This window comes from Macaca thibetana, chromosome 1, assembly GCF_024542745.1.
Source record: "Macaca thibetana thibetana isolate TM-01 chromosome 1, ASM2454274v1, whole genome shotgun sequence".
In the NCBI taxonomy this organism is placed as follows: Eukaryota; Metazoa; Chordata; class Mammalia; order Primates; family Cercopithecidae; genus Macaca; species Macaca thibetana.
The window spans coordinates 206,047,302-206,191,480 of NC_065578.1; the positions used below are offsets into that span (position 1 = coordinate 206,047,302).

A 144,179-nucleotide genomic window follows, 5' to 3' on the forward strand; every position below is an offset into this window, starting at 1 on the left:
TTTTGTATTTTTTTTGTAGAGACGGGGTTTCACCGTGTTAGCCAGGATGGTCTCAATCTCTTGACCTCATGATCCACCGGCCTCGGCCTCCCAAAGTGCTGGGATTACAGGCAGGAGCCACCATGCCTGGCCACCATGGTGTTTTCTAACTTTTTTTTTTTTTTTTTTTTTTCCTGAGACGGAGTCTCGCTCAGCCGCCCGGGCTAGAGTGCAGTGGTACGATCTCGGCTCACTGCAACCACCATCTCCCAGGTTCAAACGATTCTCCCATCTCAGCCTCCCAAGTAGCTGTGATTACAGGCACCTGCCATCATGCTGGGCTAATTTTTGTATTTTAGTGGAGATGGGGTTTCGCCCTGCTGGCCAGGCTGGTCTTGAACTCCTGACCTCAGGCGATCTGCCCGTCTTGGCCTCCAAAAGTGCTGGGATTATAGGCATGAGCCACCGCACCCGGCCGTGTTTTCTAACTTTTATTGAGAGCTCACACTGGGACAGGCATTGTCCCAAGTGCTTTTGTATATTTCATTCACCCTTGCTACACCCTTCGATGTAGGTACTGCTACCCAGTTTCCATGAGAAGGCTGGCACACAGGGAGAAGTCATGGGTCAACTGGTTGCCAAGTGTGGTGAGTGGTCACTCCCCTGGCCTCTCGGACCTCACATCCCTCTGCAGCGTGGGCCCTGGTCGTTTCATCCTCTCTTCTTAGCAGAGGCTGAGGAGCCTCAACTTTGTCTATTCCTCGTTTGTTTCATAGAGACCATTTGTTGAATGCTTTTATAATGTTGTCTGTTACACATTTGTTTTAAAAATCTGGATCAATATATCTGTTTTGGATTTCAGGTTGGTTAGGATAATCTAAATCTCTATATGCATGTACAAACAGGCACCTCCAAAATTACATTTTTAGCACAATTGTATTTGTAAAACCTTCAAAACAACTGAAAGACCTAATACGCAAATGCATTAGTGCCTCAGTTAATAAACTTTGAGACAGCCATTGAATGGACAATCACGAAGGAAGTGAAAATGATGGTTATGAAGGTATCATAAATACTTATGACAGATGAGAAATACTTCCGACAGATACAATGTTACATTTTAAAAGTACCATATAAAATTATACATATCACATGTCACGATTGTGTAAAAATTAGTATACACATGAAAAACCACAGAAGAAAAGATGAAGAAAATATAACTAAATGTTCTCAGAAGTTCTGTTTAATGTAGTAGGTATTAATGTATTGGAATGACTTTTTTCCCTTTTCGGTTTTTTCTGTTTTTAAAATGGTTTTGGATTAGATTAATTTCTTCTTTTTTTTCTTTTTTTAGAAACAGGGACAGGGTCTCGCTCTGTTGTCCAGGCTGGAGTGCAATGGTGCAATCACGGCTCACTGTAACCCTGAACAGGCTCAAGCAAACCTCCTGCCTCAGCCTCCTGAATAGCTAGGACTACACATGCACCACTATGCCTGGCCAGGTTAATTTTACAATAAAAATATGATTTATTTAGAATGCATTTTTTCCTGAAAACAATAATGAATTTTAGCACAAGTTCCCATAATTTACAAACAGGCATACCACCTAATTGTTTATATAACACGCCTATTCCCCCACCACCTTCCTGGCTCTGTACAGTCTTTAAGAGGAAAGCAGCCGGGTGCGGTGGTTCATGCCTGTAATCCCGGCACTTTGGGAGGCCAAGGTGGGCAGATCACGAGGTCAGGAGTTTGAGACCAGCCTGACCAACACAGTGAAACCCCGTCTTTACTAAAAATACAAAAATTAGCCAGGCGTGGTGGCACATGCCTGTAATCCCAGCCACTTAGGAGGCTGAGGCAGGAGAATCGCTTGAACCCAGAAGGTTGCAGTGAGCAAAGATCATGCCACTGCACTCCAGCCTGGGTGACAGAGCGAGACTCCAACTCAAAAAAAAAAAAAAAAAAAAAAAAAAAAAGAGGAAAGCTACCAGGGCAGAGGAGAGTCTCCATTGCTGGCTGTTGGCAAGATGCAGTTTTTAGACCAAGCATTTCAACCTTGTCTTATACATTAGGAGGAGCAGAGATGAAAAATATCTGAGAGTCTTTAGGCTTTCATACAAATTCCAGAAACAGAAAAGTCCTACCACTTCCTAAAGAAAGTGCTGTTCCTCAAACGTTCCTGGACCTGGAGCCACTTGGTCAATGAGCTCGAGATAAAAGCAACCTGCGATTTGAATGTCTCCTTTCTTCAGTGACCAGGGCCTGTGGGTACGCCAGAGCTCCCCCATCTTTGAGAGAATGCTGGCATCCTCACAGGGACATGCCAAATCGGAAGCAAGCCTTGAGGGCCACAGGCACATCTATGAATATGCTGGGAAGGCATTATCTTTTAAGAAGCTTCCACTAGCCTTAACTGCACCTCTGCCTCACTTGTGCCTGTCTTGGTTTTTAATAGGTGGTAAATATCAAGAACAGAAAAGATTTACTCAATGGAAAACTTATACCTTCTCTCTCTCTTTTCACCTCTCTTTCTTTTCGTCCTTTCTCCCTTCCTTCCAAACACCCCCCACCCCAACACAAACACACAGCTGGTACAGTGCCAGGTACAGTGCCAAGCACTGAGGATACAGGGTTAAATCAGATCTGACACAGGCCCCCCAGGAGCTTGAGATCTACACCTTCCCACTGAAATGGTAGGGCTCAGACCAGCAGCACCAGCGTGGCCCAGAAGCTTGTTGAAAACACAGACTCTCAGGCCCCACTCTGGGCCTGCTGACTTGGAATCTGGATTTTCACAGGCTCCTAAATGTTTGAGGTGCACTGGCCTATAGGACTCCACAAGGGCAAGCCTAATTTCTTCTGAGTGCAGTTATGATAAGGTCTGGGGTTGGCATTGTTACTTGGCTTGCATGAACAATTTTAGCTTATGTTTTACAAATATCACCTGGAATTTTAGGTGACTCTTGCAGGAATCACAGGCTGGGTCACAAGGACAGTGATTGCCTGTGGGTATGGAAAGTCCTCCATCTGGACCTCTCATGCGTGAGTATTTGTGGAGCGGGACAGAAGGGACAGGGACAGGGAGCAAGGGAAAAAAGAAGTGGATATAAGCTTCTGCGGAGGAACAGACAGAAAAGAGCAGGAGTGTGGGATGAGCGCATCCATACGATAGTGATGTACCCGGGCCTGAGAAAACAACTGTGGCAGGAACGCTCTCCTGGTGGCTGCATCTGAGGAACACACCTTCCTCTCAGGCTCAGAAACCCAATGGTTGCCTGTGCTGTGCCTCCTGAACCCATATAATGTGCCACTCAGCACAAGGAGTCCTTCCAGGGCACAGGAGCACGTGGGCAGTAGGACTGTGAGGGGGCAGGGATACCAGTGACTTCCACCTCTCCCTCCCAGTGCTGCAGAATGAAGGGTTCTTGGGAGTTGCAGAGAACTTTTTTCTTTTTAGAAGAGATAAGTCTTATTTTTGTTAGGGTCAGCCTTTCTTCTACCTAGATCAACTAAATTGGAAATAATGCACGTTTCAGAAAGGATGCTTCAGGAATAAAAAAGGATTTTGGAGTTAGGCTAGACACCTCCTGGGAGCTATCCCAGACCTTACTGGCATCAAGCAGGGGCAGGTGTTTCCAAATCAGGAGTTAGAGGCTAAGACCTACAGCCTCTCTCGAGTCTCCAGAATCTCCAAGCACAGCCTGAAGCAGATCTCATCACACAGGTGCTGAAGAGAGTACCTGTGATCTTTCCTTCCTTTCAGCCATCTGACTTACTGCTGCATTGGGCAGAAACCAACTCTTGACGCTAGAGGTTATCAGGAAGGAGAGGCGTACATGAAGATTTATATGTCTTCCTTCCATAGTAATTCACATGTACCAACAACACAGAGGCTTTTTTTTTTTTTTTTTTTTTGGCATGTGCAGAAATGGTTCCAGTATATTTATTCTAGATGGGAATAAAAAACAGTAAGTTTCTTTTCTCCTGTGGTCTATGAAGAAACAATTTATAAGGTACCAATATCTCGTATCTCTTTTTGTTAGACAGGGTCTCTAAACTCAAACACTACCGAGGTTGGAATGCAGTGGTATGGTCATAGCTCATTGCAGCCTCCAACCCCTGGACCCAAGCGATCCTCCCACCTCAGCCTCCCAAGTAGCTGGGACTACAGGTGTGTGCCACCATTCCCTCCTATCTTTTTTATTTTTTGTAGATACAGGGATTCCCCACTATGTTTCCCAGATTGGTCTTGAACGTCTGCCTCAAGCAATCCTCCTACCTTGCCCTCTCAAAGTATTGGGATTACAGGTGTCAGCCACTGCATCTAGTCAATATCTCGTGTTTAAGAGTTGTACTATTCAAACTATACACAGACCATCGAGAATCGGTCAAAAGAGCCAAATGCAAGACAAAATTCCTAGGAAAATGGAACAAACTGGTATTGGAGAAGAAGTATCTGGGGCAAGGAGATAAAATCTCCTGAAAATTGTGTTGACATGAAATTGCAATACACCTAGTACCACTGTGAGGACAAACTGCATGCTCCATAAGGAATATGGTTGTTAGTCAGCCTTCACTATACATGTGACCTGAGACCCACACTTCCCATTATGAAGGCAGAAAACCATATTACTTGCTAAAAATGGCTGTAGATTAAATTCATAATATCTTTTCTGGTATGTGTTGAAAAATGTTTGATCATTCTGTACCAGAGATTATAGATTCATGACTCTACTAAAAGTTCTAGAAGGCTCATGAAAAGGGCCAAGTTTATCTATCAAAGGGAAATGAGAAAGATACTGTTTAAGAGAGTGAACAACTCATGGTTGTTCAGATACAAGTGAATATGCTTATTCATTCATACTATGCCTATTTTGATGAAGAATTAAGCTCTTGACAGAAAGATAACTTTTGTTTACACTGATACATTTTGGAAGATTCTCAAATGGAAAAACATAACATAAACTAACATATTGGAACAGGAGTTACCAGGGTCCTCTGCTACGGTTATCTGATAATAAATATTAATTTATCCATTTAGAAACACTATGGACCACCATGTTAATTACATTACTTTAGACACAAGCAACCTAGACTCTCCCTTCTACTTAAAACAATAGTTTTCCATCGTCCTTAAATTAGAGTAAAACTCCTTAATTTGGCTGATAAGAACATCCAAAATTTAGGATTGCTCCTTTCCCAATCCATCTCTTACCAATTTCCTTTATTTTCTCTTACCCAGTCTAACACATTTGTTTTCCTTTCTAGAGTGTGTCTCTGGCTTGAAGCAGATCCTCTCTCTGCCTGCATACCTCTGCCAATCATTTGGTTGACCAGTTAACTCCCTATATTAGTCTGTTCTCACACTGGTAGTAAAGACATACCTGAGACTGGGTAATGTATAAACAAAGGAGGTTTAATGGACTCACAGTTCCACATGGCTGGGGCGGCCTCACAATTATGGTGGAAGGTGAATGAGGAGCACAGTCACGTTTTACATGGTGATAGGCAAGAGAGCATGTGCGTGGGAATTCCCTTTTATAAAATCATCACTTCTCATGAGACTTATTCACTATCATGAGAACAACATGGGAAGAAACTGCCCCCATGATTCAATTACCTCCCACTGGGTCCCTCCCATGGCACAAGGGGATTATGGGAGCTACAATTCAAGATGAGATTTGGGTGGGGACATAGCCAAACCATATCACCCCTCCTCACCCTCCAGTCCCAACTCAAATATTAATTTACTCAGCAAGGCCTCTTTTTCTCTCAATTAGGTGAGATGCTGTATTTTGTGCTCCCGTGCTATGCTGTGATCCTCCATCCTGGTTTCATCCCATTCGTGGTCTTTGTTTATTGCCTATTGGAGCAGGCTGGGCTCCTCTCAGCTGAACCCATGAGTGGGGCAGCTTCTTTCAATGGGACTGTGGTCCTGGCCGACACTGGGACTGGCCCACATAATGCAAATGCCAATCAAGACAAGGGACTGTGGGAACAACCTGAGAGACATCAGTGATGGACAGAATAGTTTTTGTCTTTTGGGATTTCATCATCTCTTATAAGGATGGGAAACACCCCCCTTAAAAGGTGAAAAGCATGAATGTGCTAAGTAGCAAAAGGCACAGTGAGTGTCTAGAGGTGGAGACTGTCCGTCTGCACTTGGGGGCCTGCAGAAAGCTGTATGAAGAATTTAGTATTCGTGCTCATTACAGGGCAGGTGGAATTTCTATGGGAAGGCTCGGTGGACACACAGAGGCCCGTGTGGCCGGGTCAGTTAGAAGCAAAGTCTGCAAGGCACGAAAACCTGAAACTTGTGCCAAGAATAGACAATCTCATATTTTGCAGAGTTCATAGGCAGTTAGACATTGATTTTTTCTTCTACAAAGAGAAATTGAGTCTAAATATTTTAAAGACTTTTTCATCTAAGGTAATTCTGAGGGCATGTGAATAATGCAAGAATCGAGTTTAGGCTTCCTGTCTCTGTATTCTCCGGAAAGTTTATTTGATATCTTAGTTTTCCCTCATGCTCCTCCAGAATAATTCTCAAATATGTATTGAAAGTCCATGACACAGCAGATAGCCATCTGGCCTCTGAGCCCAGTGTGTGTGTGTGTGCGTGTTTGCGTGCATGCCTGGGTGTATATGTATGAGTGCACACATGCGTGTGTTTGAACACACTGAGATGGAAGGAAGAACAGGAGGAACAGAGTGAGTGAGTTGTATTTCCAAAGATGGGCAGTGTCTCAGTTCTGACGTGGTCACAACCTTGTGGGGCTGGAGGAGTGCATTACCCTACCGGTGATATCTTAAGCCAGGATTCCCTTTCACCCACTGCAGACAGAGCATAAAAATACCACAGGCAGGCAACTTTCCCAAACATTGTCCACTGTCATGGACAATGTTGTCTATTGAAATAAAAGCAAACTGGGGGCGGGAAGGTTGAACTTAACTGAATGTCTTTACCCAGGATACTTGGAAGGACAACAGTGCCAAGGTACTTCTGGGAAACCTAGAGGGCAAAGGTGACATCTCACATCCACCCACAGGTGAAGTTCTCCCATTCCTCCCCAGGAGGCTCTGGGGCCAGCCCAGGAGCTGACATCCCCAGGCCCAGGCGGGACCCTCTCCAACAGACTCCCTCCTTGTCGTCCCTCACCCATCCCACCCCCCTTCCTGCCACAGCCACTGGGGCTCCTTATCCACTCCTCAACCAGCCTTATTTTCAAGCTACCCAAAAATAACAACATTTGATACGATGGCTCAGAAGGCTTTGGCTGGGGTCAAGTTTCCAAATTCTTGACTCAAGTATTGTAAATGAGAACTACTTTTTTTTTTTTTTTTTTTTTTCCAGTCAGGCTATTTTTTCCCTTTTTTTTTTTTTTCTCTTGAGATGTTGGGTGAACCCCAACCAAGGAATCAGTGCTTAATGGGTCACAGGGTATAAATAGTAGTGTTGAGACCATAACAGAAAGCTCTTTGTACTATCATGCAACTGAACCTAAAAAAAAAAAAAGCTTCCAAACAGACCAGCATGGGGCTCTGTGGGGGCGTCTAGCATTGCTGAGCGCAAGCTACATTCTATATTTGTCCACTCCAACATTCCACTACTGATATCTATTTATGGCTTTGCCATGTACACAGGATACCCTATTCATTAAATCTGTGCTCGAAAATGTCAGTCCGTGTATGTTTTTGTGCTGCTCATAGTTCACAGACACACACTAAGCAAATCCAGTGTGATCTGGAGCTCCGGGCTCATACTCTCAGCCCCTAGCTCTGTAGTCCTTGTTCTTGTTCACATGCAGCAAGGTTTTCTCATCCATAAAATGGGGATAAATGTGCCTATTCCCTAGAAGTTGGCTCTAAGTGGTATGTGGCACTACTTTGAAAATTAAGAGACAAAAATCTGCGGGCTTCTTTTGCTTTGAGGCACTCTTTAAATATGAGCTATTATCCTAATTAAACTAAATTTTCATCATGGGGTCAGTTTCCTGATGAAGTTAAATGGGATGATCCGAAGTCTCTATTAATTTGCTACCAGTCATTGTATTTGGAGACCCTGGGGGATCCTGAAAATTGATTAATTATGACAGGCCTGATGGTATATTTCTGGGTGATTATGGCAAGCCTTGGATGGTATTATTAGGGGCGCCCATTTTTATGTGACAGTGAAATGCATAGGCTTTAACAGAAGTACTATTATCCCACTAGCAGGGACCAGGCTGAAGGGCATGTGACTTAGCAGCTGACAAGTGCAATAATTCTCAGAATTTTGTGGCCCAGAATTTGTGTCGGCTGCTAAGAACCGGGAGTTTAGAAACAGAAAGTTCAGGTTACAAGCCTACTGGGCAGGAACTCAAACTCCTGGTTCTGGCAACAGGTCCCGGGCATTCGGGGGTGGGCCAAGGTTCTGACCATTCAGTGTCCTATGTTTAAATTGTGAGACTGTAAGCAAAAAGAAAAACAAATTATTGGAAGGGTTCTCTTACCTTTTGGAGACAGCAAAATAAAAATCTCCTTTGGCAAAGAGCCTCTTTTTTCTGTGGGCTCTCCTACAGGGCAGCATTGACCTCTGGTCTGCCATGACCCCACCTCTCCAGCTGCCCACACATCCATCTTCGTGTGTGTGTGTGTGTGTGTGTGTGTGTGTGTGTGTGTGTGTGAGCGCGCGTGCGCGCTGTGGGGTTGGGGAGTGAGGGAAGGAGGGAGTATATTCTTTTTTTTTTTTTTTTTTTTTTGAGACGGAGTCTGGCTCTGTCGCCAAGGCTGGAGTGCAGTGGCCGGATCTCGGCTCACTGCAAGCTCCGCCTCCCGGGTTCCCGCCATTCTCCTGCCTCAGCCTCCCGAGTAGCTGGGACTACAGGCGCCGCCACCACCCCCGGCTAGTTTTTTGTATTTTTTTAGTAGAGACGGGGTTTCACTGTGTTAGCCAGGATGGTCTCGATCTCCTGACCTCGTGATCCGCCCGTCTCGGCCTCCCAAAGTGCTGGGATTACAGGCGTGAGCCACCGCGCCCGGCCGGGAGTATATTCTTGTTCAAATTGCCAGACTAACCAGAAAATTAACAGGAAAATAAGGCAGCAAAGTGAAAACTATTCTGTACAGTAGAGGTTCTTCATAGATCATTTGACCTTTTAATGAAGTTACCATTTCAGCAGCGGGTATTTGAGTTGAGTTGCCAGGGGAGAGAAGGAAAGAAGGGTATAGGCTACGCTGCTTAGTCCTTGAACTCACACAGAACATGGAGAGCTACATTCTTAATAATACCAGGGATAGTGCAGTGAGCATTTCCTAGGCAGCAGACACAGTACTACACACTTTACATAGCTCATCTCATTCAATATGTACAAAGTGTCTATGAGACTGGTGCTAGCCTATGCCCAGTCTACAAAGGGAACGGAGACTTAGAAACGAACTTGTCCAGGATTAAATAGTGAATCACATTGTGGACACAGAATTCAAATCCTTTTTTTTTTTTAACTGCCCAAACCTGGACTGTTAGCAACCTTGCTAAGGTTCATGCCTTTTCCTGTACCTCTCCGTAAGCCTAGAACAATGCATCTAGGACTCAAGGATATCTCTGGGTGGGATTGGAGGTGAAGTCAGGCAGAAGTGTCAGGGATGAAATGTCACAGTGTTATTATAGACCTAAGGACTGGCCCTAGAGGAGGGGGGCTCCCATCTCCTGGCTCCTTTCCAAGCAGGTGAGAGCCTGACAGTCATGCTGGAGAGACAAGGACAACATCTAAGCTGCTGAATGGAGCTCAAGTCTCCACCATCAGGGGAAGTTTTTCTCTCAGGGCCTTTCTTGCTTTCTCCTTGGACCCAATCTGACTGCAGGAAGCAGAATTGCTGGAGAGCTTGCCTTTACTTGACGCTTGGTGCTTAAAAGAATGGTGTCTGGCCTGCAGCCAGGACCCTCTGCGGGGAGATGTGAGCTTACCCTCTGGAGTCCTCTCTGTCTATGGCATCAACTGACGAAAATAAAATCTGCATTTCATGACATTACTATATGCCCATGAAATAGGATTTAGAAGGATCCTGATTGGTGAAAATAAAAACGAGCCAGTTCTCGTTTGCTCAATTTTACCCTTCAATTCAAAAAGCCTGTGCTCTGTATCTTAGCCTCTCAGAGGCCACACCAGATTCCTGTAGGGTCTGCTCAACTTCCTCAAACTGCTGTGGCAACAGCTCTGGATTCTTGGATACACTGAAACATGTTTCTAACCCTGAATCCTGCCACCCTCTGCTTTTGCTCCACCTGCAGAGAATTCCCAAGGGAAGAGCTCTGAGATCTTGACCCTCTTCAATCCCAGTTCAACACAACATCCCTTTGGTTAATTTCTGAGAAAATATCCCAAGTGGTTATTTCAGATAGTTTTCTCGGACTTACTGCTTCTGTCTTGAGTTCTGAAAGTCTGTGTATCTGTGCCCTCCTGTGTAGGCTGGGAGCTTCTTGACGGCCTGGCTTCTTCCTTTTTGCCCTGGCACCCAGCACAGTGCCTGGTGCATGTGAATGATAAGTCACGCATGTCGAATGCGTGAGTCAGTGGAGGAATGAATGGAAAAGCGCTGCTTGGACAGCACAAATACAGAAATGGATCTACGGACTACATAACCAAAAGACTCCTCCTCTATACACACATCTTGGGCACCAAGGACACTTCTGTTTGGGCTGCTGATCATGAAATCTACTCTGCTTAGTTCCTGTGTTCATCTTCGTCCTCCAGTCTGGACTCTCGGTCTCCTTGACCCAGGACTCCTCGCCCCAGCTCTGCTCAACCCGACCTGGACCCTCGGCAACCTGGCCCATTTCCTGTCTGATGTTCTTTGACATCACCCACTACCACTCTTGCCCAACCCTGGAGGTCGTGGGAGGAGAGGAAGATCTTGTTCTGCCTTGCGGCATGTCCCAGCATAACAGCAAGTCATTCTTTTACGCTCATCTAGGCATTTAGACTTCTTCCAAGATTGGGTGGTGCTTCCATTCTCATAAATGACCCACGTTTGCAACCTTGGCGTTGAAAGGTTTCAACCATTGTTGAAGCCTCCTTCTTGTCCATGTCCTTAAACAGGTCAGATTCTGAGTCGTATCAGCCCCTTTGATATGTCTCATCGGCTCCTTCTCTGCTGCCATAGTGGGCCAGAATTGGGTTATCATACTGGCCTGTTGGCAGCCTTAACCCTATCCCTGCCTTGTTCCAGGGTTGGCTGCCTGACTTGCCACTGTCATCATGGGCCACACTGAATTCTTGGCCCCTCCCTGTGCACGAGTTTCTGGGCCCCTGGAAGTTTCATCTTACCCTATTTGCTTCCCATCAGGTAGACAGTTATTCGTGGTTCCCAAAATATAGGATGCTAATTTCTGTCTCTTTGTCCCGCCGCTCATGTCCCTCCTCTCAGACCTCACTTGAGTCTGTCTTCTCCATGAAAACTTCCTTCTCCCTTTCACTCCTCTCTGAAACTACCATGCACCCCTAATCCAAATCCTACCACTCCACACCTGCGTGCGTACTATCTTACACTGGATTCATAATTGAGTGTGCATTAGCTTGAAATTGCCAAATAGGCTCTAAGTTCTTTGAGAACAGAATGTGAATCTTAACTTGTGTTTCTCACGGTAGCTGCTAGAGAGAAGAACTTACAGAAATAGCATAATATGCTTCTGTTCATGATTGACTGATCTTTGCTGAAGAAAACTGGGTGAAGTGTTAGTTCAGAAACATTATACATATTTTGCTTGGGAAAAATGAGGGCTTGCAATGGGGATTTTGTTGACATTGGCTGCTGCTGCTACTTTCATTTCTGCTTTTTCTTTCTCCTTCTCTTTCTCCTTTTCCTTCATGTTCATCAAATCTCTCTCTCTCTCTCTGTCCAGTCCTTTTGCTGTAGGCTATAAGACTGTTGGATCATAATAGCAATCTAAAATCTCCAGTACCACACACATAGGAGGCACATAATAAATGTTTGTCAAATGACTTAATCCATGAAATATTTGGTATCTAGAATCCTTAAAATCCCATAGTGGTGGCTGGGCATGGTGGTTCACACCTGTAATCCCAGCACTTTGGGAGGCCAAGGGCAGGCAGATCATGAGGTCAGGGGTTCGAGACCAGCCTGGTCAACATGGTGAAACTCCGTCTCTACTAAAGATACAAAAAATTAGCTGGGCATGGTGGCATGCGCCTGTAATCCCAGCTACTCAGGAGGCTGAGGCAAGAGAATCGCTTGAATCTAGGAGGCAGAGGTTGCAGTGAGTCGAGATCGTGCCATTGCACTCCAGCCTAGGTGAAATGGTGAGATTCCATCCCCCAAAAAACAAACAAACAAAAAAAAAACCGGTAGTGGTTAAGCCAAATACCTCCTTTGTTTTTAAATCCTAAACCCAGACCTTTCAATGTTTGAGTATCCTAAGCACTACATCAATTTCTATGTGTTTCTCTATTCGCTCCTCTTTCTTCCACTTCTATTCTGCCCTATCCAATTTTCTGCCATCCTCTTAACAGTGATTATTTGGTTTTCAAAACACCCTCTCACGAAATAAAGTTCCATGATTATTAATTGTAATTATTGGACATTATCATATTTGCTATAGCAAGAGATAATCCATGAAGATTAATCAGTGTGAAATGTGCAATTTATGAAATGACCTTTATACACCCTAAGGAAAAAAAAATTAACACATTAATAAGAGATGAGGTTGCTGGTACATTTGTTACTAGACTCTCCAAAGGTGATCATACATATATCTAGGAATCACCTTGCCTTTGGAATTGGAGCTGCAGATTCAAGGTATATACGTGTGGTCTCTGATGTTTCCCATAAACCACACTGTATTGAATTTGAACAATCAACCTGCATCTACAATGGGGCTGTCAATGAGAGTTAACTAACAATGTCACATGGCAGGACACTGAATGTTGTTGAATCACCCTGCTATCTGCCACAGTAGAACCGAGGGACTTATGTGAGTGCCCCTTGAGAAAACCTAAATAAAAATTAGGAAGAGGAAATAGGAATATTCCATTGACGATTTATGTCCATGTATAGATAGTATGTATTTTAAAACTAAATAATTTATGTTTTCTTTGTGATAGCAATTCCACATTTTATTCAGCATAGCAATCATGACAATTGATTCATAAAAGCAAAATTGCCTAATCAATGGACTAGAAATACAGTCACTGTGAATATAAATTCTTTCCTCTTCTAATGATCCCAAGCTAATCATTTCAGCTCTTCTGGCTCGTTTTCCTGATTAAACCAGGAGAATAAAGACAACAGTAACATGTGACTCCTACATTAGCAAGCTAAGCATGAAGAATGAGTATAAACCAGTCTGTAAGCAAAGGGGTTTGGGGGATTTGTATAATCCATTCCATGGCACGTCTTAACTAATATTCCCTGTACTGATAGGGCCAAAAAAAAAAAAAAAAAAAGTAACTCTCAAATAGCGAAAAGAAGAAAATGGGATTAGAGTTAGATCAGCTTCATTTTATAACTATATATAATTCAAAGCTAGTCGCTCGGCTTTGCCTCAGTTTTTTGTTCTGTAAAAGTGTTTCTTAGAGGCAGTTACGAGGATTAAATGACCCGACAGAGGCAAAACAGCTTTGTAAACCATAAGGCATTTTATTCAGAGTCAACAGGATGACTTTTTCCCCTCGCACAATTTAGAATTATGTACCTGTTGAGATAGCAACGCCCTTGTTTAATCCCAGCAATGCTTGGTTCCCAAATGCCTCTCTCACTCGCCCCGAGTGATACTGGAGCCACAAAAACCTCAGCTGTTTTTTTTTGTTTTTGTTTTTGTTTTTTTTCTCGTAGTCTTCCTCAGTTCCAACGTGGTACGCAGGTACCTGGCGTGTGTCTGCTTAGACAGTGGATGGCCCTTGTTCAAAGACTGATGGGAACACCTAGTGTAGGAAGCGGCGCCCGGGCCGCCCACACCAACAGGCCGCGCGCTCCCGTCTCACTGTGCGCGAGGAACCGGTGTGCTTTTCCGTGAGGCTGCATCGCCCTCCCTCCCTTGGCTTTCTGGGTGACGTGCCTGTGCCAGAGACTGCAGTGGCAGAACAGTAAAGAGGGAAGAGGCCTAGACAGAGGACGGGGTGGAGGAGGCATTTTACAACTTGTTAAGATGTGAGTCTTCCCACCTCAGCTGTTGGTTTTTTAAACAAAAACAAACTACAGATCAAAATCTCAAAGACAACCCCCTCTTCTGGGCTGCCCCAGCTTGTCTCTAAGCCACCTTCCTCCTTCGTTCTTTGTCCCTGCCAAGCCACTAATCAGAACAGCGTGAATCATGCACCTCAGCTCTGGGTGGCTCCCAGCAACACCCCAAATCCCGCAGTTGTAAAGCCAGCTGCTAGGAGTTTAATCCTGTTGAGGTGAGCGCTCCCTCAGGATCAGAGGGAGGAGCAAACAGATCAGGGACAAGCGCATCTGAAGTGAGCACATGTCCACCAGCCACAACCCCACTCCGCCATGATGTACTGATACTGCTCTGGTATCCACGCAGGGAGCACCCTTCTTTCCAGGCAGCCCTGCTTTGGAGGCTGATGTGGAGTGCTAAGTTCATCTCCCAGCATCTAGTCCATTCCTCAGCCACTCTGCAGCAACCATTTATTGTGGTGGGACTGATCCTATTCCCAATCGCAGGGAAAGACTCCTAACTAGATGCCAGTCAGGGAAATCCCATCTCCTTGCCCTGGGATTGGTTAGGGAATGGGCAGACCTGAGCCAATCAGAGCAGAGTTTTTCCTTGCCCACTATGATGATGTTGAGACTGAGCCAATCAGAGGGAAGCTTGGGACTTGTTCTGGAAGGAATGCTCTGCCCTCTTTCCTCTTGGATGTGAGAGAAAGTGCATCATCTTGTAAGCAGGAGGGAAGGCTGCCTAAAGATAGTATCAACACAGCGAAGGCACAGATACAGAATCAGAGAGAGAAGAAGCTTAAACCTTAAGCAAGTCAGAGCCAGGGCCTACCTGACTGTAGATTTTATTAGTTTCCAGAGCCATTAAGTTCCTAAAGTTTAAGCCTATTTGAGTAGGATTTTCTGTGATTTTGCCCTTGAAAGCATCACAACGGGTAGAGGCATCATCATCTGGCGAGGCCAAGGGAGAAGGAAAAGGAAACTTGGAAAATGGCCATGATGGTTAATGCTATGTGTCAACTTGGCTAGGCTATGTGCCCGGTTGGCCAAACACCAGTCTAGATGTTTCCTTGAAAGTATTTTAAAATGTGAGTAATATTTAGATCAGTAGACTTCAAGTAAAGCAAATTACCTTCCATAATGTAGATGGGCCTCATCCAATCAACTGAAGACCTTAAAAACAAAGACTGAGGTTTCCCAAAGAGAAGGAACAGGACCTCAAGTTTACAGCATAAATGTCCTGCTTGAGTTTCTAGCCTGCAGATTTCAGACTGAGGACTACAGCATGAACTCCACAACAAAATTCCAGCATGCTGGTCTGCTCTACAGATGTTAGGCTTTCCAGCCTCCACAATCACATCAGCCAATTCCTTCAACTCGGTCTCTCTCTTTCTCTATCCTATTGGTTCTGTTTATTAGTCAGGTTCTGGAGAGCCCTGACTTATAAGTCAGTGACACCAAACTTGTTTACTAAGAAGGGACAGGCACTGGTTCAACTGATTTGGTGGCAAAATCTGATTTGGGAGATGATGGGCCGGGATGAGGTGCAGCATCCTAAGCTCCAAGAGTCTCAGACACAGTCCAGAAAATGGTCGGCATCATGGAGCCCAATATGAGGTAGGAGAGACCCAACAGGAAGGCACGGTATGGTGACAGAGAACCTGGACAGAACGCCATCCCCTAGGAGATGCTGGGAAGAAAACCAGGCAAGCAGCAGAATCCTCTTCACTGCACTGGGGCTTATGGTAGATCTCCAGTCCTAGAAGAGACCTAAGGTTGTGGGGACAGGGCAACCAAACAGAGCTTAGTCATGGGCCAAGGCACAGTCCTGTCCCATGGACTTGCCCAATATGGGCCCAGAGAGGGAAGAAGTAGCTGAGAGGTGTGATCTAGGGGCCTGGAGCCACCTAGAAGCCTTTCCTAAGGACAATAGCCCTGGGGCAGGGAAGGAAACCCAGGGAGCCCCATGGGAACTCAGAGTTACAAGATGATCTTGAGACTGGGAGAGGCCCCTCAAAAGTCCACTTCATGCTTGGGTCAGCCTGGGGACTGGGGCGGATGTGAGCCTTCATGGTGGGACCTGGGAGCCCAAAGCAAAGGAGTTTCAGTGTCTCTTTCTGTGCGAACCCCTCCCCCTTGCTGCCTCTCTCCTGGCAGAGTGACTGTATCTGCCCCTATGGTGTCTTATAAATGCTTTTATTATGGCTCAAGGAAGACAAAGCAGGTAGGCCATAGCTCCCACCTTAGCAATCTTACATTGAATCCTGGCCACACATTGAAATGAGACACTCATTTGTATAGGCCCCCAATTAGTAGCGGAGGTATTTCCAATCTCTGTCAGATATACCCAAAGGAACCAGCCTCCTTCTGTTTTTATATTCAGACTTGAATATAGTGGCCTTCCTATGGGGACTAAAGTAAAGGGCAGCTAGCCTAGCAGGTCTTCCCAGCTTTGCTAGGAGGAAGGTTATGGTATCCTCTGGTGCCTTTGACCTCCTGGCTCCTACTGTGGACCTCATGGCAAATTTGAGCAGAGCATTTCTGCAAGGCAGTGCAGAAACGTGACCCACTGACTTATAACTGCACCAAAAGCCATGAGAACCACCTCACAAAAAAGGCGGCATCCTCAGGACGAGCTTAGGATTTGGAAGAATTGTGTTCGATACATATTTCAGGTGGTCAGAGAAGAGTTCATCAGTAGTCTTGATATTTGTAAAAATGTTGTGTAAGAAAAGCAGATTCCCAACTTCATCACTAAAGCAAAGTTCGGGTAGAAAATCCCAAGTTAGGCAATAAAAGTCAGCATTTTCATGTTACTTAAGAGTTTGCAGAGCATTTTCATGCTCATAATTCTATAATATAAGCATTAGTGTTCCCTCCATAGCTAGGGTGTGAGGAGTGATAAATACATTTAGTTAATTTAGCATAAAACTGACCTTTGTCCTTGCTGCTAGGGAGAGACAGCACCAAAACTAAAGCAGCCTTAAAATTCTCCAAACCAACCTCTCTCTGGCTCCTAAAACATGGTGTCCTTTCTTGCTTCTCTTCCCCACAGCCAAAAAGGGACCAGAGCTCCCCACAGTGGGGCTCGTAGGAGCCTGAACAGAGCACAGGCATGCAGACTTGCAACTGAAGACTTAGAGCAGAGTCTGCAGAGCATGAGCAGGACAAAGGACCAGCAATCTATTACCTCTGAAAGTGGTGGGGATGGGTTTCACTGAGTAGGGATCTGGAGAGGGGTCTCAGAAGCTTGAGGGTGTTAAATAAGCATTTAAAGAAGATTGGCCAGGCGCTGTGGTTCACACCTGTAATCCCAGCACTTCGGGAGGCTGAGGCAGGTGGACTGCTTGAGTTCAGGAGTTCGAGACCAGCCTGGGCAACATGGCGAAACTCTGTCTCTACTAAAAATACAAAACTTAGCTGGGTGTGGTGGCATGTGCCTATGGGCCCAGCTACTCAGGAGGCTGAGGCTGGAGAATCGCTTAAACCCAGGAGGTGGAGGTTGCTGAGCCATGATCATGCCACTGCACTCCAGCCTGGGCAACAGAGCGAGTCTCCATCTGGTTAAAAAAAAAAAAAGAATACTGTCAGAGGAACTCTATCCACAGAAGACCTGAGTGGGAAGACTGTGTGAGAGGAAGAGCAGGTGAGGTTAAGTCACCCTCCCAGAACTCTGATGCTTCCTGCTTTGGGATAAATAATAAGACCTCACATTTATTAAATCACAGACTCAAGGAGACTTTGCACATTGCGTCATTTAACCCTCACAATGAATTTAAGAAACAGGTACTATTATTATTCCCATCCTACAGATGAGGAGACAGGTTTAGAGACATCAAAGAACTTATCCATTGTCAGGTGGGATAATCCTTACCTCTGTTTGGAGGACAGTATTAGGACATGATGATTGGAGTCACATGATATGATTAATATCTGCTGCATAATCAGGACTCACAACACCCTGATTGCTCCTATCTGATTCTTCCTGACAATCTCTTAAAGAACAAAACGTATTTCCAAGGACACACAGCTAGCTATGGTGGAGCTGGGATTTGAAGGCAGTCCTGCCTTTAACCATGACACTGTCCTATGTCCACTTAGAATCTTTCAAAAAAAAAAAGAACTGCTGCTAACATGCTCCTAAGAGCACCCAAGGAGCTGCTAAGTGAGTCTTGCCCTCCCCCTACCGCCCTCTGTCTCCTCCCATGCCAGAAGATGGAAGACCACAGTGACTGATCAGATGGCAGCAGCACCCGCCTGTGACCCAGCAATCAGAACCAAGTCCCACCACTGCTGCAGGCTCAGCCTGAGCAAAGCGGTCACCATCCTATGCCACAAGGAGAACTGCTTCCTGCCTACTTCCTCCTGCTTTATCTTAAATCCCCCGAAACTCTGCACCTGTAAAAGCATCTCAAGACACATCACCCTTCTGATTGGGACTCTGATGTGGTTAGTTACCATACGCCCTCTGACTGCTTCTTTCTGGTTTTTTTGATCCAGGTCTGTCTGTGTGGACCCTGTGTCCTGGCTGAACAGCATTTGTGGGGTCCCTGTGCTTGCTCAGCATCCCAAAGCCCCTCATATTCCTCTGAGCTCTGCTCTTCCTCTATCCTGTCTGGTCAACCCACCTCATGGCTGCTACCCTCAGCATTCTCTCCCAAGGTAGGCTGATGGGGTTTCTATTGTATCTTATAAATACATTGTTATGGCTCTTTTCTTATTTTCTATTACTTTTCACCATATTTCCCTTGTTGAGGTTAGAAACTAAATTTATTCCTTTAACAAATATTTATAGCACACATGATCATGACAGGTGGCTGTACTAGTCTGTTCTCTCCTTGCTACAAAGAACCACCTGAGACAGGATAATTTATAAAGAAAAGAGGTTTAATTGGCTCACAGTTCTGCAGGCTGTACAGGCAGCATGGCTGGGGAGGCCTCAGGAAACTTAGAATCACAGCAGAAGGCAAAGAGGAAGCAGGCATGTCTTACGTGGTAGGAGCATGAGGAAGAGAGATACAAGGGGGAGGTGCTACACACTTTCAAACAACCAGATCTCGTGAGAACTTTATCACGAGAACAGCAAGGGGGATGGTGCTAAACCATCAGAAACCATCCCCCATGATCCAATCACCTCCCACCAGGCCGCACATCCAACACTGGGAATTACAATTCAACATGAGATTTAGGTGGGGACACAGAGCCATACCATATCAGTAGGGGTCACTTTGCCTTTCCTCACAGAGTTTACACTCTATGGCAGCAGTCCCCAACCTTTTTGGCACCAGGGACTGGTTTCATGGAAGACAGTGTCTCCATGGACCTGATAGGGAAGGGGTTAATGGTTTGGGGATGAAACTGTTCCACCTCAGATCATCAGGCATTAGATTCTCATAAGGAGTGTGCAACCCAGATCCTTTGCATGTGCAGTTCACAATAGGGTTCATGCTTCCATGAGAATCTAATGCCGTGGCTGATCTGACAGGAGGTGGCGCTCAGGAGGTAATGCTCGCTCACTGGCCGCTGACCTCCTGCTGTATGGCCTGGTTCCTAACAGGCCATGGACCCATATGGGGCTGCACCCTGGGGATTGGGGATCCCTGCTCTACCGCATGCAGGGCCTAGGATCTGGGGAGAAAAAAACTTATAAATTAGTAAATAATACATAACATCTGATGAGGCAAAGTACTAGGAAGAAAAATAAAAGAGGAACAGAGACTATAGAATGTGAAGTAGCTTAGCATGGATAATTTTATATAGTGCATAAAATATATTACGGTAGCTGAATAATGGCCTCCCAAGATGTGTCTGTTCTAATCTTCTGAACCTGTGAATATATGAAGTCACATGGTAAAAGGGACTTTGCAGATGTAATTAAATTCACCATTTTGAGATGAGATTATCCTAGAACTGCTTAGCTGGGCCCCATATAATTACAAGGATCCTCGTAAGGAGGCAGGAAGAGCAGTGATGATGGAAGCAGGAAGCTGAGTGATGCAAGGAAGGGACCACAAGCCCAGGAATGCAGGTGGCCTCTACAAGCTGAAAAGGCAAGGAAGTGGCATCTCCCCTGAAGCCTCCCGAGGAAACCAGCCCTGCCGACATCTTAATTTTAGATCATGGCATCCAGAACTGTAAGATAATCATTTGGTGTACTTTTAATCCATAAGTTTGTGGGATGTTGTTATAGGAGCAAGAGGATGCTAATAGAGGGTGGTCAGGGAAGATCAGGGGACTGATCAGGGAAGATCACTGAACAGGGGACATTGGCATAGAGACCTGAAGGAAATGAGGGAATGCATACATCTATGCATACATCTGAGGGAAGAGCATTCCAAGCAGAGAAGAGCAAATGCAAAGGCCATGAGGTGGGAGCATGCTCAGCAAGGTCAAGGAATACCAGGAAGCTGGCGTGGCTGGCATGAACAAGGACAGGAGCCATGTCTGGGAGGTAGCATGGCCTTGATGCACATTGTAAAGACTTTGGATTTGACTCTGAAGGAGACAGAAAGGCACCAAAAGGTTTTGAGCAAAGGAGAAACAAGATCAGATGAATATTTTTAAGGTTTATTCTGGCTATTGAACTGAGAATAAGTTGCAGAGGACAAGGAGAAACTGGAAGGACAGTCTGGAAGACTCTGCAACACCCTAGACAAGAGATGATGGCGGCGTCTAGTAAGGAGTGAGATGTGGTCAGATTCTGAATACATTTTGAAGGTAGAGCCAAGAGGATTTGCTGATAGACTGGGTGGAGAGTGGCTGAGAAAAAAATCCAAGTCAAAGACCACTCTAAGGTCGGTCTATGGCTCAAATAACTAGAAGATGGAACTGCCATTTTATAAAACGGGAAAGACTGGAAGGAGACTGTGGTGCGGTGGTGTGGGGAGGGTGGGAGGGAGATCAGAAGTTCAACTTCTGACGTATAAATGAGAGATGTCAATTAGATATTCAAGCGAACAACTGAGTAGGTAGCTGGATATATAAGGCTGGCACTCAAGGACGAAGGTTTAGGCTAGAGAAATAAAACTGAAAGTCAGCATATAATGTTATTTCAAAACCATAAGTCTGGATGAGATTGCAGGGAGTAAGTGTAGACAGAGAGAGGGAAAAAAAAAACCATCTGAGGACGAAGCTTAGGGGCACTCCAAGTGAGATAATGAGGAAGCAGTGAAAGAACAGCCAGTGAGGTGGCAGAATGAAGAAAGTGGTTTCTGGAAGCAAACTGAACATACTGTTTCTTAATACCTTTATATTTAAGGTCAGAGAGAGGTGGAGCTGGAAGTTAAGAGTAAGCAGTCTGACCCCAGAGGTCATGTTATTTACCATGAGATGTATGTGTAGAGTGAAAGAGCAAGTGAACCAATGAACGAATAAGTGAATGAATGAATGGCTATGACCAGATGTTGGTTCCTTCATGTAATTTTTCCTCTCCAGTCTCTCAACTCTTGCACATGCCATCTCTTTTCCTTTTCAATTTATTTGTTTATTTAACAATAAATATTGTTATTTATTTTAAAGTGTTTGTAGACATGGTGTCTCACTATGTTGCCCAGGCTGGTCTCAAGTGATCCTCCCACCTTGGCCTTCCAAATTGCTAGGATTACAGGTGGGAACCACCATGTCCAGCGTCTTTTCCTTCTTAACTGCTTACAATTCATCTTGTTCATGAAGAGTTTCAACCTAATTCCATCCATGTCCTCAACCCCTCAGCAAACATGGCCTAGATGAAAGATCTCTGGCTTGGTCTGGTCATTGCTTGAGACTCAGCTCAGCCAGTATTTGTTACTGAGACCTTGAATCAGTTCATTCCAGTGCTACACATTTGTGGTGACAAACCCAACTCTTCATGACCTCTGAAGACTTACTCATGAATCCAGTGGCTCCTGTGTAAAGAAATATGATTTACAAGAAAATTAAAGGATTTTTTTTTCACAAACACGTTTTTATCAAGGTCAAAATCCAATGAAGATGCTCTTATTTCCCATTATACATCACTTTTATTGATTCCTTATTTAAATAAATCTTAACAAAAATGAAATATGTTCAAACATATTTTCAACCCACTCACCCCCAGCTGCTACCAGTCACACAAATACCATCCTCACTTTTAAAGTCATAAATGGAGTGAGGTAGGACCATTTTGGTGGTTCATAGGCAGGCTGAGCTTTGAGTAAATGAATCTGAGCATAGGGTGTTTCATATTCTTTCTTTGTGATATTTTAATTTTAGTTCCAATAAAACTATACATCCTCCAAGGTGATGATAACTTCGGGAATCTTTTGGTACTGCGATTGAAACCCAGTGAGTACTCTAGGTACAAGATTCTGGCCTGAGACAATGCATTTTCTGTGATGACAGCAGGGGGAGCCCCTTCTCTCCAGTGTTTCAAAGCGATTTGCTATTATTCTGTTTAATATAATAACTGAAAGTCTCTATTTTGGGTGGTAGGCACTCATTGTGCCAATCACCTAATGATGCCCTGTATGACAGCACCTTCTCATGTCTCATTGATAAATGAAAAACCAGAAACCTGTCATAGAGGTTACCTCATTTGATATTTTAGCCCCCTTTGAGTCAAGTACAACATATATATACATATATACACACACACATATATACACACACATATGTATACGTGTGTATATATACATGTCTATGTATATACATACGTGTGGATATATATGTGTGTGTGTATATATATATTTTTTAGATGGAGTCTCGCTTTGTCGCCCAGGATGGAGTGCAGTGTGGCGATCTCAGCTCATTGCAACCTTCGCTTCCCAGATTCAGGAGACTCTCTTGCCTCAGCCTCCCAAGTAGCTGGGATTACAGGCATGCACCACGGCGCCCAGCTAATTTTTGTATATTTAGTAGAGACAGGGTTTCAGTATGTTGGCCAGGCTGGCCTCAAACTCCCGACCTCAGGTGATCTGCCCGCCTCGGCCTCCCAAAGTCCTGCAATTACAGGCGTGAGCCACTGTGCCTGGGCTCTATTGTTTTTAATAATTGCAAAACAGACACAAAACTTAACTGAATTACCTGAGATGACTGCACAAGGCCCAAGAACATCTGGAGATTTCCTGACCTTTATTCTAGTGGTTTTATCTGGGGGCAGAACTGGACAATTCTGAGGTGTTTTCAGAGAACCCTGAATTTGCATCTCTCAGCATAGTTTCCTCTCAAAGGTCTTTGTGAAGGAGCAGAGCCACTGAAATTGCATTGCTGCTGTGTCAAGACAGTCACAGGAAAAGAGCAAGAATAATTTCCTAGGAATTGCATTTCAACCCGAAAAAGCTTCCAGATTCCTCAGTAACATATATAAAGAGTAGACTGTATTGCACGATTTCCATCTCAAGCTTCTAAATGGTTTTTGTGCCTATTATCTAGAAAGAAAAATATGTTGGTGAAGGAAGTCTTTGGGGTAGGGTTGTGTCTAGGAATTCACAAGCCTGAAGCAAGGCTTTATTTTTTTTAGCCTCCTATCCATTCACCCGTTCATTCACTTTTAAACAAAACTATTATACAATACTTAATCCACAATCTAGTTGCTACTTCTGGTAGCCAGCACCCTGCCCCCCCCAACTCCAAAGGTGGTGATGGAGAAACAGTTTAATGTCAGTTTTTAAAGTGACAGGGGTCATGTTGTTCATTTTTTGAGAAAATACTGCAGAGTATTAAAGGGAATAATTAATAAAAATCAGCAGTAAACTAATTCGGTAGAACCTCAGTGCACAACAATGCTATGATCAAAGAAAAATTTTTTTCTTAAAATTTAAATAAAAGTTTCTTGATGGAAAGTAAACTGATTCCAGGCAGTCAGTTGTTACAGTACTCTGGGCAGTTCCCATAGGGGCATGTCCTGAGGTTTGCTTAATAAATACATTTTTATTAGCATGCACCATCCATTAGTGCTAACACAGATGCTTCTTAAACATGCGTGTTTACTTCACCAGCACGGAACATTTGGCTTATTATAGCTACAGCCAAAAAAAAAAAAAAAAAAAAAAGGCAGCATCATGATTTCCAAAAAGGGAGTGACATTTGATTTGGGGCAGCTCTTGTCATGCGCCATCTCCAACTTGGAAAATCCACCCAGTACAGCCCGGCCAGTCGGGGACCCTTGCAGGCGGCAGCCAGGGCTGCTGCTGACGCGCGTTTGATCTTTTCTGGGCTACCGAGGGTTCGCCACACCCCTGCTCTGGCGCGCACGTTCCTCGCTCGGCCTCGCCCAGCAGGAGCCAGACCTTTTACTTTATTTGGTTCACCACGCGGTCTCCGCTCCAAAGAGCGCGCCGGCGGCGGCGGCGCACGCGGGCCCTCGCGCGCACTCGCACATTCTTCCCCGGGAACGCGGGTGGGGGGCGCGGGGAGGTGGCCGGGCCCGGGCCGCGGTAGCTCTAATTATAGCCTGGCAGCTGGCGCGCGGGCTCGGCCTGGCGCTCGGAGCCAGGACAGGGCGGCGGGGCGGGGCGAAGCGCACGGGGCCGTTTCCCGTTTCCGGGCCCGCGCCCCGCCCCGTCCCGTCCCGTCCCATCGGGTCCAGTCCGGCCCCGCCCGGGGTCGCGGGGTTCCACGTGCGCAGAGCCGGGCGCGCGGAAACTGCGCTGCTCCGGCCCGGGAAAAGTTCTAGAATAGAGGCGCGGCGCAAGTCAGGGGGCCGCCTTGGAAACCGCAGCAAGGGCTCCTCGTGGGCTCCAGGCTGTTGGAGAGTGAGGGAGCCTCCTCCCCTTTCCTTCCCGTGGAGTAAACAGGGCTTGCCAGGGCTGGATTCTTTCTTCCATTTAAAAAGTGCCATTCTGAACAGCGATACAAAGTGAAAAAATAAATTTTTTAAAAAAGAAAGGAAAAGCTACAATTTGACCACTCTGACCAGCCTCCTTGTTCCAACTGGCCTCTTGATTTGTATAAAGATGATGGGGTCTGGCGGCCCCTTTGATGCATGAGTTGCACGCTGGGCATAATGAACTTATTGTGCGAAAGCACTTTGGACTTCGGACTGTGTTCCTATGTCAGAATTTTACTGTGGTTTGTAAGATAAACTGGAAGGAAACAAACTCATAGTTAACTCTTGTCAATACGTGTCTTGAACCAAGCAAAGTGACATTTCCTACCTGTGGCTTTGACTTTAAGCTGCACAAAAGGTAGGAGCTAGCCTCTCAGCTGTTCAGAGCCTAGAATGAGATGCCTGCTTAGTAGGTGTTAAATAATAACAGCAACAACCCATATGGTGCTTATTAGGAGAATAGTATTACAAAACTTCTCTAATGACTGTGACCCTCCTGTGAAATTCTGATTTCAATTGTATATGGGGTACAATAAATCTTTATCTTTTATCACCAGAAAAGCTAATTGAACTGCTGTTTGCAGGCAGAAATAACAAAATGGGGGTAATGGGCTCTCAGCCTGGGCTAAGGCTCTCAACAGCTTTTTTCTGTTTTGCAGCTCACACATATAGTCGGCTCAGGCAGATGGCCCAAGCCAAGCCTGTGCCAAAGAAATGCTGATTTAGTCTGACCCAGACAATCTCTACTCCCACATGTCACTTCTCTGCAGAACTCTTACTAGTATGGCAAATACTTTAAAAATCATACAATAAGGCAAAAGCTCAGTAATTTGAGGTTCACTTTTAATAAACTCTTTCCATGCATTAAAATAAATTGAGGTCCTTAGCTCTGGCGAAATGTTGTTTCTAGGTTTTTAATTCCACCCCCCTACCCCACCCGCCCCAGACATAAATAGCCACATACGCAATTCAAAGTACTCTATTTGAACTAGTATAGGAAAGATGTTTTCTATAATATTGCAGATAAATTTGCAATGACTTAAATATTTATCTGCTTAAGTTGCTGAGTGCCTCCACAACAAAACCGAACTCAATTTTTGGTGCCTGATGGGCATCTGAATGTTACCTGATGGTGATGATATACTTAGAAATACTAATTGCTAAGTAAAAGTGGTAAGTGATGTGATCTACAGATTATGTAATGTAGTTCATTTCCCCCAAAATGTAAACTATATTTAGAAATATTCAAATGTGACATTATTACCCTATACAGGATGTCTTATCTCAGCATCAAGGGCGTCTGCAGAGCTGCTGGAGGAGGCTCTTTGGATTACGCAATCTAACTTCTGAAAGCCCATTCAAAGGATGAGAGCAACCGGTGCGTTGAAGCTCTCAATTTAAACTAGGAATCCTGTAGTCTAGTCTCTAGACTTATCTGACCTAGGCAGAAATCATCTCCCAGAGGCTTTTCATGGCTGATTCTGTGATATTTTACTTGCATTAAAGATTTATTATTCCATGTTTTGAGTTAGTGTGAGTCATACAGTGCTATTCTATTTTCCAAATAAATGTTTGTCTTACAGAAGAAACTTTATACCATTTTAATAGGGTTGTTTTACAAGGAAATTTTACTCAGTTGGTTTTTGGATTAAAAATAAAAGAACAGCTTTTAAGATACTATGTCTAAATGATTCTCAATAATGATCTGTGGTATAGTTACTTTTTGCCCTAAAATACCTTTTCTGTGGGTTGTATGGATTGTTTTATGTTGTGCCAGGCAGATGTGCACAATTTTCTGATAAAAACCAGTACAAACACAGACTTTGTATTCTATAATCTTTTAAAGAGGCAAGTTACACTCCAAATCAACAAATCAGAGAGCTGTTTCCAATCAAGCATTTTAGGTTAAGTTGTATTGACACGGGGAGGGAGCAGATGACACAGTAATGAGTTAAAACAATGTTCACTGTTAAATTAGGTATCAATTAATAACTAGGGGTAGTGTGGGTATCCCTGACAAATTATGGATTTATCTGAGGATTAATGGAGGAATCCACAGATAATCCATAAATCTACTCATTTTCTAGCTAACCTCTTAACGAGTAATTTATAAATTGTCTATTTGTGTGCCTTTTAAGTTACAGTGAGGGGTTCACACATATTAAGGAAAATGCAGGCTGTCAACAGAAACAGCCAACAAGAGATCTAGATAGTTTGTAATCTGGAAAGTCACACCTGTAATTTTTATTTGATTGTAGTACTATTGCTGTCAGAGGCCTAACCAGTGGCACTGAAAGAGTTAAAACACCCCCGATTTCTAGAACCCCAGATGATAAATTGGGTAAATATGTATTCCATTCATTGGTGCATCTGACCTTGGTCTGTGACAGAGGAAAGGCGTGTCTTCTCATACTGTTCCCTACGAACAAAAGGCAAGCAAATGAGGGTGACTCAGGACTTCTCATGGCCTACACACAACTGAACATTTTTCTGAATGATTCCACGTATACACTTAGGAATCAGGAAGAGAAACATTTTACTCTTCACTAACCAAATAAAACCATCTATAAATCATATGCAAAACAACTTTGAGTAAAGAGGGACTTAAAAGTCTAGGAATTAAAAAAGGATTTCCATAGTTTCCTTTTAACTCTCCCTCAACTCCCCTTTGGGGAATAAACAAAGACATCTGCCACATCAAGAGTCCGGTTTGTTTTCTTAACTGAAAACGAAATGCAGTCATTAAAGTGTATCTTTGGGAAGAGGTTTTGAAATGTTGAAAATTACTTCTACAAGCTGCACTATTTTCAATTTCATTAAAAATAAAATTTAGCACTTTTGTTTAAAAAAACTGAAGTTCATCCTATTTCTTTTAACTAGTTATTACATGAAAAATTGTTTTTTATTATCTGTAACTTGCTAAGAATATGGTTTCTTGAAAATGACCTTAATAGCCTACTAATAATGAAAAACTATTAAAATATATATAGTGATGGGCCCCCCTCCTAGTCACTGGACCACCCCTAGTGTAAATATATTCAAGTACACATTCACTGTTGCTGTTTAATTTAAAACATATAGTAGTAACTCTATGTATATCCTAGCCTCAAACTCTTTATAAGTTTCACAACTTCCTTTCATAGAGAAGTCTGCCAAGCCGTTAATCAATAAAAAGAGTAAAAGCTGCAACATCTAGGAAATGTCTTACTATATGAGAGTAGCCAGTAAAATGTGTCTCCGTGCTTTCTACCTTTTATCTCTATTTATAAATTTAGGTTTCAGGATATCAATAAAGCTCATACATGGATTTGGCTTTTTTCATTCCTAAGCTTTCCAAAGTATAAGGCTTTGCTTTTTTTTTTTTTTTTTTTTTTAAATCCGTTTTGTCTTTAGTGCATTTCCTATGGCCCAAGGTAGCTGTTTTATTCCAAAGCTTTCCAAAGAGCAGCTCCAGGCCTTGACAGTCTTTTCAGTGTCGTCACTATCTTCTCCTTCCAATCTACTATTGCAGAATGGCTGGTTCTGCTGCTAGTTGAAAAATAAACAAATGCTTTCTAGCTGTACTTTGTTCAGCTCTTTCATCTGTGTCCCCTATCCAGTTGCCCTTTCCCCAGTCCCTGGCACTTCTTTTTTATACCATCAGTTGCCTTTTTGTTCCATGTCTTTTATCTCCTGAAGTTCAGGCAAACCCCAACCCCAAACCCACACATCCTTTAGTCACATTGCCATTAGTGATTAAAACAATAGCCATTCTAAGCTTGCTTTAGAAAATTAAAAAAGGCCTCAGAAAATGTTCAGTGCTCCCAATTTTATTTTTATTTAATGCTAAAAGTTAAAGAAAAAAAGGTACTGTAAATCTGACAAATGACAGAATTCAGGTGATATTTCCATAGCGTGATTTTAAAATATAATAATGTTGATATCTGAAATTACACTCACTTCAGTTGACATGAGTTTCATCATATATAGAAAAAGTATCACCTTCAACTTAAAAAAAGTAAAGGTTAAAAGGTGGCACACTTTTAAAATACTTGGTGGCCAAGGGAAGGTATATAGTAAAAGTTGTAAACCATGTGTATGTTCTCATAACTTTAAATGTGAGGCCACATAAAAGACAGTACATCTGTTAAATTCTATAAATTGTTAAAGCAAAAAAGGGAAAGCTTCAACACCCCATCCCCTTATATTTTGAGTATTAAAAGCATAGCTGAAATATTAGGATTTGAAATCTGATACTGCCCATGTACAGTAAGTAGCTTTCTGACATTTTTATCCAGCTGTGGAGAATCTCTGCACTGTCATCAGGTACAACAAAAGATCAAACCCACGTCCCAATGTTAACTTTTTAACTTAAAAGAATGCCAGAAAACCCAGATCAACACTTTCCAGCTATGAGCCTTCCACAAAGGCCACCCAAGGGCCAGTCAGACTCGTGCAGCTCTTATTTCTTAATAGTAGTAACCACAATACACAGCTCTTTAAAGCTGTTCATATTCTTCCCCCATTAAACACCAGTACAGAGAAACCACAGGTTGCCCTTCCCACAGCTGGACAGACTTATCCAAAACAGCAGGATGGTTCTCTATTAATCTTTTTGGAACGCGTATCTGTATTAAGATTGCAAAACATACAGATAGCTACCACAAATTAGGTCAAATGACTGATGAAGTTGTAACATCTATGAGGTCAAATTCCAGTTATAATAAAGTGCCTAGATACACATTTATACAACAGATCATAATAGCTGATTTCTTTACAAATGTCTTTATGGGCATGTAAAATTGACTCTGCATTTCTGCATGTGTGCATTCACATAAGAGAGACCAGTCTGAACTGAGTCATATATACTCCAATTTGAAAAAAAAAAGTGTAACTGGTTAATCATGCAAGTCTGTTTGTAATATAACAATGACTGGTAACATGAATTCTCGCACAGTAGTAATAATAGATGCACTCATTAAAAACACTATGAAAAAATACTGTATTTGGTGCAGTATCTGATTTTCAAGTGTTAGTAACTTGACCATTAAAAAATATTTTGAACAATTTAAAAAGGAAAGACAAACATATAGCTAAAAAAGAATCCAAAGTTGGTAAAAATCTGTATTTTCAAATGAAAATAGAAGCTAGGCTGTGAATCATACACATAAATTCTAGACCTTGAAGCCATAATTCAGCCTAATTATAAGGCCAAGTTACAAACACCTGAACATAAGGATTTAAGTGTTCCTGTCAATGTTAAATCATAACAGCACAAAAGAAAAACCAGTATCACTGTGAGACAACTATTTCTAATAATTGATGATTTATTGGTTTTAAAAAAATCATTTTACTGATGCAAAATAGTGATCAAAAGAAATTAGTTTACAAAAAGACTTCTAAAAATATTTTGAGAGGTGGGGCCTATTATATAAAACCCTTAATTTCTTTAATTTCCACTAGTTTATCATTTTTTTCCAGAACAGTATTATTCACTTGGTATTTCAAACACATGTAAGAAGGAAATTACAGGTTTCCTCCACCCACATTTGGGCTGTCACTGATATGCCCAAGGGCAGTCCTGGCAGCACCACGCGGCTGTTACTGTCATTGTACCATACTGTATTCAGCACTCACTAGAAACAGGGTATAGGTGATAGTATCAACAGCAATAGCACTACAGGTAAATGATAAACAAAACAGAAACAAAACCAATCCCACAATCTCCAAGTTCACCTGGACTGTAACTTCTCTTGCAACTCTTTCAAAATAAAGGACAACAGCAACAACAAACAGACCTCTAGGGTGTTTAAAAAGATGAAGTGGCGCTGCAGAGCTGGGCGCTGCTCAAAGATGGCAGTGCCATCTTGTACACACCACCATCCATTATAACCGCCTTCCATCACTGGAATTGTGTCTTATGTAACCAACTAGCATGCAGCATTGTAATCTTACAACTGATCACGTGGACAGTGAACAGCGGTCAACTTTGTCTTTAAAAAAAAAAAAAAAAAAAAAAAAAACCCCAAAAGACCACACAATCCTGAAAATTTCCCAGCAGCACTCTCAGTCATCAGTTATCTCAGGAACTGAACTTTTGAACAAAACAGAGATTCAAAATCTACTTTCCTACTCCTCTGAGGACAATGCTTCAGGGTAAACTGGTATTTCCCAGTGGCATGCCCACTTGACAACATGCCCGTTCACTCATTTCCTTTCCTTCTCCACCACTTGGCCTCCGGCCTGAGAAAGGGGCCAGCAATAAGGAATGACAGACAGTAAGGCAATCTTACAATGTCAGAAAATGTATTTGGCTTTTTTTTTCTTTTTAAAATAAGTGCATACAAATACAGCTAGAAGCATTTCTGATTTGCCAAGTGCTCTAAAAAAGCAGCGCAAGTCACAGCCTACATAGAACGGTAACTGTCACCAGGATAATAAAGCACAAAGATATGCTAATAACGTTAACAAAAGAAAAAAATGCCTTTATAAGTACATACCTTTTGTCGTCAAAAAAAAATATAGAAACACAATGTATTCAAAAAAAATCAAAATTATACAGCCATGTTTATGAAGTCTACATTTCCCTTGTCTTGGATATATATATATATGGAGATATATATATACAATTCAAGCAGTTTTAATTAAGGGTAATCATTGGGTTTTTCTGAAACCGGAAAGTCACGAGTCTCTCTCTTTTTTCACTTTCACATCTCCAGCAAGGATGGTTGCAATTTCCCCTTGCATAAAGGCCCAGGGGACATTGGAGCCCACAAGAGGGCATTTTTCCCCACTGGGACAATAGACCTCTCCACTAGCTCCCTGCTGTTTGATGCTTTGTCTGGAGCAAGGGAAGCAGAACTTGTGCGAAGGGACGGACGGGCACTGCACAAAATGGGTGTCCTCCAGCCGCTCGTGGCAGAGGGTGCAGCACAGCGGGGCACTGGCTGCCAGAGAGGAGTCCGGGAGGCTGGCAGGGTGCACTGGCTCCAGTCCTCCTGTGTTGCCTGCTCCCTGGCCCCCCACCTCTCTGGGGCCCAGCCTTCTTTGGTTCATAGAGGACGGAGAGGGCGGACTGTTGCTATTCCTCCTGGTAGTGGAGTGAACCTGGTTGGCATCTTTTGAGGCATGACTGCCCCCTGCATTGTCTGCTACTAAGATCAGGGCTGCCATGGGGGACTGGCCATTCTGGGCCGCTTCAGGCGGTGTGGTCCGGTTGGAATGAGGTGAGGCAGTGGGTGGTGGCGGAGACACAAAAGAGGATGTAGGAGTCATGGGGATCTTGAGCCCTTCTGTGGATGTGGACAGCCACGGCTGGGCCTCTCCATTGATCTTAGGGGGCCCGACTTCACCTTCTGGTTCTGGAGAGGGCTTCCTTTTCCTTGCTGTTCTTGCAACTGGAAACACAAAGAAATAAAAGGAAAAAGGAAACATAAATGGCGGTGCACTGAAAGGGATCCTTCCCTTCCTAACCCGAAACAAAACTCGTTACAGAATTCCTCCTCTCTAAAAGCACAGACGGAAAACCCTCCTACAAGTTTCAGGTGCACATACACGCAACTTGAAACATTTAGGCGTGTGGGGTTCCGAGGCAGTAGACTGAAAATAAAACGGAGCCACTGAAAATGGCAGGCTTGTAACTGCCTGTTTTTACACATGCACAAAAGTACCCTAGTTTGCACTGGGCATGTGACTGCTAATGTCCCCCAATAGGTTAAAAGGTGACTAGTGCCCTCATGCTCCCATCCAAGAATGTGCTGGGAAAGGAAAACCCCGTGTCAGAGCGTATCAGCCCAGTCTGACTCATCTCTGTTATGCTGCTTCAGCACATGAACACGTTGCCACTAAGCACTGGTTCCGCCTCAGGCAGATCAGGAAGTGGGGTGTTTGTTGTTTCTGAGCTGGGGTAAAATGGTGAATCGAAAGAACCACCCCTCCTCTGCTCTCCGTCCCCTTTTCTCCCCTAGAACCCCTCACTTCACAGCCGCCCCTACCTGCTTTAGACCCGTTGGCCCCGTTGGCCTCGAAACCCAACAACCTGCCTGCAGTCAGGGCCGGCTCCTTCTTAAACTTGCTCTCGAAGGGCCCCGAGTGGCCGTGCTGGTGCAGCGCCAGCAGCGTGTCGCGCACGGTCTTGGGCCTGTTGACCCAGTCCTGCTCTCCAGACCCGCGGCTCTTGCCCGCACCTTCCGCGCTCAGCTCGGCGGCCCCGGCCGCGGTGGACAGGCTGTCCGCCGGGCCCCGGTGCGCAGGCGGCGGCGGTTGCTTCTCCTTGGCTGCCGCCTCGCGCTGCTCGTGCTCCACGGCCGCGCTGCTCGACACGGATGCCGGCCGCTTGTGGGCGCCCAGGTCGGTGGGCTGCGCGGAGCCCAGGCTGGCGGCCGCGGTTCCGGACACCGCGGCTAAGGAGGCGGCAGCGCGGCCGCCGAGGCCGAGCGCGGTGGGCAGCGGCGTGGCCGAGCCGTTCATGAGCGGCACCAGGGTGGGCGGCACCGCGTGGCCGCGCCGCGGGTTCGGGCTCTGGCGATTCAACTCGGGAGGCTCCTCTAGCTTGGAGAAGCCGTTGGGCACCAAGATGCCGTTCACGGGCGGCGGCTGCGGCGTCGGCGGCTGGGCCAGGCTCGCGGCCGGACGACTGCCGCCGAAGTCAGAGCCGAGGCGCGGGGGCCGCTCGGCCGCGGCCGCCAGGGGGTAGCGCTCCAGGGCCTGCGGCGCGCGCGGGGCCGCCTCGGGGCCGCCGTGGCCGAGCTGCTGCTGCTGCTGCAAGAGGATGTCCTTGGCCGAGAGCGGCGGCGGCTTGGCGGCGGCCGGGGCCGCGGCGCCGGGCGGAGAGCGACCCTCCGGGAAGCAGCCGTGCGCCCGCTTGAGCTGCCGCGCTGTCTCGATGACGAACTCGACGCGGTCGGCGCCCTCGTAGTTGACGCAGCCGCGGCACACAGGTTCGGTGAAGTCCCAGATCATGGCCCAGGGCATGCGGGGCAGATCACACAGGTAGCACGACTGCCGCCGGGACGCGGCCGCCACCGCCACCGCCGCGGCCATGTCCGAGGAGCCCGCGGCGCCGGAGGAGGAGGAGGAGGAGGGGGCGCCGCCGCCGCCCCCCACCGGCACCACGCGCGCCCTCCTCCCCCCCCAACCCCGCGTCTCCCCCACCAGCGGCGGCGGCGGCCGCAAAGGCGGCGGCGGCGGCGGCAAAGCCCGCGAAGGCTCGGCGCCCGCGCAGCGCCCCCGGTGCACGAGGGGCGGCGGGCGCGAGGCGAGGGGCTGCAGCCGCGGCAGCAGTTCCCCCCGGCCGGCGCGGGCGCGGGCGGGCGGGCGCGGTGCGGCGGTGCGGCGGTGCGGCGGGCGCGGCGGCGGGGGCTCGGCTGGAGCCGCGGCGGGCCTCCAGACCGGGGCGAAGACGGGCCGCGCGGGCGCGGGGGAGCGCAGCAGGTCGCGGCGGCGGCCGGCACAGAGTACGGGGCGGGGGGCGGGGAGGCCGGGGGGGCAGGGGGCGGGGGGCGGCCGCCGGGGCAGGCTCAGCCCGAGCGGCGGGGCATGCCGCGCCGGGGCGGCGGCGGCTGGGCGGCGTGGAGCTCGGGTGCGGCGCAGGCCCCGGGTCGCTCCGCCGCTCTCTCACAGCTCCTGGCGTCGCCGCTCTCCAGCGCCAGCGTCAGCGGCCAGCCCGCCTCAGCTCTGCCGCCGCCACCGTCGCTGCTGCTGCTGCCGCCGCGGCCGCTCCACTTCTACAGACTTGATTCTTCGACAGTCTCGCACAGCGCCTGCGCGGGCCCCCTCCCCTCGGGCGCGTGCCCGCCCTCCCGCGCGCGCGCTCCCCTCCCCCCTGCGCGCCGAAGGAGCGCTGTCGGGAGAGCCGGCTCTGTGGCGCCCGCCCGCTCGCGGGGCAGCGCGGCAGCGCAGCGCTGGTGTCCCCTCGGAACACGGCGCAAAGTGGTCGTGTGCTTTTCCTCCACTTTCCCTCACTTCACGCCCCACCCGGCTGTCTCGACCACCCTCAGGATGTTTTCCCCTGGTGTGCCTCTGGACCAAATCGTGCTAAAAGCCATTTCTTTTTCTTTTATGCAAGGCCACTTTGTCACTTGGTTTCCGTCAGTCTCCTGAGAATGGGGATTTTAGGTCTAGCGTGGTTCACAGTTCTGGTTTTTTAGGAGTTATACTTGAAAGCTCAATGTCGGACACAAGAGCATGAAATCCGTCACTGGTGCTTTGCATTTGCATTTGTCTTGGGAAGGACATACCCGCCGCCTGCCCCTTTTACTAACTAGGGAGAATCTGGATGTTCCCAAGCCCAGCACCACGTGCACACGCCGCCAGCTGGCTCGCGCGTTTTCCACGGAGCCCTCTGGAGGGGAGGGAGCGCGGTTCGGATTAGCAGCTCGCGAACACCAAGTGCTGCTCTTAGCCCCGTCCAGCCCGCCCTGTTCAGCTAGGGCCTCGCCGCGCCAGTTGCCCCGGCCGCCTTATGTAGGTCTGCGCGGCGGGCGCGTGACGTGGACTCGGGACCGTGGGCGGCCGCCGCCGCGTGTGCGCACGCTCCGCGCAGACGTGCCTCGGCGCCGCTGGCACTAGGGCCTCGTGGAACGAATGCACATTCCAGGGATCCGGGGTGTACGGCCAGCGCGACCGCGTCACAGCGCAGGCCCCACCCCCTTCGGCGAGTCTGGGCGTCCAGGCGCCGCCCCGGGCCCGAACTTGGACTCGAGGTGGCGGAAGGCGCGGGCGCGAGTCGTGGGGGGAAGTCCTGCTCGCCTCCGCGGGGTCCCCGCTGGCCGTGGGGGCGACCGGTTGGCTGGCTCGCCGTCGCGCAGGGCGAGCCGCCGATGGGGGCAGACTTGCGCCCTATATGCCACCCAGGCTGGGGTAAGCCCAGCCCAGCCGCGCGGCCTTCAGCTCTGCCACCGTTGGCAGCCTCAGACTCAGCCCAGACTGAATTGAATGCTTGAGTTTCGCACTTTTATCGGGAGGAGGAGCTGGTGTGTGTTATGGTAAATCACTTTGGGCTGGTCGTTAGTCTCCCTAATACACGTAGGCTTAGTCGCTCTTCAATTGGGACTTTTACACTTCAGCTCTTTAAGGGCGGCCTCTGGGGCTGCTTTTGTTGGGAACACAGGCCCACAACTCTCCCTTGAGACTGGAATGAGCTGGTTAAGTGTGGGAAGAACAGGGTACTAATTATATTATCTTTCCTACAACTGGATTGGTAGGTGGAGAGAAAAAAAAATCCTGCTGACGTTTCTCTCTAGTCGTTGCTATTGAAAATACCAGGTTGCTTCAAAGGATTAACCACAAGGAAGAGGAAAAACACCCTTAGAGAAACAGTGGAGGGAGCTGCTTAAAACACATGAAAAAACCTGTTCGAAAATGGCACAGAAAACGTAATGTCAGACCTAAATGTTTTTACAGGCTAACCTTGAATGCCTTTTGGGGATTTCCATAGAAGGTGCGCTTGCTTTAAAGGTCTCTCCATCTGTTCCTGGATCTTGCCCTGCAATTGCAATCCTGCCTCACCCTCTCCAAGCTGGGAGAACGGGGCCTGCCCAGATCCTTCCCGGGAGTAGCTGGTGCCAGCGGGTTTGGTCACTCCCAGGCCCTGCTGTTGCACACCACTTTGAAGACCTGTCCCTTTGGTCATCCTCCTCAGAGACCCTGTGACACTCATTCCAGCACATGGCTTCACCCACTGCGTCACTGCCCAAAGGGGATGAAGTCCAGTCCTTGTGCTGCAGAGAAATGAACCAACTCAACGCCCCGAAGAGACGGCCCCACTAAGCACTGACTGAAACATATTAAAAGAAAACACAACCCACCATTAGAGCTGTGGCCTAATTATACTCATTTCTCTGCAAGCTGGTACTGTAATGGCCTCAAGGGAGAGCCTGCCACTCCATCCCAAAATAGAATTAGAGATACAAATTCTGCCTTGAGAGATACTAAGATCTTTGTAGAACAGAGCTTTTCTTCTCCAAAGGAAGAACATTTCCTTCTTACTTTACACTGCCAGTTTCATGTCGAAACTGAGTTGTTGTAACTTCCCTAATGAAATGCCCGATGGAAAATGGAAAGGCTATTTTAGTTCTGGGCTCGATCTGGAATCAAGGGGGTTAAGGCTGGATTCAGGGCAGCAATTCCTTATATTGTATCAGAAGTCTTTCATGCTGCCTGGCCTTTCATGTAGCTCTGAAGCAGCTTTATCGATGTATGCTAAGTAAACATAGCTTTGTTTTCGTCTTCCACCCACCGTTCCCTCCCGGCACAGACTGGAGTTGGATCCCGTCCAAAGCGGCTGCTGCAGCAGTTACAGCCGCCTCCTCCACACACAGGAGCAGGGTTTCTAGGGTGAGGCAATGCGTCTGCAATTCGCAGAGACAAGGCAGGAATTGTAATTGTAGTTCATCATGTGATGACTTATGAAAGAGGAAGTTGGTATGTTTTAGTCACGTAGACTCTGCCCTCTTGCTTAAGGCACCAGGTCCTCTCAGAAGAGAATTATGCTCATCTTTGCCACCCAGAGTCAAGGTTACCGGGTTGGCTGCAGTGTGCTCCTGCACATTCATATACCGACAGGCAGGCAGATGCTGGGCCAAGTGTCGGCGAAGCAGCGGGATGAGGCTGGCTTTTCACCAGAACACTGAAATGTTGCAATTTGTCTTAAGGACTAAAGGAAATATTCTATGGAGAACACTCCTGCTGAGACTAGACAAACCAACCTCCAGCTCTAATTTCTGAGTGGTTTTTTTTTTTTTTTTTTAAATAAAAATACAGTTTAGGAGTAAAAGGAAAGCCATTCAGTATGACACCATCAGAAAAGCAGGAATAAGGAAGTAGCTTGGAAAGCAAACCTAAGAGAGCAGTTGTAAGCGATAGCTCAATGGGTAGAACAAATATGACCTTCCCACACCGAGATTGAAATGGGCTTCTACTGCGTGAGCGTTAAACATCTAAAATCTGAATCTGGTTTCCAGAGCTTACTCCAGTCAAGCAGCTCCTAACACATGGAAGCCCTGAGCTGACAGTCTATAGAGCAGTGTAAAGAAACGGTTCCTACAAGAATACCTTATTGAACTTTGTCCCCAGGATACGCAGCTGCAGGAAGGGTGCAGCCCCATGCCCCCAGCAGCTTGTGGGTGCTGTCCAGGAGATAGATGGTATTCCTAGGAACTGCTGAGTCCGTGGCTTTCACCCTCTATCCAGAGGTGGAATCATAGCCTTCATTCTTTAGAGTGCAGTTTCCTTAAATAGCATGATGTTGCAACCATGCTAAAGCTTCTTAAACTCTGACCTTGGCATATTTGAAGAAGAGAAAAAATGCAGTCACATTTCATCAGGATTTCTGTGGACATCATTGCAGGTTTTTTCAGCTTTGGCAAAAGTGTCATAAGGCTTGAAGAGCACACGTGATATTCAGGGCTTTTCCAATTCTTTTTAAAAATTATATATATTTGAACACATTTGTTTATATGAATATATCTACACATACTATGGAGCACCATGACATAAATGAACCTTCTGTAATTGATATGAGAGTCTTCCTTCTCAGCAACAGCATTTTATGAGGCAGTCTTACTGTTTTTCAAATTGCAAATACTCTTTTGTAGAAATGCTTTCCCTCTGTTTGACCTCTCTCTGTAGCCCACCTCCCCTGTGCACAGAGAGCATACAGATAGTAAAGCCACTTTTGCATGTGGAGGAGATAAACTCTCTGTGGAGGGTCTAAGAATCAAGCCAAATAAAATCACAGCAGCTCTTAATCATCCACATATTGTACACAGAAGCTGTTAGTCACCAGCCTATATGTCAACATATGTATAGGTCCCTATTTAGAGCAAAATTTGGGGTCTTGATGAAGGTTAAATACTTACTGTGTCAGAATTTAAAGAGCTAAGTGAGAAACAGACAAAACAGACAAAGGAGAGATTGAGGTCACACACTTGCTCAGTCTGCAAGGAAATTTGTAGAACTGGAAGGGATTCAACAGCCATTTGATGCCAGTAAACCTCCTATTGACTTTTTGGAAAAAGCAGGATGAAATGCACTTTTCTGGAATAATATCTGGATGTGGGTTTAACTTAGAATATTTAAGACACTCACTGTAACCCTTTGAAAGATATCAGTAGGAAGGTGCTGACAAAATAATGAATTAACTTCACAGATAATGTTTGAAAATATAAAAATGGTAAATTTTCTCTTCTTAGCTTTCCTATTAAAAAATGTATGTTTCCTACATACACATTCCATAGCACAAGAACTGAAAAACTCAAATAATGTAATAATTCAAAAAGGTTAAAGAACAGTATGATGGCATGGTATTTGGTATATCTTTCATATGAACATTTAAAAAAGATATTTTGAGGATAAATTCTGTTATCTTGTCATCCTTTTCAGAAACTAAAAACCTGACTTACCTAAAGTAACATGAAAAGTGAGTGTCAGAGGCCAGACATGGTGGCTCACGCCTGTAATCCCAGCACTTTGGGAGGCCACGGTGGGTGGATTAGGAGGTCAGGAGTTTGAGACCAGCCTGGCCAGCATGGTGAACCCCCGTCTCTACTAAAAATACAAAAAATTAGCCAGATGTGGTGGCAGGTGCCTGTAATCCCAGCTACTTAGGAGACTGAGGCAGGAGAATTGCTTGAACCCAAGAGGCGGAGGTTGCAGTGAGCCAAGATTGTGTCACTGCACTCCAGCCTGGGCGACAGAGCAACACTCTATCTCAAAAAAAAAAGAAAAAGAAAAAAAAGAAAAAAAGTGTCAGAACTGATATCTGACTAAGTATGAGTCCTATTGCCTAAGGATGTAGTCGAGAATATTCTATTTGCATTTCACATTGTTAAAAATCATGTAAGCACAGTGTAGAGTGCAGCAAAAGAGTGTTAACATCTGAGTGTTAACAGGAAAGGTGTTAAGATTTGCTTATCTATACCTATATTTATAGGAAAAAGGAAAATTTTACTATAGTCCGTAGAACAATCAATCCAAAAGAAGTAAACATTCACCACAGACAAAAGGAGCTGATAGAGTTAAGGCACAGTTGCTACAATACCATGTCTAGTGTGGGACTGTTTAAATGGCAAACCATTTTTATGCTGGTCTTTATGAACCTTGGATAAAAACTGATGTTGGTGTTAGGATAAAAGATTCAATTGTGGGAGTCAGTTGGGTGATGAAATGGTTTTGGCACTTACCAAATTGAATACTGCACCTCCAACTCTTTGTGATCTGTTTTCTTAAAAAGAGGAAAAACTCATTAAATAATTTAATTCCAATTGTAGGAGTCCAATCCTGACTACTTTGCACTCAGACAAATAAATACAATGGGCTACAGGGTACTGAAAAGAAAAAAGTATGAAACAACATTGTATAGAATATCACAGTTATAAGGGTACAAGTTGTTCATAAATTATTCAAATGGACTTTTATTATTATTATTATTTGAGACAGAGTCTTCCTCTGTCGCCCAGGCTGGAGTACAGTGGCGTGAGCTCAGCTCACTGCAACCTCCGCCTCCCAGGTTCAAGCAACTCTCCTGCCTCAGCCTCCTGAGTAGCTGGGATTACAGGCTCGCACCACCACACCCAGCTAATTTTTGTATTTTTAGTAGAGACTGGGTTTCGCCATGTTGACCAGGCTGATCTCAAACTCCTGACCTTAGATGATCCTCCCACCTCGGCCTCCCAAAGTGCTGGGATTATAGGCGTGAGCCACCGCACCCGGCCATGTTTTGTATTTCTTATGAAATAGAAATTCGCCAATAGAACTAGGCTTTCTCTTGACAAGATGAAAATATATTTTGCAAAAGAATGCCATTCAGCAGGAGAATTTGGCCTTACCAATGGAGTTTCACTAATCTGTTCTGGTGACTTACTTACTTTAGTCTAATAGGCTCAGCAAAAAATAAAGTAAGGTGGTTATTTGAAACAATTATTGTATGTATATAGTGCAGATTCCAATGCTATCTCTCGGAGATCTACACATTTAACAATAAAATTCTTTCTCCAACACCTGTTTTTCGGCATGGGAGGAGTAGTGGTCATTTTTGTAGGTAAAGGAGACACACAGAGCTCCCTACAGAAGGAAGGAAAGTTAAACAGACTGACCGAGGACTGTACTTTATTAGTTGGAGTGAATTCCTGTATGCATTGGCACATCCATTTCTGTGCCCACATAGTAATGCCTCTTTGTGAGACAGAGTGCAAAACCACTGGGAGAATTAAGATTCACACCCAGAACTGAAGTTCATACAGGGGAGAAGGAAACAGACGTGGTAGGCAGCCTAGATGTGAGCCCTAGCAAGAGACCACTGATGGATTCCCCAAAGTGACTGCCTAAATATAGTGTGTTTACTACAAAGCTTGTCACAGACAGCTAAAATGCAAATACAAATGAACTTTGATGGACTTCCTGGCAAGACTCCCAGCCCTTCAAGCAAATTCCTGAGTGAGGAAGCTGGTTCTGAAACTTGCCTGGGAACTGGACACACGTGAACTTCCTGAGGACTCTTCTCTTTAGCATTTAACAGGTAGCTGGATTTTAAACATTTGTCAGGCTGCTTTTATTCTGTCTACCTGCCTCTCAATTATCTACCTATCTTCCTATCCATCTATTTATCTTTGCATTATCAGACCAATTCATTATTCTTAATAATGGCTAAGAACATCAGCGTCTGTTCACTTTATGAACCGAGACACCAAGGCAATAAGGAATCTGTCTTAAAACAAAGAAAATGTGCAGTTAAACGACAGTTAGAATTCAGTTTTCCCAAACTGCAGTTCTTTCTTTAGCCCACTGGTGGGCTGCCTCCTATTTATATTTTCTTCATAGGTTCTTTTTTGCATACATGTAAATATCCATGCAGGAGATCACCGGGGGACCCCAGGTTCTCTTCGTACACCTGGCATGTGATCTGAGGCAGGTCAGTTGGATACCCTAGGCCGGTTTTTCTTGAGTGGAGGAGATGGTGCTGGCCTTGATATCATTTCTGTTCTGACCTCTCATGTGGTGGGTGGGGGTGATGGGAATACACAGGAATTTGACAAACCCAAGCCCAACATTCTTCTGACCCACATGGGATTACAAAACAATGCGGAAAAACTACCAGTAAATGCCTGCCCATTATTTGGGGGCACTGTGCCATCCAAATAAAGTCAGGAGGTTAAATGGCTACCAGAGCATCACATCATCTGAGAACATCATGTCTGTTTGGTTTGGGCTTAATCCCAGGTTAGGAGAATCTAAACCACGGTCTATACTTAGTTTAAATTAACCAGGGCAAAACATCTGTATCAGCATTAATATAAGACCAACTTCAACGTCTCAGGGCTTATGGAAAATATTTGCATTTTTCTTTCCTTAAGAGACTGCCTTATTTCATATATGTATGTGTGTGTATGTGTGTTTATATATAATTGTATGTGTATGTGTGTATATGTATATATACATGTGTATATATGTGTATATATATGCATATACATACATATATACATACATATATATATATATATGGGCAAAGACTTAATATACTATCCACAGGCTATTCAGATTATTCAAGAGGCCCTCAGTTGAAGAAGCAAACAGACAGACAAAACGGTTTCATACACAGGCAGGCATTTAGCTGAGTAGGTCAGCAGGATACGGAAACTTGCTTTGAGGTGGTTTTGTATTCTCACCTAGGATTCTACTACTTAATGGCTGTGTGGCTTCTTTGCAGGCTATATACAGAATTCATAAAGGGTGTTATGAAAGTAAATTCAAAGAATTCTGATGTTTTGAAATTTGTTGTGACTTGGTTAACTATGGTGAAATGTTACATTCATGTTACACTATGGCATTTGTTTATACGGGTCTGATTATGGGAAAACTTAATGAAGTTTTAAAAAATTCTATGTTTTTCAAAAATTCTGTGTTTTTCTTAGGTGAAGAATTTGTTTCAACTATTCTTCAAAAACCAAAAAAGGAGCCACCATATACTTTACTTTTCATATAAAGATTACTCAATATATTTTAAAATGGGTGTTCCAGAATTAGACTTCCAGATTCCTTGAATTCAGAGTGTGGAAAAGGATAGGCAGCTCCTGTAATAGGAGACATTCTTTTAAAAGCCTGGAATGTTGAAACCCTCTTAGACTGAAAACATGTCAGGACATGCCTTTTTGGGATACTGTCAAATGGTTTAGGCTCAGAATTCCACATTCCGTACTTTTGAAGTTGTTTTCTGTTGGCAAATGACCTCTTGATTATTTTCATGTGGTGAGTATTCAGGCCAACCTTTTTGGCTCCAAGTGATTTAAAAACACACACACACACACAAAAACAAACCACTCTGAAGTGTCCGTATTTTTTTTTTTTTTTTTTTTTTTTTTTTTTTTTTTTTGAGACGGAGTCTCACTCTGTCGCCCAGGCTGGAGTGCAGTGGCCGGATCTCAGCTCACTGCAAGCTCCGCCTCCCGGGTTCACACCATTCTCCTGCCTCAGCCTCCCGAGTAGCTGGGACTACAGGCGCCCACCGCCTCGCCCGGCTAGTTTTTTGTATTTTTTAGTAGAGACAGGGTTTCACCGGGTTAGCCAGGATGGTCTCGATCTCCTGACCTCGTGATCCACCCGTCTCGGCCTCCCAAAGTGCTGGGATTACAGGCTTGAGCCACCGCGCCCGGCCTGAAGTGTCCGTATTTTAGCATAAAGTTAGGAATTATGCGAGTGCTGGGTGTATCATGGTCAGTTCTGTGAGCCTCGCCACAGTTTATAGCCAAAGTCAGAGGCTTCAAAATCAGACACACATTGACCTGGAATGCTTTATTCTCCAGTGCTCTTTCTTGATTCTCAAAAGTATCGCTACTGTGAAAAAATTTTCACTATTAGGGAGCTGTCATTTCCCTGGTAAAAGTAAACAGCAATTTCATTCACCTCTGCTCGTTTCTGGATGAAGGCTGGCAATGGCTTAAGGAACAAATAAATGAATGAGTAAATGAGTGGAGTTCCCTCCTCCTGACTCAGAAAGGTGCTGTTTCCCCTCATGAAGGAGACACAACTTAGATGCAAGCCAGTTCTCCCACTACATAGAGCCCTTCTGTTTTTAGGAAGTTCTGATTCATGGATTGGAGAATTGCACTAAATTAGTGTGCTGTACAGCATGGGCCTGGTTAAATTAAACATAAATGCTCTGCCCCCTGCCACCCACCTCAGTCTGACCACGGAGAGTTCATTTGATGGGCGCCACTATCTGTGAGACCCAAAGGTAGCTGACTTCAAACCCTGTCTACATTTGCCTGATTTAGACCATGTGTTAGTAGATGTTGTAATATTTTTTATGAACCAGTAGGATTCTCAGAATGCTTCAAAACAGAGAGGCATGATATTGGGTGATGATTTTTTTTTTTTTTTTTAAGTCTCGTCTCGATTTAATTTTGTGAGAATTTTTAAAAATTGTCTGTTTTATTGAGAAATTACTCAGAGATCATATACAATGAGAATCTCGGCTGGAAGAAGATAAACAAAACAAGTATAACAAGGGTTCTTTTAAAACATTTCATTTTGCAGACCAATAATACAACTTGTAAATCTTTTACAAATACTTTTCTTACGGTGTATAAATTATATTTTACTTGAAGCTAATAAAGCCACCATAGAGAAGAAAGTTAATTTTTTTTCTTTAAGCTTTCCATAGGTAGTATAATTTAAATAATTCTCTGGTAGAGTTTCAACACCTCAGATTGAGCACTTTTGTTTACGAAGTAAGAACAGTAATCCTCATGTAAAAAGGTGGTATTGCTACCCTAGACAGCAGATGGTGTTATTAAATACACAGGCAAAGTCTAAGGTCATAAGGAACTAACAATTAACCAGAAATACGATCTGTCACAGTCGTTTAATGGATAACCTACCAGATATATACCACTTGTATTCTTCTGAGTGGTGGGAGGTAGTCAAGCTTCAGAGCAGTTGCAAAATCGTTTAGAAATATTGTAATTATATTCTTATTCAAGCATTTAGTGAAACCAACAAGCCAGAAAGTGAAAATCAGTGTGATTTCCTCATAATACTGTGTCCTATTAATCTAGTTTGAAAAATACTTTACCAATTCAGACAGCACAATTTCATAGCTATCCCTGAATCTAACTGGTCTCCCCAAAGTAGGACTGTTAAAAGTTTGAATTTTTTACTGCTAGTCTCAGTTGTTCTCAGATCTCTTTACATTATCATAGGTATAATTTTTGCTCCTGAAGTTTTCATTGTGTGAAGGTAAAAATCTGGAGCATACACAATAGCAAATGGAAGCAGGGTGACAGGAGACAGCTGGGAAACTGTAGTGGGGAGGAGAGGGAGTCAGCTGGGGCTGGTGGGGTGGACCGTAGGAAGAGGATGGTCTCACCAGTAAGGAATGGGTGGCACTATTAAAATCTGGATGTGGGCTCAATTTCTATTGTAAATCAAATATAAATCTATCACTAAAATAGGAGCTGGAGACACAGTGCCCAAGTCCTCATGAGAGTTTCACAATAAGGGTTTGCCATGTTGAATGTGTCATCAAGTCCTTTTCAGTTAGGGCTTTTGAGGATGAGGAACTGAATTCTAAATTCACCCAAAGGAAAAATGGCCAACAGGGCAGCAACTAAGCTTGAATCACAAAGAACAAACTGCTTGGTTAGAATTTGGAAAAGTGGCTGCATGCAGTAGTGCACACCTATGATCCTAGCACTCTGGGAGGCTGAGGCAGGAGGATCACTGGAGACCAGGAGTTTGAGACCAGCCTGGGCAACATAGCAATATCTCTACAAAAAAAAAAGAAAAAAAATACAAAAATTAAGGCCAGGTAGAGTGGCTCACACCTGCAATCCCAGCACTTTGGGAGGCTGGGGTCTCTAGAAAAAAATTAAGAATTAGCCAGTTGTGGTAGTGCATACCTGTAGTCCCAGCTACTAGGCAGGCTGAGGTAGGCGGATTGCTTGAACCCAGGAGGTTGAGGCTACAGTGATCCATGAACCATGATCATGCCACTGCACTCCAGCCTGGGGAACAGAGCGAGACCCAGTCGCTAAAAAAAAAAAAAAAAAAAAAAAAAAAAAAAAAAAGTTTGGAAGAGTGAACGTTTTCCCATAGGCAAATAACTACGAAGCATACCCAAGAGTCGTGACTCTAGCCGTTGTGTCAACCAGTTGTAAAAACAGCATCTGGAAAAGCAAAAACATCCTCAGTGCCCCAGGTGAATAGAGATGAACAATGAAAAGCAAGGTTCAGAGGTCACTGGCTGATCAGGGTAAAAAAGTGGGTAGATTCCAATCTTCAGACAAAAACTATTCTTAAAAGACAAAAAGTTATTCAATTTCCTTGCTGTTGGATTTGCTGAGGATGTCTGAGTCCCAGAGAATGCATACTAATAAGGACTTTTTTCTTATACAGTTTCATGCATTTATATATGTTTATTTAAATTTCTCTAAATTTAAATTGAATAAGGAAGGCAACAGCATCTCGGGGCACAGACTCATAATTGGAGACCTTCATCCGCAAGCTTAGCTAGCTTGATTTTCCATGTGGCCAGGACACCTGCTGAAACTTCCAGCAGTCCTCAGAAAAGATGATGAGATACCCTTGGGCTGAATGAGTAAGAACTTTCTGGAGAGTGGAAGACTGGTGAAAGTCCAGCTGGAAAAACATATGGCAGCAGAGGCAGAAAGAGTGCTTTATGACCGGGAGCTGTATAAAAAAAAAGTCTGAAGGCTCAAGGCAGCCGTTACAACCTAGGATCTTACTAAGCATGATGGATGTTCTGACTTCTAGGATTGTCTCCAATTTACCTGGACCGCAGCCAGTACCGTATCCTCAGGCACCCCGTGGGACAGTACATACAGAAGAACAGCATCGCACCACATCCTATCGCCAAGGCCAGGATTCCGTGCCTCTGCCCACCTCCCCACCTCCTTGAAACGGGGGAAGTAGGGGGAAGAGTCAATTCTTCTTGGAGCACATGAGATGGTAGCTTGCTGTGTTGTCCTGAAAGAAAGCAAAGTTTCTAAATCACTGTAGATAGTTTTTGGTTTTTGTTGTTTTTTTTTTTTATAATAGATATGTTGGGAGGGAAAATGACTATGGTAAATTCCATTCTCAACCACCACACATTAACTCAGAGAATTCTTGAGCCACACAGTGACAGACTGAGCTCGAGGAGAAAGACAGGTAGTCTGAGTTTCAGACTACAGAGCCATTTGGAGGTGACATGTACAGAAAAATGCACAGCTTTGAGGTTTTATATCGGTCCTTCCCTGCCCAATGTCATTTCCCAAGTAATAGAAAGGAATATTTTATTTTTTCATGTTAACTCTTCATTATAATCATCTCTTATTGCAATGACCATTTGTATCTGTTACTGAGAACAGGTATAACTAGCTTTCAGAACATTCTACATGGAATGATACATTCCTTAGAAATCCATTAAGAGGTGATTATTCACAATTACAAAAGGACCCTTTATAAAGTCTGTAATTTACCACAGGATTAAAGAAAAGTACAGTTGACCTTTGAACAACACAGGTTTGAATGGCACAGATACATACCTTGATTTTCTCTTGCCTCTGCCACCCCTAAGACAAGGAGATCAACCCCCGCTCTTCCTCCTCCTCCTCAGCCTACTTAACTTGAAGACAAGGAGAATGAAGACCTTTATGATGACCCACTTCCCCTTAATCAATAGCAAATATATTTTCTCTTTTTTTTTTTTTTTTTTTTTTGAGACAGAGTCTCACTCTGTCGCCCAGGCTGGAGTGCAGTGGCATGATATCGGCTGACTGCAACCTCCACCTCCCAGGTTCAAGCAGTTCTCCTGCCTCAGCCTCCCGAGTAGCTGGGATTACAGGTGCCTGCCATCACGCCCAGCTAATTTTTGTATTTTTAGTAGAGACTGGGTTTCACCATGTTAGCCAGGCTGGTCTCGAACTCCTGACCTCAAGTGATCCGCCTGCTTCAGCCTCCCAAAGTGCTGGGACTACAGGTCTGAGCCACCGTGCCCAGCCCCTCTTCTTTACGATTTTCTTAATAACATTTTCTTTTCTCTAGCTTACTTTTTCTGTAAGAATACATTATATAATAAGACACATACAAAATATGCATTCATGGACTGTTTATGTTATTTGTAAGACTTCTAGTCAACAGGTAGGCTATTAATAGTTAAGTTTTTGGGGAGTCAAAGTTAAACTCAGATTTTCGAATTCACGGGGGTTGGCACCCCTACCTCCATGTTGTTCAAGGTCAAATGTACTTAAATAGTATTAGATTTTTAAAAATATAATCACCGTAGACTTGTGAAAGCTCCGCACAGGTTGCTTTGGAGAGGCAAGCATGCAAACCTCTTTTCATGGATGCCTCAGCGGTGGCATCTGTAATGCAGCCATTGCAGACACCACTGTTTTTCTTCAACAGACAATACTGTCTCCCTTTCGGCTTCTCTGATAGATGTTTCACCACTATTTCACTTAAGCTGTGGTGACAGTAGAAGCAGCAATTACTGTAGTCACAAAAATCAGGGTCTACCTTTATTACCAGATCATTATGACAATTATCTCCTCCATTTTCTCTGTCCGTGCATACACATTTCCAAGGCATGTATTTTCATTACCAGACAGAGAAGGGCCCACAGGTCAATTGCACACACTCCGTGCTGATAAAGTAATGTCATTAACTTTTGATTTTTTTTAAAAAGCAAATTATGGTCCTCTATTCCTGGATTGTGTTTTTCCTCTTAGGTACTCAAGCAAAAACCAAGATGGTCTCTCTCTCTCATTCTCTCCCTCTCTCTCTCTCTCTCTATATATATATATACACACACACACACACATGCACACATGTATATATATTTATATACACACACACACACATATTTAATTTTAATAATGTCAGGCAGTATGTTTTTTGTTCGGAATGTGCTTTGCACCCATGAGCGAAAGCCAGTGCTGTGAATCTAAAACTACCTGGGCCTAATGAGGAAAGGTTTTGAAACCCCGGCATTTCCTAAATGTTCAGGGAGAGAAAACAAAGTCACCTCTTCTTAAGAAAAACTTTTCTCTTTAGGGGGTTCCAAGGATGTTGACATAGATCTAGGCCAGGGAATGGTCAGATGTTTGTTCTTTTGAATGGTGTCCCCACTTCCCCTTTCTGGGGACCTCGGTCGACTTCTTTTGCATTTCCTGGCTCTGTTTCACACAATGCTCAGAGCTTCAAATCCCCCTTCTCTGCAGTTACTCCAAGGTTTAAGCTGTGGGAAAGTCACCCAGGCTTATGCGGGGGATGCCAGTGCTGCTTCTGCTGCTGTACTGCTGTGTCAACACACCACTTCTCTCTGCTTCCCTTGCCTCTGTAAATTGATATAAGAACAGCAACAACAAAACCAACGGCCAAGTCAGTATGTGATTTACAAAGATGTCCAGAGACCACTCAGTATCAGTATCAGCCAGCAGATAAAGCACAGGGCTTAGAGTCAGAGAGCCTGGGCTCTTATCCCAGCTCTACCACTTCTTAGTTGTATGATCTAGGCAAGTGACTTAAACCGTCTGTGTCTCAGTTTCCCTATCTGTGAAACATGGGTTTAAAGTTAGTACCTACTGCAGAGGTTGATGGGGGGATTAAATGATGTGCAAAATGCCTGGAACAATGCATGGTCCATGGCAAGCCCTGGATTCACATTGGCTTTTATGTTACGTTAGTTCCAGACTATGCCAAAGCAGGCACTTGTAAAACCAGCCAGTTCTGCTGCTGCTCCTGGCCAGGCTTCAGGATCCTCAGGAACAACCTCTGCTACTTAGCAGTCCTCCACATCCACCACTCCATGGAAGCAGCTGTCATCAGAGCTGCCAGTGACTTCCCTGTGACCATCTCCAAGAGGCTCTTAGTGCTCTAATTCTTTCTGAGTCATCTGCCACTTTGGATATCACTCCTCGGCATCTTTTTCTCACCTTGACTCTTAAAGAAATATCCTGTACCTACTGAACTTCTTTTCCTATGTTTTTATTTTATGTGTTTTCTCTCTGCCTCCCAACATCCCCAACTCCCTACTCCACCCTGGAAGTGTCAGTATTTGGCACATAGTAGATGCTCAGTAAATGTTTGTGAACTGACTTGAACTGTGTTGTTGAAGTAGTTCCTTAACTGTATCCCTTTGTATCATTTTCTTGATATTTGAGCCCTTGCTGCTCTGCCTGGAATCTCTGCTATGATGAAGCAAACCCTTCAACATCTTCTGACTTCTAATTCATCTGTTTCTTCTTTTGAGCCTTGAAATTCATTTTATTTTATTTTATATATATTTTTGATACAGGATCCCACTATATCGCCCAGGCTGGAGTGCAGTGGTGCAATCATGGCTCCCTGCAGCTCCGACCTCCCAGGCTTAGGTGATCCTCCTGCCTCAGCCTCCCCAAGTAGCTAGGACTACAGGTGTGCACCAACACACCTAGCTGATTTTTTGTATATTTTGTAAAGACAGGAGTTTGTCATGTTGTCCAGGCTGGTCTTGAACTCCTGAGCTCAAGCGATCCACCTACCTTGGCCTTCTAAAGTTTTGGAATTACAGGCGTGAGCCACCATATCCAGCCTGAAATTCTTTACAATTAAATTAACCTGTCTCAAGCTTCCAATTTTGGGACGGAGGTATATTTTTAAGTTCTAGATTTCACTTTATTCAGGAAACAGGAATTAGGTCCCACCACACATCAAGACTACATACTATCATCCTAAAAATAACTCCTCTTGAGGCATACAAGATCATGTTAACAAGGGAATCATATTCTCTGAGTGGCAGAACCCAACATTTTAATATGCATTTTATGGGTGTGGTGGCACATGCTTGTAGTCCCAGCTACGCAGGAGGCCGAGGTAGGAGGATCACTTGAGCCCAAGAGTTCAAGGCGGCAGTGAACTATGATGGCACCTCTGCACTCTAGCCTGAGCAACAGAACGAGATGCTGTCTCTAAAAAAATAAAAGCTAAAATAAAAACAAAATTGATTCCTTTTCTTTTTTTTCTTTTTTGAGATGGAGTCTCGCTCTTTTGCCCAGGCTGGAGTGCAATGGTACGATCTTGGCTCACTGCAACCTCTGCCTCCTGAGTCCAAGCAATTCTCCTGCCTCAGCCTCCTAAGTAGCTGGGATTACAGGCACGTGCCACCATGCCTGGCTAATTTTTGCATTTTTAGTAGAGACAGGGTTTCACCATGTTGGTCAGGCTGGTCTTGAACTCCTGACCTTGTGATCCACCCACCTCAGCCTCCCAAAGTGCTGGGATTACAAGTGTGAGCCACCGCGCCTGGCCCATAAAATTGATTTCTTAAAGACAGTGAAGTATGATAACTGTTGGTTTGCTCTTGCCCAGAAGTTGAATGAAGGTTTGACCTATGAGAATCAAGGACAATTAAAATACTAGCTTATAGCATAAAAAGAGAAGCAGACTTCCCCTTACATGCACATACATACACACTCTTTCTGAAGTCAACTATACATACTTTTTAAGACATTACACATTGGATTGTTCCCACTATCACACGATCTTGTAATGATCAGGTCTGACTTCTCTGTTATGCATAGTGGGGAACCAAGATACTTTTAGGGGCTCATGAAAACGTTTGATTTTAATTTATTTTAAAATCAGGGCCGGGTGCAGTGGCTCATACCTGTAATCCCAGCACTTTGGGAGGCCGAGGTGGGAGGATTGCTTGAGCCCAGGAGTTCAAGACCAGTCTGAGCAACATGGCAAAACCTCGTCTCTACAAAAAAAAAAAAAAAAAAATTAGCGTAGTAGTGCATGCCTGTAGTGCCAACTACTTGAGAGGCTGAGGTGGGAGGATCACTTGAGCCTGGGAAGCGGAGGTCGCAGTTAGTCAAGATAGCACTGCTGTCCTCCAGCCTGGGTGACAGAGTGAGACCCTGTCTCAAAAAAATAAATAAAATCAAATCAGAATGAAAAAAATAATAATCACAAGTATGTAAGAACAAATTCATATACTTTTAAATTTTATTTTTAATGAAGAAAGGAGCCCACAAAGACAAAAATACCCCTGGCATTTCCAGGCACCACAGGAGTCACAATGAGGCCCTAGTAAGGACACTGATTCAGTCGAGGTTCATGTATTCACACTGAGTACTCCTGGAAATTTTCATATTTTAGAGTTATATATTGTGCAAGACTTAGTCTTTGATTTTCTAGTTTTTTCTATTTATACTAACACCTCAGAGACCTAATACATTTCATGGCCTTTGTTTACTGTCTCTATTGTAACGACTTCCAAGTCCCTCTCTATTCTTGTGTTGGAGTTCTAATTTTGTACTTCTAACTGCCTGTTGGGTATTTCCACCTGTGTATCTCATCGCTAGCTCAGTTAACAAAGACATCGCTGAGCTCACCATCTTCCCCTGCTCTTCGGTTTTCTCTCTTCAATTTTCATGTCTGTTAGAGTTCCTGCTAATTCTATAGTCAGTAATGAGCCAACCACGAGCTTATCTCCTTCTTCATCCCCTTATCTGAGGACCTGATTGAGCCTCTGGTCCCATGCCCACTGCCATCCCTATTGGAGTCTCACTGCCGGTTCCTCAGCCAAGCATCCTTACCTCTCATCGAGTTCCACATGCAGACTCCTGACTGACTTCTCTGCATTCCAGCTTCCTCGTGCGACACATTCCTGACCCTCCCTGAATTGATCTTTGTACTGCTTTCATCATTTTCCTCCTCTGCTCCATAATTCCTCCACACTTCAACCCAAACTCCTCACCCAGTTTAGAAAGCTCTGCTCACATGGTTCCCCACACTGTAGCCAATGCATCTCCCAACACATTAACACCCACCAGAGGTAGTGATTAAGGAGTCCATTCACTCACGAACTAGACTTGCTGTCTTAGTCTTTTGTTCCTGCTCATTCATTCATTCATTCATTTATTCTGTTTTGAGGTAACTACTCTGTCCCAGGCACAGACACCTTAAATGTTCCTCTTTTACCTATGCCAACCCTATACAGCCTTCAAAGCTCAGGACAAGTTCCAATCCATGAAGCCCAGGTCTCCCTTCTATCACAAGTCTTTTTCTTCTGAACTCCTGGGACGCTTAGAGACATTGTCAAACATTTAGGACTTAAACATGTGACGTGAGATTTCCTGACTGTGTCATGCATGCTGTCCAGTCTGACTTGTTGGAGTTTCTGCAAAGGTCTTTACAGAAGATCTGTCTTTTTAGCACTCAGCTGCATCTGGCATCAAGCCCTGGATGGACTAGTGGTATGCTAACCCATTGGTTATTAATCATCGCCACGATTGTTCATGTGTTTACTATAGTATGATCCAGGCATTGACTACACCAGGCACTTTATGAGGTTGTTATTATCCTCCGTTTTTTACAGATGAGGAAAGTGAGGCTCAGAGAGGTTAAGTGACTTCTCCAGTTTTACATAGTTTTGAAGTGGCGGAGTGAGAATTTGAATATAGGTCCGACATAATTCAAATATTGTGCTCTTGACCACTTAACTAAATTAACTCTACTTTCTGATTGATTCATATATATTCAAATCTACTCCTTCTCCTCCTAGTGTCATTATGTTTGTTTTTTCTCTCCTTTGTATTTTTAAGGCCTGCTGGTCTATCCTTTCAAGGTTCTACACTTATGCTGGACTCACTAAGCTGTCCTAGAACATCATAGTAAATGTCCACCAGATGTTAATTATTTGAGTGAGAATGGTTGTGAGCATTGGGATTCACATGTGGGCTCCCCCAGCCAGTACCCTTCTCTTTTGCAGTAGCATATTTTGTAGATTAAATAAAACTCAAGATTTAAAAAACCAAATTAATAAATGATCAATGGAAACAGAAATTTGGAACATAGAAGTAGCATTTCAAAATGAACACCTTATATGTAAAAGCTCACAACCAGGAATTTCTTCAGTTGGGTTTACAGCAATGTTACATCACTAATACTAGGTTTCTCTCTATATGGCCAAACATGTAAAGCCTTCATATCTGATTATGGAGCACATCTAGACTGTTAAAAAGCTTTCTATAATATTAATAAAATCAAATAATTAATAACAATTAAATTGCATAATCATAGCAATTTCATTCTGAGAATGTTTTGTGGCCTAAAAGCAAATCCTTGAGATATTTGTGCAGAAGCGTCATTGCAAAACAGAATCTGCAGTAGAACTATGTCATCTTTTGGTTCTAAGTTTGCCCTGTCATTGCTGGCAGACAGCAAGTATTTATGTGCTTGCTAGCTCTTTAGTGGAACCGATCTTCTGTATTCACTGTTGCCTCCTGTGACACAAAGTGCCACCTATCTCCCAAGGTTCTTTCTTGGTAACGGAACTCTAGTTTTTGGCTGGACTCATTTCCCCAGTGGTAGAGGCTGCTGGCTGGTCATGCCATGAGCCCAGGTCGTCTTCTTCGGCACAACCAGATGCCATTTCTCAGCCTCCCTTGTGGTTATGTGCATGGTGTGCTTGAGTTCTGGCCATTACTGAGCTGAAGCGATGTGTCCCTTCTACTCACACTTCTGTAGTCCTGGCCTACAGAAACCCATGATGGTTCTCTATGCTATTTATCGTTCTACAGCTTAATGCAGATAAGTAACAAGATATTGGAAGACAAGTGTTGAAGATGAAAGAGGCACAAGATAGAAGAAACCTGGGTCCTTAGATCCCTGCTTGAAGGAAAACCACTTGCCAATCCAGAACATCATTTTGGACTTCATATGAGTGAGAAGCAATCCTGTATCATGTTTGAGCCATTAAGAGTATTTTGGTTGTTTGTTCTGATAGCTGTAAGTATCTTACTAACGTAGACATCATAAGTGAAAGACCATGTTTCCTCACCTCCCCTGCTAAGTGTAACCGTGTAACTAAATTCTGGCCAATGAGATGTAAGCGGAAGTGTTTTGTGTGACTTTGAAAGAGGATGCTTCAGGGAAGCTGATTTGGACGGGATGGGAACACTTCTGTCTTCTTTTGCTCCTTCTCTTTTATAGTCCAGAACTCAGACAAAATGTCAGGAATTGCTCTGACCATCTTGCACGTCTGTGGATGGGAACTATTTTCTAAGACAATGGGGTAGGGTGATAGAGAAGACTAGGTTTCTGATGGACGTGGAGCTGTTGGGCCCATCTGGGATCCTTAACCCCGTCCACAATGCTTTTATGTTAGAGGAATCTCTTTCTTGTTTAAGCCCCTATTTTATTTCTCATAGAGACACACATTCTTTCTATAGGAGCACAAGTGACCATTTTAATATTTGAATCAAGTTATGCCACTTCTTGGCTATGAATCCCTTCATGACTTCATGAATCCCTTCATGATGAATATTTCTATATTTGAAATATAGAATCGAATTTATATTTCTACCATGGTTTATGAAGCCCTGCTTAATTTGTCTCCTACCTACTCCACTGACCTCACTCCAATTACACTGGCCTGCCTTCTGTTCTGCTGTAGTGACTGATCATTCACCTCCATGAGGCCCTACTGCCCTACTGAAGATGTCACCTTTTCAGAGAGGTTCTCTGACCTCCACCTACAATAGGCTCTCCCAGCTTTCGTCTGTCTCACCACCCTGTTTATTTTCTACATGGCTCTGATCACGGTCTTTAATCATCTGGCTGATGTATTTATTCATTTGTTTGTCATGATCTCCCCAACTAAAATGTAAGCTCCGTAAGGCAAAGATGGTCTCCCATACAACACAGTGCCTGCTGCATAGGAAGCGCTTATTACGTTATGAAAAACACAGCAAACGTGTATGTATATTTGAATATATATAAACACTAGATGTATGTGCATGTGTACACATATACAGTTAACCTGTGACTAATGCAGGGGTTAGGGCGCTGACTCTCCATGCAGTTGAAAATCTGACTTTTAATACAACTTGGTTTTTGAGTTTATAGTGTGTGGATTTCTTTTTAAAAACCTGGCCCTGATTCTAATGAAAGAAAAAGTGGAATTAAATTTAGCCATTATTAAGGATCCAACAAATCAAATATAAGTCACAGTGAATACTAAAATTTTGAGGTGAAAAAGAAAATTAGAACTGGAGATAGACATTACAGTGCCGTCCCAGGAAATGGCAGTATCTAGCCCATGAGAGAGTTTCTTTCATGTTTTTTTCATTGCATGTACTAAACATAGTGATTGCTTTTTATCTTTTTAAAAAAATCTAGGCTGGGCGCAGTGGCTCACGTCTGTAAACCCAGCACTTTAGGAGGCCGACGCAGGCGGATCACAAGGTCAGGAGATCAAGACCATCCTGGCTAACACGGTGAAACCCCGTCTCTACTAAAAATACAAAAAATTAGCGGGGCGTGGTGGCGGGCGCCTGTAGTCCCAGCTACTCAGGAGGTTGAGGCAGAAGAATGGCGTGAACCCGGGAGGCAGAGCTTGCAGCAGTGAGCCGAGATGGCACCACTGGACTCCAGCCTGGGCAACACAGCGAGACTCTGTCTCAAAAAAAAGGAAAAAAAAAAAGAAAAAAATATATATAAATAATTATTTGCTCTCTGTTCAAAAATCACTCAGCCATATAGAATTTCCTGCTGAAGACAATTATGATATAAAAATTTTAAAATTACCCCACCACTTTTTTTTTGTTTGTTTTTTACCTCTGTCAGTTTGTTACCTTTATTCCTGAAAGAAAGACTCAAGACTCATGTAATACTCTAAAATAGGTATTAACAGGAAATGTTCCTGGACAATGTGGGTTTGCAAGAGAAACAAAGAATTTATTGTTGACTCGATTACTAGCTCGAAGTAATCAGAAATTCCATGAAAGACACTGCAAGTTGACCTTTTAAAATTACTTTAAAAAGCTGAGGTTGATTTGTATTTCTTAATCAGCATCTCAGAACAATGTACATTCTTTCTGCATAGTGTTATGGGCATCTGGGGCTTTGGCTTGACCAACATCCACTTCTTCCTGTGATACCAAAGAACCACCCCTCCCTGACTCTCAGTGTCTGTTTTCTGGTGGGGTTGACTCTTACCCCTAACCCCAGGGGTGGGGCATGTGGTCCAAGTCTGGTCAATAAGAATTTTAACCATGCTGGTGGTTCAGGAATGAGTATGTGTTATATGCTGAGCTTATCAGAACCAATATTGTCAGCCCCAGGGGTTATGCTAGAAGTTTTGAAAAGGATAAATTCTCTTCCGGGGTGGTTAAACCTATAGAAAATTAGCCTGGAGCTTCTGGTGGACATCTTGTCAAAAAATAGTGATTGCCTGCTTGAGAATGAAATCAAGAGAGAGGAAGGCAAAGCTAAAATGCCTGGAGAAAATTCCTGAAGACATTTTTCAAGGATCTGGAACCACCCTTGAACTTTTTTTTCTTTCTTTTAGAGACAGGGTCTTGTTCTGTTGCTCAAGCTAGAGTACAGTGATGTAGTCATTGCTCACTGCAGCCTCAACTCCTAGGCTCAAATGATTCTCCTGCCTCAGCCTCCCAAGTAGCTGGGACTACAAGTAGCTGGGACTACAGGCATGCACTGTGCCCAGTGATTTTTTTTTTTTTGTAGAGATGAGGTCATGTTATGTTGCCCAGGCTGGTCTTGAACTCCTGGCCTCAAGTGATCTTCCCACCTTGGTCTCCCAAAGTAACTGACTTACATGCATGAGCCACTATGTTTAGCTTGAGGATTTTCAGGTACATAAACAAATATATTGCCCTTATTTGAATTTCATTTCTCTCACTTGAAACTGAGAATCTTAACTATACACTTAATTTGTTACTAAATGAATTAGGATATAAAGATTTTTTTTAAATTACTTCACTACAAAATTTTCTGTAACTAGAAGAAAGATGGCCATTCCTCCCCAAAAGAACTCTTACGACTTGTATTCATTTATCAGAAAATGCAGTTTCCTTTTGCCTATATACAATCTAAAGATTTTTTAGTATACTTGTTTAGTTGCCTAAATGTTCTTTATATGCTTGTCTTGTCCTTGCAGTTCATATGAGGTATTATGTCACCAATGAGCAGGGACTATGATGAATGTGTCTTTAGAACACCCAATGAAGTGCCACTTGCCACAAGAAGGTAAGTCACAATTTCTGATGGCAAGAAAAGGCAATCATTCTTCCTATAGTTTTGTGCATAAACCGTCCTGCCTCTCTGCTGGGGGCCACCTATGGGGAGAGGAAAACTTCTCTCTCATGGCCGTCCTTTCCCAGCACAACTTTAGCTCCTGTTGAGACCAACGCCTTACCTGGAAAATGCAGAGTGAAGGGGTTAGGCCCATCAAAAATTTCCATTCATGATGTTGGGTCAAGCAAGGCATCACATAGAATCAATAGAAACAGAAACACCACCACATGTGAAGAAGGAGCCATGCTGGAATGAACGAGGGATGCGGTATGGGTGAGTTACATGGTACGGAGCACAGGAGCTGACTGCTTTGTGCTCTTCCAGGTGGGATCATTACTTGCCAGCCTTCTAGCTGATGCCAGTGACAACAGCACGACAGGCTGAACTGGATTCTTTATGACTATGTATTCATTAGGGGGAAAAAGCACTTCCAATGCAAATGACGGAAATGGAAACAAGATGTGCACTCTGCTGCCTAAATGAAAGCTCTACCAGGTAGGCCGTTCACACTAAGAGTAGCCAAACAGGGTCTGTCAGGACAGTGGCTGCAACCCCTGTCACAGAGAATGGACAGTGAGAGGTCCAAATGGATTGGGGGGCATGAATGGCACCTGACTTACAGCAGGAGCTCAGCACTTTTACTGTCTTTGCCGCTTCACTGGAACAAGGAGAAAAAGACATTAGGATGAAGGATAATGTGTGATACACACATAAAGATGAAAGCGAGAGGGACACACGCAATGTCACTTATTGGAAGGACCACTTTAGGCTGCTCTGTCCTCTCTCCCCTTAAAACATGCTCCACATTGTTTTAACCATCTGTGGCCCACTCTGGAGCTCAAGGAACCATGGCCTTTCTGCTTTATTGTGAGCACAGCCATATGAAACTGCAATCTGGCAGCTGAAGGGGAAAGTACTTTTACTGTCTCTACTGAGAAAGGGTTTGGATGAATCGAATCCCCTGTTATGCGTGAAATTGTACCCCCTAGAAAGCTCTGTTTATGACCCAACCCACGGTACCTGTGAATGTGACCTTATTTGAAAATACGGTCTTATAGATGTAATCAAGCAAAGATGAGGTGACAGTGAATTAGGATGGGCCTCAGCCAACATGACTGGCGTCCTTATGAGAAGCAAGGAAGAGATATAAGGAGAACATGGTGTGACAATTGAGACAGAGATTGGAGTGATGCATCTACAAGCCAAAAAATGTCAAGAGCTGTGAGTCACACCAGAAGCTAAGAGAAAGGCGTGGGACTGACCCTCCCCTAGAGCCATCAGAAAGAGTCTGACCCTGGTGACACCTTGATTTTGGACTTCTAGCCTCCAGAATTATGAGAATAAATTTGTGTTGCTTTAAGCCACTCCGTTTGTGGTAATTTGTTATGACAGTTCTAAGAAACTAATCCACCCTGCTAAAGAGTAAATGTCCAATGCAAAACTTACTACAAGGATGAAAAGGCTGAGATATTCCGAAGAGTCATAATGAACTGTGCCATCATCTACAAGGAAGTGCAGCACTGCAACAATTCAAGATAGATCCTGGAGGCGTGGCAGGACAGATGTGCCCACCAGACCAGGAGCACTTTCAGGACAGCATCATGCCTTGTTCTCCTCCACATCCCTCCCTCTGTGCCTGAAAACCAGAAATGCTCAATTAAATGTTGAAAATGTCAATGAATTCATAGGAAAACTATCTCAGATAAGTGATTAACATTATTATTATTATTATTATTATTATTTTTTGAGACAGAGTCTTGCTCTGTCACCCAGGCTGGAGTGTAGTGGAATGATCTCGGCTCACTGCAACCTCCGCCTCCCAGGTTCTAGTGATTCTCCTGCCTCAGCCTCCTGAGTAGCTAGGATTATAGGCATTTTTTTGCATTTTTAGTAGAGACAGAGTTTCATCATGTTGGTCAGGCTGGTCTCAAACTCCTGACCTCGTGATACACCTGCCTCGGCCTCCCAAAGTGCTGGGATTACAGGCATGAGCCACCACGCCCGGTCATGATTAATGTTATTTTATGATGCCATGTGAGTCCTTACCATCACCTTCCATGAAGACGTAACTGACAAAGACATCCAATTTGATGCTTTCATTGGAGAAACCCACCCTTGGCCATTGAAGGGCACAACTTTGGGTTTCTTTGAGATTTAATCTGGTCCTTGGAGTCCCAAATGGCAGATGTGGCCAGTAACAGCTTTTTACAAATCTTCAAATCCCACTGACACTGGGATTCTGCCCTTCAGATGTGGCCGTGGTTTTTTCATTGGCAGGGCAGGATATGTTACTCTCCATTTAACATCGGCCCACCCAAAGTGTTAGCCTGCTGTTTCGTACATGAATCCATCTTAAATGCCTCCGAGTCTCCCGGCGAAGGGTGCTGCCATCAGCAGCAGCCAATAAATGAAATAATACCAGATATAAAATCAGCCACATTGGTCTCCTGGAGGTAAATAGAGCACAGGGGCGTTTTATTTACTGAAAGGCCAGAATGGCGATACCTGTAAATGTTGAATGTGAATGTGTTTTATAAAGTGTAAAGGGCTGTAAAGAAGTCAGTTATTATGTTTATTATTGCTCCTGCTCTGTACACTTGATCAAATGACAAACCCAAAGACTCACTTCTCTGGGCTCCGGTTTCCTTACTAAAATGAGGGAATTATGTTTAATATCCCAAGGTCCCATTTTTTTTTTCTTTGACTCCATAAATCTATCAGCAGGAACTTCCATCCAAGTTCCTGAAATGTGGGAATATATTTGGTGATGCTGTTTACATATAATATTAAATTATTTTGCATAAATTTTTCAGAATGTGTTTTGTATAATATCGAAGACGAAGAGGGAAAAAGTAAGGTAAGATGGGAAAGTAGGCCATAAGAAAGGATAAGGAGAAACACTTAAGAAAATCTACCTATTATTATAATTAAAATTCAACTTACCTGGAAAGGGGAGGAGGGTATTTATGATTAACATGAATATAGTCTGTGCTCATTGCAAAGTAAATTTTCAGAAAAAAAGGGCAAAATCTGATTATTTTAATCATCAGATTAAATGAAATTAGAAATCCCACCTACCTTTTAAAGTAAACAGCAAACTTAATATTTTACTACATAAAAGAAACAATTGAAATAATCCTAACTTCAGGTTATCGTTGCATGTAACAGAACACCGTATTTGAAAATGATCCTCATTGAGTTTTTTGGATTCAGCAACTTTTTCTGTGGCTAAGAATGTCCCTTGAGTTTCCTGAAATCTGCTAGAATGCTGGGAAGAGCTGTGTAGAAATACTTCCAAAGGGTCAGGAAGTAATTTAGGATTTTGCATTCAATGGAATCAATCTTTCTTGTGTATTTTTACTTACCTTTTTAGACAATAGGCCAATGATTGTAGGGTTTGTTCTAGCCTTGAAACCAACTCTCTGCAGAGCAACTCCTGTTTCCACAAAGGGTGCATCAGGATGCACAGGACCCCGGATCGCAGGCCCCACGTGTGAACGAAGTAACACAGACCATCGATAACAGAGACCTCTCTAGGGTGAGTTCTCCTGAGATGCAGGGCACAATCAACAGGACAAACAGCCCTAAAGATGACAAATGAGTATACTGGCCTGGGCTGGACGAAAAGAGGCAATAGGGCTAAAAACACAAAACCAAACTTGTTATTTCTCTCCATAACTTCCTTTTGATCTCAAATACCGTGTGTTCTCACTTACAAGTGGGAGCTAAACAATGGGTACCTTGGGCATGAAGATGGAAATCACAGACACTGTAGATTCCAAAGTGGGGAGAATGGAAGAGGGGCAAGGGTTCAAAAATTACTTGTTAGGCTGTTAGGTACTATGTTCACTTTTTTTTTGTTTGTTTTTTTGTTTTTTGGTTCTTTTTTTGAGATGAAGTCTTGCTCTGTCGCCCACCCTGGAATGAAATGGCACGATCCTGGCTCACTGCAACCTCCGCTCACCAGGTTCAAGTGATTCTCTTGCGTCAGCCTCCTCAGTAGCTGGGACTACAGGCATGCGCCACCACGCCTGGCTAATTTTTGTATTTTTAGTAGAGACACAGTTTCGCCATGTTGGGCAGGCTGATCTCAAACTCCTGATCTCAAGTGATCCGCCTGCCTTGGCCTCCCAAAGTGCTGGGATTACACATGAGAGCCACGGCACCTGGCCTATGTTCACTATCTGGGTAGCAGGTACACTAGAAGCCCAATCCCACTATTATGCAATATACCGACGCATATGTACATACACCTCCTGAATCTAAAATAAAATAGAGATGCAGAAAAGAATAATTCAAAAAATATTTTGAGAAATGTATAACAAGAGCCATAAAAGTGTTTATATTCCCTTGTCCTAGTAATTCTGCTTGTGGATGTTTATCTTAACAAAATAATCAGAAGTGTGTAAAATGATTTATGGATAAGCATGTTCACTGAAGCATTCCTTAGACTACAGGAAAAATCCCCAGTATACAAAAATGAGGAAACACTTAAATTCATCATAGTCCATTCGGATGATGGAATGCTGTGTAGCTATGTAAAAATCACATTTTCAGAGATGGCTGTTGATCAGTGAAAATGCCCAATCTATAACATTCTGTGAAAAAGACAGATATACAGCCATATTTTCCATATAATTATAATTTTAAATATGTATGAATGTGTGTGTATATATGTGAAAAAATTGGAAAGAAATGTACTAAAATGTTAACTCATTATCTCTAGGTGGTAGAATTATGAGATTACAGGTGATTGTTTCTGGTTCTTTATATTTTTTAGTTTTTTTTTGTTTTTTTTTTTTTGAGATGGAGTCTCACTCTATTGCCCAGGCTGGAGTGCAATGGCATGATCTCAGCTCACTGCAACCTCCGCCTCCTGGGTTCAAGTGATTCTCCTGCCTCAACCTCCTGAGTAGCTGGGACTATAGGCGTACACCACCATGCCCAGCTAATTTTTGTATTTTTAGTAGAGACAGGGTTTCACCATGTTGGCCAGGATGGTCTCGATCTCTTGACCTCATGATCTGCCCTCCTTGGCCTCCCAAAGTGTTGGGATTACAGGCATGAGCCACTGCGCCTGGCCTGTTTTTAAGTATTTTAAGATTTTTCTACAATGACTCTATATTGCTTTTAATGTCAAAAGTCTCAATAATTTTGAAGGTTGTGGTATTTATATACTTTTCTTTAAAATGATGAATGTTCTCCCTAAATCAGAAATGTGGACACTGTGTTTTGGCTTTAGTGTAGTGAGGTGGAGTATTATGACTAAATACTGTGTTTTCAAGCATTAATGACTCAAAGAGCAAGTACTTACAGAGCACCTACTATTTCCATCAACCAGTGTTATCGAACACTTACTCAATAAGTGTTGGCCTCTGACTTTACACCCAGAGCCAGGAGACCACAAAAAAGCAATAATGCCAGGTCTGCAAGGTGAACGCAAGAAGCTCCTGTTCTAGGTACTTGTGACTGTCCTGTAATGCTAAAGAATGAACCATTCCCAAAGATTTGGCAAACTCGCCAAGCTTACTCCCAAGGAGTCTAACCTTTCCCCAAGTATCTAGTACTCAGGCCCACCTGCTTAGCCTGGTCTCACTGAAGTGTGGAGGCAAAGCATTTGCAGCTTCATCATCTGCCATTTTGTCTCATAAGGAAATTGTGTTAGTCCAAGAGGCTTGGTGTGTTTTATGGTTGTACAGCTTAGTGCTTTCTTAGCATTCTGTTTAAGTGCTGACAACTTGATATTTTCATCAATGGTTGCTATATTTCTCCATATGTTATGTTGACAGGCTAATAATTTCGGAAGTCAATTTATCTCTCTCTCTCTCTCTTCTCCCAGTTTACATATTTCTATTTTCCAATTCCTTTATCTGCATTTTGTAAATATCTCAAAATAGTAGAAGACGGGGCCTCTGGGATCACTTGGCCCAATCCCCATATAATTGGATCCTTAGGGCTTGCTATATCTTTAAAGAAATTGAGGTCACCTTTTGTCACCAAGAATGAAGCACCTGTTGTGTGACTGATGGAGATCTGTATACAGAGCACACTGCCCAGGCAGGTATGATTTGGTTACAGACAGCCTCTTGGTGTATAATAAAAGTTGGGATCAGGTTGTACACATTTTGTTTACTGTAGCAGAGAGCTCTCCACGAACAGAGAACTGTCTAAATGGGGTGGTTGGCCACAGAAGCTGCCCAGGGATGAACCTCCTTTCCACATTAGCCCATGGCCTTTCCAGACCTGAAATTTGAGTTGCATGTGAGTCACTTAGACAGGCCATCTGTCAATTATTAAGCGCCATCAGTGGGCCCAGCAATTCCATTCTTCGTAGTGCAAAGGTCCTCTACACACTCCAGGTCTATACCATCAAAGTGGCTATTTTTCTCAACTGATCTCTGCCCTTTAAGAAAATGGGGGTCATCTATTTCCAGGGATCACTATTTACTCCCGATTGTCAGATGGTGGAGCCCAGTGGTTAATAAACAACCTTGTTTTAAATCCCATCTCAGTTGTTTGCAAGCCATGTGTCTTTCAGAACTTTACTTAAATTTCTTGAGCCTCAGTTTCCTCACTGGGGTGTGGTCAAGTGATAATCAAGTATTTGTACTTTAATCCTGTATGTACCTCGCTGATAGCAAGCCCTCAGAGAAGAATTAACTTAGAGTTTTTATACATTCCCTCCAGTGCAATGTTCCTAACATACAAGGGGCATATGTGTGTATTATGAGTGGGAAGAAGGAAGGAAGGAAGGAAGGATGCAACTGATAAGGCTTGCATTCAGCATTTCTGTAGTCTAACTCTCTTTCCTTAGGAAGATCTGGATGTGCCAACATTTCTTATATATCGTGTGGAGGTGACTTCGGTTTTTCTTTCAGCCCTTCATCACTTGAAAGAGCATTTGGTGATAATGAGCAGGTTTTGAAGTCTGTGAACTAAATTAAAAGTAAAAATAAATGGGATGGTGAAATTTTGTTTGTGCCTTAAGGGAACTCCCTTTTACCCTCTCACTCTGTTGATGATGTAATATTTGTTCTAACATATCATCTAACAATTCCCTCCATTCATTTTTTTCTCCTTATTTCTTCTCCTTTCAAGTAACAGTATCTTCAACAATCGTTCAGCTGTTCAGAAACTTAAAAATCATGAGGCGATTCTTAAAGGATAGGAATTCATATTGATCACACAACGTGTAATCCCACATCTATATACTGGCAAATGGTAGCACAAACACCATAAAATCTCGGCTTGCTTTGTAGCCATTCTGGATTGCTGAGTTCTAGGTAAGTAAGAGCTGGTCCTTCAAAGCACCAAAAGAAAGAAAGAAAGAAAGAAAGGAAGGAAGGAAGGAAAGAATGGAGGTGGGCAGAGAGGGAGGGAAGAAGGAAGGAGAGGGAGGGAGGGAGGGAGGGAGGGAGAGAGAGAAAGAAAAAGAAAGAAAGAAAGAAAGCGAGCGAGAGAGAGAGGGAGGAAGGAGAGAGAGGGAGGAAGGAAGAAAGGAAGGAAGGAAGGTGAGAGAGAGAAGAAAAAAAAAGAAAGAAAGGAAGAAAGAAAGAAGAAAGAAAAGAAAGTAGGGAGGGAGGGAGGAAGGAAGGAAGGAAGAAAGAAGGAAGAAAAGAAAAGGATTTTGGTAGAAAATTTTCTAAAATGTAATTCAACCGCCCCTGCTTTCTTAAAGAGTGGAGGAACTTTATTTAACAACTCTTTTTTTCTCTTTTTTTCAGTCTTAACATCATCACAAAAAGAACTGATTTCACTGCTATTGGATAAAAAAATAATGGGTTTAGGCCATGGTGGGGGAGAGAGAGAGAGAGACAGAGAAGTGAGAGAGAAAGACACACACACACACACACACACACACACACACACAGAAAGAGAGAGAGAGACAGACAGAGAGAGACAGACATACACAGAGACGCAGACAGAGAGACAGAGAGACACATACAGAGAGAGAGACACACACACACGCACACACAGAGACAGACACACAGAGAGAGAGAGAGAGAGACAAATATTTGCCTGCACACCTGAGAGGTCCCAATGACTGTGCCTTCTGGAATTCTTGTGCCTGTCTGTTTTTTGCACCTTTTTTCTGTTGCTCTCTTCTTTGGGCCATCAGCAGTTACTTCTTGTTAGTGTGCAAGACTATGCAAAGCCTTCTCCCTAATGCTGATTTTCTATTTCTAAATTGCTACGGGCATGGAGAAACTCACACTGGTTAGGGATATGTGTACAATAAACATAAATGCTTTCCAAGTCAGGAACTGAGGGCTGGTTCTTCTCTGAGAAAAGTATAAGAAAAGTGTTTCTCAAGTGTTGTTTTATTTTTTAAAAATTCATTGTTTCCAAGCTATTTTCTAGATATGAGAGGTTAGCAATGGCTCAGTTCTATGTAAATAAAAATATATATGAAGTATTGTCAACCTACCCGCCCCACCCCTGGCAGAGATTTCTTACTCAAATGCTTACATTCAGATGATATATATCTTTCTTGCCCTGAAGTTTTGAAAATTTTAATAGCTCCATGGATTGAACTGACACGAGAGAAAAATATTTCAAGTCTCTTTTAGTAATTTTTATGCTCATAAAAATGTTTCCAGTGTATCAAAGGCAAGTTTGAACTCAGAGAAGTAATATCCTCCAAAATCTATCTCAGGGGCTATCTCCCTACTGATGACACTTTCCTCTTTTCCCAATTGGTTTATACAACTCATTTTCCAAGTGGGCAAAGGACATGAATAGACACATCTCAAAAGAATACATGCATGTGGCCAACAAATATATGAGAACATACTCAATATCACTAATCATCAGAGAAATGCAAACTAAAACCACAATGAGATACCATGTCACACCAGTGAGAACGGCTTTTAAAAAGTCAATAGGCCAGGCGTGGTGGCTCATGCCTGTAATCCCAGCACTACAGGAGGCCAAGGTGGGCGGATCACGAGGTCAGGAGTTCAAGACCAGCCTGACCAATATGATGAAACTCCATCTCTACTAAAAATACAAAAATTAGCCAGGCACGTTGGCAGGTGCCTGTAGTCCCAACCACTCGGGAGGCTGAGGCAGAAGAATCACTTGAACCTGGGAGGTGGAGGTTGCAGTGAGCTGAGATCACACCACTGCACTCCAGCCTGGGAGACAGAGCGAGACTCCGTCTCAAAAAAAAAAAAAAAAAAAAAAAAAAAGAATTACAGATGCTGGCAAGGATGTGGAGAAAAAGGACTGCTTATACACTGTTATTGGGAATGTAAATTAGTTCAACCCCTATGGAAAATAGTATGGAGATTTCTCAAAGAACTAAAAATAGAATACCATTTGACCCAGCAACCCCACTACTGGGTAACTACCCAAAGGAACAGAAATCGTTCTGTCAAAAAGGCACCTGCACTCAAATGTTTATTGTTGCACTACTCACAATAGCAAAGAGGATGGAATCAACCTAAGTGCCCATTCATGGTGGGCTGGATAAAGAAAATGTGGTACCAGGAATATCCTGTGGCCCCATGGAATATTACGCAGCTCTAAAAAAAGAATAAAATCATATCCTTTGCAACAATATGGATGCAGCTGGAGGCCATTATCCTAAGTGAATTAACATAGAAACAGAAAACCAAATGTCGTATGTTCTCACTTATAAATGGGAGCTAAACAATAGGCATACGTGGACGTAAAGATAGAAACAGTAGACACTGGGGATTCCAGAAGGGGAGATGAAGGGAGTGGGGTAAGGGCTGAAAAACTACCTATTGGGTACTATGTTCACTATTGGGGTGATGGATTCAATAGCAGCCCAAACCCCGGCATTATGCAATATACACTTCTAACACACCTGCATAAGTATACCCTGAGTCTAAATTTTTTTTTTTAAGTTAATTTTTTAAAAACTCATTTTCCATGACTGGTCATTTCTATTTAAGATTCTGTTGGTCAAAACTGCTATCTAGGCAGTTGCCAGTCCTTCAGGATTTCCAAGCAGAAACCATAATGAGTATTAAAAATCAGTGGGCTGGGAGCTCTAGGTCCCCAAACACCTTCACAGTCAACCATGTGATGTTTCTGATTGACAACCCACAAGCAGGGGTAAACTGCGGGGGTCCGCCGGACCAGAGCAGATTGCAGCCAGGCTGGCCTTCCTGAAAGATACACACACTGGTCCCCAGACCCTGGGAGCCCCCGCTCCCCCGACTGTTTATGTTTGCTATCACACACTGAGCAATCATGCGGTACACTTCACAGTCAGCAAGTTTATCTTGAGTTAAAGTTTGACCAGTAGAAACCAAGTTGTGTTTACCCCCGTTCTACAGCAAGTCATGTGCAAATAGCACCTGTGAACATTTTTCAGCACACATTCTGTACCCCCTCCATGGCTCATGGCAATGAATGTTGCGGGGAAAGCCAGCAAGTGTCAAATCTTTGGCAAATGTTAAAATCCTCTCCGGAAATGATTCACAATTACTGCCATCAGGGTGCATGGGTAATGACCATCTTTGTCATTAGCACACATTCTCTCTTCCCCAAAATGCAAACTCAACCCAGTAACCCCTCTACTAAACAGATTAGGAACTCTGAATGCTGTGACAAATATTTTCTCACTGTAATCAGAATAATCTACACTTATTTTTTTTTCATTGTTAGAATTTAAAAGGATTTTTATAGACTGGATTTCACAATACTTTCCAACTGTTGTATTTCATATTTATGCATTGGTCACAATGTGTTAAGCACTATTCTAAGTGCTTTCAAACATTATTAATTCATTTATTCCTCCTAACAACTTTGTGAGATAAGTACAATTACCCCGTTTTACAGATCTGCAAACTGAGGTACAAAGAGATTCAGTAATTTGTCCAAGGTTACATACATTGCTAGTAAGTGGTAGAGCCAGTGAGTTGAACCCAGGCCCAGACGAAAGCAAGTATATACCCATTTTCCATGCTGCCTTTCTATGTAAATATAAGTATTGGTAATACTGTCTCTTTTTTTCCAAATAAATTGAAGCTGATTTTAAAAATATTTACTATATTAGTTTGCTAGGGCTACTATAACAAAGTACCCTAGACTGAGTGGCTTAAACAATAGAAATTTATTTTCTCACAATTCTGGAGGCTAGATGTCTGAGATCAAGGTGCCGTCAGGGTTGGTTTCTCTTGAGGCCTTTCTCTTTGCCTTATAGATGGCCACCTTCACCAGTTCACCTTACACAGTCTTCACCCTGAGTGCATCTGTATCGTAATTTCCTCTTGTTAACAAACACCAGTCATATAGGATTCGGGCTCACAGTAATGACCTCATTTGAACTTAATTACCTCTTTGAGACCCCGTCTCCAAATAGAGTCCCATTCTGAGGTTAGTGGGATTAGGGGTTCAACATATGAATTTAGGGGGACATAATTCACTATAACATCTACCACATGGTCATAATGTGCTGGCTACTATATAAAATGTCAAAATGTTGAGCTCCAAGTTCTTTAAGAAGGCACAGTATTCATCGTGGACATTTATTTGAATGACAAAGTGGACACGGCTCTTGTTTCTTTCCTAGATGGTTGACTTGACCATGTTCTCCAATTTGAAGTGGGTACTATGACCGAGGCATAGTGCTTGCCATTGTTTCACCTTGACTTCCTCACTTTGTACACCAAGGGTGAGAAACTATTCATCTCTCTCTATCATCTATGTTTCATCTCTGTCTCTCTCTTTATCATCTCTCTTTCATCCATGTAGCTATCTATGTATCTATTGATCTATCCAACTATCTGCATGTCAATCAGTCATCTCAATGGACCACAAATTAAGGAGTGAAGTAGTCATCTTGTTAGTATGAGTGTCTTGGGCATGTCTTTAAAAAGACTCCATTTTAGTTTTCTCATTATAAAATGTGTCTCTTAAGCCAACTGTAGAAAGTATGACTTAGTATAAAGGGAAGGAGCTTTATGGCAGGAAATCTAAGGTAAGCCATCTTTTATGACTAGAAGTAAATCCCTGGGTACAGGGAAAAATCAGAGACGTGGAAATAATAGACGTGTGTATATGTAAGTATGAGATATTCATCTCACAGCGCCTGTCATGTAGGCGGTGATTTAAAAATATTAAAGGAAGGAAAACAGTATCCTGTCCCAGTTTTTTCCAACAAATGGCATAAACAGATACCTGCAATGATTTAGGTCCCTACAATGATTAAGCACATGTAACACTATAATTTTACTTCTCATATAAAAGCAAATATTATCCTGCCTCTCCTACTTCTAATTCTAATTCCCCAAGTAGAGCATGTCCTTCTTAACTGTGTTCATCACTTCTGCAATTACTGTGAATGTGGAAGTGCTATTTAAATAAATTTTAGAGCATTGTACAAGTGTTAGCATGAATGTTAGCCACTCCTTTCCCTTCTTTTGGTTTTGAATCCCAGGAAACTAAAAACAAAATTGGACATTAGTGAAATGAAGTTGCCAGGATAATGCTGAGTGAACTATGGCAATCCTTTGTTAACCCTAGTGTTATAATAATGAGGTTCAGCATTTGTTTTTAAAATTTCAAAATCTGTGATCTTTTAGCAGATGTTGGGCTCAGTTCAGTATCCTTCAGAGTGATGACTTTCCTTTCTTGTAGGTTATGCATGCCATGATTGAGGAACTGCCTGTGTTCTACCCTTCAATGAATGGAAAGAAATGTAGATCCAGAAAAGAAAAATGTGCCCTTAAGTTCCTCAATATTTTGGGAAATTGCCAAGTGGTTACTGTAGTAGATTACAGTATTGTTTGCAATTATTTGTCGTTTCTCCTTTAAAAGGATTATACATCCCTGCCTTAGACCCCTTATAGGTAAGTGTACTTCCCTGTCCCTATCAGACTTGGTCATGTGATTTTCATCCACCAATGACATGTGAGTAGACAAGGTACATGCCACTTAGGAGCAGAAGCTTTAAATGTGATCGTGTGGTTCCACTTGGTCTCTTGCTCTTCTGCCCTCTTCCAAGAGAAAAGTATTTTCCAGATAGGAGCTGCTCCTTCAGCTGTATCCTGGGATGACGAAACACATGGGACAGAGCCATAGCAGACTCATAGCCTACATGTATCATGAGCAGGAAATACATTGATGATCTAACTACTGAGATTTTGGGGGATTGTTTGTTATGCAGTGAAGCTGACTAATACAGTTACACAAGATTTTGCTGAGATTTGCACAGATAAAACAAGGGAGGATGTGAGTGCAAGAAGATGTTATACTTCACAGTAAGGGCTAGTTTCTAAACATGAAAGAACACATAGCTTATGTAACATGACATTTGTTGGAGAATATGCTCTAGAAAATCATGATATCACAGATATATACTAAATATCTGAAGGAGATTAAGGAGAAAACATTTCCAGCAGAGGAGTTCTTTAATATAGACAGAGCTTGTTTCAGAATTGGTATCTTCCTGAATATTTGGTTTATGTATATATTTTTACATATATATATGTGTGTAATTACTCAAACATAGTATCATTTAAAATTTTTACTCTCTAAATCCCATTTTTAATGAGTTCTTGATCTTGCCAACTAAGGTTCTGTTAACATTTTTCAGAAGTGTACAATAGGTTACAGATTATAGCTCTGCACGCCAGGAGGTTTAGTGGTAAGTGTTTACTGAATGTAAATATTACAAGGAGAAAACTGGAGCACCGTGATAAAACTTGAGCTTAGAATAGTACCTGGTATAGAGTAGATGCTAAAAAGTACTTATTGATTGACTGAGTAAATTATAATACTGTAGAGTTTAGGTAAGATAAGGGGTAACATTTGTCCTGAGGTTTGTTTGCTGTTTATTTAATTATGAATTCTCTCCCTTCTCATCCCGTAAAGACTCTGGCTCAACTCCCTCTGGAGGAGTGAGGACCTCGTATAAGTCACTTTCTTTTTCTTTGTTTTCCTACACAGAAAGTGGGAATTGTAAGAGTGAGAAGAAAATGTTTAAAATGTTTGGAGAACTTTTGTGCTTTATAACTGTATTCCCTTGCCCCTTTTCCCCACTTGTTGAGTATTTGTGGCTTATTGCTGTTGTTTCTGTGATTGACTCGAAGTCCACTCTGATGGCTCCTGTTCTGCTCTCTACCTTATGCTGTGCTGGCATGCCTATGAGTGGGAGACCCCAATTCATAGTCTCGAAAGCTGTGTTGGAGGACAATGAATGGAGAGAATGCAGTCCTTGAAATTTGGAAATAGGTGGTATCCAAAGAGTACCCCAATATAGCATTTGCTTATTGTTCATAAAACAGTTGTTGAATGCATGAATATATACTTTTTGAGACTGTAGGGATGCTTGTATGAAGAGCAGCTGAACACCTGGCGAGGATAGCAATTATTTGCATGTGTCCAGCTGTGTGCCTGTGCCAGGGCTAAGTCTCCTAGGAAACCAGAGTATCACCACATTGTAAGCCTGATCTCATGACGGTGGCAAGCAGTTTAGTTTCCTGCCTCCACCAGAGTGAGGGCACACTTGGTGTTAGTAAATTTCATAAAAATAACATTTTAGGTATTAAATAGATTTTAATTAAATGAATTATGTATTTCTGAAATTAAATAATTAACAATAATAAACCTCCTCATTTACCCTCAAATATTGAGGTAGTAAGAGAAGAGTAATCATTTAGGTTTATGCCTTTCTGGATATCAGTATTTAAGAGCGCCCAGGAATGGCTGAAGTTGTCTTTTCTCTGTCTGAGCCCCCTCCAGTAACTTGCATGCCCTGTAAAGGCAGAAATTACACATGCCTGGTTCACTGCTAAGTCCTTAGTTACTACCTTGGTTCCCATCTTGTTATAGGCACTAATACAGACTCAGTGACTGCTCGATGAGCTGTACTGAGAGGGCCCAAAGCCATGACAGGCCTAGCCCGCATCACTGCTTGGCAGGAGCTGCTCCTAAGTCAGTGTTGCCTTGGGGAGTCTGAGAAAACACCTAGGTGGATAAATTAGTACATTTCTGGCCAAAGGGCCTCACTGAAATCTCACCATAAATTAGTTGCAGGAAAAGAGCACTTAAGGTGACTCACGCCTGTAATCCTAGCACCTTGGGAGGCTGAGCCAGGTGGATCACTTGAGGTCAGGAGTTCAAGACCAGCCTGGCCAACATGGCAAAACCCTGTCTCTACTAAAAATACAAAAATTAGCCAGGCATGGTGGCGTGCGCCTGTAGTCCCAGCTACTCAGGAGGCTGAGACAGGAGAATCACTTGAGCCCAGGTAGTGGAGGTTGCAGTGAGTGGAGATCACACCACTGCACTCTAGCCTGGGTGACAGAGCACGACTCTGTCTCAAAAAAAAAAAGAAAAGAAAAGAACACTTGATATTTAATGTTACACATGGACAGATATCTATAATATTAATAAGACCTTCCATTTGTTGAGCGATACTATGATTTAAACACTGACATTAATTCATTTAATGCTCACAAGCACTCTATGAGGTCTTCTGTAGGCTGCCTCTGCGATGGCCCTGTTGATCCTCACCTCCTGGCATTCACTTCCTTGTATAATCTCTTCTCCTTGAGTGTGGACTGGATTCATATACTTGCCTTGAATGAGTAGAGTATGTCGAAGTAATAGGATGTCCCCTTCAAGATCAGATTGTAAAAAAGTCTGTGACTTCTGTCTTTGGTGCTCCAGCTGCCATGCCATGAGCCACCCTGTAGAGAGGTCTATGTGACAAAGCACTGAGGGAGACCCCCAGCCAACAGCCAGTGAGGAAGTGGAACCCTCAGTCCAACGGACTCCGTTGGATGGAATCCTATTGGCAACCACATGCATGGACTTGGAAGAGGATCCTGCCCCAGTCACACCTTCAGATGGGACTGCAGCCTCAGACAGCAGTTGGATTGCAACCTCATGAGATACTTTGAGCCAGAAGCTCCTGACTGAGTCGTGCCTGGCTTCATAAACCACAGAAGTTGTAGCTAATACATGTTTATTGGTTCAAGCTGCTAAGTTTTGGGGTAATTTATCACACAGCAATAGATAACTAATATAGGTAGGTACTGGTATTATTTGTGTTTTACAGAAGAAGAACCTGAGGTTTAGAGAGGATAGGAAATGATGCAGCCAGGATGTGAACCTTCAAATATGACTCCAAGGACTGCGCAATTGATAACTAGAATCAGTTTTGGATAACGTTAAGCACATTCTGTTGTTCAGTCCAGCTTGGTACTGTGCAGAAACTTTGTGGTTCCAGACTTTAGAAAAGCTAGTATGAGCAGACAAAAGGATGGTTTCCTCCCAAGCCAGGCAAACATTTTAAAAGATACACAAGAAAAAAATTATAGATCATGCAGCAACAATACAGCATTAACATTCCATTTCTAACAAAGATGATCTTAGTATTAGTCAGAGTTCTCCAGAGAGACAAAACTAATAGGAGATAGATAGATGGATGGATAGATAGATAGATAGATAGATAGATAGATAGATAGATAGATAGATGGATGATGGATAGATAGATAGACAGACAGGAGAGGATTATTAGGGGAATTGGCTTATGTGATTATGGAGGCAGAGAAGTCCCACGACAAGCTGCCCACAAACTGCATGCCCGTAGTGTGGCTCAGTCCAAAAGCCTCAGAACCAGAGAAGCCAATGGTGCAACTCTCAGTCTGAGGCCAAAGGCCTGAGAGCCCAGGGTGTCCTGGACTCTAAATGCTGAAAAGCCTGGAGTTCTGATATCCAAGGGTAACAGAAGCAGGGTGTTCCAGGTGCAGGAGAGAGAAAGAAAGAATTCTCCTTTCCTCTGCCTTGTGGTTCTCTATGGGCCCCCAGCTGATTGGATGGTGCCCACCTACACTGAGGGCAGATCTTTCCCACTCGGTCCACTGACTCACATGCCAGTCTCCACTGGAAACACCCTCACAGACACACCCAGATTTGAGGCTTTACCAGCTCTCTAGGTATTCCTTCATCCAGTTAAGACCTAAAATTAACTATCACAGCTTCCCTGCCTTCCAGTCCACCACTCAAAAATAACCATTCTCAGCAGTTCCTTCTGTTCTCTATTGCCTCAAAATTATGCAAAACACAGCAAATGTGGATGTACATTTGCATATATAAAAATATTTTGTGTGTGTGTGTATGTGTGTACACATATATATATACAGTTGACTCTAGAGCAACATGAGGGTTAGGGGCACCAATCCCCCAACACAGTTGAAAATCTGCATATAACTCTTGACTCCCCTAAAACATAACTACGAAAAGCCTATTGTTGATCAGAAGCCTTACCAATAACACAGTCAAGCAACACCTATTTTGTACGTTATATGTATTAGATGCTGTATTCTTAGAAAAAAGTAAGCTAGAGAAAAGAAAATCCTAAGGAAGAGAAAATATACTTACTATGTGTCGAATGGAAGTAGATCATCCTAAAGGTCCTCATCCTCATTGTGTTCATGTTGAGTAGCCTGAGGAGTGGGGAGGAAGAGGAGGGACTGGTCTTGCTGTCTCAGGGATAGCAGAGGTAGAAGAAAATCTGTGTATAGTGGACCTGCACAGTTCAAACCCATGCTGTTCAAGGGCCAATTGTGTACACAACACCACACACACACATACACACGAGTATGCACAAAAATTTGGGATCATGGTTATTTCTATTATTTATAGCTACATAACAAATCACCCCCAAACATAGTGGTCTAAAACAGTAGCAAGTGTTTCTCCTCAGTCCTGGTTTCTGTGGGTCAGGAACGTGGAAAGAGCTCAGCAGGCTGGCCTGGTATTGCTTGTGCAGGGGCAGGCAGAGACTAAAGCTGGAGCACCTGGGCACATCTCTCTCCCCATCATCTTTCCACTTGTGTTAGTTTGGGCTTCCTCATAGCATGGTGATCTCAGGCTGCCCACTTAGCCACTAAAGGCTTAAGAACAAGTATCCTAGCAACAAGGCAGAAGATGCATCACTTTTTATAGCCTAGACTCAGTATCATATATTATCATTTCTCTCCTCCCCTATTGGTCAAAACAACCACAAAACTTGCCCAGTGTGAAGGGAATTTCATCTCCCAATGGAAGAAGTGTCAAAGAATTTGCAGACAAAGTTTTAAATTTCCATAATGATATACTCATACCACTCTAATGTAGAGTAGGTGCACACATCCAAGAAAGTCTCTAAAACAATTCAGGGGTATGAAAATATAGTAGAGCTTATATTTCTTTGTTTTAATTCACCCCTTTTGCTTTATTTTTGTATCTCTTTATGTACATATACATGTATATGTTCTATAAATAAATAAATACATTGGGGAATGTGCCCAAAAGTTTTACACAATTTAAAAACTTTGTCAGATATTGTTAAATATGTTGCCCTTGCTTCTTTATTTTCTACTTATTAAAATTAAAAATCCTTTATATGCAAACTCTACCTATCAACTTTTCACCTTTTTAAAACCTGCTTCATAAAGTTCTGTTGTCTAAGTAGTCTCAGCTGATGGACATTTAGGTAAATTCCAGTTGTTTCCACTATTATAAGCAATGCTGTAATGTACATCCTTGTCCTACATATTTTGGTATAATTTTGTCAAGGCAGTAGTAGTCTAAATTCAAGCAGTGGAATTCCTAGAGCAAAGGGAGCATACATTGAAAATTACAGCTGATATTGTTAAATTGCTCTCAGATGAGTCTATTAATATTAGCAACATGACCCCAGTTAACAGTCCCCATAACAATATTTGTGAGTTCCTTTCTCCACATTTCTTCACAGGCACTAATTATTTTAAAAACTTTACAGTCTTTGCCAATTAGGTGAACAATGGTATCCTGTTATGATTTGGATATGCATTCTTCATGTCAAGTGAATGTGCTTAGCACACATTTGTGTGACTTTTCTTTTTTTTTTTTTTTTTTTTTTTTTTTGAGACGGAGTCTCGCTCTGCCGCCCAGGCTGGAGTGCAGTGGCCCGATCTCAGCTCACTGCACGCTCCGCCTCCCAGGTTCACGCCATTCTCCTGCCTCAGCCTCCCGAGTAGTTGGGACTACAGGCGCCCGCCACCGCGCCCGGCTAGTTTTTTGTATTTTTTAGTAGAGACGGGGTTTCACCGTGTTAGCCAGGATGGTCTCGATCTCCTGACCTCGTGATCCGCCCGTCTCGGCCTCCCAAAGTGCTGGGATTACAGGCTTGAGCCACCGCGCCCGGCCGTGACTTTTCTTATAAACTGCCCATTCATATTCTTTGCCCAATTTTTAATTTATTGATTCTTGCCAGCTTTTTGTTATTGGTTTGTACCAGCTTTTTATAATTTAAGAAAATTAACCCTGTGTTTCTCATATATGTTGCAAGTATTTGCCCTGATTGTCACATTTTTAAAAGTAATTTTGTCATACAAAAGTATGTATACTTTTATGGTATTAAATTTGTAATTTTTAAATCTGTGGCTTCTACACCAGAAAGGGCTTCGCTATACAGAGATCATCAATAAACACATTCAGGATTTTTCAAATCTTAGGGTTTCATTACCTTTAAGTTTTTTATCCACGTGGAATTTATTGGGGGAAAGGGCATGGTAAGAACGAGCTTAGGCCAGGCGCGGTGGCTCACACCTGTAATCCCAGCACTTTGGGAGGCCGAGGCGGACGGATCACCAGGTCAGGAGATGGATCCTGGCTAACACGGTGAAACCCCATCTCTACTAAAAAAAAAAATTCAAAAAATTAGCCGGGCATGGTGGCGGGCTCTTGTAGTCCCAGCTACTCAGGAGGCTGAGGCAGGAGAATGGCGTGAACCCGGGAGGCGGAGCTTGCTGAGCCAAGATCACGCCACTGCACTCCAGCCTGGGCGATAGAGCAAGACTCCGTCTCAAAAAAAAAAAAAAAAAAAAAAAAAAAAAAAAGAAGGAGCTTAATTTTCTTTTTTTTTTTTTAAGTGGCTAGCCACTGGTTCCAACACTATTTGTTGAATAGCCCTTCTTTTCACCTCTTACAAGCAGCACTTACTACTTTCACCTGATCCTCACTCATCAAGTGTCTAATGCTTACCACTTTGGGTAGATGATGACAATGACCTATAATTAGGGCAGAAGCTACTGTTCCTACAAAGAGAAGGCCCTTTATATAACTTCTTACTACAAGTATATACATGCCCTACCTCAGAGGTTAAGCTGATCTGTCCACCCACCCCCACCCCCAGCCTTTCTGAGATAATTTTCCTTATGCATATTTGACAATTCTTGCCCACTTGATTTTTTTTTTTTTTTCCTGAGACAGCGTCTTGCTCTGTTGCCCAGGCTGGAGTGCAATAGCACGTTCTCAGCTCACTGCAACCTCTGGCTCCCGAGTTCAAGCAATTCTCCTGCCTCAGCCTCCCAATTTGCTGGGATTACAGGTGCCCACCACCACACCCATCTAATTTTTTTGTATTTTCAGTAGAGAGTTTTGCCATTTTAGGCAGGCTGGTCTCAAACTCCTGACCTTAGGTGATCTGCTGCCTCGGCCTCTCTAAGTGCTAGAATTACAGGCGTGAGCCACAGCGCCCAGCTACCACTTGATCATTTTTTGAGTCAGTGCTCTAGGCACAACCACTCTGTAAGTCACTTTCACAAAGTGCTCTTCAAGATTATTCATGTTCACCTCAATAGATGCAGAAAAAGCATTTGACAATGTGCAACATTCTTTCTTGATTAAAAAGTCTCAACGCTTTAGGTATAGAAGGAAATTTCCTCAACATAATAAAGGCCATTTATGAAAATCCCAGAGACAGCAACATAAGCAGTGCGAAAAATGGAAAGCTTTTCCTCTAAGATCCAGTACAAGGCAAGGATGCCTATTTTTGCCACTTCTGTTCAACACAGTATTGAAAGTACTAGCCAGAGCAGTCAGATAAGAAAAAAATATGAAGGGCATCCAAATCAGAAAAGAAGTAAAATTATCCCTGTTTACCGGTGACATGATCCTATATGTAGAAAACCCTAACAACTTCAAACACACAAAAAAACCTGTTTAAACTAATAAACGAATTCAGTAAAGTTGGAGAATACAAAATCAACATACAAAAATCAATACCTTTCTTCACAACAATAAAGACTTATCCAAAAATAAAAAATAAAGAAAACAATTTCACTAATAACATTAAAAAGAATAAAATAATTAGGAATAAATTTAACCAAATAGCTGAAAGACCTGCACACTGAAAATTATAAAACATTGATAAAAAAATTTAAAATGACACAAATAATGGAAAAAGATCCCATATTCATGGACTGAAAGAATTAATATTGTTAAAATGTTCATAGTACACAAAGCAGTATGAAGATTCAAAGCCATCCTTGTCAGTATTCCAATGGCATTTTTTACAGAACTGGAGAAATCAGTTCTAAAATCTGTATGGAATCACAGAAGACCCCAATAGCCAAACTTATTAAGAAAGAAAAACGAAGTTGAAGGCATCATACTTGGTGATTTTTATATTTTACTACAAATCTATAGTAATCAAAACAGTATGGTATTGACATAAAAACAGACACATAAACCAACAGAACAGAATAGACAGTCCAGAAATAAACCCAAGCATATACAATCAACTAATTTTTGACAAGAGCACCAAGAAGGTACAACGGAGAAATCAGCCTCTTCAGTAAATGGTATTGGGAATGCAGGATATCCACATGAAAACGAATGAAATTAGACCCCATCTTACAACAGACACAAAAATCAACTTAAAATAGATTAAAGATCTAACACCTGAAACCATAAAACTCTTAGAAGAAAATAGGGGGAAAGCTCCTTGACATTGACCTTGGCAATGATTTTTTTGAATATTACATCAAAACCTCAGGCAACAAAAGCAAAAATAAATAGGTGGGACTATATCAAATTAAAAATGTTCCACATAGCAAGGAAAACAGTCAACAAAATGAAAAGAATAGAGCCTATGGATTGTGAGAAAATATTTGTGTACCGTATATTAATTACTGCGGTTTTTGCCATTACTTTTAAGGGCATTAATGGCGGTTTCTGCCATTACTTTTAATGGCAAAAACCACAATTCCTTTTGCACCACATGAGATTTGATACAGGGTTAATATACAAAATATATAAGGAACTCACACAACTCAAAAGCAACAAGAAGAATAACCCAGTTAAAACATGGGCAAAACACCTCAACACACATTTCTCCAAAGAAGACATAAAAATGGCCAACAGGTGTATGAAAAGGTGCTCAGCATCGCTAATTATCCGAGTAATGCAAACCAGACCCTCAATGTGATATCACCTGACATCCATCAAGATGACTATTATCAAAAAGAAGAGATAACAAGTGTTGGAGAGGGTGTGGAGAAAAGGGAATCCTTATACATTGTAGGAATATAAATTGGGACAGTCGTTATGGAAAAAATTGCAGGGGTTTCTCAAAAAAACTAAAAATAGAGCTACCTATCATATGACTCAGCAATCTCTCTGCTGGATATATGCCCAAAGGAAATTAAATCAGTACCTTACAGAGATACCTGTTCTCCCATGTCCATTGCAGTATTATTCACAATAGCCAAGATATGGAAACAACCTAAGTGTTCATCAACTGATAAATGGATAAAGAAACTGTTCATCACAGGGATTTGGGAAACACAGCTTCCCTGTGTTAGCACAGCTTATTGAGGGATTATAAAGGTCAGCCAAAGGAAAGGACACAATCATGGTCTAACTCAGACCAAAGACCAGTATGGCTTAAACAATTTCCTTAATCAGTATGCTTTTATGCACACACACACACGCGTGCACACACACATATACAGTGGAATATTATACCACCTTTAAAAAGGAGATGCTGCCATTTTTGACAACATGCATGAACCTGGAGGACATTATGTTAAGTGAAATAAGCCAGCCACAGAGAGAAAAATACTGTGATTCATCTTATATGTGAATCTAAAAGAGAAGTTAAATAAGTAGAAAAGAGACAGTAGAATGGCTGTTACCGGGGATGGGAGAGGGAGAAATGGGGAGAGGTCGAAGGGTGCAAATATACGATAAATAAATCTAAAGGCATAGTGTACAGCATAGTTAGAAATATTATATTGTATACTGGAAATTTGTGAAGAGAGTAGATTTTAGGTGTTCTTATCATACACACACACAAAATAACTATGCGAGATGATGAATATGTTAATTTGCTTGACTGTAGTAACGATTTCACTCTGTATATGTGTGTCAAAACATCATGTTGTATGCCTTAAATATAGACAATTTTGTTAAAAAGGGAAAAACTACCAATGAATAAAATGGAATTTTTAAAACACCATTTGTCTCTGTACAGTTGAATCGCTGTAGGAGTTGACATTGACATGACCCTTCTCTTTATGAAGGCACGTGGCACTTTGCACTGCGTCATGAATCCTTTTGGTTTGGTGGGGTGGGTACCCCCACCCTCTATGTATGTAATAAAAACTAGGATTATGCTGAAGTTCCCTTTACCTCACGGTTGTTTTTGTTTCTTTCAATTGCCTAATCTAGGCTGCTTGGAAAAAGTTATGTTGGTGCCGGGGTTCAGCCCTCGCCTGGACAGAGGTGGCCACTAGAGTCATTAGCATGGACATTGGCACCAGTGACTACGTAGATCCCAGGATCGTAGCCAGTGACCTGGGCTGCCTCCAGAGACCACTTGAGAGGTGCAGAGACTGTGGGCCAGCCCCTCATTCTTGTCTGAGACAGTGACATCCTCTCCACTCTGCACAGCTAGCAGAGGTGGCAGCTGGGTTCTCCCACACCCTGCAGCAAATCAGAAATCCCAGGGTGAGGACAGGAGGATAGAGTTGCTGTGCCAGCTCAGCACCCACTCCTCCTGTGTGCCGAGGTGGGCTGCTGAGATCCCCCAGCAGTCTGGGCTGGGCAAGAACTCAGATTTCCATCTGAGGGTGGAGAAGCTTCAGAGTTCAGCCGCTGGCTAGCAGAGTCCTGTGAGAAAGGGCAGTGCGTGCAGATAAAATCTCAGCCAATGGGGCTGTGCAGGTGGCCCCAAGGCCTCTGGCTCCACAGATAAGAATCAGAAGCACAGCCACCTCAATTTGAAAACAATTTGAGTTATCACACTAATTAAAGGGGTCTGCAGGCACAAGACCTGACTAGATTTAGATCCCTAAGGTTAACAAAAATCAGATGGTTGAGAATAAGAATTTCACATAAATAGAAATATGAAAGTACGATGTGCCACTGAGAAGTTGCCATGAATTTTTCTTTTCAGGCTGTGGATAATTTCCATCATCAGATACATGATTTCTGACGCGGGGAGGGGTGGGGATGTGAATAGGGCCACCGACTTTTTTGTTCATTTAAAATCACTATAATTTGCTGAAGAAGGTTGAATGACGCTTACATTTTTTTAAGGCAGTTCTGAAATGAATGGCTTCATTTAATCACAAAAGAAGGAATACCAGCAAGACCACCCAGGCCCCAGCTCCAGTTTTTCCTAAAGAATTTGGCCGCATCTCCCTTTTTGAAGGCAGAGCTTCATCTTGTAATTAGAAGATTCCTTTGTTTCTTTAATGATCCTAAAGCACTGGTGTCATCTGAGGGAAATGACCTTTTAGGTAACAACAGCAGCCATCACTTGGGGGCTTTCAGTGTAAGAGGACCACACTGAAGTCACAGGCTATGAGGCTGTCCTATGAGGCAGGTGAGGCTCCCTGGGCAGGTAACAGGTGGGGAAGAGGCATCCAGGCACATGTCGTCCTGTGGTTCACCAACGTGTGACCACCACTACCTACAGAAGGCCGACAAAAACCATTTTGCAAAAAGAGAACCATGACTGTTTGGATCTTGAAAAGTTTAAATGTCCTCGTCTCCTCCCCAGGCGGCCATGAGCATCTGAGGCCGGCGCCTGTGGCAAGACGTAGCAATGAGCCACCAGGTCCCTGAGGTACTATGTTGAATTTCTCAATCTGACTTTGTTTAGTTTGGGGAAAACATTTTTTTTTGGTCCTGAAAAAAAAAATCACTGTGGTTTCTCTCCTACTCCCGCCCTCTGTAATCGCCACTTGCAAGAGTTTCACCATTTTCCCAGAAAACCAAAAAAATGAGGATGCTGGGCAGACATTCTTTGTTTCTTTTCTTCCATCTCCCTCTGCCCCGGACAGTCTCGTCTGCCCGCTGTCCCTACACCTCCTTCCTTCATGCTGGGCTCGCCTCTTTCTCCTTACCAAATTTCCTTTTCAGAATCCAGCTCAACCCTCACCTTGGTAAATAACGCCTCCGTAGACTTAGAGGTAGCCTGGGTCCTTCCGCCCGTACGGTGCCAGCACACCCTCGGCCCCATCACAGGCTCAGGCTCAGCCAGCTGCGGGCAGTTCACTGCCTCCTCTCTGCAGCACCCCCTGGTCATCCTGCTTGATGTTTCCCTTCTCCCTGTGGGCACTTGTAAGTCATCAACTCACTCATCAACCAACAGCTCTTGAGCTCCCACTAAGGATCAATTGCACTGTGCAATATTATTTTGCACCTGCCCTTTTGGAAGCCTTCTAATGTCATTTCACATGCATAGGCACGCAGGCTTCTCTCCTCCACCACATGTTGTCAACTGAACTATTCCTGTCCTTTCTACTCCCTTTACCAGGGTGGTGTCAGGAGTGAGTAGCACATTAGTCAAAGCCCCTGCATTCTCTTAAATGGTTCTGCTACTGACTCACTATGTGAGTGTAGACAAGTCACTTCCCTTTCTCAGCCCTAACTTCTCCAGCCATAACATGCTCTCTGTACGTCTGGAAAGAACACAGCTAGAATGAATGGGATGTCCTCTATACACAGGGCAACTCCATAATTCATTGTCCAGTTTTCACTTTCGAGAACAACAGGGGGTGTTTTCATGTGTATAACAGGACAGGCTTCAACAGGTTTGTCCCTGGCAAACCCGGGGTGCATGGTGCATGCCAGTTTCTGGGATCTCAGGTAAAAATGGGGATAGGAACAGACATTCCTCAGCTTATCACCTCCTACTTCACAGAGATAGAATATCAGCAGCTTGCTGCAGTCTGAGCTATTAGGTTTGCTCTAAGGAAGGAGGCAAGAAATTCAGACTATCTTTCAAACATTTCTGACCTGTGTGCAAAAACAATCAGACATAACTCTCCAGCACCCACAGGGTGATCTGAGACATGGTGAGTAAAGATGAGCAAGACTGGAAACCCCGTCTCTACTAAAAAATACAAAAACACTAGCCGGGCGTGGCGGCGGGCGCCTGTAGTAGTCCCAGCTACCTGGGAGGCTGAGGCAGGAGAATGGCGTAAACCCGGGAGGCGGAGCTTGCAGTGAGCCAAGATCCGACCAGTGCACTCCAGCCTGGGCGACAGAGCGAGACTCCATCTCAAAAAAAAAAAAAGAGCAAAACTGTTAGAGAGACAAAGAAGGCTCTTATTTGTGCATTATAAGTCCCAGCCTCAAACTTGCCATGCCATGCCATGCCCCTCTGAAATTTAAAACACCCTGATACCAAGCACTCGCTTATTTCAGGTGTCTAAAATAACACCTGGCCAAGTTAATTAAGTTGGGCCAGAGGAAGGGCTAACAGGACCCCAGCATGGCTCTAAGGGTTCTTAATAACTTCTGAGAATTCAGAAGTGGAAGTGTTTGCATATAAGAGCTACATCTGGGCCCGCAGCTCTCAGGGCCCTTGACTTAATTCCTTTTGGGGAGGAATATCCACGCAGGAAGAGAGAACCAGGATATAGCATGCAACCACAATCAGGAATCAGCAGAAACAGAGCCACCCATGCTTGGCTTAGAAACCAGATACCAGGCACTAGGCAGGAATTCGCCCCTGGGAAGCTGTTGCTTAATCCTCTAGTTCCTCAGGCTCCTGGCCTCCTTGACAAAGGCCAAGCCAAACAGGGATCCCAGGTGAGGCCAGGCTGCCCAGCCAGTGCCAGCTCATTCAGGGTTAGATTAGGGCTGGGAGGAGCCCAGGCAAACCTTCAGGATATCAGGCGCTGAACAGAATCCCAGAGGCAGGCAAGTTTCTGCAGCTCCAATAATCCAGTGGAAAAGTGCTAATTTCCCAAAGGCCTTTCATCAAAAGGCCCAAGTCGTCTTTGGCCTGAGTCTAGCTAGAACCACTGGGATCTGGGATGAAACTGAGCAATTGTAGGTCTTGCTGTTGAGAGAAGAGAGGTTTGGCTACAACTGGGTCCCAGTTGACCAGGTCACAAGGATCAGCCAGTTCCTAGGTGCAGAGTTGGGATCCACAGCCTTTGCCCCTAAGCAGCCCCACTGACACCTCCAAGGAACTGTTTTATTATAAAAGGGAGGGGGAAGGGAAAAGAGTTTCTTCCATTATCAAAGGTGGAGGGTAGGGAGAAGAAGAACAGGAGATGGTTGTCTGAGTGTATTTATTTTCTTCTAAAATGTAAACTGAACTGGAAATGCCTACAGAAACACACAGGCACTTTGATCATCAGCCCATTGGGTGGGCAACATGTCTAATCTCTGCTCTGCCCTGCACACTGCAGGTACTTGACAGCTGGATAACAACATCTGCACCATGGTGGTGGCCACATTTATTGGCTTTGTGACATTCATCAGGGCTTCCTTCTTATTAAAAATGCATGGGCTGCAGCTATTTGGAAGGACACCAGATATATTCACTCCAGGTAGAAAACATTTCTCCTTTCTCCAGGAACCCAGATCTTGGAGAATACAGAGAAGGGAGTGGGCAGAGAGTCTCTGGTGGTGGAGGTGGGACACAGAGCCGAGCTGTCCCCAGGTTAGGTGTCTCAGATGAAGGAAGTCCCCCAGAGTGCATTTCCTCCTGGAGTGATTCTGCCGTTATTGACTGTGATGGTAAAGAAATGACTGTGTATTTTCCATTTATTTACTCCCATACATTCTCCACTTTAGTGCAGGGAGGTAAGATTAGGGAACTGGCCCATTTTGTCCCTTTGATTTCTTGTCACTCAGCCCCAAATGTAGCAGCTCAGTGGACAAGCTGCTCCCAGGGAATGACAAACAGCTTGAACATTCCAAGAGGGTAAAAGTTGATGGTGGCAGGTGAGAGAGGCCAGTGCGGGAGGAAAGAACGGGTCCTGAGGAGCCTCCTCCTCAATTCTGTTCATTTTGTAAAACTCGAGATTTTTCCTCTTCCTTCCCTTGGCGTTGAGGCTGTCCCAGTAGACACAGGGAGATTGGGGCAGGGCTGGAGCACTGCGGATGCTCTGATGAGTGAGAATGAGTCACCCGCTCAGGCCTCTTTCAAGTTAAGCAGAGGTAAAGGCCCAGTTTTGTAGTAGCCGAAGTGTGGGGATCCCTCGCACTGATCTGCGTACAGTGGGCCGACGGCAAGCCCTGAGACTCTCAAGTCTCATCCCCAGTGGTCTACCGAGCTGCGCATAGCTAGCTTCCCTGAATTCACTCCAAAGTCCAGTCAAGCCCCGTCTATGCGTTACAGGTAATTAGGCAAGAAAGGGGCAGAAGAGAGCTCTCCCCACCACCCACTAGAAATCTCGTGATGATTCGGCAATTATCGGCAATTATCGCATCGCCTCTCTAAAAATGACAATTCCACCGCACCAGAAGAGACCATTTCCTGATGGTCCGCACCTGTTAACATCAAAATGTTAATTGAATGCAGGCCCCAGGCAGAAGCAACTTCCTGGGCATGCGCGTTAAGAGACAAAAAATGGTGACGTTTGACGACCACTCCACCAGAAAAGGGAAGAAAGTCTCAGAGGGGCCTGCGTGGAACTCCCTAAACACACTGCGCATGCTCCATCCCAAAGGGTAAGGCGAGCACTGCGCATGCAGGAAACCCACCCTGTAAGGGAAGAATCCTGGGGAAGAGGTGAGCCTATGAAGTCCCAGGATCAAGGTTAAAGACCCTCTTTTTTTTTTTACTGTCTTCTTGTGCTCTCTTTTCTCTCGTGGACCTTCAGGCGTCTGCGTGGGTCTCTTTCAAGCGAATTTTCCTTTCTTTCCTGTTCTAAAACCTTTTAACTAAACTTCCACTCCTGCTCTGAAACTTGCTCGGTCTCTTTTTCTGCCTTACGCCCCTCCGTCGAATTCTTTCTTCTGAGGAGGCAAGGACTGCAGTTGCTGTGGACCCATAGGGATTCGCCCTTGGTAACTCGGGGTAACTCGGGTGTCCTGCACTGCTGACATATGTAGCAAGTCCTGTCTTCGGGTTGGCAGGCACCACGGCTGACACCACAGGCGCAGAGAGAGGGGAAAGACCAAGAAGTGACTCATGACATCACCCTCGTCTCTGGAAGACAAGATGTTGGTCTCGTCAGGTGCCTTGCAGTCTTCAGTGTTGGCTGCAGCCAGAGCCCCAGCAATGCAGACCAGGATGAGGGAAAGCAGCTGGAAGAGGCCTACAGCACTTTTTATTAATAAATCCAGAGAACGTGTTATATAAAGTGTAAGACAATCACCATTGCATGCATGTATTCATTCACTCATTCAGTAAGGAATTTTCCATTTCTTTATAAATGAGTAAAAGGTACAGGCTGGGTGGCCTTGGACAGTATCCGATTAATGAAAGACAGATTTGAATAAAAATGTGTAAGGTCTCAAATACCAGGCTACTTACTTCCTTACACGGTATTCAGAGGGGAGCCTTTGAAAGTTTATAGCGAGAAGGAAAACAAATATGATTTTCTGGTTCCTAATACTTTCCCATGGATAGTAACAGTTTGCCTACAGATTCAGCAAACCATGGTGTTCTGTAAGATGCATGGACCGTTCTGAGCACCAGGACGCTGGCTGCAAGCTGCGGGGCCCTTCGTCCACCGGGGTCTGTCCTGGTCCCTAGGCGAGCTGTGGCAGGGTCTCTCTGGCGGTCCACACAAGTGGCCTGGGGCAGGCGATCAGGAAGCAGAGGCAGAGCAGCTGGGGGAGGACTGGGATGACTGAACCTCTCCTGCTTAGGTTCAGGGGCCCTCCCTTGAAGGTGCGGCCTGCGTGAGACTTGGATCCACAGCCTGGTAACCAAAACTGGCACACCCAGCACAGTCACCTCCGCGGCAGCGCGTGACCTACATCAGCCAGTCAGCAGCTCTTATTGAGGAGCTCCTAGGTCCAAGTGCCTGTGCAGCATGACGGGGAGGGGGGCTTACCTACATTGAATTAGCAAAGTGAGATATACACACATGAGAAGTTCCAGAAGCAGCAAAGGATCACGGATGGTTGCAGAAGCTGAGTGGGGTGGAAGGAAGGACTTGGAGAGGAGGTGGCACTGGAGCTGGGAGTTGAGGGAGAACTAGAGGGAAATTAGGAAACCCGAAGATGAGAGGGTGTTTTGGGCACGGTGAGGAAAAAGGAGTGGGAGAACATGTGTGAGCTATGCTCCAGAGAAGTGAACACTCAGTATGGCAGAGCCCGTTTTGGGGGCGGGTGGCGTTCATTTGCCATTAAGGTGGCAAAGCTAGGTTTAAACCAGCCTTTTGATGCTTCTGAAAGTCAGGCTGAAGGTTTGGACGGTCTTCAGAGAAGAACCATGGAAAGTTTGTGGCAAAGAAACCAGATTCAGTGAGACGGTGTTGATGGAGAATTCAGCCTGTGCCAGGGATTGTGTTAGGGACTGGGGGTTTGACCGTGTTAAGACACGGTCTCTGTCTTTAGAGAGTTTCCAACTGGGGGAATAAGACACATAAGAAACAGATATTTTTGGTTTCACGTGATAAGGGCTGTGGTACAAATATTCAGAGGTTGTTGTTGCAGCTTAGGAGAAGGGCAGGACACCTGGTTGTGTGGAACACAGGGAGGGAAGGGGAGGGAGGCAAGTGTGAAAGTCAGTGTACACAATGGGAGGGTTTGTACCTTCTCCTGAGGGCGAGAGGCAAGGAAGAGGTGGACCAGACTTGGACTCCAGCCTGGGGAGTGGCAGGGAGGATGCCGGAGCGATTCGGGAGGTGGATGAACGAGGTCAGGGTGGGAGAGAGGGGGAAGTGGTCGTTAATTGAGGTGAATGAGTCCAGCAGCCCTCTGACGAGTGGACAGAATGGACGGGAAGGTACTAGAAGGTAAAGACACCCATCAGGAAATGAAGGACCTCGTACAAAGTGAGAAAAGCTGGAATGGAGAAGGAACAAGACAAATAGGCTCTTGGAATGGTCCAGCTACCTGGCTGAGAGTGGCCTGTGAAAGGGGCGATCTTACTGCAGTGAGGTTTCTCTTTTAAATAAGTCTGCTCCTTTCTGTTACATCAAAAGAAGAAGAAAATTCCTCAAAACCGCCCGAAGACCACCAGTGCTAACACTTTGGAAACATTTCCTTCAGATCATTTTTCCTGCATCGATTTGTGTTTGGTTTTAACATGGTTCTAATCACACTGTGGATCTTTGCTGCCTTTAACATTCTAGTGTGTATATTTCTCTGCATGTTAAATTTATCCTGGCTATGACAGATGTTCATGTTTTCAGGTAGATTTACGTGAAGAGGCTCATTTGCCACTTTTCGTTTCCTGCTTCACAGTAAACTTTGCAAATGTTGCTCCATTCCCTTCCTTGCCTGCCATCCCCCGCTTCACTCACTCACTCACCTCACTCACCTCACCTCACTCATTCACCTTACCTCACTCACTCACTAACCTCACTCACCTCACCTCACTCACCTCACCCACCTCACCTCACTCACCTCACTCACCTCACCTACCTCACCTCCCTCACCTCACCTTCCTCACTCACCTCACTCACTCACCTCACTCAATCACCTCGCCTCACTTACCTCACTCACTCACCTCACTCACCCACCTCACTCACCTCACCTCACTCACCTCACCTCACTCACCTCACTCACTCACCTCACTCACCTCACCTCACTCACCCACCTCACTCACCTCACCTCACTCACTCACCTTACCTCACTCAGTCACTAACTTCACTCACCTCACCTCACTCACCTCACCCACCTCACCTCACCTCACTCACCTCACCTCCCTCACCTCCCTCACCTCACCTTCCTCACTCACCTCACTCACTCACCTCATTCACCTCACTCACTCACCTCATTCACCTCACTCACTCACCTCACTCACTCACCTCAACTCACTCACCTACCTCACTCACCTCACCTCATTCACCTCATTCACCTCATTCACCTCACTCACCTCACTCACCTCACTCACCCATCTCACTCACCTCACCTCACTCACCTCACTCACTCACCTCACCTCACTCACTCACCTCACTCACCTTACCCACTCACCTCACTCATCTCAATCACTCACTCACCTCACCTCAATCACTCACTCACCTCACTCCACTCACTCACCTCACCTCACTCACCCACCTCATTCACCTCACCTCACTCATCTCACCTCACTCACCTCACTCACCTCACCCACTCACCTCACTCACTCACCTCACTCACCTCATCTCAATCACTCACCTCACTCACCTCATTCACCTTACTCACTCACCTCACCCCACTCACCTACCTCACTCACCTCATTCACCTCACTCACTCACCTCACCCACCTACCTCATTCACCTCACTCACCTCACCCACTCATCTCACCTCACTCACCTCACCTCACTCACCTCACTCACTCACCTCACTCACCTCACTCATTCACCTCACCACACTCACTCACTTCACTCACCTCACCTCCCTCATCTCACCTCCCTCACTCACCTCACTCACCCATCTAACTCACCTCAATCACTCACTCACCTCACTCATCTCACTCACCTCACTCACCTCACTCACCTCACTCACCTCACTTACTCACCTCACTCACCCACTCACCTCACTCACTCACCTCACCACCCTCACTCACCTCCCTCACTCACCTCAACTCCCTCACCTCACCTCCCTCACTCACCTCACCTCACTCACTCACCTCACCCACCTCACCCACTCATCTCACTCACCTCACTCACTCACCTCACCTCACTCACCTCACTCAGTCACCTCACTCACCTCACTCACTCACCTCACCACACTCACTCATCTCACTCACCTCACTCACCTCACCTCCCTCACCTCACCCACCTCACTCACCTCACTCACCTCCCTCACTCACCTCACTCACTTACCTCACTCACCTCACTTACCTCACCTCACTCACTCACCTCACCCACCTCACTCACTCATCTCACTCACCTCACTCACTCACCTCACCTCACTCACCTCACTCACTCACCTCACTCACCTCACCTCACTCACCTCACTCAGTCACTCACCTCACTCACTCACCTCACTCACTCACCTCACCACACTCACCTCACCTCACTCACTCACCACACCTCCCTCACCTCACCTCCCTCCCTCACTCACCTCACTCACCTCACTCACTCACCTTACCTCACTCACCTCACTCACCTCACCTCACTCACCTCACCCACCTCACCCACTTATCTTACTCACCTCACTCACTCACCTCCCTCACTCACTTCACTCACTTCCCTCACTCACCTCACTCACCTCACTCACTTACCTCACTCACTGAACTCACCACACTCACCTCACTCACCTCACTCACTCACCTCACCTCCCTCACCTCACCTCCCTCACTCACCTCACCTCCCTCACCCACCTCACTCACCTCCCTCACTCACCTCACTCACCTCCCTCACTCACCTCACTCACCTACCTCACTCACCTCCCTCACTCACCTCACTCACCTCACCTCACTCACTCACCTCACCTCACTCACTCACCTCACCTCACTCACCTCACCCACTCACCCACTCACCTCACCTCACTCACTTCACTCACCTCACCTCACTCATCTCACTCACTCACCTCACCTCACTCACCCCACCTCACTCACCTCACTCACCTTACCCACTCACTTCACCCACTCACTTCACTCACTTCAATCACTCACTCACCTCACTCACTCACCTCACTCATCTCACTCACCTCACCTCAATCACTCACTCATCTCACTCACCTCACTCACCTCACTCACCTCACCTCACTCACCTCACTCACTCAAACCTCACTCACCTCACTTACTCACCTCACTCACCTCACTCACTCACCTCACCACACTCACTAACCTCACTCACCTCACTCACCTCACCTCCCTCACCTCACCTCCCTCACTCACTTCACTCACCTCACTCACCTTACCTCACTCACTCAGCTTACCTCACTCACCTCACTCACCTCACCTCACTCACTCACCTCACCCACCTCACCTCACCTACTCATCTCACTCACCTCACTCACTCACTCACCTCACCTACCTCACTCACCTCACTCACTCACCTCACTCACCTCACTCACCCTCACTCACCTCCCCCACCTCACTCACCTCACTCACTCACCTCACCTCACCCACTCATCTCAATCACCTCACTCACTCACCTCACCCACTCACCTACTTCACTCACCTCACCTCACTCACTCACCTCACCTCATTCACCTCACTCACCTCACTCACTCACCTCACTCACCTCATTCACCTCACTCACCTCACCTCACTCCACTCACCTCACTCATTTCACTCACCCCATTCACCTCACTCACCTCACCTCACTCACTCACCTCACTCACCTTACCTCACCTCACTCACCTCACTCAGCTCACCTCACTCAGCTCACTCACTCACCTCACTCACTCACCTCACCCACTCACCTCACTCACCTCACCTCAATCACTCACTCACCTCACTCACCTCACCTCAATCACTCACTCACCTCACTCACCTCACTCCACTCACTCACCCTCCTCACTCACCTCACCTCACTCATCTCACCTCACTGACTCACCTCACCTCACTCACTCACCTCACTCACCTCACTCACTCACCTCACCTCATTCACCTCACTCACCTCACCTCACTCACCTCACTCACCTCACTCCACTCACTCACCTCACTCACCTCACCCACTCACCTCACCTCACTCATCTCACTCCACTCACCTCACTCACTTCACCTCACTCACCTCACTCACCTCACTCACTCACCTCACTCACCTCACTCACCCACCTCACTCACCTCACTCACCTCACTCACTCACCTCACTCACCTCACCCACTCACCTCACCTCACTCATCTCACTCCACTCACCTCACTCACTTCACCTCACTCACCTCACTCACCTCACTCACTCACCTCACTCACCTCACTCACCCACCTCACTCACCTCACTCACCTCACTCACTCACCTCACTCACCTCACCTGACCTCGCTTGCTCACTCACTCACTCATTCACTCGCGCCTGACCTTCTTTCTTTCCTTCCTTCTTCTTCTTTTTTTTTTTTTGAGACAGTTTTGCCCTTTTTGCCTAGGCTCGAGTACAGTAGTGAAATCTCAGCTTACTGCAGCCTCCGCCTCCCAAATGATTCTCCTGCCTTAGACTCCCGTGTAGCTGGGATTAGAGGCGCCCACCACCACGCCCAGCCAATTTTTGTATTTTTAGTAGAGACAAGGTTTCACCATGTTGGCCAGGCTTGAACTCCTGACCTCAGGTGATCTGCCCACCTCAGCCTCCCAAAGTGCTGGGATTACAGGCGTGAGCCACTGTGCCCAGCCTCTTTCCTTGTTTCTTATCTTCCTAGTTCTCTTCTTACTGCCTCCCTTCATTTCCAGGGTCATGAATAGACATTTTCTTTCAAATCAGCAAGTTTCTTTGTAAGACATACACCAGAGAATATCTCTAAGGCCTAAACTCTCAGAGGTTTCAAGGCATCTGCTGGACAGAGGAAGGATTTCCGGTGATGGAGGCCTCACTCCAAGGGGCGGGGAACTGGTGGCTGATGACTCCAAGCCAGGGACACTTGTCAAGATGAAGAGGAGAGGAAGGTGAGACTTGGCCCAGGCAGATGAAGATGTTTCCTGGATTTTTCAAGGCTACAGAGGCTCAGAAAGAGGAGACTATAACACATTCCATTTAGAGAGGGGCAAAAAATGTATGGTGTATCAACTAAGCCACTGGCCCACATTTGGGAGGAGTTTGCATATTAAAGAGCAGGGCCAGGCACGATGACTCACACCTGTAATCCCAGCACTTTGGGAGGCCGAGGAGGGCGGATCACGAGGTCAGGAGATCGAGACCATCTTGGCCAACATGGTGAAACCCTGTCTCTACTAAAAATACAAAAATTAGCTGGGCGTGGTGGCGTGTGCCTGTAATCCCAGCTACTTGGGAGGCTGAGGCAGGAGAATCCCTTGAACCCAGGAGGTGGAGGTTGCAGTGAGCCGAGATCATGCCACTGCACTCCAGACTGGCAACATAGCGAGACTCCGTCTCAAAAAATAAAATAAAATAATATTAAAGAGTACGAGTTCCCAACCCTGCTCTAAAATACCTATTGGTCCATGGGCTGTTAGGAACAGAGCCACATAGCAGGAGGTGAACGGCAGGCAAGGAAGTGAAGCTTCATCTGTATTTACAGCTGCTCCCCATCACTCCCATTACTGCCTGAGCTCTGCCTCCTGTCACAACTGCTGCAGCATTAGATTCTCATAGGAGTTTGAACCCTATTGTGAACTGTGCATGGGAGGGATCTAGGTTGCTCCTTATGAGAATCTAATGCCTGATGATCCGTCACTGTCTCCCATCACCCCCGAGATGGGACCATCTAGTTGTAGGAAAACAAGCTGAGGACTCCCACTGATTCTAGACTGTGGTGAGTTGTATAATTATTTCCTTATATATTATAATATAATAATAGAAACAAAGTGCACAATAAATGTAATGCACTTGAATCATGCCGAAACCATTCCACCCTCCAAACGTGGAAAATTTGTTTTCCACAAAACCAGTCCCTGGTGCCAAAAAGGTGGGGACCACTGTTATAGAGTGTTTCCAGTGAGGCTTCATAAGAACCAGTTTGTTCTTCCTTTGCTTCCTACCTAATAGGTACACACAGCCTCTCTCTCTCTCCCCTACAACCCTGTGTCTCTCTATGTCTCTCTCTCTCTCTCAGACACACATACTTTCTCTTTTTCTCTGTGTCTTTCTCTCTGTCTGTTTTTCTCTCTCCTTGGCTCTCTTTCTCTCTCCTTTAACCCAGTGAAATTTCCAAAGGAGCATTTGTTCAGTACTCATGATAACAAGTTTCCTTTGTCCTATATGCCTGCCACTGTCCCCAGCCCTTGTATGTGTATTTTTCACCACACTTCCAGGAGGAAGATACCATCATTATGCACAGAAGGGATACCTCACATGTCCACAGTCACACAACCAGTCAGTGTCAGAGGCTGGATTTGAACGCAGTGTGTTTGGGGAGTCACCTGCTCCCAAAGTCCATTTTTTTAACCACTGTGCCATACTATGATCTTGCTATGTTATATTCGTTCAACTTCATAGTTTTCAAAGAGAAGATAGAATCACAGTGGGATTTTACTGCGGAGACAAACATTATGTTCAAGGTTCTTTTGACCTGAATGTAGATGATGTACCAAAGACTCACAGTTTCTTGCAGTTCAGTCTTTGGGTGACTGGTTTATCTAGCCAGGCAAGGAGTAACCCAGGAAAACGTTTTGCTTTTTCCTGAGCTGTCTGGAGAACAGTTAGGCCTTTGCCTTAACAGTGCAGCCTGGCCTTAGTGATGTTGAGCCTTTGTGTTCATCTGACCTCCATGACCGAAGGCCTCAGAGTGAGGACAATGTGTTCCACTGGCCTGATCTAATGAGAATATCATTGCCTGTGCCCGGTGTGTTGGGGCAGTCCACCCTGTCATCCCCCAGTGCCCCCATTCCTATCTCTGTATTGACAAGCAGAGTAAGAATCTGTAGAGTAAGAACTCTGTCTGCAAGACGAAATCACCAGTGTTGATTTCTAAAGCTCCCTTTTGTGTGGCTTGCTTCTGTGAGGTTCTTGAAAGACTTTCACTCTGCAGGAGCCAGGACTGGAGTCCACTCACCCCCACTAGCCACATGCTTCCTGCCCCAAATGTCAAGGTTTTCATTTGACCATGGTATAATGAGCTGTATAAAATTAAAAACAGCTAAATACCACCTTATTTACAGTAATTTTCTATTTTCTGTACTCATCACCGAAACCTCTCCTTAACAATGCCAACCTCCAGATCATACCAATCACCACTGAGAAGCCCAATCACTACAACCACTAACCACAACATAAATCAACGTGAGGACCTGAGAGCTCACTCGCTCCCACTCTGTCCCTAGCCCAGCCTGGTTTTTCCATCACATGCTTCTTAGGCAGCAGGGAGCTGAGGCAGGGGGGAACATTTAGTTCCCTTTTCAAAGACTGGGGACACTTAAAAATATCTCCAAGTAAGCAACAGCATTCAGAGGACGCTTATTTAGACTTTGTAGGAGCCTGGTGTTGGGACTCTGGCTCCTGGATGGCCTCAAACCTGCCCTTGGGCTTGGCCGAGGCTGGTCTGGGAGTACCATTTGCAAATGGCTCTTGCTTCACTGTTGCGTCTCCATCTGGGTAAACAACCTAGCAACAGCCCTGGCTCTTCTTAAGGCTGTCTGTTATAGACTGAACTGTGTGCCCCTCAGATTTATTTGTTAAAGTCCTGACCCCAGTACACCTCAGAATGTGACTGCATATGGAAATAGGGCATGTAAAGCAGTCATGAAGGTTAAGTAAGGTCATATGGATTGGCTCTAGTTCAATGTGACTGGTATCCATCTAAGAAGAGGAAGAGACACCAGAGCTTACTCTCTTTCCACGCACACAATGGCCGTGTGAGCACACAGTGAGAAGATGCTATCTGCAAGCCAAGAAGAGAGGCCTTGAGAGAAACCAAACCTGCCAACACCTTGATCTTGGACTTCTAGCCTCAAGAACTGTGAGAAAATAAATTTCTGCTGTTTATTCCACCCAATTTGTGGCACTTTGTTATGGCAGCCCAAGCCAACTAAGATACCATCCATGTAATTTCTTCTTGTATGGCAAGGTCTTAACATGAGACGTGAATGAATCAATGGCCATTTCTATGCAGAAATTTAGAAGCATTCTTGAGTTATCATGGGGAGATTTAAATTCTCCGTATATGAACCCCTCTAGTCTGTACTTTCTTATAGGAAAATTCTCTGTGAGATTGGAATATTCTAGAAGTTAACCAAAAGGATCTTAATTTACTCTATCTCCTATTCCTCACATTCCTAGCACTGTTAATTACTCTTCTCCCTCAACCTCTGCTCCATCCCTTTGGAAAGCCCATGCATTTAGTAGATGTTTATTGAGGGCTTCTTTAGGCCAGCCTAGGCTTTAGGCACTGGAGCTATGGGAATGAAGAAAACAGGTAAGGCACGTGGTCTCACATGGCTTCCATCCCAGCAGAGGAAAACAGAAATAAAAATAAATAAATAAATAAGGACTATATCAGGTAGTGAAAAGCTATTCAGAAATTTTAAATACAGCAATGCAAGAATGACTGAGAGCCTGCTTTGGTTAGGCAGACAGGAACTCTGTCCTTTCCAACTAAAAACCATTCTACTCCCTCTTCTCCTCTTTCCATCACCATAACTACCCCTTGAGTGCAAGCTCCTGGACTGGGCTCCTGCAAGAGCATTCTAATTGACCTCTCTGCTACCTCCTTTGCACCACCGCAGTTCATTTTCCACATAGCAACTAGGGAAATACGTAAAAACAAAGCTGATTTTCATTATTCACAATAGCTGTGTTCTATAAAGTCTCTTCAAACCCTGAATTCCAGAATACTGAAGCATTGCTCCTAGGGGAAACACAGGGTTAGGTTCCTATGAGCCTCTGATCACCCATCAATACATAACTTTGTTTTATGTATATTTCTGTATAAAGACACCTTATTTAATATGTATTGTGGACTCAACATTGAATTCATGGCTAACGGCACAATAACTCATGCCTGAACAAAGCTTATTTAACACGCATACTTTCTACATAAGGCACTTTCTGGTCTTCCCTTGCTTATGAACACTAGACGGCACTTCAGCACTAGTCTGCAGCGGGGGCAGGAAAAGTGGACATTTTAAGCAACAAAATCACCAACAAAGAGCCAAGAAAATGTAAAATAAGATGGCACTAAATAGACCACTAAAAGGTCACTTGTTTATAGTATGAGAGCTGAAACAAGAAGACAGCATGTCACTTTGTTTGACCTCAGCTAGCAACCCACAGGTTAGGTGACTCACATTTTTTGCTTAGCTCATGTCTGTGAATGACTGCAAACTTGTCACCCAGTATTGATCTTGGGGTAATATACAGGTATTCCTATGGGTTAAATGTATCCCTTCCAAAATTCAGGTGTTGCCAATGTGACAGTATTGAAAGATGAGGGCTTTAAGAGGTGATTAGGACATGCAGGCTCCTCCCTCTTGAATGGGATTAAGGCCCTTATAAAATAAGCTTCACACAGTGTTACCTCACTTGCCTTTCAGCCTTCTGCCATATGAAGACACAGCATTCCTTCCCTCTGGAGGACACAGCAACAAGGCACCATCTTGGAAAACAGAGAGAAGCCTTTGCCAGACAACCAAACCTGTTGGTGCTTTGATCTTGAACTTCCCAGCCTCCAGAACTGTGAGAAAATAGCTTTCTGTTCTTTATAAGCTACTCAGTCTCAGCTATTTTGTTTTAGTAGCACAAATGGACTATTTTTGGTATTATCTCAGGAATATTTCTCTGTATTCCATTGGTGAGCTACGCATGCTTCATGGGAGTTGATATGCATAGGAATAATAGACTCATGGTAGCAAACATTCAGTATCTGTTAAGTAAATGCATTAGTAAAATTTCATGTGCTGCTTTTCTTTAAGTTAGGAACTGTTTCATTACATTGAAATCTCCAGCCACTAGCGCAATACATATCTAAGTTATGTTTGGTGAATGAATGAATGGTCATAATTTTAAATATTAAATTAGATATAATAAGAACAGTTTATGAACTCTAAAGCTTTTGAAAGTGCCCAGATAGTCTCTTCAGAATCACCACAAAATTATTTATCAACCTCTCAATCCACAATTAAATGTGCTATACCTCTATTTTTTGAAAAATCACTTCTTCAATATTTTTTGTTTTTTATTACTGTGACTATGAAAAGATTACTTAACTCTATTGATTGCCAATATAGAATATTTCAGCTACATGATGATTTAATAAGGGTTTTATAGACTGGGAACTCAATTCTCATCTATTTATGATATTGTGTTCATGAGAAAAATGGATTCCAGGGTCTAAAACATAGACTTTATCTAATGCTTTCTGAAAATACAATTCATTTAATAATATAGACACTTAACTGGATTTTGTTTATTCTCAAATATGTGGCATAACCTCATATCTCAAAAACGGTCATGGGGTATCAGACTTCGTATGATTTTCTGTCATATTTCAGTCAAGTGGCTTTTTTTCTTCCAAATTGCTTACCTCTACAACCATTCTTTTATACTTGTTGAATATAGATTTAATTATTGTCATATGCATTGAGTCCCTGCTTTTTATCAAGTTTCCCGTTCCTGGAAAGTTTATGACACAGTGAATTGACTTAAAGTAGATTATATTTTACCTTAGGAACAACAATAGAATTGAAGAGTTTTGTTCTCGATTTAACATCAAATGAATTTTAGATACGGCCATAATATGTCACAAAGGCAAAAACACAACAGTTTAAAACCTCTAGAATCAATTACAAGAGTAAAATTAATGTCCAAGCCATTTAAAATGGGGTTAAGTTGATTATGTGTTTTATAATAAAAAGGGCTGTGTCTGTGTGTATCTATAAAATATAAATTTTCCTTGTTTTTCCACCTCTTCCTTAACGGTCCATTCTATACACTGGCACCAGATTAATCTTTACAGGTGAGACTCCGAGTTCAGAAACCTTCCCTAACTCACCTTCACTCACAGGGCCAAGTTGAAACCCTTAACATAAAAGTTCCCCTCAGCTCCCTCCACCCTTCTCCAACTCCTTCTAAATCCTGGCCTGCTGTTTAGCAAACTAGTTAGCAGCTCCTGGCCCTTCACAAGCATCCCCTCTCTTTTCCTGCCTTGATTCCTTGGTTCTCCTATCTGCTCAACCCCTGACCACCTCTCCACCACAGCAAATCCTGCTCCTCCTTCAAGACTCTGCCCAAGTCCTCTTAGGCCTCGCACGCGATCCCTCTAGGCAAAAGGACTCCCCCTGTCCGACCCTAGAACACAGGTTCAGCAGGGTGCATGGCTTGTGCTTCCTAGGCTGGCTGGCTGAATCCATCTGCCACTGTGCTTCAGGAAGAAAGGGCGAGAAACCAAATTTACTGAGAACCTCCTATGTGTCAGGTACCCAGCCGAGCATTTTTATAAATGTTCTCTCACTCCTTACCAGGTAGGCATTGGCAATTTCATTTTGACAGCTGAGAACACAGAGGATAAATAACTTGTTGAAGTAACTCAGCTGAGAAGTGATAGGGCCAGAATATAAGCCTGGAAAGTACACGGGAAGGATATAAAACTAAAAATCAGGAGATCTCCAATTTAATTAACCTTTCTGAATCTCATTTTTTTTCTCATTAATGGAAATGGCTAACAACACCTACCTCATGGAAACGTGCAAATTAACTGAGGACATTATTTTGAAAGGCTTTATCAGCTGTGGAGGTTTCTTTTCTCTTGGTGCCTAGCACACTCCAATGCTCAATAAATATTTGTTACTAGATTGATTTCTATGTCTTCTCTTAAAAGCTGCACTGTTAGTCTCCCATGCCACGTCTCCCTGCTCTTAGCTGGTTATGATAATATTCATGTACCCAACTTTGAAAAAAAATCATGCCATGATTTGCTGAGAACCATTTCCTGGTCCAGCATGATGAGAGAGTCAACACTTACCTGCACACATTTGCAAATATTGCTTAATGTGCTCAGGAGACAGAAGTCCTCCCAGTATTTCTGTAATCTGTGTTCCTTGGTGCTAATGAATTCTAATGTGGAACGTCAGTTTGCTTCTTCCCCTTGAAAGATAACAACTGTCAATAATCATCACCGTGTCTCCCGCTTGTAGAGCTCACTTAAACGTTCTAAAAACCCTTGATAGGGAGTGATATCAGCCTTTTCCCTCTGCACCAAGCTACCTAAGGAAAGCGTATTGGTCTCATGCTAAGTCATTTGTTTTTGCTAAGAGTTCTATTGTTCCTTCACACGATAGTGATAACTGAGTTTTGGCTTCTAACTTATCTTTCCATGCCTTCTGAGTATTTGCACACTGTATTTGGCATATTTCATGGTCTGTGCTTCTGTTCTTTATTTCGATTTTCAGTTTCCTCCCTCGCTCCTCCTCCTTTTCATAATTACCCAGCTGAGCTCCGTGCAAACATGTCTTCTCTATTCTCATCACAATATCATTTTGACCCTTAGCTTTCCTATTTCATCTTTCAGAAATTTCCCCAAACAGTCCTCTCTTGCCCTGGTGTAATTAGGGCTCCTATCTCTGAACCTCTACAGTTACAACTTGCCCTGATCCACAGTTTCTTTCCTGCTTGTAAATTTCCTTTCCTCTAAGTAGTAAAATTAGTAACTCTTTGCATTTCTTAATTGTAGTTTCAACAGCTTGGATTCTTTTTGTAGGAAACTTGCTTACTCTTTGGAGCTCCTTTTCCACCACAACTAGGCTGTACAAAACCAAAGTTATTTTTAAGATGGAGTGGTCCACAAAAATAGGCACCAACCAGTGCTTTTGTACATAAAGTCAATAACTTCTAGATATAGATTTTATTTCTCTACCGTACACCCCTGCTCTATACAATTACCCAGTGATCAAAACAGAAACGTTAGCCAAACAAACACATCCTATGGTGTGCAATGCTTTCCTTTTCTTATCCAGTATACAACCCTTTTTCACTCTGCCTAGTTCAACTCTTCATACATATTAATCGGTCCCATTGATTCATCTTTCCATTTTACAGCCATTAATAGACACCTCTCTGGATGGACATCAGATAGTTTATCCACTTTAACCAGGCTGATCGATTCTCTTTTCTGAAGAACGCTTGCTTTAGAGAAGTCAAGGAAACCAATTTCTCTTCCTGCTTTCTTTTACCAGTCTTCTGAGGAAGAGCCAAAGGTGAGAGGCGCTGTAACCCATGAGGCTTTTTTTTCCCTTCCTTTATGTCCTCACTCACAGCACCTCTTTCTCTGCCCCAAAGCGCTCCTGCCACATCTGTGCCCCAACACCACTTGTTACTTAGCATCCATGCCAGCTGGCTGTCACGGCCACATTTACAGGTGATGTGGGTGAGCACTGTTCTCGGTCCACACATCCTCCCCAAGAGCCCTGTTGAGCGGGGATGTGACAGGGCCAGGTGTCACTTAAAGATTGTTCATGGGCTGCTAACAGGCTGGGAGAACAGTGGGTCTGAGTCAGAGTTGCTCTTGCCGTTGGTGATGGCTGGTCTTCTCTGGTCAAGCTGACCCAGCACTGCTCAGCCAAGTCTCTCAGGATCAAGTGTTCATTCTTCCAGGCATTGGCCCAAGCAAACATTCTTGGAAGACCACCTTCCTTTGTTAACTTTATTAACAGATAAGTCTCTAGTATGAAGGAGTTCTGGGGCCACCTGAGGCATAGGGACAGTTTCTGTGCTGCTTGAGAATAATCCCTTTGGGAGATCATTTGCTTAGTGGCCAGAGCCTTGTGTGAGCCTGAGAGGTAATTAGGTTATAGGTGCGGAGCAGATCCACTTGTACCAGCTGTTCTGGAAGAGAAAGAAGATGTGTGAATGGAAGAAATAAATGCATTCAAGGTTACAGAAGGAAGGTCAGCGGGAAAGATGAGAATTCAGGATTCTCACCAATAGTTAGAGGTTTGTTTGTTTTTAATTCCCAGAAGAATCATGAATAATTGATAGTAATAATAATAGTTGACCCATGTACACTCTTTTATGTACTAGACACTGTTCTAGTGGTTTAAATGTATTCACTTATTTGATCTTCATACCACCCATAAAAGTCCCCATTTAACAGATGAGGGCAAAGGACACCCACAAGTTCAGTAAGGTGGCCAGGATCACACAGGGAGAAGGATGTGGGACCAGGACTCAAACCCTGGCAGTCGGGACCCATAGCCTTAACTGTGTGTGTGTGTGTGTGTGTGTGTGTGTGTGTGTGTGTGTGTGTACATATGTGTGTGAGAGAAAGAGAGAGACAGTAGGGTATGTTTCAAAGACAGACATGGAGGTGGTGATAAGCATATGGTTCATATGAGTCCCCTCCAAAAACTGTTTCCAGACTAACTAATGGCTCCAAGAGCTAACATTTACAGAGCACCTATTAAATCTTGAATTCTTACAATAATTCAGCAAGAATTTTCAGTTTTGAGGTGAGAAAACAGATTCAGAGAAGCAAAGTGAATTGACCAAGATTACCCAGATAGTAAGGCAGTTGGGGGACCAAGACTTGAGTCCAGAGGCCAAGCTCTTTGCGGCCCACCTTGTCTAGAGAGGGCTCCCTCACCTTGTCAAGTGTATGCGTCAATCAGACTATGAAGTAACTCACAGAATTCTTTCATAAATTTGTTTGAATTTTCATTACACATATTATCCAAAAGACTCTTCTATGTCATCTGGCTGATAAATTTCTGATCTCACTCTATGGATCACTGGAAGAACAGAATGGACTCCTCCTTGCTGATCATTTTTATGTGGAATATCAATATTGTGGATTCATTGACATGCATATACTTCAGAACTAAGATAGCACAGTGCTAGTCCCTGAATACTTGCCCTAAGGAAGGAGCTGCCCCAAAACACAAGGCAAGAAGATGCTACACGGGCCTTTCCATTCCACATTTAACTTAGGATCTGATTGTTTTTGCATTTTCCCTTTCGAAGAATTTTGTAACTAGCCAGAAGGTAAGAATGTCACCTGTGTCCTCATCTGGACACGAGCTAGGATCTAAACTTAACGGGCAAACTCATGTGTGGCTTCAGGCAGCATCCCTTTGCATGGGGTTTTGTCTGAAGGTGGATGAAGATGCAGGTAGCTGAGGAGGACAGTAATATGGGGAGGCCAGTGTGGTGTCTGTTAGAACCTGGTCTGTAGCTCAGCATGGTCCCCGGGTCAAAGGATCTGCAGGCAAGACTGTAGCTGCTGATTTATGAGAGGCTCTGGGAGAAGGGGCCAGGAGCAGTTCTGCTTTGGAGGAGTGACAGTTGCACAGGGTGGAAGAGAGGTCTGTTACCCCAAATCAGGAAGGACCTAGATGTTCTCTGAGGAGTGGGGGCCAACTGTAGCCATCAACTGGGTGGGGACCAGGCAGCTGAGCAGAACAAAGGAAGGGCTGTTTGTGAGTACCTGTGAGACACCCCTCAGGGTCCACAGAAAGTATTGGAGAGGGATGCCCTCCTGTACTGGGAGTGCTGCAGGGATCAGAGCCTGTGAAATCTGGATCGTTGCTATTAGTGTGACTCATTAGTATCCACAGACTCCCTGCCCTGGGGAAATATGGTTTATAAGAACAACACCCATAAGAGTGGGGAGTGGGGTGGTCTGTGAATACAGGTGTGATGGGTTCTCTACTACCAGGCAGTCTGTGAAAAGGAGGTAGTGTCGTGTCTGTGCTTGGGTATAAGCATGTGTTAAGTGAATAAATAGTTCTCTTAAAAAGATCTCTCAGGTAGGGCCTTGAGTTTCAGGGTCACAGATATGATCCAAGTTGCAGGAGCTCTGAGTATGGAAATCTGAGACTTTTGGACTTAGAAACAAAAACACATAAACGGGAAGCCCTGGAAGCAGTGGAAGAACCTGGAAAAGCCCATCTGTCCAGAGGCTGTCAACAGTGGGCACAGCAAAGGGCACGTTCACCTTGGCAGGTGCACAGCATGGACTGAGCCCAGGGAGTTTCCGGAGGTAGGGGGCACCTAGGCATCCAGGCATGTTCACAGGCAACCACATACAGACACATTTTAAGGGCAGGTGGGGCTCAGTCTCCAGGGTTTCCAGCTTACCTGACACTATCCCCCAATTCCCAAGCAGGTGTTTGAGCCAGACCCCCATGCAAGCAGGGACAGGACCCCCCGTGCCTTCACTAGTTTTGGGCAGACCACCAGCAGTGCTGGGTGCAGTCCACATATCTGCTTAGTCTTTCATCTTCACATTGTGTCTTGGTACTTTTAATTAAAGGATCCCAGAAAGCCGACTCCTAAAGGAGGCTGGTGTTGAGCCAGGCCCTTATATAACACACCTACTTGCTATAAACAAGAGCACCAGAGAAAGGTTTCCAACTGGATTGAAAGTGTTCCCCCTTTTGTCTGCAGTTTGGACAACTTCAAGGCTGTAAAGATGAGACTACCCCACATGTATTATTGTCCTTACATGTTCTCTCCCTTTTTGTTCTCTCCCTTCTAACTCAACCTTCAACTCCCTATCATGGAAGGAAATAAAGTTGTATGTGTGCATGTGTGTGTGTGCCTGTGTGCATGCATGTATGTGTGAATGTATACGTGTGTGTTTCTTAGCATAATCCGCTTTAGCAGGCTGCTAGATCTGACCAGTAGCAGCAGCTGTGGCAGCTGCAGCAGTGGCTGATTGCTCTGGAAGGGCATGGATAAGCCTGTTTGATGGGACCAAGAAGGAGGGCATTTAAAACCTTCATGTCTTTCTACTGCTCTTTCCAAGCCCTCATTAGCTTCACTAGAGGGAAAACTTATCTCGTAGGGTTCAGTCGCTGTCTTCCTCTGGGCGCACAGCACAATCAGGAGGGACTTCCATTCAAAATAAAGGAGGTGGAGTTGGATTTTTAAAAAGAGAGAAAGAGAGAAGAGCATACTCTCTCATCTGCTGAAACTCACTGAGCCAGGTGACCTCCTGAAAAGGTAGGAAGGCATTGGTTTTGTGTCCTACTCCTTCTTGGCCCTCTGACTCTGAGACCCACAGGCGCTCCCAGTCAGTAAAGGGGGTTTCTGGTCCTGTATGAGTGTGCTTTGTTTTTTGAGGGAGCCTGAATACTACCCATCCAACCTTCTATACCATCTTTCTCTCTGACGTGGAAAGATTACAGTTCCCAGATAGATGGCTGGAAATTGCTTCGGGGAGAGGGTAGAGCGGTGACTGGTGGGAATAAAGGATTCTGGATGGGAAGCCAGTGACCGCAGTGCATGCTGGGGGTTGTAGTTCTCGTGTACTCCACGGGTCAACAGGTCAGAGAAGCAGGCAGAGGAACCAGCTCAGTAAAACCCAAGCTATGTGATGTAAATGCTTGCTGGACCCCGAGATTTAGGCTAAAGTGGGCCAGCCAAGCCTGCCTGTTGAAGACACAAGAAAGATATTCAGTTTCCTTATCCACGTTTATATTTTGCCATTTGATCTGTTAAGAAATGAGTTAAATGTTTTAAAGTTTCCCATCCCTTTTTCTTTTCTTTTTCCTGTCAATCCCTTACATTTTGTACAAGTTTTCCTTTATATATGACCTGGCTACATTATTCAGGGCTTAATATATATGATGGAAGATCATATCCTTTGTCAACAAAATACTACCTTCTGTGACCCATGAATTCTTCCAGTCTTGAATTTTAATTGGACTGACAATCATTTTGTGATTTTTTTTTCTTTTTGCTGTGTTTTCTGGGTCAGTCTTTTAATTTTTATGAGTTAGTATGCCTCTTCTGGACAGCATAAAGTTGAGTTTTCTAGGAAAACATAAATTAACTCAATAAGTAGATTCCCTGATAAATCAATAAGTATAGAAGATATTAAATAAGTTGTCAAAGACTGCATTCAATAAAGTCAGGCAACTCAGATGGGTGTGTAGTTTGTTTATGGGTTTTTTCAAACCTTCAACAAAAAATTAATTCCCATTCTAAACAAATTATTGCAGAACACAGCAATATATGTAAATCTTTCCAAATCAACATATACATTCCAAATTAACTTATAAACGTGAAATCTTGTTAACAAGCCTGTTGAACCTAGGACAAAGGAAGCAACTGACACCAATAGAACTTACAAGTATAGAGAAAAAGCTTTAAAATGTTTTAGCAAATCAAATCCAGAAATATATTAGAAGAAGAATATACCATACCAAGGATATTTGATTCCTGAAATGCAAGGATGGATCAATGTGAGAAAACGAATAATACAATTTATCACACAGAAAGGTTTCAGAAAAGAAAAATGATCATCACAATAAATACTAAAAAGGCATTTGGTAAAATTCAACATTCATTCCCAGTAAGATCTATTAATTAACAAATACCCACCATCATAGTTAACAATGAGATAATAAAGATGTTCTCATTAAAATCAGGAAGCAGTTGAGGATGTTAATTACCACAAATATTGGTAAACATTTTCCTAGAAATTTCCGTTGTAAGACATACAGAAAAGCAGTAAAAATATCAAAAAGGATAAAAATTATTACTTGTAAGTTATGTGATTAGTCTGTCTAAAGAAACTTGAGTATAACCTAATCACTTTATATGCATCCAATGAAACAAGTATTGTATCACCCCCATTGTACAAATGAGGACACCAAGGCCCAATATCATACACCTAGTAATAGAACTGGTATTTGAATCCAGGTAATCTGACTCCAAAACCCTGTCTCCTAAACACCTGTGTTACACTGTCTTTCCTTGTTTCACTCTATAAAGTTTAGCTATCATTATTATAGCAATATAAGAAACACTTTTCCTATACACCACGAATAACCAACTAGCAATACATTTAAAAGAATATTTAAATTCAAAATAGCAAAACCATATAAAATTCATAGAAATAAACCTAACAAGAAAAGTGCACCTAAAGAGAAGTTAACAATTTAATGAGGGGCATAAAATAATATTTGAACAAATAAAAAGGTGTATAATTTCCTGGATAGGACAAATAATAGGAAGATGTAAACTTTTTTGAGATAATTTACACTTTTTTTTTTTTTTTTTTGAGACGGAGTCCGGCTCTGTCACCCAGGCTGGAGTGCAGTGGCGCGATCTCCGCTCACTGCAAACTCTGCCGCCTCCCGGGTTCACGCCATTCTCCTGCCTCAGCCTCCCTAGAAGCTGGGACTACAGGCGCCCGCCACCACGCCCGGCTAATTTTTTTGTATTTTTAGTAGAGACGGGGTTTCACCGTATTTGCCAGGATAGTCTCCGTCTCCTGACCTCGTGATCCGCCCGCCTAGGCCTCCAAAAGTGCTGGGATTACAGGCGTGAGCCACCGCGCCCGGCCGAGATAATTTACACATGTAATGCAATTCTAATTCTTTATTTTTTTTTTTTGGAATTCAGTGAAATGATACAATGAAAAAATGAAAACAACCAAAATTGTTGGGAAAAGCAGAATAAGGAAAAATGGCTCACGTTGAAAAAAATCAAAACGCTTTATAGAGCTATAATAATTTAAATTGTACAATTCTATACCTAACCATGTCAATGAAATAAAATATAAAGTCCAGAAATAGATACAAATATATATAGTATATAATACAGACATTACCTCAAAAAACAAAAGGAAGGGGAGATAAGTCATTTGATAAAAAGTGTTCTAAAAATCAGTGCAAAGAAGGTATCACAAAATAAACAAATGACAGATTTGCCTCTGCACATATTTTAAATATACATCAAAAAATATCAACAAGAAAAAAGATAAACTGGGAAAATACTTCCACAACATATTCCAAAAATATTCTTAAAATATAAAGAATTGTTGCCCGGCGCAGTGGCTCATACCTGTAATCTCAGCACTTTGGGAGGCCAAGGTGGGCGGATCATGAGGTCAGGAGATCCAGACCATCCTGGCTAACACGGTGAAACCCCATCTCTACTAAAAATACAAAAAGTTATACAAAAAATTAGCCGGGCATGGCGGCAGGTGCCTGTATTCCCAGCTACTCGGGAGGCTGAGGCAGGAGAATGGCATGAACCTGGGAGGCGGAGCTTGCAGTGAGCCTTGATCGTGACACTGCACTCCAGCCTGGGCGACAGAGCGAGACTCCGTCTCAAAAAAAATATCTATCTATCTATCTAGATAGATAGATAATATATATTTAGATAGATATAGATGGATAGAATTGTTAAAATTAACAATAGGAAGAACAAGAAGAAGCAGCAGAAGCAGCAGTAGCCGCAATTAAAGGTAAAAATTAATGTGATCAATAAACACATGGAAATGTGCTCACTTTACCAGTAATCAAAGACAAGCTGATTAAAATATTTTACATGTAAAATGACAACTATATACATATATTTTAATCACCGGGTATTTTATCAGCAAGAACCATTTTTAAAATATGCTGGAAAATTTACTCTCAAGAGCAACTAAAGCCATAAATTACCAAGTTACAATACTATAAAAATACATTCTTTAAATTTTCCAACACATGCACAAATTTGATTAAATGAAGATCTATATCATGATTCTGAATGGGAATGTTGAACACTGTAAAGACGTAAATTCTACAAATTATTGCAAGAAACGTATCTTAACATTGTGGATGCATCTTACAAGCACAAGGCCAGCAAAAGAAGCCAGTAACTAAAGTTTCCACTTTTTGCAAGTTGCCATTTATGTAAAGTTTAAGAGCAAGCAAAATGAATCTATGGTGATTGGCGCCATGAGATTGTGACCTCTAGAACAGAGTCAATGACCAAGATAGGGACACAGGATAGATGCTGGGTGGGGTCCCTTCATTGCTTCCCTTGGGTGGTGGATACCTGGGTGTGCTCATTAAATCCAATGAGATGTCTGCTTATGATTTGGGCACTTTTCTGTATAAATGTTACATTTCAATAAAAGGTTACTTTAAAAAAAAGGAAAAAGCATAAACTTAGGTTCTTATGCCACACTTTGTAATTACAAAACTTCTAGTGGAAGGTAAGAGTTAAACATAAACATTAAGTAATAAAATATGAGCGTCTGTGCTCTGTGAGAGCAAGCTCTTTTTAAAAACAGTTTTGCTCACTGTTTTATTCCCAGCCCATGGGATAAAACCTGGTTCCAAAGGTGCTTAATATTTATCAAGTGGATGAATTAGAAGAAGATGCCAGTGAAAAGTTAACTGGCATTGGGTTGAGAAAGGGCATTCTAAATATAAACATAATGGGAAATAAAGCATATATTAAAACACTGGCACACTTAACTGCCAAACATTTAAAACTTCTGTAAGTCAAATACATAAAGAGCATATACAAAATTAAGGTCAAAAAACAAACTGGCAAAATATTTTTAATATATATGACACTGAAAATTAATACCTTTAACGGGTTAAGCACTTAACGGTTAATAAGGGAAACACTAACACTCCTGGGGAAAATAAGTAAAAGCAAATGGACAATTTCCAAAAAGTACAAATGGCCAACAAACACATGAAAAGATGTTTGAGATGATTAATAACCAAAGAAATGGCCAGGCGCAGTAGCTCACGCCTGGAATTCCAGCACTTTGGGAGGCCGAGGCGGGCGGATCACGAGGTCAGGAGATCGAGATCAACCTGGCTAACACGGTGAAACCCCGTCTGTATTAAAAGAATACAAAAAAATTAGCCGGGGGCGGTGGCGGGCGCCTGAAGTCCTAGCTACTCTGGAGGCTGAGGCAGGAGAATGGCGTGAACCTGGGAGGCGGAGCTTGCAGTGAACCGAGATCGCGCCACTGCACTCCAGCCCTGGCAACACAGCGAGACTCCGTCTCAAAAAATAAAAATCACCAAAGAAATGCAAATTAAAACAGCAAAACGCCCAAGTTTTTGGTTTGCCTATCACATTTTTCCTTCATATACTCAACAAATATATTTTTGAGTGGCTATTACATCAGGCAATCCTGGGGATTCCATAGAAAAAGAAAACAGCTATGCTCCCACCCCTCAGGGAGCCTACATTCTGGAGAGGAACATAATAGACAATAAACAAATTATTGGATACATATTTAGTGTGTCAGGTGGTGATAATTACTATGGGGTTGGAGTGGGGAGTGTAAGTTCATGAATTGTAACAAATATACCACTCTGGAGTGTGGGATGTTGACAGTGGGGGAGGCTGTGCATATTTGGGGGCATATGTGAATTCTATACTTTCCCCTCAGTTTTACCATAAACCTAAAACTGTTTTTAAAATAGTCTGTTAAGGAAAGAAGCAAGAAAGAAAATGGAATAGAGTGAGAGAGAGAGAGGAGAGAGAGAGGAAGGGAGGGAGGGAGGGAGCAAGGAAGAAAGGAGAAAGAGAAGAAAGGAAAAAGCAAAGGAAGGAAGAAGGGAGGGAAGGAAGGAGAAAAAGAAAAAAGGAAAGACAAGAAGAAAGAAAAAAGGAAAGAGAAAGACAAAAGAGAAAGGGAAGGAGGGACGGAAGGAGAAAAAGGAAAGACAGAAGGAAAGAAAAAAAGGAAAGACAGGAAATAAAGGAAACAGGCAAGCAGAGTAAGGGAGATAGGGAGGTGGGACTGGCTGTTGGGAGATAGGGATGCGGGGCTGGCGGTGGTGGTTGCTACTTTCTGTGGAGAGTTTTTGAAGTCATCTCTCATAAGATGGTATTTGAGCAGAGACCTGAGGAAGTGAAAGATGGAGGGCTGAAGACTCCAGGTAGAGGAACAAGCAAAGATCCCCAGCAGGATCAAGTCTAATGTCTTCAAGGAATGTCCAGGATGGGATGAGGCTGCAGGGGAGTGAGCAAGGTGTAGACAGGTAGAAGGTGAGGTTGGAGGAGTGGATGGATGGGGAGGAATAATCCCACAGGGCCTGGGATGTACTGCAAAAACTTTAGCCTTTTGCTTTAAGAAATAAAGTCTGTTAATTAAAAACAAAATCAAATGAACAGAAACAACTTTGGCTTTTGCGCTGAATGAGAATCCACTTAAGGGTTTTAGGCAGAGGTGAGACATGATCTAACTTACATTGCAAGATGGTCTCTCTGGCTGCTGTGTTGGAAACAGACTGTAGGGGCAAGCATGGGCACTTGGAGGGCAGGGAGGGGGCCACCACTGTAGTCATCCAGGCAGAGAAGTGACAACAAAGACGAGGTGTCAATCGTGGAGGTGCTAAGAAGTGGTCAGTTCATCTACATACACAAAGGAGAGCCAAATAGATTTATAGAGCACAGCAGGCAAGAATCAAGAGTGACTCCAAGGTTTGGGGCAAGGGCTTAGGGTAGAACCAATGGATTGTTGGGGATCATCCTGCTGGAGACAAAGAATGGTTGGAGTACTGGAGAGTGAGTTAAAAAGAGAAGAGGTGGTGGCTGGAGAACGGGAGGCTTGATGTTGATATTATGGAGGAGATGCAACTACTGGGAACGATAACACCAAGGGTGGAACCCTGCCAGTAGGTAGCTGTGTGGGGTGGAGTCAGTGGTGGGGTGGCGAGCAACAGCATTGGAGAAAAGGGCAAGGAACTGGGAGTCCAGAGAGGGAACACGCAAAGACTCTATGTGGGTATTGATGTCACCAGGAATTATGACATGAATTGTGTTAGAGACAGGGAACGTCAGCCATACACTGAAATCCTTAATAAATGAAGAGAGGTGTCACAGGAAGAAGTAGATGATTGAAGCCAGGAGGGGTAGCCCATGTTTTGCAACAGGAGTTTCCAAGTTAGGGGCATTTAGAGAGGGTGGAGGGAGAATGGTCTGGAAGCATCTATGGGGAAGAGGAAGCATACAACCACCACTCCAGATCAAGTCATTCAAGGTATGTAGAGAAAAATGAACTATGATGTTAAAATGCTGCAGGGAACATGGTGTCATCAGGGGAGAGCCAAGTTCTAATTAGAGTAAGAAGTTGACAGGAGCAACCAAGTAGGAGATTGAGGATATAGGGGATTTAACTGATGACTGACTGGAAGTCTTCAAAAGTGGGCAGGAGTAGACGGTGCATCCAGGTCACTGACTTGTGTGGGAATGTGTCTGGGTGAGGTGAGATGACCTGGGAGTTTGTGGTGAAGGGGGAGATGGGAGTGGTTCTGTGGGTCAATAAGGCAGATTGCAGTGATGGATTGTTGGCCAGGGGTTTGGGGTGCTGGGAAGGGGGAGTTATGAGGGTCTTTCTAGGAGTACTCAGATTTCTGCTGTTCCTCCTTGCTCCTGCTCATGGACATGTGGAAGAAACACATGGAGAAACACACGAAGCACTGCCCCGCATCAACCCTGTGGGAGAGGAGTGGACGCCGGGCAGGGGAGACCTTACCTGGAGCCTACAGAGCTCTGGGGTTCCTCTTCTCCAGCGGAGGAGGCAAGGGTTAAACTAAGAAACTTGAGCAACGCTGGGAAGGGTTCAGGAAATCCAGCCCTTCTATCCACAACTTGTGGGAGTGTAACTTGGGAGTTTGTTTTTAGAAAAAAAATTAAAATATTTAACGGGAGCCTTAAAATTGTGCTGATCCTTTGTTTCAGTAATTTCTCTTCTAGGAAAGTATGGTAAAGACATAATCAAAGATTCAGACGAAGATATAACTAGAGAATGCACATGATGATTTTGTTAATACACCAAAATGAAAAAAATTAAATAATGATGGAATCACCCAATAAATTGTGACCATCTATACTTTGGAATAACATGAAGATTGTTAAAAACTATGTTTACAAGAGTGGCGGTAACAGAGAAACACTTGCTATATAATTTCCCAAAAACAAGGTATAGAAATACTATATATAATAAAATTCAAATTTTTAAGAGAAATTAAAATGTATAGAAAAATGTGGAAAAGGATATACTTAATCTTTTTTCAGCATAGTAGAATTGTGGGTGATTTTTGTTCCCTTTATATTTTTTAATACTTTGTACTTTTTAATGACAAATGTATATACTACCATTTAATGATAAAAATATGTTTTTTAAATACTGGATAAGAATTATTCAAATAAATGCCTTATTTAAAAGTTAAATTGCAGACCAGGTGCAGTGGCTTACGCCTGTAATCCCAACACTTTGAGAGGCCAAGGTAGGAGGATTGTTTGAGGCCAGGAGTTTGAGATCACCTTGGGCAACAGGGCAAGACCCTGTCTTAGTTGGGCATGGTAGTATGAGCCTACAGTCCTGGCTACTCAGGAGGTTGAGGCAGGAGGATTGATTGAGCCCAGGAGGTCAAGGCTGCAGTGAGCTATGATTGTGTCACTTGCACCCCAGCGTGGGCAACAGAACAAGACTGTCTCTACAAATAAATAAGTAAATAAATAAAATACAATAAAAATTAAATTGCAAATGAAAAGTTACACTATCTCTATCTCATGCTATTGTATACTAGAAATTATAATTTTCCTCCAATTCATTACTTTGATGATTCTACAAAATCAAGACTGAACTGGAATTTAAATCAGAAAGGCTAAGAAGCAAAGAATAACAATGGTGAGCTTCAAAATAGATATCCCACATTATTCCAGTGTTCCCTTCTGCATCTGTTTTGGGAAGAGTGCCCAAAGCCTTCAGAGGAGACAACCTTTTGTGCTGTGTCCCCTACTCCCCCCATTCCTACCCTGAATAGCGTTCTTTCCAAAAAAGAATAAAGAATACTCAAGGAAAACTATTAAAATGCTTGGCAAAACTACACAGACAGACACAGAGGCCAATTAACTATAAATATTTCATACCAGAACTGTCTTTTTGACCCAGCTACTAATATCTACTCGGCCACAGATCTAAATGTTCGGATGAAAATAACAGAGCAGAGGATGGCTGGTCAGCCAGCTGCAGAGGGGCGCCCCTTTGGAGCGTTCACATCTGCCTGAAGAATACGTGTAGTACGTTTTCCTAGAAGCATGGAGGGTATGCAGGTATTTGACCATCTTCCTAAACCTGGAGTAGGTAATTGTTTTCCTTCAGGGATTATTCTCTCTCACCACTTTTGTTTTTTGATTTTTGGTTTTTGTTTTCCCTTGAATCTAAAACAAGAGAGTCTACTTTCTTCTTTGGATTTTGAAGCTGTGGGTGCCTTTCTTCTCAGTTAATTTTTTTTGTTTGTTTTCATCTTTTAAGACTTAGGTAGTTTAGGTTTTGAAAATGAACACACTGACAGTCATTGTGAGACGATAGCCTGGCCTTTCAGAGGACAAATGCTGTGGGGTGGTGTAACCTTGAGGCTCAAGTCCTGGCACTGGCATTTAGTGCATGAGTCATGCTGTATTGCTTCACCTCCTGGGCTTCAGTCTCTCCATCTGTGAATGTAGAATGACAATACCTGCTGTGCTGTAAGGGCACTGTGAAGATTAAATGAGATAATGCTTTGTAACCTGTTGGCCTCTGTGCAGTTTAAGATGATGTTTTTCATTACTTGGCTAAGTACTGTACACCCACTGCTCTGGAGGCAAAATTGAAACAAAAAGCTTCGTAATGCTCCCCCCATTGAAAACATTACTATGTTAGCCTCTATATACACAAATTATTATAACAACACATGGAAGGTAGGAAATACACTTTGAATTATGTTGTTTCTAAGAGTGAGGATAAGGATTACTTTCATTCATTTATACTTTTTGGGGACCAATAATATGTATTTGTAAGATGATATTTGATAAAGAGATGGCTACTTTATAGATTGCCTCTTGTATATTAAGAAACAATTAAATCTATTTTAAAAGCACAGCTAAAAACCTCCATTTCCCAAAATAGTGTTTTGGGAAATAGGGTAATCTAATAGGGATTAGATTACCTAAAATCTTTTCTACTACAAAACATCTAGAAATATTAAAAAACTGTAATATTATTTTAAATTCATTATTTGAATTCCAAGAAAGTAAGAAATATCCCCAGGGTAAAAAATGAAGATGGATATGAACACCAAAATGGTAAGCACAAGCCAATGTTGCAACAGCCTGGGTGGGGAAAGGGGAGTGAGAAAGTATGAGGGTGACAATCTTATTAGGCAAGAGGATCTCCCTCTCTCAATCTCCATCTCTCTTTTTAAAAAATTAAATTAAAAAATGTCAAGCACTCATATAGAATAATATAAAACACCCCCAAATACCTATCACCTAGATTCATTAGCAAAATTTTGCAACATTTTATCTTTTTTTGTTTGTATTTTTATCCTTGCTGAAGTTTTTACATTGAATCCTAGACATCATGCTATTTCACTCCACATATTCTTATATGCATATCTATTTAAACAGCTTAGGAAAAGAGGTATGATTATAAAATCAAAGAATTTAAACAGAGGCCTTATAATGTTAAACTTGAATTGGAAATATTAGCATGAACTCTCTCTTAAGAGAGAGTTTTATCTCTTAAGAGAAAAGGCCTGGCAAAAATGAAAACTCAGTAGCAAGAGGTCTTTGATGACTTCCTTTTTTCTGACACCAAAAGATGCCCCAGGATCATCTTGGACATTTCTTGTCCCAAATCTGTAATTATTCATTTTTCCAAGGAGGCTTGGTCTTCTTAGTAAGAAATGACACTTAATGACCAACTCAGGACTGACACAGATCCTAGAATAAGCAAACAAGGACCTTGAAGCAATTATCATAACTGTATTCAATATGTTCAAAAAGTTAAGAAAGACATGGAATATATTTTTCTAAAATTAGACTTCTAGAGATGAAAACTACAATGTGTGAGATGAAAAATACACTGAATGGGTGAGGGGATTAACAGTAGATTGGACATTTTTTAAAAAAGATTAATGAACTTGAAGACATAAGCAATAAAAAACATCTGAAATAAAAAAGATAGAAAAAATAATTCTAAAACATGAAAAAAGCATGAATGAGCTGTGGCACTTCAAAGTTTTTAATATAATAGGTGATCCTAAGGGAGGGGGGAATAGAAAAATATCTGATGAATAATGGTCAAAATTTCCCCCGAATTTGATGAAAACTGTTAAAACTACAATCCAAAAAGTTCAATGAATCTCAAGCACAAAAATTATGAAGAAAACTATACCAAGATACATCATAATAAAAATACTCAAACCCAGTGATAAGAGAAAATTTTCAAAGCAGTACATTTATCTATAGAGGAACGCATGTAAGGGTGATAGCAGACTTCTCATAGGAAACAATGCAAGTGAAAAGACAATGGTGCAACATCTACAAAAAAGCACTAGAGCACTGCGTGAAAGAAAAACTCTGTAAACCTAGTATTCTATACCTAGTAAAATATCTTTCAAAAATAAGGTAAAAATAAAAACGACTTTCAAACATGTGAAAGCTGAAAGAATTAATCGCCAGCAGATATACACTGTTAAACATTTAAGGAAGAAATACCAATTTTACAAAACTCCTAGAAAATTGAAGAGGAAGAAATGTTTTTCAACTTATCTTTTCATTTTTCTTGAAACAGTGTCACTCTGTCACCCAGGCTGGAATCCAGTGGCATGATCTCGGCTCACTGCAACCTCTGCCTCCCAGGTTTAAATGATTCTCCTGCCTCAGACTCCCCAGTAGCTGGGATTGCAGGCATGTGCCACCACACCTGGCTAATTTTTGTATTTTTATTAGAGACAGGGTTTCACCATGTTGGCCAGGCTGGTCTCAAACTCCTGACCTCAAGTGATCTGCCCGCCTCGACCTCCCAAAGTGCTGGGAGGTTACAGGTGTGAGCCCATGTGTCCGGTCCCCTTGTTTTTCAACTTCTTATGAGACAAGCATTACTGATACCAAAACCAGGAAAAGACGAAAAAGAAAATCTACATATTAATATCCCTCATGAGCAAAGGTGCAAAATTTCTAACCAAATTTTAGCAAATCAAATCTAACAATATGTAAAAAAGATAATATATGGGTTTCACGTGGAGTTTATTCCAGGAAAAGAGGGTTGGCTTCCTATTAGAAAATTAATGTCATTTAAAATATTAACTAAAAATGAAAACCATATTATCATCTTGATATAAACAGGAAAAAAATATGATAAAATCGAACGTCTGTTCCTGATCATTCCAACATCTCAACAAACTATAAATAGAGGAAAATGTTCCTAATGCAACACAAATCATCTAAGAAAATCTACAACTAACATCATACTTAACAGGAACGAGTCAGGAATGTTTGCTCTTACCACTTCTGTTAAACATTTTAGTAGAAATCCTTGACAGTGCAACCAGGGGAGAAAAAGATATAAAAGGAATCCAGATTTTAAGGAAAGAAGTAAAACTGTCTTTATTCTTAATGACATGATTATGTGGAAAATAGGATGGATTCTACAAAAAGGCTACTGCAATGATGTAAGATTAATATACAATAATCAGTTGTACTCCCATACACTATCAATAAACAGAAATTTAAATTTCAAAAAATGCCACTTACAATTGCATCAACAATATGAAGTCTTTGTCTGACAAAAGATGTGCAAACTCTAAACATTAAAACTATAAAATATTGTGAGAGAATTTTTTAGAGACTTGAATAATGAGAGATGTACTATGCTCATGGGTCAGAAGATTCAATATTGTGATGTTGGTTTTCCTCAAATTGATCTATAGATTCAATATCCTTTCAATCAAAACCCAAGGGGGTTCTTTTGTAGAAAATGACAAGTTGATTCTAGGCTCTATATGGAAATGCAAAGAACCTAGAACAGCCAAAACAACTTTGAGTGAGAAGAACAAAATGGTAAGATTAATGCTACCTAATTTCAAGACTTATTATAAAGCTACAATAATCAACACAGTGTATTTGTGACATAAAGACAGATAAACAGCCCTGAAATAGACACACACATACTTAGACTACGAATTGTCAACTAAGGTTGATCCACTTTAAGTTAATTTTTCATGTATTTTAAAAATTGCAAATAATTTTTGCGAGGCAATTTGGTAGTGAAAAGATAGTGTTTTCAACAAATGGTGCTGGAATAATTGGATATACATATGCAAATAAAAGGAGCTTTGATTCCTGTTTTATGCTATATAAAAAATTAAAGTGGATTGTATACCTAAATGTAAAGCCTAAAACTATGAGTCTTCTAGAAGAAAATATAGGAAAAGAAATCTCTGTAACTTTGGTTTAGGCAAAGATTTCTTAGATACAGCACCAAAAACACAATTTATAAAAGAAAAATAAATTGATAAACTGAACATCAAAATTAGAAATTCTCTGCTTTTCATAAGAGACTGTTAAGGAAGTAAAAAGGTAAGCCTCAGATTGGAAGAAAATATTTGCAAAGCATATACGGGATAAAGAACTCTCAAAACTCAGTAAGTTTTAAAAACCCACACAATTTAAAAATAGACAAAAGATTGGGACACTTTTCCAAAGAAGACATGCAGATGGAAAATAGGCACATGAAAAAATGTTTAGTAACATTGGTTATTAGGGAAATGCAAATTACAATGGTCCTCCTTTATCTAGGGGGGAATATGTTCTGAGACCTCCAATGGATGCCTGAAACAGCAGACAGTACCAAACCCGATGTATACTATGATTTTCCTATACATACACACCTATGATAAAGTTTAATTTATAAATTAGGCACAGTAGATTACCAACAACTAGTAATAAAATATTATATAATAAAATATTATAATAAAAATAATTATAACAATATACTGTAATAAAAGTTATGTGAATGTTTCTTTCTCAAAATATCTTTTTATACTGTACTCACCTATTTTTGGCCCATGGTTGACCATGGGTAGCTAAAACTGCAGAAAGTGAAACAGCATGCTGGGCGTGGTGGCTCACACCTGTAATACCGGCACTTTGGAAGGCCGGGGCTGGCAGATCACCTGAGGTTGGGAGTTCGAGACCAGCCTGCCTAACAGGCTGTCTACTAAAAATACAAAAATTAGCAGGGCATGGTGGCATGTGTCTGTAAGCCCAGCTACTCAGGAGGCTGAGGCAGAAGAATTGCTTGAACCCAGGAGGCGAGGTTGCAGTGAGCTGGGATCACGCCATTGCACTCCAGACTGGGCGACAAGAATGAGACTCCATCTCAAAACCAACAAATAAACAAAAAAGTGAAGCAGCAGATAAAGGGAGACTACTGTAAAACCATGATTAAGTACATGTACACAGTGTCACAGATCTTTTTGTGCTGCCATAACAATATACAGAAGACTGGGTGATTTATCAAAGAACAGAAATGTATTTCTCATAGTTTCTGGAGGCTGCAAGGTCCAAGATCAAGATGCCGGCAGGTTCCTTTGTCTATGGAGGACTGCCCCCTGCTTCCAAGATGGCGCCCTGTTGTGGCGTCCTCTAGAGGAGAGGAACACTGTGTCCTCACATGTGAAGGGTAAAGGGCAAGGGAGCCAAAAGCCACATGACATCTCTTAATCCCATTCGTGAGTGAGGAGCCCTCAGGACCTAACCACCTCTTAAAGGTCCTACCTCTTGATATTATCACATTGGCCATTAAATGTCAACACCTGAATTTTGGAGGGGACACATTCAAACCATAATATAATCCTATTAAAATGGATAAAATTATAAGATCTGACCATACTAAATATTGGAGAGAATGGGGAAGAATTGAAACTCTCGTACTCAGTAGAAATGTGCAATAGCACTTCTATGGAAAACACATTGGCAGTTTTTTTGAAAAGTTAAGTATATACCCTACTATCTGATGTAGCCTTTCCACTAGTAGGTATTTATCCAATAGAAATAAAATCTATGTCTACACAAAGATTTATACAAAAATGTTCTTAGCAGCTTTATTTGTAGTAACCCCGAACTGGAAATGACCCAAATGTTCATCAATGGCTAAATAATTGTGGCATAGTCATACAATAGCATACCACTTGACAATTAAAAGTATTGATACAGACAACAACATGTTGAATCTCAAAATAATTATGCTAAGTAAAAGCAGTCAGACACAAAGAGTACATACTAAATAATGCCATTTGTATAAATTTCTAGAAAATGCCAACATAAAGTAAATCAGAGGTTGCCTGGGGATATAGTATGGAGGAGGAGCATGAGGTTACAAAGGGCACAAGGACATTTTAGATTACAATAGATATGTTTGCTACCTCGATTATGCTTTTGCGACTGTATACTATGCCGAAACTTTACGAAGTGTACCATTTAAACATATGCAGTTGATTGAATATAAGCTGTTTAAAATATCCTAAAGAGAGAGAGAAAAGAGAATAATGATGGCAATTAATTCAGCCTCGTCAAATATATAAAAATTCATGGACCGGGCACAGTGGCTCATGCCTGTAATCCCAGTACTTTGGGAGGTTGAGGTGGGCAGATCACAAGGTCAAGAGATCGAGACCATTCTGGCCAACATGGTGAAACCCCGTCTCTACAAAAATACAAAAATTAGCTGGGTGTGGTGGTGTGCACCTGTAGTCTCACCTACTTGGGAGGCTGAGGCAGAAGAATTGCTTGAACCCAGGAGGCGAAGGTTGCAGTGAGTCGAGATCACGCCACTGCACTCTAGCCTGGCGACAGAGCAAGACTGTCTCAAAAAAAAGAAAGAAAGAAAGAAAGAAAGAGTATATAATGATGAGAAAAACATATTGGTCTCCACTAGAAATAATTAATGGTAACTTTTATCACTATTCTGAAAATTGATAAGGAAGAAGAAACATCAAGTTTTGATAGTGATTTTGTTTGTTTGTCTTGTAAGTTACATTTTGAAGAATCTCAGCTAGTGTATATAGAAGGAACCACAGAATTAGAAAATCCTTTTGCAAACCTTGATAAATCCAGGTAGTGATTATCCAAAGATACTGAAATCACTTGGTAAAAAGTAGATGGTGACTTCTTTTGTAATGATGGAATAAGGTCAGACACCACCTGGACCCCCTGACCAATCTCAGCATTACTAAAATTGAGACAACCACACACGATGTGCCTCCCTCCTAAATGTATGCAGTAGGAAGTATACAGAATTGAACCTAAATCTATATTTCATCATTTGATTTAGGGACATAGAGGAATCAGTTAAGCAACTAAATCTTAGGATACTCATCTTAATAACTCACAAGACACTGATGCTACTATATTAATTTATATTGCTCAGACCTGCTCAGATGTTTTTAAATAAATGGAATATTCATGTATTTTCTTTTGGGGAAACCTTCTTTCTGCCTTTTCTGGCAACTGGGTATCTATAAAAGTCTCAGGCTTCAGAATGTTACTCAGTGAGTATAAAACCAGGGAATGGAGAGTGGGTGTTCTTGAGGGTATTTGACCTTGGATGTAACAGAGGTTTGTGAATTAATTTTACTTTAATCCAGGGAACTACATTTGAACATTGGGTGACTATCCAGAAGAGCAATGCCCTTAAATTATGTTCCATATTTGTGTACACCCTTAAAATATGTGTATATCTATGTATTCTTAATTTACATAAATGTTAGAGATCTATTTAGTATATATATTTTTATTGACAAGTAAAACCATTTATTGAAGGCCCACTCTATATCAAGCACTCTTGTAGCTACTAGAGACATGATCATCTTGTGCATGTATTTTGAATTTATAGAAATGACAGTCTACTATATATCTCAATTCATGTCTTACTGTCATCAGCCAACAGTATCTTATTCAGATCTCTCCATGCTGAGTGTACATCTGTTTTATTATTCTGACTACTGCATACTATTCATCAAATGCTCTTATCAACCCTCCTTGTGGTAGAAACTTATATTGCCTCCAACTCATCACTACCACCAATAATACTGCAATAAACATATCCTTGGGCCTAATCTGGTATAATCAGAGTTTATCCAAGTTATAAGCCCAGGTGTGGGATTGCTAAATACTGCCAGATTGCTCTCAGGAGTCTCTGCACTCATTTAGACTTCTAGACACATTTCATGGAAGGCTATTTCCTCAATCCTCAACAACAATTGACATTATTCAATTTAGTATTTTCCCCCCAATCTGACAGACACAAGATGCTGTCTCATGGTTGTCTTAATTGCTATGTCTTTGATGATAAGTGTTACCTTATATTTGGATCGCATCTTCATAGCCACTGCCTACTTTTCTGTTCCATCGCCTTTTTTAAAAAAATTTTTTTTCTTTTTTTTTTTATTTTTTGAGACAGAGTCTCACTGTGTCACCCAGGCTGAAGTGCAGTGGTGTGATCTCAGCTCACTGCAGCCTCCATCTCCCAGGTTCAAGTGATTCTCCTGCCTTAGCCTCCCACGTAGCTGGGGTTACAAGCACCCACCACGCCTGGCTAATTTTTGTATTTTTAGTAGAGAGGGGGTCTCACCATGTTGGCCAGGCTGGTCTCAAACTCCTGACCTCAAATGATCCACCTGCCTCAGCCTCCCCAAGTGCTGGGATTACAGGTGTGAGCCAACATGCCCGGCTTATTTTTTTTCTTTTAAATATATCAGGTCTCCCCCGAGTTAATACTATCAGTGTAATTCCAATTCAAAGCCCAGCAAGAATCTGCTTTGTGTGTTGGAGATGTTCCATGCATCACAATTCCCCCCCTCAGAGGGGAAGCTCCTGGAGCTCAGGGCTGCTGTTGCTCTTGCAGCTCCCACAGCACTGTCCCCAGAGCCTCACTCAGAGCAGGCCTCAGTGAATGCTTCTTTATGGGATCTGTGTGAGTCAAGAGGCGGAAGAGGATGCTGCTGGTAAGCTGGTCACTGCGAAAATGCAGAATCCAGGCACAGCGGCAGAGCTGGATGGCCAAGAGTAGGGAGCTATGACACCGGAGGCATTGTTGATGAGGACGCTTTAGAAAATGTTCTTTCCTGAGGGACCAGGACAAATGCCCTTTGAAATCCTATTTCTAAAAATAAAAATGAAGAAAGGAACAGAAACAACAACAACAACAAAAAAACCTATACATTTTTTAGCTAGAAATATTCCACCTAAGAGCTTCTTTTTTCCATAGTTCTGAGAGCTCATGCCAAGTGCGGTCCTGAAGCTTCCATGAACTGTAGCCAGTGACTGCCTTAGACAATCTTACATTGAGTCCTGTTCTAGATGCCAAGGATGATAATATCATTCCCTGGAAACAGCAGGCCTCATGGAGAGCACTGGGAAGAGGCTGTCCTTGCTCAGCACCTGTCACCCAGATTGCGTGCTAACTTTTCTGGAGCTCCATCTTTATTCTACATGTTGATTAGATGCACTCAGCATAATACATTGCAGAAGGCTTCAGCGTTTCTGTAGCTAAGTGCTGCTCAGAGACAGTGACTCTGTCAGTGCTGAATGAAGACACTGGGTCTCGCTTAGCTACCATGCCATGCTGAATGTCTTGGACCTGGTTCCTTTTAGCAGAAGGCTGATTAAACCCACATAGCGCTGAGATCATAGGCATGGCCGTAAATGGCATTTATCTGCTTGAGGGTACGTTTTGTTTTCTCAGATAGACTGCAAGCTGCCTGAGGACATAAACCATAGATTATTCTTCTTTGTTTCTAGAAGACAGCTATGCTCATAATTCAGCACTTAATAATTATTTGTTACAATTACTAATGAGTGAATTAATGAGAATGAATAATCGAGGCTTGATGTTCAATGATCCCAGAATACATCAGTATGCCTGCTAGGCCAAGCGCCTGTGTATACCAGAGTTTAGGTATTATATACATTAGGTATTATAAACTCATTGAACATCAAGCCTTGATTATTCATTCTAATTAATTCACTCATTAGCAATTGTATATTAGTAATTATATACATTATATACCTAAACTCTGGTATTATATACAAGTGCTTGGCCTAGCAGGCATACTGATGTATTTTGGGATGATTGAACCAATAAGGAGCAATAAGATTTTGTTGATATAAAGAGAAAGGCAAGTGGAGGAAGAGAAAAGGAGTTAAAACTGCAAAGGTATGAATGACCCCAAATTAGCACGGACTGGTTGGCTGCACATCCTGTTGGGTTACTCAGGACTCTTGGTTGTCCTCAAAATTGAAGGATTTGGTCAACGTTTCTGTCAATCCCAATTTCTCTTTCTAGCTTAACTTGCTGTAGGTACAGCCCTGGATAATCAGGCTAGGGTTTATTAGTCTGGGGATGGATAAGAGATCCAACCAGCCGGCTGGGCGCAGTGGCTCATGTCTGTGATCCCAGCACTTTGGGAGGCCAAGGCAGGAGGATCACGAGGTCAAGAGATCGAGACCATCCTGACCAACGTGGTGAAACCCCATCTCTACTAAAGATACAAAAATTAGCTGGGCATAGTGGCGCGCCTGTAGTCCCAGCTGTTTGGAAGGCTGAGACAGGAGAATCACTTGAGGAGAACCTGGGAGGCAGATGTTGCAGTGAGCCAAGATCGCACCACTGCATTCCAACCTAGTGACAGAGTGAGACTCTGTCTCAAAAAACAAAACAAAACAAAAAAATGAGATCCAACCAGCCAATTTATCAACTAGCTAGCATTCACAGTCCTCTCATGGGTTTTGAGTGAAGGGACACAAGGAGAGGGAATAAGCAGCCCTGAGGATAGGAGCTGAGTCACATGAATAGTAGTACGCTAGTAGAAAGACTGGTGAACTCTTGTGGTTTGAATTCCTGTCCCCCCTCACTCCTGATGTTCAGCTTTTCTTGAGTTTCTGAAAAACCACTTTATATCTTAAAAATGCACACCTTTACATGTTTCTCTTACTCGTTTAAAAATTCCAAGCTACTTTGAACAAGCTTCTCATCTTTGCCACCAAATGAGGCTATGTCTAAAGCACTCCTCTCAATGACAATTTCATAGCTTGGGCTTTGATGGGTAACCTGCAGCCCCACTGGCCACTCCAGCAGATGGTGACCCTGTGGGTGGTAGGGAGGCTTGAAGGATCTAGTGCATCTTAGCTGAAAGTGGCTTGTCTCAAACAGACGTGAGAAGGCCCAGCTTTGAAAGGATTCAGGATCAGGGCAACCTGCTGTCCTTCACTGGTGCAGCCGCTTGGCCTCTACTGATTCCACTGACCCAAGTGATCATACACAGTGGCCTCTGCCCCTGTGATAGCAATCAGTCCAGCCAACCAGATGCACCTGCAGCAGGACCATAGAATTCCAAACTAGAATAGACTTCAGTACCCCCTTAGTTCATGGATCAGCTCTACAGCTTCTCTTACAAATGGTCATCCCATCCCTTCTTAAACGTGACAGGGCAGCCAATATCGAGATACCCTCACAGAAAGAATGTGGCTCCTAATTTTAATCTTCTTCCCTTTAAATTCTACCCTTTGATGCTAGTTTTGGACCTCTTCAGATATACGGAAACATAAAACTCTTTAAAGAATTTAGTCAGTCTTTACACATTTGGACAAAAGACTCATATCTCCTTTAAAGCTTCCTTTTTCCAGGCGAAATATGCCTAGACTCTCCAGTCATTCCTTCTGCGGCATAATTTTGAATCTCTTCATCATCCCAGTCACTTTTTTTTTTTTTGAGATGGAGTCTCGCTCTGTCGCCCAGGCTGAAGTGCGGTGGTGGGATCTTGGCTCACTGCAAGCTCCGCCTCCCGGGTTCAAGTCATTCTCCTGTCTTAGCCTCCGAACTAGCTGGGACTACAGGCGCACACCACCACGCCTGGCTAATTTCTTGTATTTTTAGTATAGACAAGGTTTCACCGTGTTAGCCAGGATGGTCTCGATTTCCTGACCTCATGATCCGCCCGCCTCGAGCTCCCAAAGTGCTGGGATTACAGGCATGAGCCACTGCGCCTGGCCCATCACAGTCACTTTTTATCAGGCTGGATTCTGAGTTGACTCTGGGTTTTTCTTCAAATGTGTCAACCATGTGCCCTTGGATGGCATCAGATCAGGGGGAGTAGAGCAGGCCTCTCACCTCCTTTTCCCCTACGACTGCATTCGCCTCTGGGGCAATTCCTTTCTTTTAACTGCAGTTGTGTTTGAGCCCACCTTTCCAGTCAGTGGCAGAAGGCTGGCCTGGAGTGATAGCCAAGCTCTGACTTGCCTGTGCCATCTTGGGGCACCAGAGTGGCCAGCAGTGCCTTACCCACCCTTAGAGACAGTCAGCCCCTGTCAGCTCCACAAGGGATAGTCCCACTCTTACCACAGGCATGGGCCAGAGCCGGGCCCTGATCTCAGCTGGACCAAGGAGACCCCTGCCCTGGTCAGTTAGCTGTGAGGTGCCTCACTGGAAGGCCATCGAGACATGGAAGCTGACCTTGCCTTTTGGGATGGTCATGAGAGAGTAGCGAAGCCTCATGTGTTAGTCCGTTCTCACACTGCTCAAAAGAAATACCCAAGACTGGGTAATTTATAAAGGAAAGAGGTTTAATTGACTCAGTTCAGCAAGGCTGGGAAGGCCTCAGGAAACTGACAGTCATGGCAGAAGGTAAAGGGGAAGGAGACACCTTCTTCACAGGGCAGCGGGACGGAGTGAGTCGCAAAGGGGAAGAGCCCTTTATAAAACCATCAGATCTTGTGAGACTCCCTCACTATCACGAGAACAGCATGTTGCCCCCACGATCCAGTCGCCTCCCACTGGTTTTCGCCCTTGACACGTGGGGATTGTGGGATTACAATTCGAGATGAGATTTGGGTGGGGAAACAGAGCCAAACCCTATCACCTCGTATCTACTGCAGATATGAAGAAGGCTCCTGGAAGCAAAGAAAAGAATCCGCAAGGCCCCACAGAGATAGAAACAGGGAAATTAACCAGTGACTTTTCACTTCCCAGAAGTCCCCACTAACCCTCTTTCAACTGGTTTCCATGAGGTTTCTCTGAAATGAATCCACTTTTAAACGTAAGACTCCTTGTATGAATGTTGGTTCTGAACAAATAGTCCCTTGACTAGGCCCCTAAGCAAGTCTTTGAACCTTACTTAGTTTTCCTTCTGGATATACTGAATTGAAGTATGGTGAGCTCCTCCCACTCTGCGATTCTGTGTCACATCATCCCATTCTATACTTCTGTACTTGGGAGGGCTTTAAGAATAAAAGCCTAAGGGTATAACTTTATACGGAACCCTTGGTAAATTTCATCTTGTGTTTTGGTTAATCTTCCAAAACATCTCACATTTTGGAATATGTTTGGGGCTTTGATTAGCAAAAAGTAAATTAAAGAACAAGTTGAGAGCAGTGGCTTCACACATCTTCTCAGAAACCTATCAAAGGGTTGTCTCTCACATCAGATGAACTGTCGAGGAATTCTATTTATAGATGGCTTAGCAATTCATTCATTTCTCAATTTCACCAGAGGTTAGTTATAGACTGAGGGGGTGCTTTTCTAACTTCAGCAGAAATACACGTGAGTGGTAGGTACCAACGTTTTGGTTTACTGTGATCTGTGAAGATGGTTGGTTACCTAAGAACAAGACACCCACATCTTGAAGGACCATGGAAGTGGACTCTGGTATGAACCCATTATGAAAGGTCAGATACACCACACAAAGAACTAGTGAAACTCAGATTAGTCAATTTGCCATTTGTTAGCAACACAGGCATAAAGAGTTGGTGGGAAAGGATGTAGGAATTTTGGCTAAAAGAAGCTTTTGGCTTATCTTCAGATTCCAATTATGCAAGGCTATCCCCGTCCCTCATTACCACAGATAAATTAAACATCAGCTTAGAGTTCAACTTGGCAACTTGGAGAAAACAAAGAATATATCTTTGAGGCAAAATGTGGGCTGTATCTATTTGTGGTTCATATGTGCTCCAAAAAGACAGGCAGGCAGAAAGCAAGACTGCCTCTCCCAACTGCAGCATTAAATAGCAGAGGCAATGGGAACGTTGGGTATTTCTTGGACACACCGTGCTCTGTGGGAAACAGACACTTCTGAAGATACTGTTCAGAGATGCTTAAGGAAAAGACAAAAAGCAGAAAAAGAAGGAGGAGGCACATGCATTCAGGTCACCTGCAGTTACCATCCACGGACAGCTTTTTGCAGTTCATCCTGGGTAACTGTCATGCTCATGTGAATGAGCCATTGAGGTCCATGTCCTTGTGTGTGGTCTTTGACATCAGCCAGAACAACTCCAAATCCCGTTGTCTGGAATATAGACACCCCTCAGCCCGTCAAGCCCCGCACTCCCCCGCCCCATTCTATTAGCTTTTATTTGACTTCATTTTCTTCCCTTCCTAGTCACTCTATTCTTTTGCTTCGACTGCTCAGCAAGTCCCATCCCTGGGTGAATCCATCAGTTGGCCTCAGTTTCTCCATTCAGAAAATGGGTATAAGTAGAGCTACCCCATGGGGTTGGCATGATGCTGAAATGAGATATGCATGTTAAGGGCATGGCTCCAGGCCTGCAAGCGGCACCCACTCAGTAGATGGCAGTTCTCTACACTCTATGATCTCTCCCTCTCTACCGTATCTTCCCTCTACTTACAAACAGGTTCTTTGTCCTACTTTTGAAAAATCCTTTAAAGCTACAGAACATCCCTCCTTCTCTTCAACACCAAAGATCATGAAAGACTGGTGTGCTCACTGCCTCCTCTTCCTCAGTGTCCACATTCCTACCACCACTGTCGTCTGATTTCAGCCCCATCATTCCCCTTCTCCACCCCTATCCTGCCTTGTCTCCTGACTCTAGCCTCTCAAATGCAAACCCTCAGTGTGATCCTCTATGCTTACCTTATTTTCTCTCCTTATATCCAATAGGTCACTAGATTTAGTCAATCCTCTCCCAGAAATGTCACCTGCCTTTGCATTTCCACTGTCTCAAAGCCAGTTCCCTCCTCCCCCACCGGTTCAGATCAGGACCTTCATGACTTATCTCCCTGCTCAGTCTTGGCCTCTCAGATCCATCTTCACACCCAACTCTACTTAAAACTCTCAGGGGTTCTTCATCATCTCCAGGACAATGTCTGAACCCCTAAGCATGGCACATGGGGCCTTGCCTGTGGCCTCACACTTCCCCTGCTGGGGTCCATGCACACATGAGCGTGACACATGACTTCCACACCAGGTCCCGCTCCCCTGCCACTCTCCCTCTAGCTAGACCTCCCTTGCCCTTTCACTTTTGATTAAACTCCTTGTCTTCCCGTAAGACCCAAATCAAGCATCACTGGCTTGGTAAAGGCTTCCCCAACCTCCTGCTCAGGGGCCCGCGGCACTTTGCTGATGCTGTAACTTACCTTCAGGAATGTAGCCTCCCCCGTAGTAGGCTGCAGATGGTGGGGATCTTAACCATGGTGACAGCTTCAGCACTTGGCATGGAGTCAGGCTCATAACAGGTGACCAAATACCACATGCTGTGCAATTAATAAAATGAAGGAAGAGGCTAGACGCAGTGGCTCAAGCCTGTAATCCCAGCACTTTTGGAGGCTGAAGTGAGTGAATTGCTTGAGGCCAGGAGTTCAAGACCAGACTGTCCAAAATGGTGAAACCCTGTGTTTACTAAAAATATAAAAAAATTAGTCAGGTGTGGTGGTGCACGCCTGTGATCCCAGCTACTCAGGAAGCTGAGACAGAAAAATCACTTGAACCCAGGAGGCAGAGGTTGCAGTGAGCCGGGATCACTCCTCTACACTTCAGTCTAGGTGACAGAGTGAGTGAGACTCTGTCAAGAAAGAAAGAAAAGAAGAGAGAAAGAAAAGAAAGAAGGAAGGATGGAAGGAAAGAAAGAAAAAGAGAAGGAAAGGAAGGAAGGAAGGAAGGAAGGAAGGAAGGAAGGAAAGGATGGAAGGAAAGGACAGAAGGAAGGAAGGAGGAAAGAAAGGAAAGGATGGAAGGAAGGAAAGAGGAGAGAAAGAAAGAAAGAAAAAGGAAGGAAGGAAGGAAAGAAAGAAATGGGCTGGGTGTGGTGGCTCACTACTATAATCCTAGCACTTTGGGAGGCCAGGGCGGGCAGATTGCCTGGGCTCAGGAGTTTGAGACCAGCCTGGTCAACACGGTGAAACCCCATCTCTACTAAAATAAAAAAAAAAAAAAAAAAAAAAAAATTAGCCAGGCGTGGTGGCATGCAACTGTAGTCTCAGCTACTTGGGAGTCTGAGGCAGGAGAACTGCTTGAATCCGGGAAGCGGAGGTTGCAGTGAGCCGAGATCATGCCACTGCACTGCACTCCAGCGTGGGTGACAGAGTAAGACTCTGTCTCAAAAAAAGAAGGAAGAAATGCTTTGAGAACCTCTGAACCCAGAGGAGGCCCCTTGCCTGTTCCCGCACTGATACTTCAGTATAGACATGAGGGCTAGAGAAAGTCTAGAGGCTAAATAATGAATCTGTTGTCTGGAATGGAGAGGTGGTTTTGACCAGAGGCTGCAAACAAGGTCTAAGTTTGGTTCAGCTAGTGCTTCTCAGCTCACTGAATTCACAGGCTTCATGGAGAGGAAGACTTTGCCCCACATAGAGGTGAGCCACCAGTGTGCACTTACTGCCATGTCTGCTTAGGGCAGGGCCATACAGAGATAAGAATGTCAAAATAAGTCTTGAGAGTCTAGCTAAGCAAGAACTAGGACAGGTTGGAAGAGGGAGGCACAGGCCAGAGAAATAGCCCATTCAGCTTTGCAGACACTCCCCTGGTGGGCTGAGCCCTGTGGCCCTGGTGGGTGGAGGTTTCCCAAGACAAATTCCACTCAGGGACTTTGGAAATCCAGAGGCCTGACCTGAAGGCAAGCTGGCAAAGCAGTGCATCACCAAACAGCAGACGTTGTGGTTTACAGCAAAGACCAAAGGGAAGCTTAGGATTTGGAGACCTTCATGGCAAGAGTAATGGAAATAAAATCTGCTCTGCTCAGAGCAACTCGAAGAGAAACAGGACCAGCCACATGGAACCAGAACAGATGGGCTGTACGGGAGGGATGCTCATCAGCACTGCTGTGGGGGAGGGAACATGCACAGGCTTGCATGGCCCTGTCAGGGATTCTAGGTGGCACTATCAACATGTGACAGCTGACACGGAGGTGGCATCAGCAGAGGTTAATGGATGACTCAGAGGCATTATTTATTACTGTTATTTTTGCCCTCCCTCACAGTGGTTTATAGAAAGCGCTTTGTCAAGATTTCCAGACCCAGCCATGTACAAATGACATAAGGCAGATTCTCAGGGGAGCCCCTCTCTGACTCAGGGCTGTGAGCTAGCAGGCAGCAGGGAAGCACAAAGCATTAGCTGAGCAGCACCAAATCAAAATGGCAAATGATACTCTGGCCCCCACCACAGCAAGCAGGCAGCCTAAAGCCCAAGGGACTGAAGAGGATGGGTCAGGATGGGCCTACTGGGCCATCTGCTGCAAAGGAGCAAACATTCTTCAAGGTGACCAAACCTGGATTCGTTTAAAAATATCAGCAAGTCAGTTGCCCTCCTAATGGCAGTGCATATAAATTATACTTGGAAACATTTGCCAAAGGACTGATCAATCCCATGATTTATTCAGGGTGATCTATATCAACAAAGATGGTAGAAATTCCAGGCCAATGCATAGAAAGTTTAACATGTGTGGTAGAACTAGGGTCTTCCTCTTACTAGAATGAACTACTCTAACGAGAGTGATACTGCAGCAGTTTTTTCTTTGGATCTATCTATTTACCTACCTATCTATTTATTTATCATCTGTCTGTTGCTGGAGACAGGGTTGGATTGGGCAAGAAGAAAAGGCATTTGCCTGGATGTGCATCAATAGATAATAACAGAAGCTTTCTAGAACCTCAGAATCTTTCCCTTTATTCATGTATTTGCATGTTCTATTGTTTCTTTCTTTCTGCTTTTTTTTTCTTTTTCTTTTTCTTTCTTTTTTTTTTTTTGAGACAGAATCTCCCTCTGTCGCCCAGGCTGGAGTGCAGTGGTGCGATCTTGGCTCACTGCAACCTCCGCCTCCTAGGTTCAAACCATTCTCCTGCCTCAGCCTCCTGAATAGCTGAAATTACAGGCGCCTGCCACCATGCCCAGCTAATTTTAGTATTTTTTAGTAGAGACGGGGGTTTGCCATGTTGGTCAGGCTGGTCTCCAACTCCTGACCTCAAGTGATCCACCTACCTTGGCCCCCCAAAGTGCTGAGATTACAGGCATGAGCTACCATATCTGGCCTCTTTCTGCTTACTTTTGAGGCACAGGTCCTTCTTTTGGATTTAGAAACCCAAAGAGGTGAGTGATCACATTATGACTTGGATTTTTAGTTCCCTGAGTCTGAACTTGCCTACTATCATATGCCCAAATTATCTTTATGAAAAGTTCATCAAGCTTCTCCAGGAACCAAGGAAACCAGAAGATGGGTTTTGTGATCGCTTACAAACTGACCCTGGAGAAGATCACTGAGCCACTGGGGAGTTGCTTGAGCTGTAAGTATCTCTGTGGCAAGCTCCAGAATTCAATGATATCCTGAAACGGGCATCTGCATCTTGAGAGAGACAAACCCATGCTGAAGAAGGTTGGGGCTCAGGACATGCTTTCCCTTGGGTACCATGTTGTTAGACCACTTGTAGTGTGATTGGCCATGTTTCTTTACACCTGCACAGCCTCATCATAAATAGTCAATGCTTGCAGCTACTCTGCAACATCTGGGGCCTGTAGCAGCTGGAAAAGTGATGAGGTAAGGGTGAGTGGCTAAAAGGAAGAAGGGGCCAGAGAGCGTCCAGGCTGCCAAAACCAATCTGAGGCGATCGTAAGCATGGCCAAGCTGCTTCTTATGAACTGAGTTTTCCTTCATTATGAGCCAAACCCAAATCGTACCCTTTGCAGAACCTACCTATCTATTTGGGGCATGAACTGCACGCACAGCTGTGCCTGTGATAAACGGGTTAGATCGGGAAGATCTCGGAAGAAAACAATCCGGGCTGATGCAGTCCAGTGGTTTCTCAGCCAAGGAGGTTGGATAGAGGCAAGGCCAGGAGAAGAGGGAACAAAACTTGAGCTCATCGTACCAAAGGGACACAGCCTTAAGGACAGCAGTATTCCAATCACATGTTCGCATTACAGGAAACAGTAAATGGAGAAGCCAATGAGAAGGCCTAGGATACTTCTTTGGAAAAACCTAACAAGGCCCTTGAGCCTCAGCCAGGATTATACAAGGGCCGTTCGCACTTGGCTGAAGACTTGACTCTGGGGAGAACTTATGTCAAACACTCCCTGGATATGTGCTCATAGGAATGATGAATATTTCTGATTCTGGAGCTACTCTGGGGCCAAGCAGAGATCCAAGATCCCTTTGGTCTAAGTAAGCAGAACAGGGGTCCTCCCAACCTCCTGGCCCTCATGTGCAGGGAGGTAGTTGTCGGCTCATGACTTCAAGTTGGCTGCACCAAGCTTCTCATGACAGTCTGGACGGCTCGTCTTGGTGTTACAGGCAATAGTCATCGCAGCTGTGTTATGAGAGGGTAACAGAGTCAGGGAAGAATTCAGGGCACTGGGAGGAATTAAAAGATAGGCTTCATCAGAGTCACCAGCGCTTTCCTGTTTTTAGGATATGTAATTACAATGTCTGTATTCAGTTTAAGATCCAGCTTCCTGTGCTGACTCAATCCACAATAGCCCTTACCTCAGGCTGCATATCTACAGTACATGCATTGCCTTGAATCGCTCCTGAATATTTCCTGTACATACCATATTCTTCCCATTTTATTTTATTTTATTTTATTTTATTGACAGAGTCTTGCTCTGCTGCCCAGGCTTGAGTGCAGTGGCATGATCATAGTTCACTGCAGGCTTAAACTACTGGACTCTCATGATCCTCCCGTCTCAGCCTCTTGAGTAGCTAGAACTACAGGTGCACATCACTACACCTGGCTAATTATTTTTTCTTATTTTTAGTAGAGGTGGGGTCTCCCTATGTTGCCCAGGCTGGTCTCGAACTCTTGGCCTCTAGAAATTCATCTTCCTCAGCCTCCCAAAGTGTTGGGATTCCAGGCATAAGCTCACCATGCCTGGCCTCTTTTTATTTCAATAATCCCATTATCTCTGTTGCTATGTGCCTGTAATGGAATTTGAAGAGAAGTAAATAATAGTTCTTGTCATAAAGGAGTTTATTGTCCAGTGAAAGAAATGGGTGCATAAATAATGGCATCACTAAGGAAGCGCAGAGACAGAGCCTTGGGGACTAGATTGGCCAGTGGGGTTCACAGGCGTAAGAACTGGACTAGGATGTTTTTCACCAGAGACCGTGGGTGTGATTTTATACCAAAAACCAGAAGTATAAGACAGATGAGGCATTATTGTGGAAAATCATATGGAAATCTAAAACTAATGAAACTGAAGTGGCCAGAAATTGGAAATAAAGGGGTGGGGAGCAAAGGATAGGAGACCTGGAGCTGAGAACAGTGAAGAGGGAACCGGAGTGCCTGCCTAAAAGAGCTGGTGTTCACACCTTTTGGGGGCCACCAGGACAAAGTATGTGGGCCACCTGGACTTGAGGGATGAGGGATAGAGTGACAAGGGATGAGGGATGGAGTGATAAGGGGAAAGAGATTTAAGAGATGCTTAGGAAGTAATTGGATAGCAGGCATGAAAGAGAAGGAGGCACCTAAGATAATCCTGAGGTTCTAGCTTGAAGGCTGCCTGGGAAATCATGGTGATCACAGAAACTGTTACAGAAGCAAACTTGAGGGGGAAGGGGATGAGTCCGTTTGGGTTATGTTGTATTAAAGGTTTTCAAGGAATAGCCAGGTAGACTCACTGTTGGGTAGGTAGTTGGAAATACAGTTTCTGCACCCCTAAGGTTTAAGCCAAGACTGGAGATCTGCCTCTGGGAGTCATCAGCCAGGAGAAGCAAAGGATGTTTGCTCAGAGAAAGTGAAGAGCTGGTCCCAAGACTGAAACTCAGAGATCATCACATCCCAAGAGCAGGCGTGAGCACAGGAGCCATCCTGGTGGCGCGGCGCTGGCAGAAGCTGAGCCAGAGCCATGGCGGAACACTGAACCACAGCAAAGTGGAGGATGGGAAAGTAGGGACAGTGAATGCAGCCTTTTTATAGAATGAAGATTGGTGCCAAAGGGAAGGGGTGAAGTGGAGCAGTAGTTTGGAGGAAGGGAGAGTTGCTGACACGTTTTTGAGAATCAGGGTCTTGTCATGTTTGTAGGACATGGGAAAGGGGCCAGATGAGGAGACAGGATTGAGGGCTGAAGATAGAGCTGTGCTCACAGAGGGCTGGAAGTCTCAGAGGAGGGGCAGCGAGGGGTCAGGTGGCAAGGTAGCCTCTAAAGAGCTTCCACCCTTCTTTTTCTAAGGTGAAAGGTGGGTAGAAGCTGGGTAAAGTGGTGGAGCCGCCAGGCAACAAAATACAACCCTGCTCTAGGGAGTGTGTGTGTGTGTGTGTGTGTGTGTGTGTACACGCACATGTGCGTGTATGTAATGCAAACCATGCTATGTTGCACTTAGGGGTCATGGTTTCGACCATGGCCATTTCCTCTCCCTTAGATAGCAATCTCATTGAAGGCAAGAACTGTGGCTTCAGCTTCTTTTGTTGTCCCAATAGCACAAAATGCAAGAATTGAGGCAGTCATGAATGCACCTGACCCTGATCATCATTGCCTTCTGTCTCTCAGATGACCTAGGCAAGTCTTTAAGAAGCATGGAGTATCAGGACTCATCATCTTTTGAGAGCTGGGCTGTGCCTTTGAAAGTTACTTGTATTATCCTGGCACATCTTGCAAGCATTAATTTAATAGGAAGAAGTTGGGGAGAAAAACCCAACACAGAGTTGAAACCTAACAATAGTCACTTGGTGGAAAGAGAGGATATTTAAAAGGAGCAAAGACAGTTTTCTTTCCTCTAAGTTGCTATCTTCTTTAGAGTCAGATTGAGCTGGAAGGTCCCAAGATAGCAATTTGACACATTTGCTGTTTTAGCTTCCTTCTTGGTCTCTTTACCATACACAACAGGGCACACAATACACTCCCCATAAACATAGGATAAAGCAAGCTTGAGAGTCATCACTAACCAAGCAAAGGGCAGCATGGTGTGGGCTTCATTACCAGGTGCAGTAAGCTTATGCCTATAATCCCAGTTAGATGTTTGACATGGACCTACTAGGACATTTCCTCTGTCACCCCCTGCCCTCAGCTCTGCTTTTCCTGGACACTCACAGCATTTTAAGTTCACTCTCTCCATGTTAAGCACTTGATTATAGTTCATTTAGCACTTTCATGGTGCTTCCTATGGCATAGTACAGTTACTGATGCTCGCACATATCTTATTTCCTTCTCAAATCAAGTCCTAAGTTGCCGGAGAGTGAGGTCCATGACTGATTCATCTTTATATTCCCATTATACTGAAGAGATTAGACATGGAATAAATATTCGTTCTTGAATTAATAAATGATTCACTGTTTCATGTGTTATTAGACTTCTTTGAACCACAGCTTTCTTGTCTATCAGATGAGGAAGATGAACTAGATTCTACAAGGTCCTCCTCACTGAAACTTGCAAGTATTTTATGATTCTCTTTTCTGTGCTGACTTCATGTACACTAGAGACTCATTCGTAAGTGTGAAGCAATGTCTTTAGCCCTCTGCTAAGATATATGCATTTAAAATTTAAAATCTAGATGGGGAGACAGGAATAACCCATATGAAAATAGCCCAAAATATGACAAGTTATGTATACTGAAGTCTGAATTGTGTGATAGACCCTGGAGATGAGAGCACAAGAAGAAAACTGATGCCAGATGTACAAGTTTGGGTGGTAAACCTTCAGGAAGCCTCTGTTATCACTCAAAACACCCTGGAAAGAACAACATTTTAAGTGGTATCTAATACAATTTAGCTAATTGCTATTGAGGAAAAAGAAGAGGGTGGAATCAGAGATCTAACTTCTTCCTCAACAGTGAGTAGAAATAGGACTGTTGTGTTTTGTTGGGGGAATGTAAAAGGATTGACCTGGAGAGAGTCTGAGAATACCGTTGGGTGTCTTGGAGGTCGTGAATAGCCTCAATTGCAAGAAAATACTGGGCTCTTGTGGGGACACAAAAAGGTCCAGGCATGGGGGAGAAAAGGAGAGTGAGAGGGGACTACTGAAGGCAAACTTCTGCCTGGCTCTGCTAAGGAGAAGCCTCATGGACAAGGCTGGAAAGAGAATGAGAAGTACTGATTTGTAATGTGGAGCAATGAAGCGGGCTAGTATCTTGTCCCTGTAAGATGTGTAAGCACTTTCTCTTTTTTTGTTTGAGATGGAGTCTCACCCTGTGGCCCAGGCTAGAATGCAGTGGCACAATCTCGGCTCACTGCAAGCTCTGCCTCCCGGGTTCATGACATACTCCTGCCTCAGCCTCCCGAGTAGCTGGGACTACAGGCACCTGCCACCATGCCGGACTAATTTTTTTTTTTTTTTTTTTGGTATTTTTAGTAGAGATGAGGTTTCACCATGTTAGCCAGGATGGTCTCGATCTCCTGACCTCGTGATCTGCCCACCTCAGCCTCCCAAAGTGCTGGGATTACAGGCATGAGCCACCGCACCTGGCCAAGATGTGTAAGCACTTTCTGTGCCACAGGTCAATGAAATGAGCAGATGGATACAGAAGGGGTAGGGGAGTCCATTTCCCTCCACCAGCAGAATCAAAATCTTCTACCCCCTCCTTCCTACATGTGCTTCCCAAGAGTGGACTTGAGTAAGCCCCAAGGAAAGCATTTTAGGGTAGGGTGATGATGGACCCCATGGCTTCCTGGCCCTGGGAATCCGAGTGAGTGTTCACTTCCAAGTCAGTTTAATCACATCCAAACCCCTCCTGGAGGCTTAAAAGGGAGATTCAACTGGGGTAACCCCAAGAGGAAGCCCCAAGAGAGCCTATGAGAGGGCAAGAGATTATTTATTAGCAGGAGGATCTTCTCTTGGGGGCTTTTTCTCTTCTTATCAGGAAGCACTAGTTTCATTTTTCCCAAACCTGAGAGATTTAAAATAGGAATGCATGAGGCCACTTTCCAGGTTTTGCAGAGCTCAAACCTCAATACTTGTCAACACTGGTAATGTGAATAGTGAGACCAGGGACTCAGTTGTTAGCATCATGAGACCTCCTCAGGCCCCTGAGCTAAGCCCACTACCTCAGATCCCCGGTCTACAATCTGGGTTCTCAGGAGCATTTCCTCCTGGGGTGTGGGTGTGTGTGTTTGTGTGTGTGTGTGTGTGTGTGTGTGTTTTAATAGCCCATTTGAAGTGCCCTCTTCATTCTTCGCAATCTCCCCTTGCTGGCAATCATTCCCTAATAACAGCATAGGAAGGAGAAGCAAAAACTGTGAGGCCGTGATCTCCTTACCAGGGCCCAGGATGCACCTTTGCAGGAGGCTCAAAACCCTGTTCCAACCCCATAGGGTGGCTCTTGCCCTAGGAAAGGAAAAGACTCAGGGACAGAGGGAAACCCCAGAGGTAAACCAGTAACTTTCCCTTCAGCTCAGTCTGCTTTCTCCTGCCTGCCCATGGCCAGTGATCATTTCCTTAAGTCACTTGCAACATTAAGGAAGTGCCCTTGAATCTTGGCCTAGGGCTTGCATTGGGTTCAGTCCCACTTCAGAGGCTCAGTTTGAAGTGCTCAAGCATTGAAAGCTTCCTCTTTGCAGTTCATTCCAATCACGAGTCAAGTTCTCTTCAATTCTGCAAATATTTGGATTTGGGGACAGGCCAAAATATATATATCAAAGTCACAAAGGCTAATAGTTTCAATGGACTTGCAGAGCAATGAAGGAAACATGCTCATTAAAATGGTAATACCTAATAATACTTCATTAATTTATTCAACAAATATTCTGCTGCAACACAGGTCTGTCTCACAAAGCTCACACTCTAGCTAGGAGGTGGTCATAACTGAAGTCAACAAAGAAAGACAGAGAACAATGACTAAATGCTATGGTCTGATTTTTTGTGTCCCCCCAAAATTCGTATGTTGAAATCCTCAACCCCAAAGTGATGTGTATTAGTCCATTTTCACACTGCTGATAAAGAGATACTTGAGACTGGGCAACTTACAAAAGAAAGAGGTTTAATGGACTCACAGTTCCACATGGCTGGGGAGGCCTCATAATCATGGTGGAAGGTGAAAGACACTTCTCACATGGCGGCAGACAAGAGAAGAGAACTTGTGCAGGGAAACTCCCCCTTATAAAATCATCAGCTCTCGTGAGACTTATTCACTATCACGAGAACAGCACTGGAAAGACCCACCCCCATGATTCAATTACCTCCCACCTGGTCCCTCCCACAACACATGGGAATTGTGGGGGCTATAATTCAGGATGAGATTTGGGTGGGGACACAGCAAAACCATATGGTCATGGTATTAGAAGGTGGGGCTTTGGGAGGTGATTAGATCATGAGGGTGGAGCCTTCATGAATAGGATTAGTACCCTTATAAAAGAGACCCAGAGAACTCCCTTACCTTTTCTATCATGTGACAATGAAGAAAGAAGGCACCATCTACGCCTTCTTTCAGGTTCAGGCACCACGTTCCATGAACGTGGAAGTGGGTCTTCACCAGACATCAAATTAGCCAGTACCTTGGCCTTGGACTTCCCAGCCTGCAGAACAGTGAGACATACATTTCTGTTGTTTATAAGCTGCCCCCTCTCCGTGTTTTGTTTAGCAGCCTACATGGACTGAGACTAGCCTTGTTATAATGAGACAATGGTGACAACCTCTGTTAGAGAGGAAGGTGTGGAAGGCCTGTCTGAGGAGGTGACATTTAAACAGAGACCTGGACGATACACAGTGAGAATTCCAGGGAAAGAGAGGAGGGAATCATTTGTGCAAAGGACCTGAGGCAAGAGGAAAGACCTGAGGCAGTTCCAGGAAGTGCCAGGAGGCTGATGGTGCTAGAAGGAAGAGGAGCGTGGTGAGAGTGAGGTCAGAGATGGCCCAGTGGGGCAGGCATGTGGTCACCGAAGAATGTGGACTCATTCTAAACTCGTTGGGACGTGAACTGGCCCCGCATGGAGAATGGGCTGAAGGAACACAGACGCAGCAGCAGAACCGGTGAGTTTTGCCTCAGGGAAATTCACATTCAAGGGGACAGTCACCTCAGTCTGAAGGGTACCTGGGAGTTTGACAGGTGAAGAGACCTCTTTCAGGCAGAGAGAACAAAATAAGCCACAGTAAGGACGCTTGGACCTGCATAGAAGTAGAAGGAAGATGAGGGGTGACTGAAAGGAAGAGCAGTCAAAGATGAGGCGGGGAAGCGAGCCAGCTGGGTGTCAGGAGCAGGCTCAGGGACTTAGGCTTGGCTGGTGAGCAGTCAAGGTGCACACAGCTGTTCCTGGGTAGCGCCTCTCATGGTGCCCCTGACTCCACCGGGGTGACTGCTGTGCCTGGGGCTGCTGGTTAGGATGCAAAAGCACTTTAGAGTGAAGGTCACCTCGGGCAACAGGCAAAACAGACGGGGCTGAAGTGAGCGCCATTCGCCACTTGAGCCCTGAAGTGTCCCAGTGCCCTGCGCGGTTGCTAGGAGACACCCATGCAAGCAGGGGTTCAGGAGGGGGTGCAGGAGGCACCAGCCTCAGGCCTCCCTTAGGTTCCAGTACTTCCTTCTCTGCAAAGGCTCTCTGCCAGCCTCAGGCCTCCAGGGCCTTCTCTGAACAACTGTTGCATAAGGGTCCAGGAGAATTCAGTTTTGCTCCCATTACCAGCCACCCGGCATGCGGATCTTGCTAGTCACCACTGTCCCCTGGTACTGGGCTCAGGCTGGGCCTACAATGGGACGTGAAGCCTGCTCTGCCCAGCTGCACCCCAGCCATCTGTTGGCCTCAGATGATTATGTATGACCCATAAAACTGGGACAAGGAACAGCCTCCCATATCGAAGGCAGATACAGCACTGCTCCAGGCCAGTGCCTCAAGGAATGATGGCCATTGGGCCCCTCCAAGAGGCAGTTTTGAGGAGCCCTGGGGAGTGTCCCCTCTCTTCACATACAATAACATTCACTGGGAGGGAACCAGATACAGGAGCAGTGGTGGAGATTTCATTAACAAGTGGCATCAACAAGGGGCTGCAGGACAGAGGTGTGTGAACACATATGAACCACCTGCTGGAAGCTCCCAGAATCATATGGGCGGGGCAGTGGGGGAGGGGAGGACTCGGTGGGATGCCATAGGTCCCGGGTGGGTCAACGGAGCAGGGGTGTTGCAGCTATGACCATAACTGTGAGACCTCGGAGGAGCTAAGTAAAATGTGTCCCTCTGGAGTTCAGAGATCCCTCACCTTGTACCGATGGCAACGTCACCTCCAAGATGTCCCAGAATAGCTCCAATTCCAGTATCACATGCATGAGTGTTCTTATGTGTACTTTCATTTGTTAGACACCATTTTTCATTCATTGGATTAAAATTTGTTTACTATACCTCCTTCTATTTCATTTATTAATTTTACTAACTTATATAGCACAATGTCTTGCACAGAAAAGACATTGAATACATATCTGCTAAGTGATTGACTAATGGAATCATAGGAATACCTTTCAGATGAATGATGGAAGACTTGTTTTTTAAAAGCAACTTGGCACATTGCATTTGGTTCATAGTCACCTAGCAGCCTCAGCTCAGCTGTAGAGTGAGTGACAGAGCTGTGTTTGACAAAGGGTGAGATGCCTTCGCGTAGCTCGAAATCCAGTCCACACAGAACCAGTCTTTGGAGTAGGTCCCCGAAGCCAGGCCACAGCACAGCCAATTCACTGGGCACACACAAAGCACAGGCCCAGCTCAGGGATTTTTCTCTTTCAATTTCCAAGGCTGATTTGAAGACTGACTCTAATGAATCAGGGTCATGGTGAAAGACTAGGGAAAGAATGAAATCGAGATAATCCATTTTTAGCAGTCAATGTCAAAGAGTTATCCCTTTGACTGGGTCTGGTTCAATCAATAGTTAAGAATTTGGTTAACTGCTAATGAGTAATTTATATGTTTTTGTAAGAAATGTATGAGAGAAATAGAAATGGAAAGAGTGGCTCTGGAAGGTTAAAGACAACAAACTTCCCGATAAGGCTGAAGAATCTTCCCTTGGACCCCAGTTCAGTTAATGGCATCTCCCTCCACTCAGTTATTGAATTGGAATCTGTGAGTCATCCTGGACCATCCTCCTCCTCCTTCACCCCCAAATCTAGTTGTTCATCAAATTCTATTGATTTTCACACGTATTTACCTAATCTCTCTCCTTCTCTCTGTAAGACTGAGGAAATGGTGGTACCTACTTCTTAGGGTGGTGGTGACAGTGAAATGTTAAGGCAATAAAGTGTCAAGCACTGTGAACAGCACACCCAATAAATGTTAGTGAATATTCTCTTTTTTTTTTTTTTTTTTTTTTTTGAGATGAAGTTTCATTCTGTCTCCCAGGCTGGAGTGCAGTGGTGCAATCATAGCTCACTACAGCCTCAAACTCCTGGGCTACAGGGCTTCTCCCATCTCAGCCTCCCAAGTAGCTAGGACTACAGACATGAACTACCACACCTGGTTAATTTTTTATTTTCTTTAGAGGTGGTATTGCACTATGTTGCCCAGGCTGGTCACAAACTCTTGGCCTTAAGCAGTCCTCCTGCCTAGGCCTGATCCCAAAACGCTGGGATTATAGATGTGAGCCACCACACCTGGCCTAAGAAAGACTCTAATCTATTAGGAGCTCAAAACAGTCATGATTTATGTTAGAAAGATAAGAAAAGGTAAACATTTCTTAACCTTTGATGTTGTAAACAGATATAGTACCTATACCTTGCTGTTGTGGTCAAAATTAAAATCCACTAGACTGGGCGTGGTGGCTCACACCTGTAATCCCAGCACTTTGGGAGGCTGAGGCAGGTGGATCATGAGGTCAAGAGATCGACACCAGCCTGGCCAACATGGTGAAACCCCATCTCTACTAAAAATACAAAAATCAGCTGGGTGTGGTGGCATGCCCCTGTAGTCCCAGCTGCTTGGGAGGCTGAGGCAGGAGAATCACTTGAACCCGGAGGGATGGAGGTTACAGTGAGCCAAGATCACACCACTGCACTCCAGCCTGGGCAGCTGAGTAAGACTCCATCTCAAAAAACAACAACAACAACAAAAACAAAACAAAACAAAACAAAAAACACCACTAAAAAATAATTAAATTTTGAGTCATTTGTTAGTCTATATGCATTTACTGATTCAACGATTCTTAAAGTACGATGACGACTACTACCACTATAAGACAGTCTGAAAGAATTTTGTTTTTTCTTATTAAATATAGGTCTTCATCCTTGAACCAGGTGAGAACTTCTAGCTTACTCGGTAAAGTCTAATTAACATGGTGCAGCATTCCATCCATGACAGGGCTCCTGCTGTCTCCAGCCTCATTTCCAGGCACCCCCTGCACCCTTGAGAAGACAACACTTCCATGTCCACCAATTCATTCCTTCCACTCATATTTGCTATGCACCTGATGGTGTCTAGCTCAGGTCTCAGCTCCTGGAAAGAGACAAGGAAGCCCCAGAGTCTGCTTTTTTGGCACTTACCTTCTAGTGCCCCTGAAAAATCATGCTGCCTCACACCTGCACATTGTCCTTTCTGCAGAAATGTCCTGTCTCCCTATCTCCATCTGCCAAAGGCCCACGCGTAATGCAGACAATTCAGTTTTCACCCTTTGCAGTGAACTTTGTACAACTCTCCCAGATAAATGGGCTCCCTGTACTGGTTCCTTGCCCGTGCCTCTCTTGTGTGCCTCCCCAGCCGGTAGGGCAATGGTCCTCGATCTGTCAGAACTCCTGGTTGAAGTGTAGGTATTACCTACACAGAGTAAGGCTCCTTAGTGCTATGAAAACCCACTCATAT

The 144,179-nt window shown here is 43.6% G+C and overlaps 1 protein-coding gene, 3 long non-coding RNA genes and 1 other non-coding gene across 9 annotated transcripts; 4 read left to right on the forward strand and 1 right to left on the reverse strand.

Moving 5' to 3' along the window:
• Positions 1–14,829: 14,829 nt before the first annotated feature.
• Positions 14,830–26,276, forward strand: LOC126942668 (uncharacterized). The gene is made up of 3 exons (XR_007721601.1): positions 14,830–15,230; positions 18,643–18,804; positions 26,199–26,276. It is a non-coding gene; the product is annotated as an uncharacterized LOC126942668 (long non-coding RNA).
• On the forward strand, positions 17,994–18,122 carry LOC126945084 (U8 small nucleolar RNA). The gene has a single exon (XR_007722288.1). It is a non-coding gene; the product is annotated as a U8 small nucleolar RNA (small nucleolar RNA).
• A 2,442-nt stretch (positions 26,277–28,718) lies between the features above and the next one.
• Positions 28,719–34,633, reverse strand: IRF2BP2 (interferon regulatory factor 2 binding protein 2). Of its 2 annotated transcripts, none has more exons than XM_050769928.1 (2): positions 32,899–34,633; positions 28,719–32,301 (listed from the first exon to the last, which is right to left on the reverse strand). In XM_050769928.1, the coding sequence occupies exons 1-2, from the start codon at positions 33,944–33,946 to the stop codon at positions 31,586–31,588; spliced, it is 1,764 nt and encodes a 587-aa protein (XP_050625885.1). In that variant the 5' UTR covers positions 33,947–34,633; the 3' UTR covers positions 28,719–31,585. The 2 variants fall into 2 exon arrangements, with proteins under 2 accessions (XP_050625885.1, XP_050625894.1); XM_050769937.1 differs by having other exon boundaries at positions 32,947–33,991.
• LOC126942628 (uncharacterized) lies at positions 33,713–76,370 on the forward strand. 4 transcript variants are annotated; one of them, XR_007721590.1, is made up of 9 exons: positions 33,713–33,843; positions 54,469–54,676; positions 57,849–57,937; positions 58,310–61,523; positions 65,084–65,268; positions 65,710–65,807; positions 65,899–69,635; positions 70,601–70,812; positions 73,637–76,363. It is a non-coding gene; the product is annotated as an uncharacterized LOC126942628 (long non-coding RNA). The 4 variants fall into 4 exon arrangements; XR_007721591.1 differs by having other exon boundaries at positions 65,090–65,268; XR_007721589.1 differs by having other exon boundaries at positions 58,310–65,268; positions 73,637–76,370.
• A 10,321-nt stretch (positions 76,371–86,691) lies between these two features.
• On the forward strand, positions 86,692–96,681 carry LOC126942678 (uncharacterized). Its single transcript, XR_007721604.1, has 3 exons — positions 86,692–86,789; positions 94,448–94,505; positions 95,910–96,681. It is a non-coding gene; the product is annotated as an uncharacterized LOC126942678 (long non-coding RNA).
• Positions 96,682–144,179: the final 47,498 nt, after the last annotated feature.

Bases quoted from the DNA above. Each gene is read 5' to 3' on its own strand.
- IRF2BP2 (XM_050769928.1), bottom strand. From the start codon at position 33,946: ATGGCCGCGGCGGTGGCGGTGGCGGCCGCGTCCCGGCGGCAGTCGTGC. The intron at 32,302-32,898 runs GTAGGGGCGGCT...TTGTGTTTCCAG, and splicing joins GGCCAACGGGTCTAAAGCAG to TTGCAAGAACAGCAAGGAAA.